This window comes from Vanessa cardui, chromosome 10, assembly GCF_905220365.1.
Source record: "Vanessa cardui chromosome 10, ilVanCard2.1, whole genome shotgun sequence".
Lineage (NCBI taxonomy): Eukaryota > Metazoa > Arthropoda > Insecta > Lepidoptera > Nymphalidae > Vanessa > Vanessa cardui.
In genome coordinates this window covers 2,285,527-2,429,705 of record NC_061132.1, presented here as the reverse complement: position 1 = coordinate 2,429,705, position 144,179 = coordinate 2,285,527, and the positions used below count along the sequence as shown (strand labels likewise).

At 33.4% G+C, this 144,179-nt stretch overlaps 7 protein-coding genes, 1 long non-coding RNA gene and 1 other non-coding gene across 10 annotated transcripts; 3 read left to right on the top strand and 6 right to left on the bottom strand.

Annotated features, from left to right (window-relative positions):
* The first annotated feature begins 2,735 nt into the window (after positions 1 to 2,735).
* Positions 2,736 to 5,425, top strand: LOC124533028. The gene is made up of 4 exons (XM_047108192.1): positions 2,736 to 2,834; positions 3,875 to 4,056; positions 4,546 to 4,705; positions 4,809 to 5,425. Exons 2-4 carry the CDS (start codon positions 4,018 to 4,020, stop codon positions 4,976 to 4,978), a joined length of 369 nt encoding a protein of 122 aa, XP_046964148.1. The 5' UTR covers positions 2,736 to 2,834; positions 3,875 to 4,017; the 3' UTR covers positions 4,979 to 5,425.
* A 13,501-nt stretch (positions 5,426 to 18,926) lies between these two features.
* Positions 18,927 to 19,944, top strand: LOC124533048 (trypsin, alkaline C-like). The gene is made up of 2 exons (XM_047108218.1): positions 18,927 to 19,199; positions 19,624 to 19,944. The coding sequence occupies exons 1-2, from the start codon at positions 18,927 to 18,929 to the stop codon at positions 19,942 to 19,944; spliced, it is 594 nt and encodes a 197-aa protein (XP_046964174.1).
* Positions 19,945 to 26,884: 6,940 nt separating this feature from the next.
* LOC124532681 (alpha-tocopherol transfer protein-like) lies at positions 26,885 to 40,377 on the bottom strand. Its single transcript, XM_047107704.1, has 7 exons — positions 40,272 to 40,377; positions 31,272 to 31,406; positions 30,188 to 30,338; positions 28,765 to 28,869; positions 27,939 to 28,086; positions 27,458 to 27,674; positions 26,885 to 27,129 (listed from the first exon to the last, which is right to left on the bottom strand). Exons 2-7 carry the CDS (start codon positions 31,390 to 31,392, stop codon positions 26,975 to 26,977), a joined length of 897 nt encoding a protein of 298 aa, XP_046963660.1. The 5' UTR covers positions 31,393 to 31,406; positions 40,272 to 40,377; the 3' UTR covers positions 26,885 to 26,974.
* Positions 40,378 to 42,595: 2,218 nt separating this feature from the next.
* On the bottom strand, positions 42,596 to 53,565 carry LOC124532976 (clavesin-1-like). The gene is made up of 7 exons (XM_047108117.1): positions 53,485 to 53,565; positions 47,157 to 47,290; positions 46,525 to 46,678; positions 45,666 to 45,770; positions 44,859 to 45,006; positions 43,625 to 43,841; positions 42,596 to 43,039 (listed from the first exon to the last, which is right to left on the bottom strand). The coding sequence occupies exons 2-7, from the start codon at positions 47,284 to 47,286 to the stop codon at positions 42,885 to 42,887; spliced, it is 909 nt and encodes a 302-aa protein (XP_046964073.1). The 5' UTR covers positions 47,287 to 47,290; positions 53,485 to 53,565; the 3' UTR covers positions 42,596 to 42,884.
* Positions 53,566 to 64,978: 11,413 nt separating this feature from the next.
* Positions 64,979 to 84,806, top strand: LOC124532977 (cuticle protein 18.6-like). Its single transcript, XM_047108118.1, has 4 exons — positions 64,979 to 65,066; positions 82,796 to 82,988; positions 83,863 to 84,063; positions 84,526 to 84,806. The coding sequence occupies exons 2-4, from the start codon at positions 82,796 to 82,798 to the stop codon at positions 84,687 to 84,689; spliced, it is 558 nt and encodes a 185-aa protein (XP_046964074.1). The 5' UTR covers positions 64,979 to 65,066; the 3' UTR covers positions 84,690 to 84,806.
* Positions 84,807 to 86,058: 1,252 nt separating this feature from the next.
* LOC124532978 lies at positions 86,059 to 87,922 on the bottom strand. The gene is made up of 3 exons (XR_006966676.1): positions 87,821 to 87,922; positions 87,334 to 87,433; positions 86,059 to 86,152 (listed from the first exon to the last, which is right to left on the bottom strand). It is a non-coding gene; the product is annotated as an uncharacterized LOC124532978 (long non-coding RNA).
* Positions 87,923 to 89,394: 1,472 nt separating this feature from the next.
* On the bottom strand, positions 89,395 to 104,710 carry LOC124532975 (clavesin-1-like). Its single transcript, XM_047108116.1, has 7 exons — positions 104,479 to 104,710; positions 95,308 to 95,443; positions 93,818 to 93,971; positions 93,014 to 93,172; positions 92,844 to 92,937; positions 91,578 to 91,794; positions 89,395 to 89,888 (listed from the first exon to the last, which is right to left on the bottom strand). Exons 2-7 carry the CDS (start codon positions 95,438 to 95,440, stop codon positions 89,734 to 89,736), a joined length of 912 nt encoding a protein of 303 aa, XP_046964072.1. The 5' UTR covers positions 95,441 to 95,443; positions 104,479 to 104,710; the 3' UTR covers positions 89,395 to 89,733.
* Positions 104,711 to 107,023: 2,313 nt separating this feature from the next.
* Positions 107,024 to 127,141, bottom strand: LOC124533293 (clavesin-1-like). 2 transcript variants are annotated; one of them, XM_047108507.1, is made up of 7 exons: positions 126,952 to 127,141; positions 117,104 to 117,239; positions 110,978 to 111,131; positions 110,246 to 110,404; positions 109,148 to 109,241; positions 108,274 to 108,490; positions 107,024 to 107,398 (listed from the first exon to the last, which is right to left on the bottom strand). In XM_047108507.1, the coding sequence occupies exons 1-7, from the start codon at positions 126,952 to 126,954 to the stop codon at positions 107,247 to 107,249; spliced, it is 915 nt and encodes a 304-aa protein (XP_046964463.1). In that variant the 5' UTR covers positions 126,955 to 127,141; the 3' UTR covers positions 107,024 to 107,246. The 2 variants fall into 2 exon arrangements, with proteins under 2 accessions (XP_046964463.1, XP_046964464.1); XM_047108508.1 differs by lacking the exon at positions 126,952 to 127,141 and adding an exon at positions 120,017 to 120,305.
* Positions 124,690 to 124,762, bottom strand: Trnav-cac. The gene has a single exon. It is a non-coding gene; the product is annotated as a tRNA-Val (tRNA).
* Positions 127,142 to 144,179: the final 17,038 nt, after the last annotated feature.

Genomic DNA, 144,179 nt, shown 5'->3' with positions numbered 1-144,179 from the left:
TAAATTTGGTTTGTGTTATCTTTAATTTTACCGAAACGATAACTTAGTTATTATAACTAAGTTATCGTTTCGACGACCGACGGCGCAAATCACGAATGTTGCCGAGCGAAATGCCGAGCGTCAAACGACGCGACGAGTGATATCAAGGAGCGATGAAAATAGGGAAACAAAACCATTAAACTGTACTTGTATATTAGTGAATGTTACTGATTTACAACAAGGCAATGATATGTAGAAAGAACATTGACGAATTTTAAATCAGAGCATACAGGTAAACTGGAAGTTGACCAGTTAAGCGACCCCGACGGAAACCGCACTTTTGGTCTGGCGGCTGGTCCTCTTCTAGTACTGCAGAAGCTGGCAGCTTATAATGGATTCCATTACTTGGAGAATAAGTAGACGGAAAAGACATGTTATTACCAGTGCCAACTCCGTAGCACGATTGACATTGCCTATGTCTATGGAAGGCCACCGCACTGCTATTACATAAATCCACTTTTCTTAGGTAATTCAATAAAAAATCAAAATTGATGTCAAAGCTTTATTGATTTTCAATAAAAAGATTTGTAGGAAGGCAATACAATTACTTTTTAAAAATATGTAAAAAATAAAAAAAAAACTTATTCCATTGTTACAATTACAAATATCAGTTTACTCAAATTTAATTTATGCTTAAAGCTATTTGCTTTTTTTAATAAGCGGATTTAAATCTTTTAATACGAATTGCTTTTAAATAAAATAAGCACTATACAGCATTTAACGCAATATGTGGTCATATAGTTGTATTACGTTCCTAATAAACACATTCATAGGTATATCTATTTTCATCTGGTCAAATTATATAAATTTTCTGTTATTAATCTTGAGGTGATAAAAGTAAAAATAAATAAATCAAACACACACATCGTAGACCGAAAACAACAAACAGATTGATAACGAAAGGCGTTACTGTAAATAAACGCCAAAGCTTAAATTGGAAGTTATCTCTTATCTAGCGATGGAAAGGTCTCTGAACCTCCTTCGACTTCTTCTACTATTATCATAATATACTTTTTTTATGTTATAGGTTGACGGACGAGCATGTGGGTCACCTGATGGTAAGTGTTCACCATCACTCATAGACATTATTAGTATTTATGTTTGGCAGTACAATATATGATGAATGGGTGGGGCCTACCCAGATGGATTTGAACAAAGCCCTACCAACAAGTAAAAAAATTAAAAATTCACTTCCAATGTGGCTAAAACGATTGCAATATTTTTTGGACGCATTGGACAGCGAACTGTTAAGCCTGTATCGGAGCAGTGTTATTGTTTGACTTCAAAGATACTACTAAAAGAAGAAAGATATTATAGAATTGGGTATTTAATGGAAGGTTCTAATTTATTACATCAGTTTATAATGTTTTATTGCGCAAATTGAGCAACAGTTTACAGATGGCATAAGAAATCATTATAAGTAGATTAGTAGGCGGTGTTGGCTCAACGTAAAATGTAGTTGTCATAAATCAAACGGTAATAACTCGATAAACCAATTTTGATTGATTTGGGGTGGAAATGAGCATTACTATTTCATAGTCTTATCGTTACTTACAGATATGAGATATAATATATAAACACTCGAAGTATCTACGACTTCGAAGCTGTTGGTATGGATAGCCCAGGACTTCTATTGATATTGTGTTCTGATAAATTGTGTTAAGAAATATAGTTTTTGCGTTCTGTACGTGACGATTATAATAAGGATTAAAGTAAATCTGTAATTTTACTGTAATCTCGAGCCTCAGATACCTCTCAAAGTAGGCAAATTAAGCACATACAAAATTAGTGATGCTTGTCTGGGTATGAAGATGCTATCATCGGTTCAGATTGACGCCTAATCATTTGAACATCGCGGGTTATGGGGCCTAATTCATTTTAATTTCTAACAATTCGCTCTTATCTATATTGATCTTAAAGTATGCTGGTGTTTTGTGATTCCCATATAGATGTATCAACGCTATATTTAAAAACATCAGGGTTAATTTGTTCATCAAGTGTCATCAAAACCTGAGTCTGACAACTTCGTAGCACAAGTGGAGGAAAAAGCCGCAAACCGTATTTTTTGTACATCTGTGTATCTTTCAGTATTTTTTTTGATAGTACGGAACCCCCAGTGCCCATAACCAACTCGCGATATTCCGCTTTTATTTTAATATATGGTTAACTGTTTTCAATAATATTAAAACATGCCGATAAATATTTTCGGGTTCTACATAAAATAATTACGGAAAAAACTAAACATATTTATTAGCAGCCTGGTAAGCAACTATTAATCTGAAGATTAGTGGTCACTACCACCTAAATATATTGAAACCGTAACATATCAACCTTCTCTAACGACGACAACGAAACGCGACCAAACTTGGACACTAATAGGTTATATTCTTGTTTCTGTAGTTACACTGATTTATTCACCCATCGAACTGGTGAAGGAAGATGATGTCATGCGTGCGTCCTTATCAGACGGACGCACACAGAGCTCTTCACCAAGTTATGAACGCCATTTCATCATGTCCAATATCTAAGAACGTGTAACTTGTATTGTATTAGTGGTTTTATTACCTCAGCTAAAACATGGATCACACTGAGCGATGCCAGATCAGCGGTCCACTAGCAAGAGTGCTACGCATCTCCAGCCTGCTCTGTGTCGTACCGCTTCAGTTGACGCCGCTTCGCAAGCAAACCCATTTCGCTTAGCGGTGCACAGAAAGCCAACTCAGGGCGGCTCAGCTACATCCCCACAATATCGCGCAAACGTCAAATTATCGGCTACGTATTAGTTTTTGTAATACGTAAGTAATTTTTGCATAATAAAACTTATATGTTCCCAGATGATTCCGACCGAGACAACAGAGCAAGACATATTGTATACTGCACAAATATAAACAGCATATAATTAACTAATAACTCCTATAATCAACATATTCCTCGCCATGAAAATGTTCAGGCACAGGAGTGCATGTGTATCACCGTAGAAATGTAAAAACATTACAATTGAAACACGTTAAAGATTGTTGTTGAACGTCGACTCAATATTTTCATTATATAAATAAAAATGCATAAAATGACAATGTTCGGTCAAGACGTTGAACGTTACTTTAAACAACTTGACGAAACTTTTAGTAATTCAGTTAAACGACGTCATAAATGAACGCGCTAGTCATACAATCAAATAGCACATTCAAAGATGACTGCGATATATGTCTTAGAGATAATGAATTTACACGGACATAAGGCTTAAAAGAATGACAACACAAAATGTGATTAACGTTTTATAGGTTGTCAGTTGAGAGATGTCAGTTGTAAATATCTGTCAGTATATGTTCCTTGCTGAATGAGGCTCTTGGTATATATAGTACGACACAACATAGAAGTAGCATCGGATGTATTCGTAAAACCGATCACATCCGAATTAAGTACACTATCCCAAATTACCAATATTTATTTGTTATGTGAATATGATCTTTACACAAACTTAATAACTTGTAATATCATGTGACCTATGTATATATTATTAATAATATATTCGTTAATTTGACACGTCGATTTACACGCTCTTGCTTTCTGGGGTTGAGTTGACGCGAGAATCTATAGCGACGAATGGAGCGATAGGGAGATATTTTTATTAGTTGAGTAAATCATTAATCAGTTTTATTGAATGTGACGATGCTACGTCTAAGTTTGTGTCGTACTATATCTTGGTCTTGGGATAGCGCCAGCGCCAGACGTGCGTACTGAGTGAACATGTCGGACGACAAAAGTGATCCTTTAGATGGCTGTCCATGAGAATCTGCGACATATATATGCAATAAAAATAAACCTGTTGTTTTAGTTACACTGCAAGTTATTAATTTATGCAAACGATTGATATTTGAATCAGAATCATCTAAGCCATTGCCTAAAGTATGTCTTACCGTCATCACGATATTATCATCAACATCGATACTCGTAACAGCTTTCGATGGCGTAAATAATATGAAACGATACATGTCATATATAAATAAATTAGAAAAGGTAAGTGAGGCCCCGCGTTCACTTTTTTCTCTCTTCCAAATTGCATGTACTTTTGCGACAAATCTGTTGTAGTCGAAATATAAGTTATATAAACGTAGTGAAAGTTATCCAGCATAGCATAATAAATGCTATGCTGAATAATTGTAATAACTGTCTCCGCTGGTCACAAAGACGACCTTAAGGCCTGAGAAGATCCTGCGAAAGAAGTTTAGCGGAACTTTAAAAAAAAGTTATTGTTGTTATGTAAATACTAAGTTACCCCTTGTAAAATCAGCTTTCTACTAGTGAAGTCCCATTAAAATCGGTCCAACCGTTCCAGAGATAAGCCAGAACAAACAGACAATTTTGGTAAATGTACTGTGTTTTATAAATATTAAACATACTCTCATACAGTTTTATATGTATAGATAGATCAGTTTTTGTCCAAAATGTACTAAAATTAATTTATAATATTATATTAAAAATCATTGCATTAAAATTTGCTTGCAGATAAACCAAAAATTGGAAAGCAGTCTCTTAGATTCTCAAATAAAGGGATCCGGTTTTATAATATGGGGGTTTATATCGGCATTTATTCTACTTTTTGGCTGTCATTTATTTTTTAAGGAGTTCATCACTTGGACGAGCAATAAACATGGAAGAAGTGATTGTGAGTAGAAATTGTTTTTGTCCGAAGTAAAATTATTACATCACGTGATAATAATTTGTAAGTAGAATACTGAATACTGAGCTCGCTTCCATTGTTGTTTTAGTCATAGCATTCGCTGTCGATGCCGGACTGTTGTGTAAGCACATGTTCAACGTCATGCTCTGCATGCAATTTGTGTTCCTCGTCTGCGCGGTGAACGTTACGCTCCGGACGCAGAATGACCGACTTCGTAATCTGATCTTCGAACTGAAACTATACGGTCGTATTGTTTGATTTTAGCTTTTATGAGTACTGTTGTTTTATTGTTTACTAGCGACCCGCCCCGCCTTCGCACGGGTACAATACTGATACAAAATATACTACAGAATTTGTTTATTTACGATATCACACTACAAACTTCAAAATTATTGGTGTTTCTTAACTATATTGTCCATGTATTAACAAAAACCTTCCTCTCGAATATCTCTATCTATTACAAAAAACTGCATTAAAAATCCGTTGCATAGTTTTAAAGGTATACAAAGGGACGTAGGGACAGAGATAGCGACTTTGTTCATCTACCTTATCCAGAAAGGTATCGGACCATTACGTGCCGATGAAATCGGGGACAAAACAACTCGTTCTAACTAGATAATTGATTAAATTTGAATAGTACTATTTTTTTAATATTACATATGTTGAGTATATGAGCCACCTAATGTTAAGTGTTCACCACCGCCCATAGGCGCTGTAAGCCAATGCGCCACCATTTTTGAGAACTAAAATGTCATCCCTTGTGCACAGGTAACTACAGAGTTAAACTGGCTCACTCACCTTTCAAATAAGAACACAATAATACTAAGTAGTGAGTCGGTGGTACCTGCCCAGGCGGGCTTGCACAATGCCCTACTAACAAGTAAATTTGGTACTTCATACATACATACTATAGTGAATATTAATTACTTTTGAACAGATGCAATGAAAACAAAGAATGTAGCAAACGCCCACACAACGATCCGTCGTCTGTATCGCGCGCACGTGTCCATATGCGAGGTGGTGAGGAGTATCGACGAGGGCGAGGGGACCTTGGTGGCGATCTTACTGCTCTCCAAGATAATGGAATGCACGGAGTCTTTTTGCCGTCTCATATCAATAAGTTATGCACCATTAGGTTTGTCTCATAATTATGAATTCTTATAAATTTAACGATGGTGTTATATTAGCTTCGAGCTTCATTATCATATATTATTGTTTGCAGATGAGTGGACTAACAGAAAATTCGTAAATTTACTAGTGACAATAATTTGGGCTTCTTTTAAAGGAATTTTGATAGTTCTGATGGCGGAACACTGTCATAAGACGCAAGAAGAAGTATGAATCTCACAACATATGTTAATTATGTTTTATATACATTAAAAATATCAGATAAAGACCCAAAAACAATAGATCAATTGATTTTAAAGATACTTAATGTGGAGACACTGTAGAGTCCTCAGTCAATAACTGCACATCCAATATTGATTATCTTTAAATGAAAATAAAATATTTCTTGTAAAATTTACGCGTTATTTTGGTTGAGTAATCACTGATAACAAACCCTTCTCTCCAACCCTCGCTAAGTAAAATGATACAGGGTTTGCGTTTGTGTTCTCTATGCTTTATTTTTTCACATAGTTTCAAACTGCGCAAATCCACGTAAGTCACTTGATGTGTGCATCAGCAGAAAGGGAATTTCGGGATGAATTGAGGCGCTTCTACAACCAGGTCGTCGTCAAAACACCTGCAATCTCACCACTGGGGATATGTGTTCTCACGAGGCAGCTCTTAGCCGGGGTAATAAATTCTTTCAATGGAAAAAATATTGCTCAAAACTTTTTTGGTTCCAGTAGTCAGATACACATTACATTGTATTTATGAAGAATTCACATTCTTATATTAATTGACGTAAAAAGATGAAAGTAATGAAAATAATATTTCCTTTCAGATAATTGGCGGCATCGCAACCCTTTTAGCGATTGTTCTACAATTTCACCTCATAGACAGCGACAGGTTGCGACATCTGTTGTAATGTAATAACGAGTGGCCACAAGTTTTAATCTTTAAATACAATAAAAATGTGTTTCTTGAAAATTAAAAAAAATCATTGAATAGTTGTTTTTCATTAATTCGTAGATTATGCTCCGATTTGTTTGATGGTTCAGTATCACTTTCATATGCTTTTACAGATTTTATGATCCCAGAGGAACATTGTAAATGAGTGATACACAATTTATACTAATATTATAAATGCGAAAATAGTTCTTTCTATCTGTCTTGATGATCTTGATGGAATTCAGACAACGATCTGTAGCTACGCTTAGTGTTTCTTGATTTTTGTGATTTTCATTTATTTGTGACATTCATTGTGTTTCATTTTGAGCGATATCTTCGTACTCGTGCATAGTGTAGTATCTGCGATGGCAAACGACTGGCGATACAGCTAGGAATATTTTCAAATTGGTTACTGACACACGCATCTCCAGTTAAGTAAAGGAGTCTCAAAGAATATTTAACTAATAATAATAAAAATTTAATAAAAGTCAATACTCAGAGACATTACACGAGTCATTATAACCCAATGTCAATTTAAAACGTAAGTAAATTTTATTGCGAAGAAAATCAAGCATCGGTTGGGACGTAGTGACTCTGACCTTATATGATGCCACGGTTCAATGAATAAAACAGCAATAGACAAATGGTAAACACACCAGCACACCTGAACCCATACGACTATCGTGTGAAAACCACGTTCCGCTTTAGAAATAAGAGATAAATTAATATGATTCAATACTTACTTATAACAAAAATTTAATTTTGACGGAATAAAAATTAATTGCAATGAAAACTTATAAAATTCGTTGAAATGAATTGTTATATTATAATACATACGAGTCAAGAATAAAACGTCAATGAAATTGAAGAAAGCCATCGCCAAAAAGAGACAGTTCGCTGAAAATAAAATAAACATGGTGCCGCCCCGAGTCGCACTCAGTCCCTTCACCGCAACGCAAACGGACACATAAGCCTTCGTTAGGTCCCGGAAACGCTTTAATGACAAACGGCATGCCGTCCCAGGAATATTGTCTGAAAATTACAATATAAATGTTTATTTGTCTAAATCATATATGAAATCGAAGAGTCGAAACATCGAAAATCAGCCAACAGTTTGGTCAAGTACAAAGTGCCCTTTGTAAGCGTGACTTTAAATGCTGACTAAAATTGTGTAGTTTGGTTACGTTCTATTGCTCTGCGTTATTCTATTTGAATAATATATATTTTTTTTATATTTCTGCCATTTAAATTTTGCATCAATTTTTCAACCGTTGAGTGACATTTCAGGCATTCATGTATTACCAAACACGATAAATAAATCATACTAGATTTTAGTATGATTTGTAAGATTTCTGGCTGCCTACTATAATTGTCGTTATAAATTAAAACAAAGTTGTCACAACATTGGAACAAAAATCACATGCAATATTTACTTTAAAGATCATTTCATACGTCATTCAGTTACACGTGACGAAATTGATAGGGCTCTATCAGAAAGATATTCTCGCCGCAGGCGGAGATTAAGTTGGAATACTGTTTGTTAAAGCAATTCATCAAAAATGTAACATGATTTTTTTAAATAACAAATTAACATGATATTGTAGTACGTTTCGAATGTGATACATGTAATAACTCTAACACTATTTAAATTTTAGAAAAGGTCTGTTCTAAAAATAAAGATGAAAAAAAAATGGAAAAATATTTTAGAAAAGGTCTATTGTAAAACTAGGGATAAAAAAAAATCGACTTAAAAAAGACAATGGAAATAACATGTACCAATTTTAATTATTGGTTTGACGTTTTTTTTATTAAAATTATTTAAGACGAAGCTCAAAAAATTCGAAGCAGTGTGAAGTGGTTTGACATAAGCTAGTTTAGCTACCCAGAATGTAATTATTTTACTTTTTCATATGTTTTCGAGATAGAAAAAACTTAGTTTATCTATCAATAAATTCTCAGGAGCTATTCGTTCGTTAAGTTGTTCGGTTGTTTTTACAACTGTACCAACTCTATTCGTCATATTAGATCAAGAAATTAAAAAGAAACCAAAGTTTTCTTGTGTGTGAGTGTGTATCTGTGTAAACATTTTTGAGAGTAAAATTATCCTCTGTTCTGGCTAGTTTCCATGGAGGAAGGACATCATCATTGATACTTACCAGCATTCAACTTGTCTACCCATTCTCTGAGCTTCAGGCTCATTGTCTGCAGTAAATAATATACATCAAAATTTAAAAACAAATTTTCCATATACAGTAGATGTATTTTGTAATATCCAATATAAATCAGAATTTCGAAAACTTCGTATGCCACTAAAAAATATATCTTCAATCAGTAAGCCTGACAAAAAAATAATACTAACAGTCATTGCGAGTAAAGGTGACTAGCTGATCAATACTCATGTGGAATGATGATGATTTCCAATTTCATCCCTCATATTCTCTCAATGTATCAAGTAGGTTTTGCAGACTTATAAATTGGGCACCTGATCGTAAATGGTCAAAACCACGTACAAAACAAATCATTAACATTGTAAGAAATAACAACCATCACTTACAACGTCGCCGACCTTGGCAAATTTTGACGTTAGGTTACTTACGCTTGTAACTACTTACTCACCCTTCTAACCGTAACACAAGAACACATGGATGACTTTCATGGGTACGCCACTCCAAGGTCCCGGGTTAGATTCCCGGCCGATGTAGAAAAACTTTGTTAGTTGTCTATGTTGTCTTGGGTCTAAGTGTATGTGGGCGTTGATTCTGATTTTCCATAACAGAAGTGCTTTAGCTACTTAAAATGAGATCAGAGTAATATATTTGATGTTGTCCAATGTTAATTATTATTATTTATATGCTTGTGTTACGGTTAGTGTTAGCGTTGAATGGTAGATGCACATCACATTAGCATATAGTACATCCTCGGTTATCGCTTGCCCTGATTTGAAAAAATGTGTTTTGATTTAAATGATTCCCATTCAAAGTACTCACATTTTGTTTTATCAAATATGATGTATTTAAAAATTACAGTTAATGCGATGAATAAAATTGTAAGTGTCGCATTAATTGCAGCAAGTAGATATTTGTTTCGTTTTATTTCCGGTTCGCCGTTTAGATCGTAATTTATCTGAAATGTACAATGATTAGTACAAAATTAATCAAGGCTATAGTTATTTAGTCCTAAGATCTACTACTTAGAGTACAAGTCTTGCTACAAAAGAAGTTTTTAGTGGAATCCGGAAAATAAAAAACTAAATAATTTCACAGTTTTTATACAATAAAAAATATATAGCTTGTTGTTGTGGCGTAAAATTATAATATTATATACTTTGTTTAGAAAATTTGAATGTTTCGCTATATTTTTCAAGCGGTTGATGCTCCCATAGGATCCCACTCCGGTCACAAATATTGTTGCTAGCACAGTGAAAAAGCTTCCAACAGGAAACGATGCATACGCCTCGTAAAATTCAAGGGTATATAAATACAATCGTGCTAATTCACAAGAATCTAAAATAACGAAAAAAACCCTTTAATAAATTTATGTCTCAAATCAAAAATAATCTTGATAGTATTTTATAAAACTTACGAGTGCAGAATGATAGGATGTAACTATATATAGCGACTGGTCGGGATACTGTAACTATGTAGCCTCCACGGTCGTGAGCGAAGCGTAGCGGAGCAAGCCCCAGGGCTCGCGACAGGCGCAACACGACGGCCAACGCACCCTGAACTTTACACGCTTCGTCCTGCATCTTCACACCTCGTTTCCTCGCTGAGGACGTTTGTCATCAAATTCTCTTATTGTACTTATTTCAACTTAAATCATTCAAATAACAAAATAGATACTAAAAATATATACACATAGGCTATTCTGCCCTTCCCCGAGATTCAATTTTCTCCCAAACCAAATTTTATCAATATCGGCTTTGTGGTTTATGCACAAAGAGCTCCCAGTAAGAGTCATATTATGTATATAAATATATTGTTACTTCTGTTGATCTATATTTTAATCTAGCGGAACCTGCTGCTTTACCCGCCCATAATTTATAAAACTTAACCTGTAGCACACAAACCATATTTTTCCCATTTAAGGGATGATTTAAGGAAACTAATCTATGTGTTCTCCTGAGATTTAAACTAATTCCATACAAAATTTTATCAAAATCGGTTTTACGGTTCAAGCGTGAAGAGCTAACAGACAGAGTCACCTTTGTATTTATACCATTAGTAGGTATCGACAAAACGCAGGTTCTCGTTCAGCGTATGACTCGTGTGTTCCGTGGCGTACTGATGTCTGTTATTTTGTCATTATAAACTGACACGCTTCCAAAAGATGATAAGAATCGAATCGATTGTAGTAGAATCAATTAATATTGGAGTAGAATAGAAATTTAGTTAAAGAATATGTATTATGATGAAAAAACTGGTTTTAAACCTTCTTCTGCAAAATACTTTGTAAGGTTTAAATTATACGTTGTGCAAGCTTGGAATAATTTCATCGCTGCATTTAATGGCAGTTGATTGACTTCATGGACATTATTGCCATACACTACCATTAATTAATGTAGTTAATATACATAGCAACATGTACATTAGAAACAAAATGATTCTTATCTAGAACAATCTACACAAACAATACTTAAGTTATACTATCTTTTAACTAAAGCTCCATATCTTTCGATAAGCGTTCTTTTTAGACCGGGAGATGATAATGACAAAATATTTGGTCATTTGTATCAGTATGGCGGTTCTTCAGGGGTCCAATCACGTAAAGGCAAAAAGGAAAATGATGGTCGTAGCGCTCGCACCGGCGGCCCACTCGCGTGGGCATTAACCGAACGCGTCGGAAAAATAAAGAGTGTCGAACGATTTGTTCCACAAAAATGCTTGTATTTTCAGATAATCCAAAAAAATGAAGTAGCAATAGCGTAATGCCATACTTCTTGGGTGTGGCTTACAGCTCGCCATACCGACGCGAATACGTTAATTTTAATAAATAATTCAACCATTTGTACCAGGCTAATTTTTGCATAGCTAATCATCGTCGAGTAGCTATTCACGAAAATCACCTTCCCATACTTTTCCGACTGTTCCCAATGGACGCCATACCACTGCAAAGGAGCAACTTTTTTTATGGCCAAAAGGAAAAGGAATGATTAATATTTCTTATAGTACCATTGTCTATGGTCAGTAGTGACCACTCACACAATCAGGTCACCTATTTGCTCGTATGCCAACCTACATGATATATGAGAAAATATAAGAACTGACTGAAGCCAAGAACTGACCCTTGAGGGACCTCTAAAACTGAATTTTATTGTTTTTCAAGATGTCTTAAGGTTGAGGGCAAGTGCTTTATTTGAACAGTGGTATTATTTCATCTTCATTGTATCTCAACGATTTTGCCTAGATGTAACAGTTATTTTAATACGAAATTGCTTCTACTGTCTTGGCTAGGTAGGAAAGGTATGTCGTCTTACAGTCAAAAACATGTATAAGCTAGATTAAATATGATGACTACTATATATCGCTAGGGCATTGAACAACAACAGCCTGTAGGAGGAGGAGAAGGTTTAAAACACATTCCACCAAGCTGTTCAATGCGTATTGGTGGAATACACATGTAGAAGAATTCCTATGAAATTAGACACACACACAGGTTTCGTAACGATGTTTACCTTTACCGCCGAGCACGAGATGAATTATAAACACCAATGAAGCACATGAATAATCAGCTTGCTTGGGTTTGAAAGTGCAATCATCGATTAAGCTGCACGCTTTCTAACCACTGGGCCATCTCGGCTCTTGAGCATTAGATCTAAAGTTTTAAGTCATAGGTGAAAGGTATGATTTATTTTAATTCATGGTTATATTTACTACCTTAAGATATTACTACATTAGATTCAGTGGCTTAGCCGCGAAAACGTAGTAAGCATATAATAGAGTTACAGATTTGTAGTATTAGTACAGATTGGTGTTGACTTGGTGGTAGGGCTTTGTGCAAGCCCGTTTGATTAGGTACCACCCACTCATCAGTTATTCTACCGCCAAACAACAGTACTCAGTATTGTTGTGTTCCGGTCTGAAGGGTGAGTGAGCCAGTGTAACTACAGGCACAAGGGACATAACATCTTAGTTCCCAAAGTTGGTGGCACATTGACGATGTAAGGAATAGTTATTAAATCTTACAGCGTCAATGTCTATGGGCGATGGTGACCACTTACCATCAGGTGGCCCATATGCTCGTCCGCCAACCTATACCATAAAAAAAACAGATTTTAAATGTTGGGTATAAAATCTATATGTGAATGTGATGAAAATAAAAGTCATTCTCGTTCTTATACCCGTATTTACTGATGAATATGAGGAAAACAACAAATTAATTTATGTAAAAACAACTACGCTTATCTGAATATTATTTAAAACTAGCGACCCGCCCCGGCTTCGCACGGCTGCAGTACTCATACTGAATGTACTACAGAATTTAACGATATGACATTACAAACTTCTAAAATTATCAGTGTTTCTTTACTATGTTGTCCCTGTATTATATACAAAACCTTTCTCTTGAATCACTCTATCAAAATCAATTGCGTATTTTTAAAGATTTCAGCAGAGAGAAAGCGACTTTGTTTTATACTATGTGGTGATGATATTCTATTGTTCTAGATAGTTTTTTGAATAAATGTTATCTTTGATGTTGAACTGCCTTATGATGATTAAAAAAGTAGTCATGACGCCGAATACCTGAAAATTAGAATTGCTTTATACTGACATCCATATGCACTTTTCCAATTAGAGTGTAACGGACTATACTATATACATGAGAATGAATGTGATTGATTTAATACATTTTTTTTTTTAAAGTATGTTGTAGAGCAACTATCCGGGTTCAATATAAGTCGTCGGTGAACCATATAAAGCACGTATTAAAATGTAATCAAAATTGGTCGCGTTGTTTTGGAGATATTAAAAACATGCATACATACATACATACACACATAAATACATATACGGAAACATAAAAACATACATAGAGATTACATTGCATAGTAATTGAATACATATACATGTAATAAATAAGGATGATAAAAGGAATGGCATTATAATAAACATACTTTTTTTTAATATACATTATTGTGGATAACGTTCGTGTAATAAATAATATGTTTCATGTATTGATTTTAATGTTAGACCGCGCCGAATGTCATACTCATCGCCAGGCATATATAAGGGGCTATGATGCCCAGCGACTCGGTGCAATTTGAACGCGCGGAGCGACGCGCTCGCTGCACCGGCCGCGTGCAATATAGGGGCTATGATGCCCAGCGACTCGGTGCAATTTGAACGCGCGGAGCGACGCGCTCGCTGCACCGGCCGCGTGCAATAATACAAATTATTATTACAAATGACGGTATGGCAGGCCGTCATATAAATGAATGTACTCAATGAGACATCATATATATTATATAAAATTTAATAATGATATCAATATGATATAAAACGGTTTGATGGTGGCCGTATTGAAAATATTTAATTGCAAATACGTATGTACGGGGCGATACATACTGATGTCAGAGGTTTACCTCAATGACTATTAATTATGGAATATACTATATTGAAGAGTTTACTCTTCTTGTAAAACTGTGTCGATCGACGGACGCAAGTTCGTATAGCGGTCGTTCTTAGAAATCTATAAATATTGTCAGTAAACAAGTTTGCATACAAGCATTGTTTTGGTACGATCACAGGTTTGCTGTGATGATTGACGAACATAAGTTCGTGTAACAATTAAAATCTAAACTCTTCATGTAAAACTGTGTCGATCGACGGACGCAAGTTCGTAAAGCGGTCGTTCTAAGAAATCTATAAATTTTATCAGTAAACAAGTTTGCATACAAGCATTGTTTTGGTACGATCACAGGTTTGCTGTGATGATTGACGAACATAAGTTCGTGTAACAATTAAAATCTAAACTCTTCATGTAAAACTGTGTCGATCGACGGACGCAAGTTCGTAAAGCGGTCGTTCTAAGAAATCTATAAATATTGTCAGTAAACAGGTTGCATACAAGCATTGTTTTGGTACAATCACAGGTTTGCTGTGATGATTGACGAACATAAGTTCGTGTAACAATTAAAATCTAAACTCTTCAATGTAAAACTGTGTCGATCGACGGACGCAAGTTCGTAAAGCGGTCGTTTTAAAAACTCTATAAATATTATCAGACATATGCATAAAAGCATACTTATTGGTACGATCACAAAGACGATGATCTATTTGTTTTAAGATTATTATTGTTTAATAACAAAACCTTTATAATATATTTGTATTGTGCACATGCATAATGATCGCGCACGAATACTGTACTGCATATACTCTGGTGGATTCTTGATGATTCGACGCTTGGTTTGAGGCTGTGCGGCTTGATCGCTGCATTAGTGTCCCTCGTGGCGATGTCGTCTTGAATTTGCTTCGGTGATACAGTTGCGGGGTTTGAGGTTACTGTATAACGTCTTCGGCGATACGGTAGTGTCCCCCCTTCTGTTGCCGAGGAGGCTGCCTATGTGAGATGGTTTCGGGGTTCGAGGTTACTGTATAACGATATGGTAATATCCCTCACTCTGTCTTACTGGGTTGCTAGAGTAGTGTATGTACTATGTGGTACTGAGCTATGGCTGGTTGACGTTACGATGGCGTTGTTGATGTCTTTCATCAATCGGTAGTACCAGTATCACGACCGAATGCTGCAGGGCGTTGCGGAGGCTGTAATAAGCTGAAGTGATACGTTCATGCAGTGACGGGCTCAAATAATGGATTTCATCCAGGCTGCAATAACTATATACACAATCATGGCGCACTAATCGTTTTATACGAGAAGTGTCGTTTGTAGCAAAATGTTCGTCCTTTTAGGGACGCCCCTTTAGTTTAGTGTTAAGAATATCATACGAGACATGAAGTAGGACACCTAATTTAGTTATAAGTCTGCATATCACATTGAAATTGATTATCACATGCAATTAATGATCTGTGCTTTGTGCTGGTTTGGGTAAACTAGTATCGGGTGTGTGCCTGTTGTAGGTTGAAGTTAAGTTTTATATCCACTTTAGGTTTAATTAAAACGAAATATGTGAAGCGTATAATAGGTTTATAAGCTAGTTAAGGAAACGTACGGTTTAGATATAAGTCTTAGTTTTAAGTTTTAGTTATAAGAGAGTACGGCGATAACGATCACACAACTATACGGTTATGATGTATATTCATACTTTATAATCTACTACGGTTGAAAATATAACAAATTGTGTTATATTCACTCGTATGATTCCTACGCGGTAATCTATGAGTTTCATCGAATTTTATTCCACTATGTTTGGAATTATTACGTATTATATATATACGATATAACAACACTCTGCGTTAGTGGATATTTGAACGAAATACGTATTCCTTACATTAGGCCGCCTGACAGTGCGCTTGAACTGGTATGAGAGACAGTGATTTGATGCTGTGATAATCCAGGGTTGAACCCATGGCTACAGTTTTCCTCAGCGATAACTGGTTACTATTTATGAGACTTTGATCCTCACATTGATTATTATTTTTGTGGCATTGGCTACTCTTTATACACCTCAGTTACGACTGTGAAAACTACCGAACCACGGTTTAGTTTATTAGTAAGACTATGAGTCTCCTATACACCTCAGCTACGGCTGTGATATCTGCTGGACTACGGTCTAGTTTATTAATAAGACAATAATATTTTATACACCGCAGTTACGACTGTGCAAACTACCGAACCACGGTTTAGTTTATTAGTAAGACTATGAGTCTACTATACACCTCAGCTACGTCTATGATACCTGTTGGACTTTAGTTCCACTTTATACGTATATTATTTTACAAAGTGTGTGCGCACTATAAAAGTGCACGTCCCATGTTCGAGGAAGGTTCGCCGATCAATGGTTGGAATCTACTGTTGATGGCGGGCGCGGGGCCAATTCAACCTCCCCCCCACTTTTATATTTTTCAAAATTAGTTAAATATAAAATGATGGGTTGGAGCGACATCCTTCAGCTACTCGTAAGAGGTGCTAAAGGAAATGGGACCGGAATCTCATACATCTGATTATTTATTATTTTTTTTAATTAAACAAATTATTATTATAACACGTATTTAAATGATTAACCTAGTTTTATTTGACTCCGCTATAGTCGATTGAGCATGTGATCTCTGACGCTCTAAAAGAACACGGTTATTACGCATACATAACGTATATTGGGTCCAAACCATCTAGACGAAATCACGAGCCAAAACGCAATTTAAAATAAAAACGTAAAATTATATATTAATACTTTAGGTAGGGATCAGTTACAAGAGCTCGAGACACTGAGCTCTAATAGGTAAAGTACGACACAACTTTCGAAGCTATTCATCGCTATAGATTCTCACGTCAGTTCAAAGGCCATATGAAGTTATTACGTTTGTGTAAAGAACGTATTCACATAAGAAATAAATATATTTATAGATAATTTAGGATGGCCTACTTAATTCGGATGTGATCGTTTTTACGAATTTTGACGATGCTACATCTAAGTTGTGTCGTACTTTATCTAAATAGGCTCTAATAGTGAAATTATAATTGGTAATGAAAATCCGGATAAAGTAATAGCATTGATAATAAGTAGGGCAATATTTAGCCCTTGTATATGCATTGAAACGCTGGCCCCGTTTCATATCCAAGAAACAATGTTAAGAGTCGGCACCGCTGCGGCAAAAGCTAAGGCGATAAAACGATACAAATATGCCTTATGTTAAATTAATATTTTGTCCCATTTGCTGTTAGCTTGGCCCTTAGAGTAATACTGCAAAAAACTTCATTTAACCGGATCAGAGGATCGGAATTGCGATACAACGAATGGTGCTGTATTCCTGCCAATATTTCACGAAGTCAATATATATACAATAAGTATTTTTAATTCATATTTGCATATATTTAAGGACTTCATGTTAATAATTTTTATGTAAATTCACCCGCAATGGTTCGTATAATCAGCACAAAAACTATAAACTAAGCAAATGTAAAAAACGACGATTCAGAACATGTGGTCCTTATTTCTAATCTTACCGCAGCCGTAAACGATCTCGTGAAATCGCATTCACCGTGAGGTCGGAACTTAGGCATTTGGAACTCATAGAAATTAAACAGAACTGGTAGTTTCACTCGAGACGGCGTGCACATTAGTTTGCTAACCGTGTTCAAAATAGCCTGGAACTAAAGTGGTAAATTAGATCAAGAATCCTACTAAGGGAGTACTACAAAATTCTTTATGGTAGACCAAGTTGATATTATTATGATATTATATTGCTTTATGATATGAGAACAATCAGAAAATCTAACTAGTGGAATATTATTTTAGTAAATTATTGATATCGCATTACTAACACCATACTCATGTTTTGTTTTACAGCGGCACCAAACGCACTAGCTCCAAGTATCGTCGAAGAATCAGCTACAGGCACACTCGAAACGCGCATTGTTGGAGGATCTGATGCTAACATAGAAGACTACCCTTTTATGGCTGTTATTTTAGTATCTAACGAAGACTACATTCAAATTCGTTTTCAACCCTTCTGCGGTGGATCTTTAATAACTACCAGGGCTGTCCTTACCGCAGCCCACTGTTTCCTATAAGTCAGAATGTAAATTTTTCTATGCCATATAGCTGTTTTAATTACCTAGTAAACGCAATTATGGACAATTATGCTGGAAATATACATACGCTTCATTCATTTATTATGAAAAGTATATCATGAGCAAAAGATTATATTACATAAGTCCTTCTTGAATCCCATTATTTCCTACTCTACGTTATAACGTAATAAGGTTTTGTTTTGAACATATAGAAATTTTTATTTCAAATATTAATCAAATACGGCATTAATACTTTAAATATTTGAATAACATTCAGACTTATTTCTCCTATTAAACATCCTTGCTAACTATAAACTCTCGTTGGAAAACTTTTAAACGCGACTGACAAAATTGTTGTATTTTGTAGCTGTGTTAACGATCGTCACAAAAGATATCAGATCGGTTGTCCTAAATATATTGATATGATTCAAATCCAAAAAGTTTCAATTGAATGGGTTATCAAATGTTACAACAAATATTTTATTTTACAGCAACGACGTTCTTTCTACAAATCATTTCCGAGTGCGACTTGGCTCATCACTCAGTCGGTTTGGCGGTCAACGATACAGAGTCGAAAATTGGGTTAAGCATCCTGGTTACGCGTGGCCTGATCTATACCACGACATTGTACTGTACTGTACTCTCCAACCGCGTTGCTCTAGCCCCAATCGCTGGACCCAACTACATCGTCCCAGATAACTCTACCGTCACCGCTACCGGATGGAGCGTACTCGAGGTATAGACGTAATCTATTTATTTTTATACACAAGTAGTTTTTAAAACATAAAATTCCTATTATTTTTTTATGTGTACAGACCACTAAGTTGTGTTCATTGTAACATACCCTTAAAATTGGCGGAAATAATTCAAATAAATGGTAGTACGATCGTAAAAGTCACTATCACTCATATACACTGACCAAGTTAGATCACCGCATACTTATACCTTATACGATTATACTATTATAGAATTGTTAAGTAATTTCTTACAGCGTATTCGTCATCAGTTTGAGCAATATAAACGTACTATGTTTTTATATAATTTTAAAGCTATTTAATGATGATATACTCGTAATATTAAATCGATGGCAGATTTACTCGGTCTGAACATTTATTGGATCCTAAAATATATTAATACACCACACAATATTTCTTTCGCAGTACGGTGGTGAACCATCAGACATCCTTCAACAAGTCGATATAAAAAAAGTGAACCATGATATCTGCAGAGAAAATTACGCCGAACTGCAGTCTTTGCTTGGCGAACTTGAAGTTCCCAATGTAACATCAGAAATGGTATGCGCTGGCATTTTGGGCGTTGGTGGCAAAGACGCCTGCCAAGGTGACTCAGGAGGACCTCTTCTCCACCAAGGCGTCATAATTGGAGTTACCTCTTGGGGACATCAATGTGCCCATCCGAAGTATCCCGGTGTCTATGTTAACGTACCTTCTTATACTAGTTGGATTGTTGATAATGCGTAAATGTGATAATGAGTATGATATAATGATGAATAAGTAAAATAACAACTATTCGGAATTTGATTTTTAAAAAACCCTTTTAAAATTTATGTGTGTACGTCTGAAAGTAAATGTAACAACTAAACTATCAAAAAAAAACATCCAACAACTTTAATAAAGTTAATGCCTGGCTATTATTTTAATAAATAACACAAATAAAATCACTAATGAAACGAAACAATAGCACGCACAGTATTAATGATAACAATATAAAAGCCAAAAATATATTCTTCATAAAATTCAAAATTCAAAAAAATATCTGACAAAAGCAATATTACAGTAGAGAAATAATTATATATATATTATACATGATCAACACGATAGTTCCTTCTTCTCCGTTAAGCTCTTCCACAGTAGTATGGTATAGTAGTGGTTCGGGATAACACACCTAACCACTGAGGAGAACCGGCGAAATAAACTCAGCGGAATTTTTGTTTCTAAAATCATCTCTTAATCTTTGTAATCTTTTGAATATATTTTATCTTTTATGTTAAATTGTTTAATGATGACCAAAAAAGTTGTCATGACACCAAATGCCTGAAAAAGACCCCTTTTTTACAAGAGCACTGGATCCCATTTAAGTGTATGAATCCTTAAATTACATCGACGATTAAAACAAATCACGGAGGTCACCTTACCCTGGTTATAACTAAAAGATTAATTACCTTTAACCCTAGATTACCAATCTTCCACGAAACGACGACACGGACTTAAAAAATTGAATAAATTTTGAATGCGTCGCCGTACGCATTCCAGATTCCGGCTCACACGGTCACCCCACAGCTCGTGCGGTGCACAGATAACTACTTTGACAATGTCTTTTTGTATTGAGGTAAAGTTTTAGGAGCTCCTCCTTACCTTATACAATAACACACTTGGAATAGTCCGACCCAGTGACTCCATTATAAACTAAAGTTCGTTATTCAAAAAATCAAATCAATTTACCGCAATTGTAATCGATCTCGTGAAGTCGAACACACCGAGAGGACAAAACTTTGGCATTTGGAATTCATAGAAATCAAACAGCGCGGGCAGTTTCATCCGAGTCGGCGTGCACATTAGTCTGCTTACGGTATTCAAAATTGTCTGAAACTAATAAAGCCCTCATATACTAAAAATGTTTGAATACATTATTAATGTTATATAAAAGTTTAAATTTATATTATATACTTTGATTGCCAGCAAATGGGTCATCTATACACACTGGACGTCGTCAAAAATTTTAACAATATCAAATCTTGGCAAGTAATTTGTTATGTCCCCTGTGCATGTAGTTATACTAGCTCAGTCACCCTATAAACCGGAACATAACACCATGTACACGAATGCTGCTTTAGGGTAAAATATATGATGAGAGGTGGGGGGCTTTGGTAACCTACCCAAACGAGCTCGTACAAAACTCTATAACCCAGTAAATATTGACATCATCATAAGCTAAATGTATATGGATAATATTATTGTGTACCTCTTCTTGCGTGCGATGACAAGATTCCACCCAAAGAATAACAACAGCTATTTGATATATAAGCCATATCATTGTTATATACTCACTTTGTAAAAACATATAAATGGATTGGACTGTAATAATAACGATTATTATCAATTAACAAATATTAGAAAATCGAACGTGTTTTAAATATTCTTAAGATTCCGTATTTGAATTTAAAAATGGAGATCAATATAAATAAACCGATTATGAACACACTGGCCGAATAACATCCAGATCAGCTGAGGACTTCAGCCCACGAAGAGCAATAGCATTAAAGATCACATAACAAAAACATATTCTCTTCAGTAAAGCTATGTATATATAAATGTAGCTACATTGATAATAATATACGTTTTTCTTCAAAAAAAGTAAAAAATCTATTAGTATACTTGAGTTTACTTAACGGGACGCGACTTTTAACTTCACCTATTCATAAATTCAAATCATTTGTAAAAGTAAAGTAACAGCCCGTTAATTTCCCACTGCTGTGTTAAGGTTTCCTCTCCCATTATGGACAGGGTTTGGTACTTATTCCACCACGCTGTTTCAATGCGGGTTAATGGAATACATATGTGGCATAATTTCGATGAAATTAGATACATGCAGGTTTCCTCACGATGTTTTCCTACTCCGCCGAGCACGAGATAAATTATAAACACAAATTAAGCAAATATATATATAGTGGTGCTTGGCTGGGTTTGTACCCGAAATCATCGTTTAGGCTGCACGCGTTCTAACTACTGGGCCAACTCAGCTCATTTGTAATACTCATATGTAATAAAGTACTCAATACAATATTATATAGATGATAAATAAGCTTCGTGCTAAATACTCGACTTCCAGGCAGGATGCATTATGTTTAGTTGAATTTAACGAACTTAACTCTTTATTTTTAAATGTTGAAGTAACTACTAAGTTTCCGCTTTCTTCTCGGTGGAATCTGCATTCCAAATCGTTGGTAGCTTCACTCAAAATAGTTTGTTAAATGACGATTCATAACTTCTTGTTTGATTTGATTCAGATTTTTACAGCTTACCTGGTAAAGCTGATGCCATAATAAATAATGAATTCATGATATCAAAAACGGTGTAAGTATACATGAGCAGCACGATCATCCCTTCTTCTTTGTTAAACTCTACTATAGTAGTACATATCGAGAGGTATACGTTAAAGAGACGGTGAGTCAAAGCTTGTGCTGATGTGGTAGTCATTGGTTCAGCTATATCTGGCAAGAAATTATAGCAAATTGTTAATAAGTCATAACACTGTTTCGGTTCATAAATCTATGAACCGAATTTGACGAAATGAGATGTGAAGCAATCTTGAACTCCCAGGAAGGAAGGCTACTTTTCAACCGACTTCAAAAAGGAGGAGGTTATCAATTCGTCTGTATTTTTTTTTTTATGTTTGTTACCTCATAACTTTTCACTGGCACCGGCTCCAAATATAACAATAACTATAACTACGTTATATCATCGTAAATCGACTTCTAAGTAGTCTAATATTTTTCATTACATTTTACCTAGGAGGACTCTAAAAAATATGTTAAATATGCTATTATTTTTATTACTTTTTAGTGCATTTTTATTTGTTTTAAAATAGTGATTTGTTTGAAGTCGGTTTTTCTTTTTGTTAAAATTTTATTTATTAACCTAACACATGATAAGCAACCTCTAAATCACGAGCGAAGCCGCTGGTGAAAACTAGTTACAAATTGTGCCAGAGCGTGAAAAAACTGGCTTTAATCAAACACCTACTGATGGCGTTCTATCAATTAGTAATTAATATGTAGATGTTAATAGAGGTAATTAATCTGAATGTACTTACTGAATATATTAAGCTGCAAATTCAAATCAGTCAAATGTTCATTCAACGGTCTAAGCGAGTCGTTCAATAAGCTGATGATTAAAAGAAATTGCATTTGTATCACGAGTCGAATTGTACACTTTAAGTAGTAGCATACAATAAATCCTAGAACTATCGCTGCAACAATTAAAGAAAAATCTACATAATAAACATTATTTGAAAGCTAATATCGTAATTCTTGTTAACGTTCTGCCTTAAGTAACTTCGTTTTGTAATGACGAGGAAACACCAGAAAGACGGAAATTTCTTCTGCAAAAATCATTGAGAAAAGAAATTCTTGCAGAGGAAATATAGATTAATAAAAATGACACATCATGACGACATTGATAAGATTCAGTTTCGTATCAGTTGAATAGTAGTCATCGCTGATTGCATCATAATCTTTACAAATGATTTCGCAAATAGTTAAATATTAATTAATAAATACTAGTTACCGATGAATGAAAGAACATATGATAAGACATTTTAGACACAGATAAGGCTTATCAATTATATGATGGATCTCCATTTATTGATGTACCGATAGAACTATATACAGTTTAGTATAACCAGACATTCAAATAGGACTTAATAAGCCATCAAAATAATGACTTCGTATTCAGTTTCAAGATAATAAATACTTTTGAAACATTTTACTACGTTCTCTTATATGCAGCTTTGTAAAGAGTTCCATTAAATTTTTACACTTAATATTAAATACTTACGATACAGATTTTCATTTAAATAACGATGGACAGCGATTCCAATATCAATAACAGCAAATGCTGCTAATATCGCAAAGTATGTCCACATAATTATTTCACTTTTCCTTACATTCATATTTGGATAGTTGTTTGACAGATCTTTATTTACCTACAAAATTTATAGCCCTGAAGTTAGAGAATCTTTAAAATAAATTATATGTATAATCCTTATTTGTCTGCTATATTGCCGATAAATGGAAAAAAGATCACTCGAGGATTACACCAGTCGTTTCCATATTGATATGACTTGTATGTTATTGTACTTTTTCTAATAAGTTTTTTTTGTATGGCTCATGATCGGTGGTGAACATAAACATTGTGAGGAATGTCATGTCATGCTCGTCTCAGATAAATCTGCCTCATAAGGGCAATTGGAGCTACGTGGTGGAGTATGTTAAAAAAACTGGCTTTTCTTCAATCGGCTTTTTCTGTTCAAAACTTCTAAATAGCAACCCAAAGGCTGGAATTTAGAAGAGTGCACACTTCCAAGTCCCGCGCCTAAACTCTTTTCGGTCGTGTTGGATTTGCCGCCCAACCAGATTATCAGAGTGAGGGAACAGAGACAGCATTTGTGTCTGTGTTCACACTTGGGCACTTTAATAGGGAGACTAGACTAGGCAGGATAACCTTGCGTAGTCTAGTCTCCCTTGAGAATGTTTACCTCGGACATCATAAAAAATATATGATTAAAAATCACCATTTCTATGTTGTTTATCCATTTCATTAGCCTCTTCATTCTATTCAACAAATCGAAGGCTGCAGTTATCACTATCAAATTTGACATAAAAAATTCGAATATGAAGAATAAATCGGACAAGCCCACTAGTATGCGGATCTTCCGTGATGGTTCAGCTATATAATATTCATGTCTGTATCCTAATACTGATACCAGTACTGAAAATAATGGCAAGTATCAGAAATAAAGAGTTAATTCTTAACCAATGATTTCGAGTTCCTTTATGTATTTAATTTGAATTTTAAATTCATATCGTACTGAAGGTGATGAAGGCTAACATCATGAGTAAACCTGTTTTTGCAAACACCAATCCGCATTGGAGCAGTATAGTCGTATAAACTCTAAAAACACATTCTCCTCAAAGAGAGAAGTTGCCTTAGCCAAAAAGTGAAACATATATAGACTGTGCAAATATTAGAGAACTCTTAAAATAAAATTTTAATGATACAATAATGTACTTCGCAGAGTAATATTGAGAACTTACTTAATACAGCGTAAAATATATAAGAGTAAATTCTGAAATAGGGCCATGAGCAAATTCGGTAGGCATTTCGATATGGCGTGAAGCGTAAAGCAGCTACACCAACTAATCTTGATATTTGCAGAACAGCTGCTAGCGGACCGCTTACTTTACAACACAGGGATTCAGTGTCATGGAGCTCTAAAAATATTCAGAAACGATTGAATCCATGCTGTTACACTTTAATTATATTTTTATTTTTATGTGAAAGCGGCAGGTAAAATGATCCATTTGATAGTAAATCGTCACCACCTTTCATCGCTGCCCGTCTAAGATGTTACATCCTCCATTGTCCACAACGTTACGTTGGCTCACACGTCAATTCGGAACACAAAAATATAAAGCATTGTTGTTTTACGAGGTATAATGCGCGAGCCCGAGAGGCGCAAATAAAACGATCTATTTTTGTACATATTTCTTAACAACAAGAATTAAAGGAATTACTTTCATCCTATCAACAAGCCTTGTCTACTGCTCTAAGCGTGAGCCAGAAGTGAGAACACCTTCGTAATCAGTACCGATGGTTGGCGACAATTCATTGGTGGTCTTGCAAATCGTACGATTCCCACGTTACAAGTTAAGAAAAATTATTGAGTTCACGGCAATCGCTTTGGTGGTCTTTGTGTTGTATTCAGTAGAATGTTCGAGTAAGGTGTTACGAGAATTCTTAAATGTGAAATTCGATGAGAAATATATTGTGGAAAGTATAGATCGCTGACTTATCACTACTCTAGTCTAGTGCATTTATAACAGGGGAATGAGTCCGTGAACGTACCTTTTTCTTGTTCTATTCTATTTATTCTATTCCATATTGAAGTCATTTTTTATTCCAGACCTGATATTTTTATGAAGCTCACATAGGCAATGACTCGTGGCAATACACAAATACTTTATTTTTTAAATAAAATGTCCATCAATTTTGTAGATACAATCTAAATAAATAGTCTTCTAGTAAGGCACATTTATAATACATCAAGCATATGTAATGTAGGTATATGTAGCGATATTTAACCTCTTTGCTTTTATTATTTTACCTTCATTAATAATTTCAGGCATGTCTACGATAGACGCGTACGAAAACTAACCACAATAATATATTATTATATCAACAAAGTTGTAGTTTGAATATAGTTGAGTATAACTTAAGTGATGTTTGTATAGATTGTGTTACATATGAGTCGTTTTGTATTTAATGTACATAATGGAATAGCAGAACAATATTGCCCGTTAATCTAGACGCGATCTACTTAATTGTAAAGAGCTGTTTTTTATATTTTATATTTAATCAGAAGCGAAGGCTCCTGCGGTCTTTCTAAGATTCGTTTTATTCTTCACGATGAAGTAAATATCCTCAATATAATATCATCATCATCGCAACCAAACATTTGCGTGTCAGGTGAATATCTGCCACGCTGTATCCACTAATCCACATATAATATCCATAATAATTTTGCGATTGAGATTCAGACCTTTCCGTCAGTAGAAGAGGAGATCTTGTGCTGTAATAGGACTTTTTTTCTGTTAATTTGTAGTAACAAAAAAAAACACAGTCAATTTAATTTGTTTATTTTTTGCATACATTAATTTGGAATATAGAAATTTGATTGGTTGGTCTCACTTCCAGAAATCTTTCGTAAATGTTAATCAATTTCTAACTTTTTGAAAGACCCTTCGACCCCTCCAAATATATCTGATATTGTCTTCTGTTTTCCCGGCCTTAGAGATTCCGTTACCCGCTTGTGACTCTCTTCCTCAAAATATGGCTTGTAATCTCTTAATTTCGCCAAAACCATATCTGTAATCAGTAAATTGGGAATATTTGGAATTATAGTATTACTAGTTGAATCTGCGGCTTCACTGGCAGAAGGGTAGAATTTTGTAAGGTATTTACACATGTACACCCTATAAGGAAATTAAATATAATATGATGAGTGAGCCAATGTAACCAAAGGCACATGAGATATGACATCATAATTTTCAAGGTTGGCGGCGTCGTAAGAGATGGTTAAAGTTTCTTTCAGCGCCATTGTCTATAAGGTGAACGCTAAAAAGCCCATTTACTCGTTCGCGTATCTAAATATAAAAATACAAATGCTGATTTTATTTTAATTAGTTCAACCAACCTTTATGTTTATCATTACTTTCGGCGTTGCCACCAGAATCGTTTGGCAGCGCCTCGACAGGAAGGTAATCTTTTAGGTTCTTAGAATCAGCAGTATGGATGTGTAACATGTCCATCAGCTCTTTCTTCATAAATGGTTTCATCATGACCAACAACTTGTCGATAAATGGTGGAGCGTTCAAAAAATGCATTCCTTTTAGCCTCAAAAGTATTGCTTCCTATTCATTTAAAAGAGAAATTAATTTAAGAACATCTTTTTTTCATATTATAAACCAAGGAGTTAGTATAGCACAGGAATTCGAAGTAGTCAATCTTGACCAAAAATTGTCTAGCAACGGGTGTAATCTAGATGAAAAACCTGAGTATCTTTTAAATATTATCCTGATATACAACATATTTTTTATGCTCAGTGTTTAAAAGCATACTTCTTTATACATTGATATGGAAACATTATTCGAACATAATCTTTGTAATATTCTTACCTGAAGGTAGTAGAGAAAATGTTGTAAACTGAACAAATCGATTTTCGCGAAGTGAGCCAGGCTCACGCCTTTAAAGTCAACCGTAAGAAGCATTCCTGGCCACGTGCCTTGTTCATACTGATACAATTCAATGACCATGAGCACCGCTCTGTAAATGTCATGTTTTTCATTTCCAAAACATTCTAGTACCTAAATAAAAATTCACAATTGTTTTTTAAGTACAGTAGTATTATGATCACTTATATCACCAATTTGGCAATTATTTTTTTCCTCTTTATTTGCAAAAAATACAGAGAATAACTCCATAAGAGACATACGTTTCTATGTATATCTGATACGAACTTTTTATATGTAATTCATAGACTATTTCAAGTTATGGCATTTTGTTGGCATAATTATGTTATGATGATATCTCGAGACCTGTTCTACTTTAAATTCTGACACTCTAATGGTCCATGAGACACAAATCTGACTTGACGCGCCTTACGAAGCAAGGCAGTTTAATAATACAGCTTTATTCGGACCATTGCTTAAGCAAAATTACGAAGCAATTAGAAGAACAAGGATATATACATTCAATTAAGATCGTAACCATCACGATCTTCTTAAATCTGAGCTAATGGCATACAGGAAAATCGAATGACTATTTGCTGGGCGTGGTTTTTTGTGTTACAAAGATATGATAAGCTAGTAGTCTTATACGTATCTATTTGAAGAGCCAGCCAGAAAGTCAACCTTACCGTCAAAATATTGTCTGCGGTCGTTCATAGAAACATATGTACTAGCGATATAGTTGGCGTGTAGCCGTACAAAAAATAATTCATACTTTACTGCATCACCGAAATGAAAGATCTTTGGGTCGCTGTTCAAGAGTCGGGTGTATAAAATGACATAGCCTTCTTTCGTTCGCATCGACAGCGGTGTAAGCAATCTGCAAATAGTTTAGATTATTGAGAAAAGTGGTGCAATTACATCATTTAAACTCTTGGGAGATTATTTAACTAACAGGCATTTCATATACAACTAACGACCCCTCCCGGCTACGCGTGGTCGCAATACTTATACTAATATACCACAGAATGTCATAATGTACAAAATTCATAATTTTTGTCATTAAACTCAAACTCAAACTCAATGGTGTAGAGGGCCATATATTACTCTACTTAAACGAACAATGTATTTAAGTTTCTTTATTGGATAAGGATTAATGCTGTATTACTTAAAATCGCTTCGAAAATAAGCAATTATTTCTAATAAATAGTAAAAGATAGATACAAATGGTTATTGTGGCTTGTCTCTTGAGAGTTAGATATGTCACCGTAAGATTACAAAATTCGTTAGATTACAATCCGAACCGTGAAATAGGATTCCAATTTAACGTATTATTTTCGCTATATTGTAATGTATCGATTAACAGGTACTATTTAAAAAAATCTAATTTATCAAACGAAAATAAAAACATCTAACAATTACAAGTGCACTGTCAGCCCTAAGGTTGAGCATTGGCCGAGCCGCTATCAACCGCTCACGCAACACGTGTCCTGTGTTAGCGTCCTTGTACTAATGAACTGTAATTTGTTAGCATTTAAATTTTGGTTTTAATAAAAACTTTAAAAATTCCTTCATTTTATATTAATTGTAACCACGCAGTGATGTGATAAGTTATCCACGTTTGAATTAAAATGCTTTAGTATTTTTTTGTGTTTTCTGTTTAACGTGAAACAATGTCTCGTGTTTACTTTACGGTTTCGCGTATAAAAATATAGTAAATAAATGATCTTGATCGATGAAGTGAGAAGATAAAATCTAATTATCTTTTTGCTACATTGTTTATATTTATTGTGATGGAGCTGAACTAATTATCTAGTAATATTAAAATAGCATTTAATTTTGCTCGAAAAAAAAAAATTCTTTTGTACATTTATTTATTATATGATCTTATCGGCCTCATACTAACGAGTATTATTTGCTGTTTCATTTAAAGTGATGGCGTCGTCGCCTCTGTGTATATAAATAACATCCGATGAAGAGCGATCACCGTCACATATTGGTTGGTTCTAATGTTGGTGGCACATTGACAATGTAAGGGATGGCCAATATTTTTACATTGGCATTTTTTATGGGTGATAATGAATACTTAATATCAAGCGGGCTCACTGACTCATTACAATAAATAAAAATAAAGCAAAATTATATATTACTGAACAAACAATTTAAAAACTAAAAATAAAATTAATAACCATACATACAGGTTTGACATCAATTTTTCGATGCGTTCATTATAACGATCCTTAAAAATGTTATGGAAGAGCGTCCGTAGCGTTAAATTCAAATCTAGAACTTGTTTCGTTAGTCCTGAACTGTTGTGGCAGCAATGATATGCTAGAATGAGGTCCAGATCTGAAACGTGAAAATAGTTCAATTATTATATTGTTGTTGTTTGCCAAGTTCATGTCCCTGAGCCGGGATGGCCCAGTGGTTAGAACGCGTGCATCTTAACCGATATTCGAGTTCAAACCTAGGTGAGCACCACTGAATATTCATGGGCTTAATTTGTGCTGGGCTAAATTTATATAATTCATCTCGTGTTCGGCGGTGAAGGAAAAAATCGCGAGTGAAACCTGCATGTGTCTAATTTAAAATAAATTCCGCCACAGTTGTATTACATAACCGCGTTGGAACAGCATGTTATATAACATATGTTCCGAACCTTCTCCGCGGAAGGGGAGGAGGCCTTAGCAGCAGTGGGAAACTTACAGGCTGTTATTGTTATTGTTCCAAGTTCGTCCTAGAACTATTTTATAATTTCAAATTCTACATTCAAACGTAGAATGTGCATTCGTACTAATTACGCAATTAACACGTTTCCTTTATTAACCGGTAACAAGTGACTCATCTATTGAAGTTAATAGTTCAATTGAGCAAACTCGTTCTATTGACTTTTCATTTGTTTTAATGATAAAGAAATATAACGAGTATCATTTCCAATTTTGAATGATATATCAATTATTGGGCTATAAATTTGTAGGCTATTATTTTGTTTATAAATACTTATGTTGAGAGCTTTTAGTTAAATAATTTCATATTAACAATGTATTATATAAATATATAATTATAACTAACATAACTATGTATTTTTAAATGTTGAAAAAATAACTACAGTTTTAAGTAATAGTGAAGTTAACAAACGATAAAATAATGCTGCTGAGCAAAAGTATGCTTTTGGAAAGTGATTACACGTGTGGAAAAATTCCATGTGATACACAACACATTCAACCAATTCTCGGTTTAGATTCGCTGAGCTATGTGCAGTAAACATATATATTTTCATACCTGTTATATATTTTTCTGGCAAATGAGGCTGCGTTTGAAGCCATTGTCTCAACTCTGCGATATCCTGCGGCGTTATCCCTGTATCCTTTGCATATTCTTCATCCAAGGATATCTGCTTCATTCTTCCTGTGATATCTGTAAATATATATTTTAATACGTTAATACAACAAGCTTAAAAGATACATTCGTCTTTATTAAGTTCTAGTATTTGAGAGCTTTTTAATTGTTTCAGGTTATATTTTAAGTTAGTGATACTGACGGTATGTTAAAATTACCACTAAAAATAAGTTACGAATAAAAACTTATCAATGATACAAAAATTAATATGTACAGACAGCCCGTTTAACCGTTTTCATATGTGTTAGTAATTATATACGATTATGCTTAATTATATGGCCTATTATATAGTTACTGTGGGATTATAACTACTGAATAATTATTTTAATGGTGTACTTTGACAAAGCAATCTATTATTACATAAAATGACGATGTAACATCGTTTTACAAATAGTTTCCGTTTGGTTCTTAATCACATAAAATACATCGATGGCTAAAATATAAACATGCTAAGATCTCGCATTGGAAACCCGGTTCGGAGAAATGAAATGAAATGGTTTTTTCCATAATCAACAATCCTAATTAGGATGTTAGCAGTTTTTTTTTTATTGGTGATAAGGTTTTATGCAAACCTTTCGTTGAGCCGGTTGAGATTCTTATCATATTCTACCGATACGTACCAGTAATTTGTATTGTTTTGTCCTTTTTGTAAGGTGACTATTGGTGTAACTAAAGGCAAAATAGATAATATGGATATGGTAAATGGTCACCAACCCCCATATATAACGACACTTTAAGAAATATTAACCATTCTTGATATCACCAATGTACCACCAACCTTGGGAACTGAGAATAGAATAGAACCTTAGCTCCCAAGGTTGGCGCAATGATCTTTTGAGGAATGGTGATCATTATTTACAATGCCTGTCTGTTATGTGGAGTGGTCCACTATTAGGCGGCTCTATCGTCAGTCTATCTAACTATTATAAATTAAAAAAAAAAGAAATATTTTTGGTTCACCCATTTGGAATTATAGTTGCTTTACATTTTATGTAAATGTCAAAAAACAAGGAAGTAAACTGATAAGGTTCGAGAATATTTCAATGTCAAAAAATAAAATTGTTATTAAAAAATAACGTATGAATTAAAAATACAACAAATAAGTTTTAAATAATATTATATGAGACTGCGTATATGGTATTAAAACAGAGAGAGAAATGACGAATGAAGGGCATAACACTGTTTCCTTACTTGAAGATTTCTACTAGCTCAATGTAAAAATAATTTCGTACAAAGATAATATTGTATTGACACGTAAGATTGTTGTTAGTAGAGAATTGTATGATACTTTTGAAATAATTAGGGTTATGTAATTAGACCTATCGATAATATATATATTTTTAATGATACAGTTTAGCGTAAGAGCAAATGGACCACCTGAAGGTAAGTGGTCACCGCCGCCACTGGACAATGGCACTGTTGGAAATATTAACTATTCCTTATATCATCAATGCGACACCAACCTTGGAAACTAAGATATGTCCACGAGCTGGAACACAACAATACTGACTTCTGCTGTTTGGAGACAAATATCTGATGAATGGCCGGTACATACCCAGACTGGCTTGCGCAAGCCCTACCACCAAATAAATTGATGATGACGAAATTAAACTAATCAATTTGAATTAAGTTTGATTTAGAAGAATATTCTTATTGGTCTACAAACGATACTCTAATGCGAGGTAAACTCACATCACAAACTGAGACCGGACCAAATACAACTTAATTATTACAACATCTTTCTCTCCTTGCAGACATCTCTCTTAGCAGAGAAAGCTCCGGACTATATGCACTTGGTTAATAACAATTTGTCAAAGAGATAAATGTGGCTCGAACGACTGTGAACTAGCTTAGACTACGATTATTCGGCTCTATCAGTCTTCCTTGAGGATTGACCTTGTCGACTTTTCTTTATTATCCTATGACATGTATATATATAACTTTAACGACCTCCATGGTCGGTGTGTACGCCAGTTTTCATGGGTATGCCACGCTGAGGTCACGGGTTCGATTCCTGGCCGAGACGATGTAGATTATCATTAGTTTTCTATGTTGTCATGGGTCTGGGTGTTTGTGTCCGACGTTACTTCTGATTTTATATAATACAAGTGCTTTAGCTACTTATGTTGGGATCAGAGTAATGTATGTGATGTTGGCTGAAATACTAAAATTCTGAAATACTAACTTTAAGCCCTATTCACAGTAATATTTGATCACTTTGAAGACATCAGTAATTAATCATAACAGAAACAAGAATAAGGTTATAACGCAAAGTTTCTGACTATATACAGTTCTTGGGGCAAGGTATTCGGTTCAAAATTTAAATTTCGTAGATATTTTTAACCTACCGGTTTCCACCAGTCCATAAATTCAAATTGTTTGCTAAAAATAACTATAAATATTATTCAACACAAAATTAAAAAGATACTAAAGAAATCGTGAAGCTAATACCTGTGAACGTGTGAACTTTGTATTTTAAACGTTATAAAACTAGGTTTTTGCGGGTTTTTCTCAATAAAATCTAAATTTAGAGAATATTTATAGAATATTCTTCTGTAAAATGAAGATTCAAAGCTGTATTCACTTTTTTATTATATTTTGATTCGATTTGATACAGAACAAATTGACTATTTCAGGTTGAGGAAAATCAGATAAGGTTTCCGTGTGAAACAGAAAACAATATTTATTTATTTATAACACAATTAAAGCTGGTTTGTGTTTTATAATAATTAGTTAAAGTTAAATATCTCTTAATTTTTTTGTCCCTTAATTGTTCGTAATTATGGTTCAAAATTAAAAAAGTGTGATTTTTAAAATTAAATTAAGATGATATTTGTATATTTAGGATCATCATTGTGATGTGTCGAATTTTGGTGCACTAGCCTGGGAAAATTATACTGATGACAAAAAATCGTTTTATTTTACGAGCAACGAGCATATCTATAAATATAGGGAAAAGATGAAATAAAAACTTTAACTTCCTTAAAAGTAAAGGGACATTAAATAAAAACTTTAAAGTAAAGAGAGTCTTAGAAGATTATTTTGTTGTAAGCCTGTCAATACCAAATACTGAATTTCTGCGGTCCCTTGTGGCTGTGAAAAAATAAAATGTCTAAGTATATCACAATCCAAATATATGTCATTTATCTTGTTATTTATGTCACATTTTCCGAACATTCTCAAAGAGATACAAAGCCTATAGGATACCGCCCGTTAATTTTAAGTCATAAAATTAGTCAAAAACCAATATCTTGTAACACAAGTATAGAAAAAATTCGCGAAATGTAAATTTTGTCATAGCAGTGCCTTTCGGTACATTCATCTGGTGTTACGAAAGCCTTAGTGACACGATCAGATTCGGAGGAGCATCATTAAATTACAAAACGTTCCATTTACATCTTTTAGTGTTGGAATAAAAACATCGCAACCTTCATTTGTCAAATGAAAATCCGTATGTGACCCAATCCCAATTGGTACAGCATGTTGAAGTAACCTTCAAAAAGGACTGAAGACTTAGTGAGTAGCAAGACGTTTAAAAACTACTTTGTAGTATTAAACAATTATATATTAATGAATATGACACTTCATATATAAATATAACTATGTGTCTATTTGCTAAGTGGTGGGGTGATGTTTACACAGTCAATTATTTCCCTCTTCGACCGACCTTATTCAATATATGTTTACTAAATAATTACGTTTGTCATGCAATGCTTCGGAATTATTTATGAAAAAAAAATAAAATTCATACATCTATCATGTACCAGGACTAATAAATTCCTACTATAGGGCAATTGTCAATTTTTTAAAGTGATATCTTGTTTAGGAGTTTCAGCACTTTTTGGTAAGGGAACATCTTGTGGGTTCGCGTCACTAACTGTTTCATGATTGGCGCATGCGTAGCAACTATGTGCCATGCCCGATAAAACGCTTTTTGGATGGACCGAGACCCGCGTCTTTGGGTCAGTGGCATTCTTAATAGCTGTACGGCTGACGTATCGGTAGGTAAACAGCTGATGTATTGTACAACATTAGTCGTGTGTATATATTGTATTTTCGTTCGATTATTTCTCAAATTGAAACCTTATGATATTTTAATAAAATTCGAAGTATTCACTTATATCCACAGTCTCTATAGCAGGCATTTTATTTATAGAGCTAAATAATTTAACGTCGAATTTGACAAGAGTAACATGAAAACTTTGTTCAGTCTTCTTCGTGTTAGTCTTGTCTAGACTACTTATGGAAAACATGAATGAATTAAGGTCCAAATGATAACCCAAATCCTATGATTTGTAATCTGCACCGTTGGTTGCCTGGCAGATATCGCTATGTAGCCATGCGCTTTGAGAAAGAGATAAGAAAAAGTTTTGTCTCAATCCATTCATATATATGACACTAGCTTTACCCGCCCGCTTCGCTGTGCGTTACATTTATAGACTGTAAATTTGCCACTGCTGGGCTAACGCCTCTTCTACCTTAGAGGTGAAGGTTTTGGACCATGTTCCACAACGCTGCGGGTTAGTAGATACACATGTAGCCGAATTTCATTGAAATTAGACACATATAGGTTTTCGCGCGATATTTTCCATCACCGTCGAGCTCGAGGTGAATTATAAACACAAATTAAGCAGTTGCCTGCCCGGGCTTTGAACCCGCAATCATCGGTTTAGATGCACGCGTTCTAACCATTGGGCTATCTCATTTTTGTCGCTAGGCCTTAGTCACAACAAATTCCTTTTTAAATTTTCACTTTGTAATTAATTTTTGATCATTAACTATGTACAAATAATTAACGAACAAATCAAGAAACATGCGAGATCTTAAAATTAAAAAAAAAATTATTAATTATTATATTAAAGTAAGCCATTATTTCTCGTAAAATTGAAAGATAAAAAAATGTTTAGTGTGGGTTATTTTTAAAAGATAGACATATACCATCGCGGACTTTTTTGTAGTCATTTTTGAGGTGTACAATTCTGTAGTACATTATTTTGATCTATCTAGTAGGGTTCAGCCAGCGTTTACAATGTAAGCCCAAAAAAAGTAATTACGACATCACATTAGAAACTTTTAAAATTATCAGTGTTACTAAAATATATTGTACATGTATTATATACAAAAAATTTCCTCTCGAATCTCTCTATCTATTAAAATAACCCGCATCAAATCCGTTGCGTATTTTTATAGATTTAAGCGTACAAAGGGACATAGGAACAGAAAAAGCGACTTTGTTTTATACTATGTAAAGATTATTAAAGGCATAAAATTACGTAAAAAGTGGATTTTCAACATTCTGCTCTGACATTGAACTCGAGAATCGACAGTCCAATGACAAATTCATTGATTACATAATAATAGTTTTATATAATCATGGCTTTGATATATATCTACATATATTTAATCGAAACATTCCGTCCAAAACTTTTTGTGATAAAAATTAATTATTAAATATGTTTGTTGAGATATAAGATTTTTGTTTAATAACCAATTTAGATGATTTTTTTTTTATAATAGTAACAACGCCTCAAGTTAATAAAGGCATGACTAATATTCCTATTTATCCGTTATTTTAAGCATACTTGTGTTAGATAGACCAAGGCTATTGTCATACCTACTACTGACACAAGTGTCTTTTAACATCGATATTCCGCCCGTTTGTTCAATAAATTAAAAAAAGTTTAAGAAAAATAATATGTTCTTAAAAAAAAAACAAAGTTTATATAATGTAACACTAAAGTGTATTAAAGAGAAAGGGACACAGAGAACCAGAAGGAAGGTAGTCCTGTGTGTGTTTTCCAGGCAAGAAGACTTCTGCCAATATATTCTTTGAATTTCGAATTTCAAATTTCAATTTCATTACAAAAATACCATCAATCTTCTTCAAAATTCTCATGACTTGTTACTTATTTAATGCGATCCGTCGATTGAAAGATGAACATCGGACTAATTTGAATTTGTAAATAATTTAATTATAATTTAATTATAATTCTAGATATTATTAAGACTGCAATATTTAAAATTATACTAAGAGTAAATAAATATATTGGAGGTCATTCAACGAAGCAAGGAAATAGCTCCGCGGAGAGTGCTATGCAAAAAAAGCAATGTTAATTATCTGTCATATGTAACTTGGAACTTACACAACTTTATTAACATATTTGAAGCGCAGAGCTACTTTAGATATTATTTGTGCAAGCCCGTCTGGGTAGGTACCACCCACTCATCAGTTATTCTACCGCTAAATAACATTAATCAGTATTGTTGTGTTCCGGTTTGAAGGGTGAGTGAGCCAGTGTAACTGCAGGCACAAGGGACATAACAACACAGTTCCCAAGGTTGATGGTACAATGACGATGTAAGGAATAGTTAATGTTTCTTACAGCGTCATTGTCTATGGGTGATGGTGACCACTTACCATCAGGTGGCCCATCTGCTCGTCCAACAACCTATACCATAAATATATATATTCGTTGTAATTACGCCTTTTTATGGCTAATTTAACTATCAGCAAGCGAAACAAATAATCGTTTACGTACCGTAACGTATATTTTTAATCAAAAATATAAAACCTTTTTTACCGTTAATCCTATTATTCAATAACTAGATGAAAACCCGGCTTTGCTCGGGTAAAATAAATGGAACTAAACAAATATAAATATACGTACTACCGTATTAACTAAATATTATTTGGAACACATTTTTTAACGCACCGTCAAAGATGGACGTACGATCCATACATTTTAATGACGTCACATCATTGATATATAAATATCTCCATTATTACGAATTTTGTGAATATATGTTGTCATCTCGGATTGTCAAAAACCAAAAAATTTAAATACATTTTATTCAAGTATTTACAAGCACTTTTGTATCGTCATTTAACAACTGTTTTAATTAAAGCAACCGCCGCTTCGGAAAGTAGATTGTACCGAAAACAACCGGCATGATACTCAGTATTCTTTTTCAACATTTAATAATATAGTCGTGTTAATTAATTGCAATTACATATGTATTACAGAAAACATATTTTTTAACGATCTATAATTGTGGATAGATTCTGATGAATATGATAGATATGATGATATGATAGATGAATTATCAATATAGATGAGGTATTAAATACAAACTAAGTATAGGAAAAGTTAATGCTTCTCCAGTTTGAATACGAAATCATCGGTCAAGCGATAATTCATGGTTTAACCGCAAGCATCGCATCATAAACATAATAAATATATCGACATCAATCCCGACTTCGTACCTATAATGTGCACAGATCTGTTACAACACAGTAATAAGTATTTTATTTATAATATATATTATCTGTGTATTTGTGTATCTGTCAAACCGAGTGACACATTGCAAAAGCGCGGGAAAAGAAGATATATGAAATTTGCGCGCGATGAAAACTGTATAGTACGACACAAATTATATGTAGCATCGGAAAATGCAATGGAATGAAAATAAAACCGATTACTGCCGTGTTACACAACCAATAGAAATAGCTCCCTATCGCGCCATTGGACACTATTCGTTGCTATAGACTCTCGCGTCAGAGAAAGCAAATGCATGTAAAGCGACGTGTCAAATTGACGAATATATTAGGTCATATGATATTACAAGTTATTACGTTTGTGCAAAGATCATATTCGCATGAGAAATAAATATTGATAATTTGGGATAACGTACTCAATTCGGATGTGATCGTTTTTCGAATTTTGCCGACTAAGTTACTACATCTAAGTTTTGTCGTACTATAACTATGCACAGTGAGATGATATTTAAATATAATATCTATTTGATTTAATTTATTAAACGACTTTACCGGTGAACATTACAGTACGCATGAAGTTCATACTAATATACGTTCCAACATATCCTATGTCACAATGCCTCATTGATGATGTAAAGAATGGTCAATGCTTCTCCCCAGATTTAAATATAAATATGCAGAAAATTAAAGATGATTCTTAATTGCAATTTTCCTAATTGTTGTGATTTAACAAAGAATTATTTTGAGAAAACGGAAAAAAGTTACTGAACGAATAGAGAGCAGCACTTAGGCCGTGAAATGATCGGTAAATAAAAAAATATATAAATATTGAAAGAGAATCTGATAACTTTTTTATTACATAATCACCACAAAGAACATCAATTACATTTATATAGTTTATTACATACCAACATTAGTTATTATTATGTACACTAATTTTATCCCGCGGCTTCACTCGAGTTGTAGGGCATCAGGCAAAAAAGTCTACGAGTATGTCCTTTCACGGAATTCAAGTTTACTGTATACCAAATTTTATGAAATTCGGTTAACCGTTTGGTCGAATAAAAGCGACGAAACAGACGCACAGATTATATAGATTACATTTACTATTTTTTGCTTTTATTTCGAATTTATTTGAATTAAATCAATATTTTTTTAAATAATAGTATCAACATCCGATAATATTTATTGTTTAATAGAGATATATAATGTTTATTTATTCGCATTGATTTAAATCAAATGAATTACTATGGAAAAAACAATGATGTTCTAGTAAACAGATTTGTTATTAACGCACAAAAAGTAAAGACTAGAAAACGTCCTAATTGGGATGTGTGCCTTTAATTGATTTACGTAGTAATACGTTATAATAACGTAGTAATACGTTATAATAACGTAGTAATACGTTTTGCGTAATTAAAACATCTAGTTATCCCTTTTACTTATTATTTTTATCAGGCTATCCTTTTTGCTTGTAACGAAATGTAAAATAAAATAAAATATACGGTCCCCGGCGCGGTACACTTTTTTCTGTTGTTTAGTATGGATATAACATATCTGTTTATTAGAATATCATTGGGAAAAAATAAACAAGACGTTTTGCTTACCGTCTTGAATAATATTATATTGACAGACACACGCGCCTCGGCGGACCGTTGGAAATTTAATGCCTGTTGCCCTCACTTAGCAGCGCGACCTCGCGCCTCTGACTGAGACGCGTTCTTTATTTAAACGTTTTTTTTTTTTTTAATATTATGCTTTGACTAAATAATTAACGTATATCTGTGGTATTACTGACAACAGCCAATCATTTCAATTGATAGATTACGTTATGCTATTATGTGTAGTATTGATAATTGTGCCAAGAAATAAGTAAATGAAATGTCGTTTTGCTATGTATAACTTTTAATAAATTAAGTGAGTAAAAAGTTTATTTAACTTAAACCTTTTTGTTTATTTGTAATGGGTAATTGTTATTATGTACATATACCAAAATAACATTTTTTATCCCTCCGTCTGTTTTGTTCCGACTGACCTCTCGAACGGGTCAACCCGTTCGAGAGGTCAGTCAATATATATATAATTGTTAATAAAATAAATTTATTAACAATTATATAGAATTAAGAAATAATCTATGTATATTTCGCCACCGGTTCACATGTTGCCGAATTTCGTTGAAATTAGGCATAGGTTCGATGTTTTCTGTCACGACCGACCACTATATGTGATAAAAAAACAAATTTAGTACTTGAAAATTCAGTGGCTTTAAACCCGCAATCATCGTTCTAACCACTGGGCCATCTCGGCTCTTTAGGGCAGTCCGTATACTTATTATTAATCAAACAATATATCCTTAAAAAATCCTTACCATAAATAAACTTGCATAACTTTAACGGAACAGTGCGTCAATATTCCAATGCTATGCGGACCACAAGACTTACTTTACCACGCGGATCGCTGGAAATGATTTCCCTTATGTGTTTATCTGGGTTTGAAATCACAATCATCTTATTTAAATCATACTTATTTTTAGTTATAATACACAGAGTCGTTTTACAAATATATACATATATTTTATACGACGTGAATTTTATTAGCACTGTATATATAATTTTATCTGCGTAGACTATTAGTGATTTGATTTTTACAGCTCCAAGTTACTCCGTGGTGCAGTATTTGGTACTATTTTACCGTAATTTTTTTTAATCTCACATTTCTCTGATTCCAATGAAAGTAGCTGAAGCACTTGTGTTATGGACAATCAGAAGTAACGACGGTACCACAAACACCCAGACCTAAGACAATGTAGAAAACTAATGAACGTTTTCACCATCGACTCGGAAGTAATCGAATCCAGGACTGCGGAGTGGCATACCCATGAAAACGGTATACCCACTACGCGACGGAGGTCGTCATAATTCGTCGTTGATTATTTCTAAAGTAAAAGTCTCTCCATAGGACAGAGAAACGCACAATGAAGAGCTTTTATGTGGATTTTTTTTTCGAGTTTCGGAACCCTAAAAACTACGTGATCCTAGATAAAACAATCGTTACAATGAACGGCATTATCTCTAAACGGTTGACGAGGAAATAATGAATACCTTATGTTAATGCCCCTAATTAATTATAGAGAACAATTACACTATTTTTTGTTATTCTACGTTTGCTATTCAGATACGAAATAAACTTAGTTCGTATATTATAAACGACATTACATAGGAAAATATAATAATAAAATTAAAATAAAAAAAAATCATTCAAAATTGCTATTTCAAACGATTTTGAATTGTTAATTTACAAGGTTAAATAAAATTGTCCGGTTCGGAATTGATGACACTTCTAGAAAATTTGATATATTCCACCAATATGAATTGTCGGGAAAATCAGTAGTAACTGTTTTCTATCAATCAATTTTATTAAAGAAAATTGAATCTTAATATCTCGACACTAACGTTCAATTTATTTTGACTTCTTAGTCTGTTTTTTTGTGGTATAGCTGGCAAGCGAGCAGAAGACTCACCTGATGGAAAGTGACTACCACTGCCCAAGGACATCTGCAACACCGGTGGCCTTAACCTTAACCTTTAAAAAAAGATTTCTTAAAGCTGGCAACATTTCAACCCAGCTTTAAGAAATCTTTTTTTTAAAGGTTTTACATTGAAATTAATTAATAATTTGGCTTCTTTTTTTAATGAAAATTGATGTCAGCTAAATAAAATAACTATAAATTGAGACAATAGATTTAGTGTGTATTATTATTTTATAATATATTCTATTCTTAATTAATGATTATGAAAAACGTGTAAGCATATAAATAACTAATAATATTCATAACTCACGTATTTGAATATTTGTATATTATTTTTCAATAAAACAAAGAAATATTTTATTAATTTTAATTTAATTTATTTACTTATTAATATCGCTAGTATTTTGTCTATTTTTTCGGGTTTCATAATCCATGATGACGTCATGCCACTCTTCAAACCCCTCCCCTCCCCCTTCGCTGGCTTATATGCTACATATCTTTATATCATATACATATCTTATTAGAATACCAAGGAGATATACTAACCAAAGTTTAGTTTGATAACTGTATTCCATATTAATTTCTTAAATATTAAAATAGACGTAGATTCCAGATGTTGTGTTCCGATTGATTACTTAAACATTTTATTTACATTAAATTATACAAAATAATAGTTAAATTATATAAAATTTTAATCTATTTCTAATTTCTTAAAAGAACCCTCTACTCCACCAAATATATCAGTAATTGTCTTCGGTTTGCCAGGCCTTAGGGACTCCACGACTCTCTTTTTGTTTTCATTTACAAAGAAATCCTTATTTGCTAGAACCTTTTCAATTGTATATTCTGTGGATAAAAAATAGTTATAAAACAACTTTCATAGAATGAATGAAAAGTAAAATAAGGTAAATGCCTCCCAGCTTGACAGAGACTCTACTTTTAGGGAGAATGTTAGGAGAACATATGGAATAATTTAATTCTACCAGTGGCCTCAAGATGTTTTCCTTCAACTGAAGACTAGATTAATTCTGAATGAAGTTTAGGAAATTCGATGATATTTTCCCACTTTGTACTTGGCCTCAATTTTACCCCTGATCTTACAGGTAGTAAGTATCACGTGTTCTCGACACAGAGACATGTTTTTTAATTAGTAAAATAAATTTTTTAATTAGTTACGTAAGTAACTAAGATATTTGAATAAATCTGATTCCCGTGCAATGGAAAATACCTTTGACACGGACTAGTATATACAAATACTAACTCAACCTGCGGTTTTTCCCGCCCGAATATTTAAAACACAAATCCATTCTTAGAGGATATCTACACCCTATAATGAGTCTATCCTACCAAATTTCTAGTTTGTATGGTATTATGATTTATTAATCAGTTATGTTTATATATATATATATATATATATATACATATACTTACTCTTTGCTTCTTCAAAGGTCTTATATTGGCCCCCAGCGTCCTTGGGCAGTGCTTCAATTGGCATAAATTTCTCAATCGTATTTGACCCAACTTGATGGATACAGAGTTGGTTCATCAGTTCCTTTTTCAAGAACGGTTTGATCACCATAAGCAACTTGTCTACATATGACGGCGCGTTCATGAAGTGCAATCCCTTTAGCTTTACTAGCATTGCTTCCTGGAATAGTATAACTTGTTCATTAAACACTGTTTTATCTCTTTCTGCTATAATTGATTTGATATTTGAGAAAAGAAGACACAACATTTTAATCACCAACGAAACATTTAATTCATCCATACAAATACATAATATGCACTATATATTACGAAAACCATTCATCGTTATACATTTAAGACGGGATAATAAAAATGACATATTTAATAATTATATTAAATACTCAAAAAGAATGACTATATAGAGTTCAAAGTTTTAAAAGCAGTTATGTCAATGTGTGTTTTTGCAATGTTATTTTCGCAGGCGTCGAATCATAATTACTGTTTGACTGAAATGTCCGGTCAATATTTGCTAATTTAATTTGTTAATAGCTGATACTTCTTTAACAAGACATTTATAAGCGGCATGAATGAAATATCGTCGAAGAAATTAAATCGAATGTACTTATATATGCAGCGTAGGACCTTACGGGTTCTTATGACCTTATGGCGTCATATTAAATAGTCAATATGTCATATGTACCACCGATTTATAGAATGATGATAGTACGACACAACTTAGATGTCGCATCGGCAAAATTCGTAAAACCGATCACATCCGAATTAAGAACGCCATCCCAAATTGTCAATATTTATTCCTCATGCCAATATGATCTTTGTACAAACGTAATAACTTGTAATATCATATGACCTAATATATTCGTCAATTTGACGCGTCGACTTACATGCACTTGCTTTCTCTGACGCGAGAATCTATAGCGACGAATAGCGTCGAAGGCGCGATAGGTAGCTATTTCTATTGGTTGTGTAAATCGGAAGTAATCGGTTTTATTTTTATTCCATTGTATTTTCCGATGCTACATCTAATTTGTGTCGTACTATACTTATGTAAACTCAACTTAAAAAGTTGAGTTTACTTTAGTAAAGATTGTAGATCATATCTAATCGTAAGTAACAAAAGACTTTTACGGGCACATTTTAAGGTTTAATAAGTATAAAGAAAAGACAGGGTATACTGTACCTGTAAATAATATAACAACTGTTGCACTGTCTGCAGATCGAGCTTCGTGATATGGCTAAGCGAGACACCGCTTAGATCAATCAGAATGATGAATCCCGGCCAGGTGCCGTCCTCGTACTGCCTCAAATCCATTAACATAAGTACTGCCCTGAAAGATAAGCAAATATTAAAATATTTGTTAGTATATAAAGTAATAGTAGTAAGTATATAGTAGTAATAGTAATAGTAAAGTATATAGTAGTAATAGTTTAAAAACTAGTAGTAGTCGCCGTCGTTTTAGGGTGTTGGTAAAGTAGCCTATGTCCTTTCTTTGAGTTCAAATTTGCTTCATACCAAATTTCATCAAATTCAATTCAGCGGTTTGGTCGTGAAAGAGTGATAGACAGACAAACAGAGAGAGACAATTAACGCATTTATAATATTAAAAAAATATATTAATTAAGTGAAAACTAAAAACGAAGTTTCTTTTTTTTCTGTTTATTATAAATAAAGGGGCTTTTTCGCATTAGCGAAGATGCCACCCTGGTTGAGAATTCTTAGGAGGGTACAAAATAGAATATATTAAACTTAAAACTATCTTAATTAATCACAGGTCTAAGACTTAATTTGGACAACATTTTCGCGAGATTTGACGTCAGATCTGTCAGAATGACATTGTCTTCTCCAACAGACTTTATATCTAAATTAAGTCTAGTTCTAAGAGTTTCGTTCTGAGCACATTCCATCAATACGTGCAAAAGATCATCAGGTATATTACAAGTTAAGAACGAAGTTTAAGTATAAATTAGTTATAGTTTGTTTCTTAACCTGATTATATCTGAGAAGACGAAATTCTTGGTATCATAGTCGATAAGTCGATGGTATACAATGTAATGATTATTGTACGATCGCATTTGAAGCGGCATCACCAAGCTGTAAGAAAAGAAAATGGTACTTATATACAAGAGAAGAATTCATTGAGTAGTAAGATTTGTAAAATAGAAAGTAATATATAAATAACTAGCAATTTCAGCCTTAATAAATAATTCCAACGCCGTGGTTTTTGGTGATATATCTGCATAGTCTCTAATGTTTACCGATAAATGAGCTACGTCTTTGGAACGACTCCTTTACGCGGCTTACAGAAAGCGGAAGAGAAAATAGTTTCGCTCTTTAACAGGCCAGTAACTCCTTTCCGCTTGCGAAAATTATTTCTTTGTTAAATCATAACATTTTAGTAAATTGCAAACAATAACCCTCGAACCATCCTGCCACATTGGATCTTTTAATTTCATGCACATATACGACTGGAGATCTTTAAAATGAGATCATAACCGATTTTATAGGTACATCGTCCCATAATCACTGGAACAAATATCAGCTAGGTACCAGCCACTCATCAGATATTCTACTGCCAAACAACAGTATTCAGTATTGTTGTGTTTCGTTTGAAAGGTGACTAAGCCAGTGCAACTATATGCACAAAGGACATAACATCTTAGTTCCAACGATTGGTGGCGCATTGTGCAAGGAATGGTTAATACATCTTACAGCGCCATTATCTATGAGCGGTGGTGACCTCTTACCATCAGGTGACCATATGCTCGTCCGTTAAGCTACACCATAGCAACTCTAAGATAGTCTTTAGTAGTGAAATAATATGGAATACTAAGAAATTTTAACTCACACGACATTTAAAGTTTTCAATAATCTTTCATCGACAACTCTGTTGTGAAATAAATTCGTGAAAAGCGTCTTCAGAGTAAAATGAAGATCTAACACTTGTTTTGACACTTCTGAACTTTGGTAGCAGCAAAAGTAAGTGAGGATTAAGTCGAGATCTGAAATAGAGATAAATTGGTTAGCATGGTACATAAATGACATTTTATAATCATATTATATGGTAACTATTTTAAAGTGTTATCTTCTTATGGGAAGGATATAAATCACTTTCATTTCTGTCTTTATGAGTCTTTATGACTTTCCTTTTTTTACGGCAGCGGAAGGCAGGCTTCTCTTGGAGTCGGTGTCAGCCTCAGGCACACGCCTTAGGGCTATAGACATGATGTAGGGTTTTCTTGGCAGACACCGACTCCAAATATAACAATAATTGTAACTACATTAATTTATCGCAAAACATACTTTTAAGTAGTCTATTATTTTTTATTTTATTTTACTTAGGAGTAGACGAAAAATATTCTGAATACGCAATTATTTTTATTACTTTTAAGTGCACTTTAATTTGTTTTTAATTAGTGTATTGTTTGAAGTCGGTTTCTGTTAAAATTTTTGTTCATAAAATATTGTTACTCTTCTCACCGGTTATATATTTTTCAGGCAGGTGAGGTTGCGTTTTGAGCCAACGCCGTAAAGCGGCGATGTCAGATGGATTAATGCCTGTCTTCTTGTACTCCACCTCCAGGGACTGTTGCTCTAGCTTGCCGGGCATTGTACTGGAAAATGAGTAAATATTACATAATTTACTTAGTACTAGAGCTTTGTGCTAGCCCGTCTGGGTAGGTATCACCCACTCATCAGTTACTCTTCCGCCAAATAACAGTACTCAGTATTGTTGTGTTCCGGTTTGAAGGGTGAGTGAGCCATTGTAATTACAGGCACAGGGGACAGAACATCTTAGTTCCCAAGGTTAGTGGCACATTGACGATATAAAGAATATTTAATATTTCTCACAGCGTCATTGTCTATGGGTGATGGTGACCACTTACCATCAGGTGGCCCATATGCTCGTCCGCCAACCTATACCATAAAAAAAATAAGAGATCATTGCACTTGAGTTAACAATTACAACTATTTTATTGTAATAGCTGGAACATACTGCGTACTCTGATAATGGCCTAATGAGCTGCGTAAAAATCGGTTCTTATAATATTAAAATCATACATTCCAATTCTATTGTAGGCCATAATCTGCATATCTAATGATATGTTACACAAGTTTCTTATTTGCAAAATTTCTTCAATGTGTGATTCGATTTCCCAAGGCTATATTACTACACTATTTTAATTTAAAAAAAAATCATTATCGGTCTAACAGCTCGCCTTACAGCCTTTTTTGTCGCTGGAAAAACGTTTTACGCACTTCCCCCACGTGATGGAAAGTGGGGGGGGGGCGGTGTATGGGATTCCCTGGTTTCCTGGATGCCGAGCGCGCCCAGGTCCACCGGGTTTACCCACTAAAAAACCAGCGGTACCCTCTCCATCTTTCAGCGGGCGGATCGCTTACGCATGCTACCGTGACGCCCTGACGATCCGCCTTACAGCCTCTACCAGTGCTAGTTCGTTTTTGCATAGAACGGAATTGCGATTCAACGGGGTAATGCTGCTAGCATTCTTGCCAACATTCCACGCGGTTATGATTTATACTTAACTACTATTTATTTCATATTTGTATATTTAAGGACTTAATGTTCAATATTCTTATGTTAATTGTTATACTATAGGTATTCTTTAAGACTTGTGTCTTTTGTCATTGGTACGTTATAGCCAGCATCATTTTTATATTATATATGTAAAAAAATATATTCTAATTTAATTTTAAACAATTCTCACGCCAAGCACTAAATAAGAGCCGGATTTTATTTTTTCACACTTACTCGTGAAACTGCGCATTTAAACCAACACTTTGACGCAGTAAATTATTATTGTCACAATATTTCCAAAGCCAAAGAAACCATTGCAATATTAAACGTACTGATGATGTTTCACTGATTGAGAAAACAAGTAACTACCGAGTTTCTTGCCAGTTCTCCTCGGTAGAATTTACTCTCCGAACCGGTGGTAGCTTCACTTAATATAGTTCTTAAATGACGATTCATAAGTCCTTGTAAAATCCTACTTGAAAAAAGTATATTTTGATATTTTTTTTATTACTTTCAGATAAAGTGATATTTTTACGTGTGTGCGCAAACTCTGTAGCCTATACCCACACATTCATAACCGAATGAAATGAGAACTCGACACATGGAATTCAAGCACTGTTCAAGCACAGGCCCTATGTATTTTCACGAGTGTAAATACTGTCATTGAATGTATAATTTATACTTATATTATAAATGCCAATGTTCTTCGGTTTGTTACCTTTTCACGTTTAAACCGCTGAACCAATATATCTAGATAGAATTTGAGTCCCAGGGTGCAATAGCCTACTTTTATTCGCCCCCCGAGGGTATAAAATGTATGATAAAATGTGTGTGTGTGTGTGTGTGGCGGTTTGTGTGCCAGAGCTAGTAGGCATATTCCTAAAAGCTTTTTTTTTTATTTTAACCTTTATTTGTTTCGTGAGGGCACAGATTATTTCGCCAATGTCACGTGCGATTTCTTAAAACTCAGTACACATTGTTAAAATGAGGTTATCGAATTCCTTATTACCTTCATCTTTTAAATAATTTACTTTAAAATGCAATTGTTCACAAGGTGAAATTATATTGTTAATGACATTTCGTATTCAAGGAAGTCAAATTAATCAGAGGTCATTTCCTACTTTCAATTCGAGACCTTTTTATTTCTTAAGTACACAAAAGCTTATAATACTGGTTAAGTAACTTGTTAAGATCTCATTGCTGGACCAAGGCCTTCTCTGTTTTTTCTTTTTCTAGTATACCACCACCCTTTCTTTTTTTTCCTTGCTGAAAAAACGCATTGCGCGCTTCCCCCACGTGATGGAAAGTGAGAGGGAGTGTGGGGAATCCCCGTAGCCCTGGACGCCGAGTGCGCCCAAGTCCGCCGGATTTACCCACTGAAAAACCAGCGGTACGGGATCGCATACGCATGCTACCGTGACGCCTTGACGGTCGGCCCACCTATGCGGGTCTTCAACGCCTAGAGGGGGATTCCCGGGGTACTGGGACCACCCTTGTCCCTGCGGCGCCTATGGAGGCGGGGGGCGAAGGTGCGCGTAGCGCCTTTTCCTTCTCCCCGGTCGTCTTCTGCGGAGCGAGTCAGCGGCGGCATTATTTTTCCGCTCCCACTCCGCGGTTGCGACATGACACTTTCGCAGAAGGACATCTCTGACCACATCTCGCTACCGAGCATGGCGTTGATAACGATCGGCAGCGAGAGGTCCCTGCCCATAGTCGCTGCAAGGATGTGTCTCTGGGGCCCCCACACAGCACACTCGTACAGGGTGTGGTACGCCGTATCCACTGGCACACCAGACTCGCTGCAGGAGGGTAACTCGTACAGGTTCTTACCGAAGCATCCGTGCCCGGTAAATACCTGCGTTATTCTGTACGACAGTGTGCCGTGCTACCTCTCGACCCAGCGAATCAAGTGGGGACGGTTCGCCTCCACTGTCGCCAGGCCCGCCGTGGGTGCCATCGGACGATCAGGGCTTGCTGGGCTAGAGCCCTTATCCGCCCGATCTCCGCCGACCCTGGACGGTCACCGCGGTCCCCCGCCTCGACCCGGACTAGTCTACCACCCTGCTTCAATGTTGGTAGAAGCACATGTGTCTACCCGCCAACCCACATTGTATATACACCTCTAATTAAGATTCACGTGCTTTAAGCCAGTGACTAGACCAGTGCCATGCCCAAACGTGGTCAGAGAGACCAGTGTTACCTGATTCCTTTGTCACATTATTTTGACATGTTACGAGCTAAAAATTACAAATTCGAGCTCTAGGTTATTTTATAACAGGAATGGCGATATTGAGAGTTCAATTAGTTGTAGCCGAAACCTAAAATAAAATTTAGTAAAAATTGTTTAAGGAAAATTTCTGAGGTTCTGGGTTCAATCCTTGATTTGATACAGTAAAAACTATTAAGAATTTCTGTCGCAAAATTATTAAATATATTTTTCTATGTCTTTTATAATCCTTTGTAATATAATTTATTTAGTGTATCGAATCGTCAATGAGTTATTATTCTATTATAGTTAGATGTGAATTTTAGATATTTGAGAGTTTATAAGCATATTACGATTTACGTAAATAAGTTCTGAATATATTTGTAAAGGTATTAAGATAAATGATCACGATAAAAACCCGTTAGCTATTACAATATATAATAAATATATATATTACAATTATTTAACTAACGTTTCTTTGGAGATAAATCAAATTAATTACCCGTTCAAATATTGCGTTGATTCTCAAGGTTACGACCAGATCATATGTATTAGGAAACATCTATGTTTCCGAATAATTCCAGTTATGTTAATATGGGCTACAATTCATTGATATGACGCTGTGTTTGTAGAAACATTTGGATTCATCACGGATAAAATAGATATAATATATATATGCTAAATAAATATTTAAGTAAAGATACAGTAATTGGATTGACATTGCATTGGTTGCAAAGAGTTTTTCGTCACTTGTATTTCATCATTGATCACGTGACATATTAAAAAAAATCATTGTAAATAAATAATAATGATTGTTTTATTATTGCATATATTTTTGTTTCTTTATATGTTTGTTCTTAATTTAAAAATAGCTCGATTAATTTTATTTCACTTCCCGAAAATAGAACTAAATAAAAAAGGTCAAACTAAATAAAAAACATCAAACAATATTGCACAGTCAGGGTAAGAAAAGGTTCGTCACCTTGAGACCTATTTTTGTGTGCTCTGCATGGCCGATAATCTGCTTTACCGATTAAGACTGACATATTTCGTCGCAATGCCATTAAAAGTCACGTCTAGCAAAGAGTACTATGTAAGTTTAATTTTATATGCAGTTTTCAGTTAAGTGCTTTAGTTTCAAAATGTACTAAGAGCTTACGACTTGATATAGGAATGAATTTGAAAACGATAAAGGTTTTCTTACTCGGACTGTACTTAAAAGTCATGAATGAATCGGATTCTAAGTTAACCATTCAGTTAACCCTGTATTAAAGATTTCCAAATACAGCGGTAAAATTAGCTTTCATATATCTTATGGTCTTTTCAATCACTACAAAGTATAAAACAAAGTCGCTTTCTCTGTCCCTATGATCCTTTGTATGCTTAAATCTTTAAAACTACGCAACGGATTTTGATGCGGTTTTTTTTTAATATATATAATGATTCGAGTGGAAGGTTTTTGTATAATTTTAGAATTTTTTAATGTAATGTCGTTAATAAACAAATTCTGTAGTATATTTAGTATCCGTATTGTATCCGTATTGTATCCGTATTGTACCCGTGCGAGGCCAGGGCGGGTCGCTAGTATATAATATGTTTTTTATTCTTTTTGTATTCTTTATCTAGCGTGGACTAATGCATTGTATTCTAGCATTTTTTGTCAATTATTATAGTCTTGACGTCATTCTGTTGTTTATTTTAACTCGCTTGTGAACAATAAAATAAATATATTAAAGCTTTGATGTTTATAATTATTTTATACGTCCAAAAATACGCACAAATACATTGTTTTTTATTTAATAACACAAGTGCTTTAGCTACTTACATTGGGATCAGAGTAATGTATGTGATGTTTTCCAATATTTATAATATTTTTATGTATAAAAAGACCCTTCATCAAAAGAGGTACATTTACTAATTCGATAAATAAAAATTAAAAATCAAATACTGATTAATACAAAATGAGATAAGACCTTTAAACTGTTAAGATCTGAACACAAAAATGATACACATACGAAATTACAACCAAAACAGTACAAAGTTTCAAATACATTAATATAGAAACGATGACTGATGCTAGACACCGGTGCTGTAAGGAATATTAACCAATTCCTTGATAACTAAGATACAAAGACATTTTTTGGTGGTAGGGCTTTGCGCAAGCCCGTCTGAGTTGGTACCACCAACTCATCACTTATTCTACCGCTAAATAACAGTACTCAGTATTGTTGTGTTTTGGTTTGAAGGGTGAGTGAGCCAGTGTAACTACAGGCACAAGGGACATAACATCTTAGTTCCCAAGGTTGGTGGCACATTGACTAAGTAAAGAATAGTTAATATTTCTTACAACGCCATTGTCTATGGGTGATGGTGACAACTTACCATCAGGTGGCCCATACGCTCATCCGCAAACCTATACCATAAAAAAATGCTGTGTCCCTTGTGCCTGTAAAACTGACTCACTCACTTTTCTAATTGGATGATAGAATATTTAATAGGCGCTAACACTATATAACATGCTAAATTAACATGGTTATTTTTATTATTAAAGTTATTAATTTCTGGATATTTACCATGTTTTTTATTTTTGTTTGAATGTCGAATTATCTACGAATCTTCAAATGTCTTGTTCACGAGACAAATCTCGTAGATAATGTCGAAATATCGAGCTTCACCGAACAAAAATAAAAAACATGGTAAATATCCAGAAATTAACAATTTTAATATGTACGTAACACTAATTAAATTATCTCTACATAGTATAAAACAAAGTCACTTTCTCTGTCCCTATATCCCTATGTATGCTTAAATCTTTAAAACTATGCAACGGATTTTGTTACGGTTTTTTTAATAGATAGAGTGATTCGAGAGGAAGATTTTTGTATATAATACATGAACAATTAAGTAAAGAATCACAGATAATTTTAGAAGTTTCTATTGTGATGTCGTAAATAAACAAATTCTCTAACTCTTTCTCTAAATAAAAAAATTAAAAAAAAATCTAAATTTAAAAAAAGAACGTGCATGTAATATAGCTATGTATAAGTACAGTCAACACTTACAGATCGATAACTTCGTTTTAAACACTCAATCACTATTCACGAAACGTCCGACTATCCGAACTTCAAGTTATTTAATGCGAGAATTAAATCGTCCGAGCTTATTAGCATAATACGTACTAATAAAAAAAATATTAATGACGTTGGTATATCAATCATATTATTTTGAGGGACTATTAAATATATAAAAAAGAAGTTTTTTATGTTATTATTATTATTATTATTCTACTCTTCGGTAATAAAGTTCATTTTATTATTTATTTCTATGTTACAATAAGTTATGGTTCATATTTTTAGTAGCACGAATTATTAACATTAAGGCCTATATACAAATATGTATCAAATCATTAAATATAAAGAAAAAAAGTACAGGCAATGTGGGCTACGTCTTTCAAAAAGGTTCACTTACTCCAATTTCAGTGAAGATCAGTTGATGTTTAGTAAAAAAAATAAAATAATTACCACACATAAAAGTAAAAAGTGAAAAGGGACACTGGCAACTGGGAGCCCGTGGATTAAGCGTAGTTTAGAAAAAAAACAAATACATGTTAGGCAGACCTCCTTTTCAACAGGCTAATACTTTTCAGGCGCTATGTATTATTATTTGAAAACTACTTTTTGTAAATAGTACTAATTCAAAATTATCTTAGCATTTTAAACTTAAAATACTTTGGTTTTAAAAACCAGAGTGTAAAATACTTTTTCATCTATAACCAATTATTATTAACTAAATAAATTCTGCAATATATAGAATATATTACTATAAGAATAAGGTCCATATTTATCCCTTTAAAAAACTTTAGCACAGCATCGAAAGAGGTAACTCCTTAACTCCTTTAAAAATAAAAAAATCCAATACTTATTAATATGAAATAAGATAAGACCTCCTTGGAACTGTTATGATCCGAATACAGAAATTATCACTATAAAAAGTTAAATATTTCAAATACATTATTATGGTATTTGTTAATGTACGAGTATATCCTATTATATTTATGTCTAATCAATATATAGAATATTTTGCTATAAGAATAAAACGAAATCGCGAGCATATGCTTGTATACGTAATGATGCAACCGTTAGTGATTTTTAAGCATATCAAAAATTGCCACCAAGTTAGACACAAATTCGGACGCCTCGAGCATATAGGCTATGGCGTTCAAGGTCTGTTACTATATTAGCTAAAAATCCGAATATCTGTTGTTACGAAACATATCTCAATACTCGTTCGAATTAGACCACTTATGTTTATGAAATTCAAATATATACAAAGTGAAATTTCAAGCTCGCCACATCATACAACTCCTTAGTTGAGATAATACTGATGCAAGCCTGTCTAGGAAAATATTTACCAATAATTTCTTATTCTGCTATAGTACGACACAACTTAGATGTGGCATCGGCAAATTCAATAAAATTAATTACTGCCGATTTATACAACCAATAGAAATAACTATCGCGCCATTTGACGCTATTCTTCGCTACAGACTCTTGTAAGTTCAATCCGAGAAAGCAAGTGCATGTTAATCGACGTGTCAAAATGACAAATATATTAAATATGATATTACAAGTTATGACGTTTGTGTAAAGATCATATTCACATAAAAATAAATATTGTTAATTTGGGATAGCGTACTTAATTCGGATGTTATCGGTTTTACGAATTTTGCCGATGCTACCTAAGTTGTGTCGTACTATACCAATGTATTTATTTATTTTATGTTTGAAGTTGAAGGTTGAGTAAGCCAGTGTAATTGGAGACAGCGATATGATATTGCAGGGAAGTGTCTATTTTCGAATGATATATATATATTGTTTAGTAGCCTAGATTAGTCGATACCTTGGGCCCTAAATGCATTACGTACTAGGTTAGCTACTTCACCAGCTACTATTACTAAACAGATTTATCGACTGCAATATATTGGGCAAAGTTAAATAGAAGCCATGAGCAGATCAGGAGAACTCGTACTATTATAGAAAATACCCGTACAATTCCAAATAAACTGAGATATTTTTTAAAATATACAACAACACACGACAACATGGCTAGAGAAAATTCAAGCACAGGTCCAAAGGCTTAGCATGTTTTTGGAGCAACAGATTGGTAAAAACATCAAAATTGTTGATTTGCTTTCGAACTTCGTGCTTTTCAACCGACTTCCAAAAGGAGGAGGTTATCAATTCGTCTGTATTTTTTTTTTTTTTTATGTTTGTTACCTCATAACTTTTCACTGGGTGGACCGATTTTGATAATTTTTTTTTTGCTTGAAAGGTAGTGCTTCCCGTGGGGTCCCATTTTTTTTATTTTTTTTTTCCGATGATGGTATCCATGTGAAAACGACATAAGTCTTAAATTTGCATTATGTATATGCGCGACAAATAGGTGAATAACTGAAAATCACGTTAACCAATTTTGATAATTCTTTTTTTATTATAAAATATATACTTCAAGGGTAATTTGTTGAAAGTTTGGTAAGGTTCTGAGCACAGGATCCATGACAAAGTAATGGAACGGAAGGGAACGGAACAATTCTGAGGAGCACGTTAGCGATACTCGGTCGAATCTTTTATTTATAGGTTATTTGGATATTTGAGTCACCTTCCGTAATGTGGTTATGTTTATGTAATTATCATAGTCGAATATTATAATCAACTAGCTACCCACCCCGGCTTCGCACGGATGCAATACTGATACTAAATATACTACAGAATTTGTTTATATACGACATCACATCGCAAACTTCTAAAATTATCAGTGTTTCTTTACTACATTGTTCATGTATTATATACACAAACCTTCCCCTTGAATCACACTATCTTTTAAAAAAAACCGCATCAAAATCCGTTGCGTAAATTTAAAGATATAGGGACAGAGAAAGCGACTTTGTTTTATACTATGTAGTGATGGAACTCCTATACGGCTCGCAGTTAGGGTGCGATATGGGGCAGAATTTCTTAAGTACTATCTTTAATCAAATTTTGTGTATGTGATGTGATGTCATATGATGTACGAAATATAGTTGGTCTTTTTCAAAGTTTTTTTGCTGAGTTCGATTACAGCTCTTTCGAGGGATCCTTGTAGTTTACGCCGCGTGACGTATTAAATTCGCATTTTCGAAAGTCTATTTTTGCTTTATTCGCAAGTTTCCTTTGAAATTGTCCTCGAAGTAGTTTCTGACTCATATAAACGGAACGCTTAATCTATCCATATTAAAAAAAATTAGTTAGTCAACATCAGCTTCACTTAAAATCAAAAAATAAATAAAATTTTAACAAAAAGAAAAACCGACTTCAAACAAAACACTATTTTAAAACAAATGAATATGCACGAAAAATAATAAAAATAATTGCGTATTCAACATATTTTTTAGAGTCTTCCTAAGTTAAATGAAATGAAAAATATTAGACTACTTAAAAGTCGATTAACGATTATATCATGTAGTTATAATTATTGTTATATTTGGAGTCGGTGTCAGCCAATAAAACCCTACAGTATATCTATCAAAAAATAATACGAGAATACTTTAACAAATATGTTTTTTACAAATTACCTTTTACACAATAATATACTGGATCAAGGGCAAGGGCACCGTGGCTGACACCGGCTCCAAATATACCAATAATTATAACTACATGATATAATCGTTAATCGACTTTTAAGTAGTCTAATATTTTTCATTTCATTTAACTTAGGAAGACTCTAAAAAATATGTTGAATACGCAATTATTTTTATTATTTTTCGTGCATATTCATTTGTTTTAAAATAGTGTTTTGTTTGAAGTCGGTTTTTCTTTTTGTTAAAATTTTATTTATGGTAGGAAATTCTCAAATTTTGATTTCAAATATTTTACATTACGTATTCATTTTAAAACAAACCTATTTATGATTCACTGAGCATCATCATATCAGTGTGCACGTTTCATAAAAGCAAGTTACAAATAACAGAACTTGTGATGATAATATCAGTATGGGAGAACTCTTAATAGGTTTCTTACATAGATATTTCTTGGGTATTTATAACCGAATTCTAAAAAAGGAACGTTATCAATTCAACATCTAAGTATATATTATTGTTAGAATTTAATTATATTTTGAATATAATGATTCATTTAGTCTTCTTAGCACGTAATTCTAATTTCGTAAATTTATGTTTGTCCACAAATTTCTCGAAAACCAAAAGTCGTATTGAGATAATCATTTTTAATCTAAGTTAGGTTCAAAGAGATATATTTTAATCTTCAGTTCACTGCTGTTTCTATGCTTTTTTATGGTATAGGTTGGCGGACGAGCACCTGATGGTAAGTGGTCACCATCACCCATAGACATTGTCGCTGTAAGAAATATTAACTATTCCTTACATCGTCAATGTGCCACCAATCTAGGGAAATAAGATGTTATGTCCCTTGTGCCTGTAATTACACAATGGTTACAATACTGAGTACTGTTATTTGGCGGTAGAATAACTGATGAATTCTAATTTTGAAATCAGTTTAATTTTTTTTTTTTAAATATTTGTCGGTCAACATATCGATATAATTATGCTTTACATTAATCTATAGGTGCTAATGTCATAATAATCAATTAAATATTTCTTAGTCTAATTTAGGAATAATTACAAGATATATGTATGTATATGTGGCTGACACATTATTTAATTATAATAATAGAACTTTGTAAAACGTCTGTTTGATATTATCATAAAATCACAATTAACTTTGACATGGTTTTAAGTACATGAGCAGAATATATATTATAACGTAATAATGTTTATTGTTTGCAATTACAACCTTATCCGGTTTAGTTAACAAGTTAGATCGAATCAGATTTAATTCGAATATATTTTATCATGTTCTTTAGAATCGTTTTTCTTTGAACCGGGAAAATTATATATACTTAATTACTTTTTTTTACTTGTTGTTAGGCCTTTGTGTAGAGTCTTGGGTAGTAACTACCCTTAGAAGATATTCTAACGCCAAACAGCAATACTTAGTATTATACTATTCTGGTTTCAAGGGTGATAGGTGAAGCATAAGGACATAGCATCACAGCTTCCAAGTTTGGTGGCAAATTATCGTGATTTAAGAAATGGTTAGTATCTTTTACAGCGTACTAAGTACCGTTAGGTAAAATTTGCCGTCTGTCATATACTTTGCCTAAATTTCATAGCTAATATACATATACACGAGGACTAAAATGCTTATCATCAAATACTATACTGATATATCGAGAAATCTTTATTGTAGAGTAAAATTTTATAAATAGTGAAATATTGCTAAATTATATAGTTTTTTCATCTGATAATAGATGGCGTTAGTGGTAAGTTAAATCGCGCTATTATGGTTTCAAAGGACATTTTGGGTGTCGGAATCCCAATACATCGAACGCATGCATCTTAATAAATAATTATGGGTTCAAACCCAGGCAAGCACCAATTAATTTTCATGAGATTAATTGGGCTTGTAATTCATTTGTGCTTAGCGGTAAAGGAAAACTTTGTGACAAAAACTGCATGTGACCTGTTGGCACATTGTTTCATTTATACTACTTCGATATAGAAAAATGGTTTAATCAGTGTGATTAAGAAATTGAAATCTACCAGCAAATCAAGTAAACTTCTGGCCGTTACAGTCGGGTATTCCCGTAAACGATACTAGTATTCGCATCGCTGACTTTATGCCTTTACTTATTTTCAACCTCTGACATGACTCACGTAATAATATAACCGTAAAAATAATAGATCTTGATGATTATGATGTTCTCCTGAAGGATTTCGATCATATCGAGGGATTCCAGTCAATTGTGTAAAACATCATAAGTAAAGTAAAGTAAAGTAAAGTAAAGTAAAGTAAAGTAAAGTAAAGTAAAGTAAAGTAAAGTAAAGTAAAGTAAAGTAAAGTAAAGTAAAGTAAAGTAAAGTAAAGTAAAGTAAAGTAAAGTAAAGTAAAGTAAAGTAAAGTAAAGTAAAGTAAAGTAAAGTAAAGTAAAGTAAAGTAAAGTAAAGTAAAGTAAAGTAAAGTAAAGTAAAGTAAAGTAAAGTAAAGTAAAGTAAAGTAAAGTAAAGTAAAGTAAAGTAAAGTAAAGTAAAGTAAAGTAAAGTAAAGTAAAGTAAAGTAAAGTAAAGTAAAGTAAAGTAAAGTAAAGTAAAGTAAAGTAAAGTAAAGTAAAGTAAAGTAAAGTAAAGTAAAGTAAAGTAAAGTAAAGTAAAGTAAAGTAAAGTAAAGTAAAGTAAAGTAAAGTAAAGTAAAGTAAAGTAACAGCCTGTACATTTCCCACTGCTAGGATAGGGCCTCCTCTTCCATTAAGGAGAGGCTTTGGAACATATGCCACCACGTTGTTCCAATGCGGGTTGGTGGAATGCACATGTGGCAGAATTTCGATGAAATTAGACACATGCAGGTTTCCTCGTGATGTTCTCCTTCACCGCCGAATACGAGATGAATTATAAACACAAATTGATCACATATATATAGTGACCTGGGTTTGATCCCGCAATCATCGGTTAAGATGCACGCGTTCTAACCACTGGCCATCTCAGCCTACATCACAAGAATTTACAACAATTCAACGATCTTTCTACCAACCCGCATTGGAACAGCGTAACTGAATATGCTCCAAATATTCTCCTCAATGGGAAAGGAGGCCTTAGCCCAGCAGTGAGAAATTAACAGACAGCTAATGTAATGTCATAAACAAAATCTTTGTTCAAGTAGGTTCATAAAAATCGTTTTAAATCGTCATGTTAAGTTACCCCAGAGTCGGGAAGTAGCTTTTACCGGGAAGAACCGGGAATAAATTCAGACGTTACTTAATAATCGAAATAAAATATAGTTACATTTAGGGTAATAAGGGTCTAAGTATTTTATATCAAAATCAAAATAAACTTTATTCTAGCAGGCTTTTACAAGCTCTTTTTTGAATCGTCATTTTGCAATTATGTGAAGCTACCACCGGTTCGAAAAGTAGATTCTGCCGAGAGGAACCGGCAAGAAACTCAGTAGTTACTCTTTTTCAACATTTAAAATATACAAAGTCAAGTTAGTTAAATATAATTATTTAAATTAATATATCCTGCTTGGAAGTCAACAGGTATAAAATCCACGTTTTTTTATCATCTATAAAATCTTGTATCGAATAATATGCCCTCTTTTCTAATGTATTTTTTATAAACGATTAGAATTTACGAACCGCTTACAAAATCTCAGTACCGACGGCAGAAACATGCGTTCATAGATGCGTGAAATAAATGAAAACTTTTGATGCAAAGGTCTTCTAAATGTTATATAATACGTTGTTATTTTCCTTGTTTATATTGCCATATTAAAAAAATAACTCCAATCACAATTAGCAAGTTAATGATAAAATGTTAATTTGTTAAACACACGTCTTATATCTATATGAGTTTGATTCGAATTTCGTTTTTACATCCTTTATCTCGCTTTACGATGTTTCTTAAGAATTTTTAACCTCTTTTTTTTTGGAATAGGTTGGCGGACGAGCATATGGGCCACCTGATGGTAAGTGGTCACCATCACCCATAGACAATTACGCTGTAAGATATATTAACTATTCCTTACATCGTCAATGCGCCACCAACATTGGGAACTGAGATGCTATGTCCCTTCTGCCTGCAGTTACACTGGCTCACTCACCCTTCAAACCGAAACACAACAATACTGCGTACTGTTGTTTAGCGGTAGAATATCTGTGAATGAGGGGTAGTGGGTACCTACCCAGGCGGCCTTGCATAAAGCCCTACCACCAAGTTTATATAATATTTCATTTTATATAATTTATTTATTTCAAAAATATTAAATTCTCATAATTGTAATAAAATTTTCGAAGTAAAAAAGAACAACGGTAATTAATTAAATCTTATTATTTATTTAATTATTTTTTTACATTACAATTTACACGAATAGGAAATTCATTTTTGTGATGTAGTCTAAAGTTAAAGCGCGTGAAACTGCGAGGCAAGGCTACTTATAAATCAAATTGTGTTGATTTTTTTAGTTATAAATTATTTTACATTAACATAGCATAGAATATTTTAGGATTTTTTGTTTTTAATTCACTTTAATTATAGTTATAATTGTTTTAACAATTTAGGCAATATTTTCATAATAAATAAAATATAGGACAACGTCACATACATTACTCTGATCCCAATTTAGGTAGCTAAAGCACTTGTGTTATGGAAAATCAAAAGTAACGACGGTACCACAAACACCCAGACCCAAGATAACATAGATAACTAATGAACATTTTCTACATCGACTTGGCCGGGAATTGAACCCGCCACCTCAGGATGGCGTACCCATGAAGAACCTGTGTAGACACTATCGGTAATCCGATATCAATTGCTTAGGAGGAGATTTAAGAGTTTGTGAGTTTAAGAGTGAGCCAGTTTAACTGCAGGCACAAGGCACATAACATCTTAGTTCCCAAGGTTGGTGGCACATTGACAATGTAAAGAATAGTTAATATTTCTTACAGCGTCATTGTCTATGGGTGATGGTGACCACTTACCATCCGGTGGCCCATATGCTCATCCGCCAACCTACACCGTAAAATAAAAGTTTTTAGTTGCTATCTGTCTGTAGTTTTACTCTATTGACAAAATGTAAAAAATTGTTCGATAATTTCTCAGACAAGCTTGACTCTGAATCACGCTAGCGTTTGGTTCGCCGCAACATACATATATGGGTCTCGACTCGTTTCTTCCAACAATGATCGTTCCCTCGTCACGGGCAGACGGGCGCTCGCCGGGGCCTACCGAGGGACTCGACCTTGCGGACTGGTAAAACCAACTCACTGACTTATCGATTCACCGCAACTGGATTCTCTGCAACTTGCACATCGCCATTGTCATCGGATCAAACACCATGGTTAGTACGTGTTGCCACCAACAGTTACCGCGAGGTCCATTCTGGCCTTTGTGGAGATCAGTATGTAATGTTATGTACAGGAATATAGTGTCATTTGCCGATATTTGTGTACAATTGCAATTACCACGTTGTGGCAATAAGTGTCTGGCAAAAGAACGGAAGTGATCTTTTGAATCGTGAGTGTTCACTTATCATTGAATAACATAAATTATAATATATTATGTATGCGTGTACATAACATGCACATATGATATATTGCATGCATATAAAGAGTACTGAGTTACTTGCCATTCTTCTCGGTAGAATCTGTATTTCGAACCGGTGGTAGCTTCACTTAATATAATTGTTAAATGACGATTCAATAGTGTTTGTAAAAGCGTACTTGAATAAAGTAGTAGTTAGTTAGTAGTAGTTTTCTTTTGAATGTCTTGCATGACCATATATTTAAAATTTCATGACAAATACGTTAAGAAAATAATATTTTTTATATTCGAATATAAATAGAGACATGATCTTAAGTTTTCTTAGAAATAAACGATTTGTTTTATCACTATAGCTTATGATATGACCTCTTACTTATAACTAGTTTGTACCATTTGATCAATTTTTATTTTTATTTTGAAAATTTGAAGAAATATCTTCAAAGAATCAGAGGATAGGAAAAAGACGATGCAGTGTATGATTTTATTTGCAGTTTTTCTGCCAGAGCCTGACAATAATATCTTGTATCATGATATATTAGGTCGGGGAAAAAGTCTTTTCGCATATAGTATGTATGAACTTGTAATAAAATCTCTTTGGCTATATCATTTGTATCTGGCTGGTTTTGGTATTATTAAAAAGTTTTAATTTTAAAGAAGGCACTTCCAAATTCAAATTAGGAATTTGTGTGATTTTCATTTGTTTTTGTTGTTGTTAAAATGAGTGAATCTAAAGAAGAAATTCGATACATTTCAAAATTTTACTATAAAAAAGGTAAAAATGCAACTCAAGCCGCGAAAAAAAAATGTGATGTTTATGGACCTAATGCAGTATCTGTGAGAGTAGCGCAAGTTTGGTTTAAGCGTTTTCAAGCCGGAAATTTTGATATCAAAGATGCATCTCGCTCTGGTCGCCCTGTTACGGACAAAATTGATGCCATTTTTGAAAAAGTGGAGCAAGATCGGCATATTAGTAGTTACGATGTAGCTGAAGAACTGGCAATTGACCACAAAACGGTTTTGACTCATTTGAATAAAGCTGGGTACACAAAAAAGCTCGATATATGGGTGCCTCATGAACTCACTGAAAGAAACCTAATGAACCGTGTACTCATTTGTGATTCTTTATTACGACGTAATGAAACCGAACCATTTTTGAAGAAGCTGATAACTGGTGATGAAAAGTGGATCACATACGACAAGAACGTGCGAAAAAGATCGTGGTCAAAGGCCGGTCAAGCTTCACAGACTGTGGCAAAACCCGGATTAACTCGCAACAAGGTAATGCTGTGTGTATGGTGGGATTGGAAGGGCATCATTCATTATGAGCTGTTACCGCCCGGCAGGACCATCGATTCAGAACTGTATTGCGAACAATTGATGAGATTAAAGCAAGAAATTGAGAGAAAGCGGCCAGAATTAATCAACAGAAGGGGTGTGGTTTTTCACCATGACAACGCTAGACCTCACACATCTTTAGCCACTCAACAAAAATTACGAGAGTTTGGCTGGGAGGTATTAATGCATCCGCCGTATAGTCCTGACCTTGCACCTTCAGATTTTCATCTGTTTCGGTCTCTGCAGAATTCCTTAGGCAGTGTCAGGTTAACATCACGAGAGGACTGCCAAAACCACTTGTCGCAGTTTTTCGATCAAAAGCCCCAAAATGTTTACAGCAATGGGATCATGTCACTACCAACAAGATGGCAAAAAGTTATGGAACAAAATGGCACCTACATACTTTAGTCAAATGTAAATAAACTATAAAAAAAACTTTTTGAATTTTCATATAAAATACGAAGAAACTTTTTCCCCAACCTATTATTTGTTCAACACGCGTGCGTTTATTTTTGCATTTGATAGGGTGCGTTTAACAAACCTTTAACCTTTGGTCCACTTTTAAGATCAAGATAATGATCGAAAGGTCGAAAGAGAATTTAAGATGTCGCCCCGCCAGTCCTCTATAACCAAGAAAGCTGCAAAACCTACTGACTAATATGTCCTACATAGTTGGGTTGATTTGGTCGAAGAAAATTAGAGGAATTGCATAATACGAATATTATTCGAGTAACGGTGGATATTACCTCGCAAGTTATACGCAAATGTGCAATAAAAAGTAAATTGCATTAGTAAAACAAAAGCTACTGGAACGGCAACAATACTCAACCATAAGACCGGCGGTGAGAAGTCAATATAACCGTCACTACATATTTAATTAAGCTGAATCTATAAAAACAAAAATGCTTATTAATTCATTCACTCATATACATATATGTATATCTTCAATTCCAAACGAGATATAAATATAGAGAGCCCATGTATACTCACAAAAACATTGCAAGTGAAATTACTAATCAAGTTATCAGTAATAAATTCTAAGATCAAGTATATCGGTAATCATTCAGCTATCATTCACTCACAGCACCATTCACTCTTCGACCGGTTAGCCTTCACGGCAGTCTGTCGCGTAACTTCGACCGCGGTGCACCCCCCAACAAAGTGAGTGTATATTTCTTTAACGAGTTTATTTACGTTATTTACACAAGTAAATAACGTAAATAAACTTATTTACTATTGTTTATGTAATAGTGTGTATTATGTGCAGCTTATGTGATGTTATTAGAACATTCGTGATTGAATATTATTTAATTAATTTTATTAGTAAACGGCATTTTTTGGCAGCAGGGATTTTTTTTCGTTGCTCACTTTTTATCGAATTAAAAAAAGTCACTAATATAAAAAAACTTAATTCTAAATTTAAAATTATATTCTAGATATGTTTATTATTATTTATATATCTGTCCAGTTATATTATAAGATATATCCGTGTACGAATCTTAGTGTCATAATATATTTATAGTATTTCGAAAGGGTGAATGAACTTTTGTTTTATAAATTTCTTAACAAAATTCTTAACAGTGTCGATATTTGTAAGCGTTGCATTAAAATTACGCAATTTTCTTACTTAATAACTTAGTACTCGTAGATTTGCTCTAGATAGAGCTTGAATACACTTATAGCCCATACCTTCTGGGCTATAAGTATAGTCCTAGATTATAGCGAAGCTTATTATCATAAAACTTAACCTACATTTCGGCGGAAGTTTCGTTATTTCGCCATAAGAAAATTTACTCGATGCAAAATGTTCTATGTCAGTTGATGATTTGTATTAACTTATTACTTTCTGGAACTAAGTCCTGAGCTGTATATACTCTATATATAGTGCGTTTAACTATGAATAAGATGAGGAGTTTGTCTTCGATAGCGATTATATCGACATCTACCATTTCGATTTGAATTTAATAACGCTAAAGAGTTCATTTAGTAAGAAATATTGTAGCCATGTAAAAGAGATGGCCCAGTGGTTAATACGCGTGCATCTTAAGCGATGATTGCGAGTTGAAATCCCGGCAAACACCACTGAATTTACATGTGTTTAATTTCTGTTTATAAATAATCTCATGCTTAGCTTTCAATATCTTGAGGTTACATTCATGTGTCTAATATTAATAAAAAATAGAATTGGATCGTTAGTTCCGAAGACACACACATAAAATCTCTACCTCTTTACAATATAATAATATAGATAACATCGTTTCGTAAAAAGTATAAGTATTCATATTAGTAAACATAACACAATTGCAGCAATCGTGTTTAACTTACATAACTGTTATAACTCAGAATAGAAGTAGTTCAAAACACATGTAATATTAAACTACTGATGAAACTTCCCGGTCAAATATTTTAACAAAGCGTTCGTAGAATATTATGCCTTATTCGGAATTATTTAAGTTGAATTTTATTTGCACGTCTGAATCGTAAGTTAAGCTCGTTCAGTGTTAAGTTACCACTGGCTCAGCTATACAAAGCTAGAGAGATGCGATTTTTTTTTGTTTTCATTACATTGAAGCGTCAGTAGTGCAATTGTTTATAGGCCTAGCGATGTAAAAGTCGTAGAATCGTGCCTGACCCTTTGGGCTGTTATCGTCCTCACTTCGACACACAAGTGATAAGCTTAAAGGAGGGGTAAATAGAATATTAGTAATTTCTTAACAGAGTTTGGGCATTGATACTATTCTAGAGAGCTGAGATTGCCCAGTGGTTAGAACGCGTGCATCTCAACCGATGAAAGCGGGATCAAACCCGGGCATGCACCACTGAATATTCATGTGTTTAATTTGTTTATAATTCATCTCGTGCTCGACGGTGAAGGAAAACATCGTGAGGAAACCTGCATGTGAGAATTTTGTTAAAATTAGACACATGCAGATTTCCTTATGACGTTTTCCTTCACCACCGAACTTGATATGACTTATTAACACAAATAAATCACATGAAAATTCGGTGGTGCTTGCCTAGGTTGAACCTGCAATCATCACTTAAGATATACGCGTTCTAACCACTGGGCCATCTCGGCTCTGAATTATACATATAAAACTTCCTCTTAAATCACGGATGTTTATTGATGAAACCTACTTTAAAATCCGTTGCGTAGTTTAAACGATCTAAGATTGTACAGCGCCAAGCTTTATTATGTACTATGTATACATTCCTTCAGAATAATCATACCTGTGGAAACTGGGGAATTGAAATCGTACTCAACATCATCGCCGTATGCGATAAATACTATTTTTTTTTATTAAATATCGTATACAAATAATAGTTAATATTTTAGTTTTAAACTTAAATCAGCCTTAAGCGTCGACGACCTCCGTGGTCGAGTGGTGTACACCGGTTTTCATGGGTACGCCACTCCGAGGTCCTGGGTTCGATTCCCGGCTGAGTCGATATAGATTATCATTAGTTTTCTATGTCGTCTTGGGTCTGGGTGTTTGTGGTACCGTCGTTACTTCTGATTTTCCATAACACAAGTGCTTTAGCTACTTACATTGGGATCAGAATAATGTATGTGATGTTGTCTCATATTTATTTATTTATTAAAGCGTTTCCGACGCAAATATATACTTTATTCAAGTAGGCTTTTACAAGCACTTTTGTATCGTCGCTTTACAGACTATAATTAAGTGTAGCTACCACCGGTTCGAAATGTAGATTCTAACAAGAATAGTCAAGAATCACATAGTGTTTATTGAATAATACGTTCCTTCTTAATGTTACATCTTACGACAATATAGAAAAATTAACATATTATGTATGCATATAATATACTTCTACTGTACTGGGATTTACCGACAGGCCTATACACATAATATTTATCAAAACTCCACATCAGAAATATTCGAATTAGTTATTAATATGCAATCGTTAATTCACAGCATCAACGAACCGGAGCTTAAAACGGTTGACCTTTCCTCGAAAAAATTGTTATCAAATATTTTCACTATCAATCTTCAAGGTCACTCAAGGACGAGCCAAATAAAATAGACCTTATTCAGTTATGTTAGGTTTCAAATTCCTCTGACAGATTTTGAAGATGACTGTAGCTTATTCGATTAAAAAAGTATTTTATTATATAATTAACAAATAAAAAAAGAGAAAACCGATTTGAAGCAATCAAATCAATTAGGATTTTTGATCGAGTTGGTTCTCGTATTGCTTTAATATTCACGAACAAGATATTTAATATAAAAATAATGTTCTTGATTCGGTAATATGTAGATTATATTTTTTTAATGCCTTTTTCTTGTTAATTCGATCAACTTTAAATTCGGAGGAACACCTACTGTCCAGAATAGTAAGACTGGATACAAGTTCTCAACGCATGAAGATCATAGAATATAACACTGCGGTTTGTAAATTTCCCACTGCTGGGCTAAGCGGTCCTCTCCCTTAGAAGGTTAGGTTAGGTTAAAGGTGGAAAGCGGATTGCCTGATTCACATGTGGCAAAATTTCATTGGCATGGCAGTTTCAGACACATGCAGTTATCCTCGCGATGTTTTACTTTACTATCGCGAAGAATTATAAACTCAAACTTAGCATATGAAAATTCAGCGGTGCTTGCCTGGGTTCGAACCCGCTACCATCATGAAATAATAGCCACGTTCCGCTCGTTGGTTCTTTTCAGAAATAGTCACAAATGTTAATAATTGACGCAACATTGATGTCACAAGGTTATCAAATCTGTATAGAGTTTATAAGTCTATACCTGAATCGAGTACTGATAGTACAATGTATTTAAATGATGCGATGATCATTAAGCATGTAACAGCCCTTTAATCACTTCTGGGCATCTTCCTTTTGCTCTTAAAACAATGCCTAAAGCTTCTACCACCAAGCCAGCTTCATTACTGGTCCGTGAATATACATGTATCAGAATTTCAGTCAACAAGTGCTAGTTTTATTTTTCGATTCATTTTTTCCTTTATAAGCCATAAAGGTGAAATATAAACACAAATTACATGAAAATTGGGCATTTTTAAATTATGAGTTAGCTAATGTCATAACAAAATAGCCCCCTTTATACTATGCCAAATGATGACCCATTTGTCAATACAATATTTAAATAACATCAATAGGCTTAGAAATAGTTTTTACTTCTGACAGTACCAGTGTCTACTATCGAAATTTATCAAGTAATCGTACAACGGATGGTCACTTGGCTGATACGTCTTTCTATAATATATGTGCACTTAAAATATATTCTAGAACATACCAAAATTCAAATAATTCCGAACATGTTTCTCATTTAAAAACAGAACACGTGTATTCGACGGAGACGAAACAAGGCTTCTTACGTAACACAGGCTGATCTGTTTAAGATGGCATTTGTTGTGCAAGGACGTTGAGATTGTTCCAAAATTTACTAAACGATAAAGAGTATCTTGTCTTACCGTCTCAACTAACTTTATATAACGATTGTACTTAAATAATTCACATGATATATGAATAAAAATGTATGTGTGTTTGTTACTATTATTTCTAAACAGTTCATCGGATCGTGAAGAAAAATTGGCGAGTTGTTTTGGGTACGCCCAAAAACGTTAGAATAAGGTATATTTTAATTTATATAAGATTTTCGATATATTTATATGACTGTTTCTATTTTCATAGTAATCATACAAAAGTATAGTTTTATAATATTTGAAGGTCACGAGAAGGCTTCGTTAGGGTTTATGCTGAAGGAGTCTGTAGATATACAGTGTAAATAGTAAGTAAACGCGATTAAGAAAGTAATTATGCTAATTATACAATTACATAATTGGTATGCCTTTGAAATGTGATAGAGTGCTTTCCAATCTCGGTAGCGACTATGAAATACAATAAAATTAATGTTCGTGCGTCGAAAGTAAAATTGCAATTGAATTTATAATCGTTATTAATCACATCACTGCACAAATTAATTGACTTTGTGTAATGATGTAGAATCGTAAAGTCGATAAAAGATTCCATATTTAATGACATATTTGGCTGGGACGTCGGTGTTTTCACTAGTGTCTTAAATGGAACAGTTCCAAAACCAGGGACAAACCGTGGTCCTTTGAAAAGTTAAGGTGTTTTAGTCAGGAATTTCCTGACTAAAACAGAACAACAAATTCAGTTGCAGTTCAAAGTCTGGCAATTGGTATGGTGTGTCCGCTGCTTCGTAAGGTTCGTAAAGGAGTTTGTCCTGAGCTGTTTCTGAATATGGGAGTTCAATAACTGTATTAGCACACACCATATACTGCACGAACTGTTTTTCAGATGATCAGGAAGATAACATATTCAATAATTAAAGCATCAAATACTTGTGTTGATCTTACCAATCCCTTTTGAAGGTAATTGATGAAACTTTGACCTATATATGCAACACCATAAAAACATTCGCCGTGATTCACGGGCTCCCAAGGATAGTAGGCTTAACTATGCAACAAACAAACAATTAACCTATCACGGAAATATCAGTACGCGATTTTATAACGACCTTCAGATTGAAGAACAACACGGATAACCAATTAAAATACCTACGAAACATATTATTTTTTTACAAATCAGCAAGCAACACGACACTAGAGGTCACGAGAAATATGTCAAAATATCCATGTCGATACACGATGTATTACCTACAAGCGTTTCAATTACAAGGTCAATAATTTTTGATCTTTTATTACAAGCACAAATAGTGATGTGAAAATCTGCGGTGAGCCATGACGTTGGGTAACTAGTGAGGCAACTGACGTGTGGCAACACTAGTCACACGTCGATATAATTTGCTATCATAAGTAAAACTTTCATTTGTTTTGTTTGTAATCCAACAGACCTCGAGATGGCATTGTTGTAATGGGGAATGGCGTGGATGTACAATGCTGTGGGAAGGAAATATCTAAATGGTTCACCTGTCTGTACTTGTTCAAATTCAAAATCTATATTCAATGAGGCGTTGCACTGAATATACACGATAGAGTATCAAACAGAGAGAATGTCAGCGAGTTTTTTATATTAGGTTGAAGGTTTTACTGCAACTATTATATTCTATTTTTCTATTCAAAATAGCCCGCCACAACTTTTTTGTAACGGTTTTACAATTGAACATTTGTCACCTGCTGGTACGTCTACACCACCGCCCATATGCAGTTGTGAAGTAAGAAATATTAAAACATTGGTGACGTAAGGATTTATATCACCAATGATCCACCAATCTTGGAAGTTAAGATAATAAATAAATATGAGACAACATCACATATATTACTCTGATCCCAATGTAAGTAATTATACACTAATGTTATGGAAAATCAGAAGTAACGACGGTAGCACAAACACCCAGACCCAAGACAAGATAGAAAAGTAATGATAATCTACATTGACTCGGCCGGGAATCGAACTCAGGACCTCGGAGTGACGTACCCATGAAAACCAGTGTACACACCACTCGACCACGGAGGTCATCAAATAATATTTCCCTTGTACCTAAAGTTACTAGCTCATGCGACCTTCAAATTAGAACACAACCATACTTGCTGTTTGGGTACAAACAGTTAGTGAGACATACCCGGACAAACAAAGCAGACAAAGCCCTACTACAAATATATCACGCATTATACTTCCACTTTTAAACCCAACTTGAACATATTTAAAATAGGATGATCAAAACATTTAAGTATTAACATAATAGCAAGTGAATCATCTTCGTAGTTATTAAAATCAATATTTAAACCACCTACAACTGACAATATGTTGACATTAAATATACAAAACGCACACTTTATGAACGTGGGATCAGTAATTAGTAAGAATTAACTGGCATTAATATGATTCAGCGTAAATGTTAAGTCATAGACAATGCATAATGATAAATTTAAAAATAAAGATTTTGCCTTGTCTCATATATTGGAGATCGGTGCGTGTGTTAGCTACTTACAGTAGTTGATAAAGGAATTTGGCAGATTTTTTATGCTGACGGTCCACCTGATCTTACCGACAGCAAAATAAATTCCAACCAGACGAACAACGCTTCGCAACATTTCTCAAGAAGAATTATAAACACAAATTCAATGATTCTTGGCCGGATATAAACCCGCAATCCTTAACATATATATTTTTATTTATTAGACACATACGAGTACTCTCTTTAATAATAATCTTAGTTCGTGCTTAAGACACCCATGAGATGAAGAGCGTTAGGTCTCTTCTAGTCTAGAAATCAGAACAGCATTGAAGATATGAAAAAGACACGTAGTATGTGTCGACTTGATAAAGATGGGTTATCACATTTTACTTTTTATGTGTACAAGCGGTGTTTACCTATAATTAGTTGTTACGCTATTCTATGTATATATTCTAAATGTTTTACGTGTTATATTCAGTGTAAACAACTGTTGGTAAACCTAAATAAATAAAATAAAAAAAATCACAACGTCCACATTTTAGCAGATTTGTAATAATTGAATTCATTATACATGTTAATAAAAAGCGAGCCAACTATACTATATAACTATACTACGAGCGAGATCTATGCGACAGGTGCGCCAAGTATTGTAACTTGATGGTTGACTGCCAAAAATCTATAGATGCCAACAGATACTATACAAAGCTTTTCAATTAAAAAAAACAATTCACAAACGCGTACTTAAAAACGAATATTTTGTTATATTATATTAAAAGTAATTAATATACAACATAATAATATTATACAAAACACAGAGTAAATAGATAAATACAACATAGACCCAACTTTAATAAAAGAGGCGTACAATTTCGGCAACCTTATCTCTACATAGCGATCTATTCCATGCAAACAACGGTGTAGGTTAGGATAGCTAATAAAACATGAGGTGGGTTGTGCTGTAATAATCAACAATTAAATAACATGAGTCTATAACAAATACTAAAAAATTAATTTAAATATAGAATCCACAATAATGTGATGTGGTTTGACAACATTGGTAGAATTACGTCCAAACCTAATAAAGTTATCAGCAACGCCCAATTCCAATTATGATCCAACATAATCAATTGTTACGCCCACAGTATCATATAACAATAACATTGTCATGTGTCATCACGAATGTTTCCATATATTATCAGCCAATTATATGATAATAATGATGATACGCCAAGGTTGATCGTACCACTTCCTAGGACTGAGTCCCATTTTTGGGTAGGCTTTGTTTATTTTTGTTTACATAATGTAAGATGGCTCTATGAGCCTCTTCATGGCAATTTCTACAGTTTTTTTATGGACTAGGTTGGTGGACGAGCATATGGGCCACCTGATGGTAAGTGGTCACCATCGTCCATAGACAATGAGGCTGTAAGAAAACTAAACTATAACTTACATCGTCAATGTGCCACCAACCTTGGGAACTAAGATGTTATATCCCTTGTGTCTGTAGTTACACTGGCTCATTCGCCCTTCAAACCGGAACACAACAATACTGAGTATTGTTATTTGGCGGTAGAATAACTAATGAGTGCGTACCTACCCAGACGGGCTTGCACATAGCCCTACAACCAAGGATGTTATAATGTATATAACTTTAAATTTTAGACGGAGTTCTTTAACGATAATTCTGAATACAAAAAAGAGCAAGCGCCACTGAATTTTCATGAGCTCAATTTGTTGAGAATGTTTAACACTACTAGTAGTCGCCAGCAGCTTCGCTCGAGTTTTGTGGGTCAGACACTAAAGTAGCCCATGTCCTTTCTTGGAGTTCGAGTTAGCTTCATACCAATTCATCAAATTCAGATAAGCGATTTAGTCGCGAAAGAGTGACAATCAGACAGACAGAGTTACTTTCACATTTATAATATTAATATAGATTACTATTCGGCGGTAAAGAAAGACATCATGAGAAAAATTACGTGTAGTAATGAGAACCATGTAAACACCTAACAACATTGTATCAACAAAGTAAGGTCTTAAGCAGCTGGACATATACAGGCTGCTCTATGTTACATATATATCTATAGTACGGACATATCAGACAGTAAATATCTGTATATATAATCGTATACAATAAGTCAAACGAATCTTAAGGCGGCCGTCCTTACGGAACGCTAAAATAGCACTTACTAGTTTTTAAATATCTGAAAACTGGAGCATCGAATATGGATAAAAAATTACATGCAGTATCTTAATAGATATGTCTCAAGTTTCACATCATAATATATCTAAAATATACATCAATAACCTAGCATATTCAGCGCCAACATGACTCCAAACACTGAAATCGACCTTTTTTATTTAGCTTTACTGAGTTATTTAGCTGCTAGTTTATTCATGTATTTTTGCTTAAAAAGGGTCTCAAAAGTGTAAATAATAAGTGTACCACATTAAATTTTTATTATATTACACAATATTTTAGTATTTTTTATTTAAATATTGCTTAATTTTTTGCATTCGTCGTCCATACATTTTAGTAAGGAGAAAATCATTTGACGGATTTGATTTTTTATTCGACATCGCTGTCAATAAATCTTCAGTCCCTCCCCAGAGCTCAAGGTGAGAGCACGTCAATTTTATTTCGAGCCGGACATTATAATTACGCGAAACGTCTACGCACACATAGACAAGCGAACATAAGGGTGGGGCCCGAGTGTCGTGGGACGCAATTGTTAATTTTTACTTTTCAAGGAATCAGATGAACTGAGCAAGTATGATTGCTAATCGGTTAACGTTTTACTTATCGTTGCTTATTAGTGCAGTCATTTCGTCGAAAAAAAGCAAATAAATGACAATGAAAGGCCGTGAATTTCGGGGCGCTAAGGCCGCCATCTTGAAAAAATGGTAAAATTCGTTCCCGGCATTAACTCGGCAATCAGATTCGAAAATTTTTACGAGAACCTTTTTTGTACCTTTTTTTGTGCTCTACAAAGATATCTTAATCATTTTCGCGTTCGTCGTTATCGTCATCATCGTCGTCATCGTTATGAAAATATCGATCAAAAAAGTCAAAACTCAGCAACAATTTTTGTTTTAATTTTTATTTTTGGTCATAAATATCGAAAAATTTGTAAGATGCAACGCGTAGCTCGATCGCCCGTTCGCTGGAATGGATATTCGAGTTGTGGAGATCATGTTGCACAAGTCTCGTGATTTTGTAGTTTGTCTGAGCCTGATCTGATGAAGTAGATGGTTACCTCGTCGCTCCTGCATGAGCTGCAGAGTCTCTGCTGATGGAATTTCTTGCCTTCATCTCGCAGAATTCCTACCACTTGTTCAAGTTTCTGGTCAACGTCGTTTGTGGCTTCCAAGGCAGCGAATCGGTTGCTATCTCCGGCTTGAAGCATGTTAGGTCTAAACGTAGACTTCATCAAATAGGCACGTTCGAGCTTGAAACGAATATCCAGAGTGCCTCGTACGAGTTGGTGATCACTTCCGGTATTAAACCCGGTGACCAAAGAGACATCTCTTAGTATCCGTCGCTTGTCCATTATGATGAAATCTATCTAATTTTTGGTCATTGCATCGGGGCTTTGCCCTGTCCACTTCCGTTGGGCTGTTTCTTAAAGAATGAATTCAGATTGCTCCTCTTTTTCTAGGAAGTTCCACTCCTGATATGCCTTGGTACATATTATCCTCTTCATCATCTGAAGGTGTCTTGTTGGGTGCGTAACCTGTACAACTTTGAAGAAGTACGCAACCCCTGTCAACTCACTGGAGATTTCGACAACGTTATTAATGAGATTTAAAATTAACATGGCTATTTTTATCATGAGACTCATGCACACAAGACATTCGTAGATAATGTCCAAATATGGAGCTGCATCTAATAAACATAAAAAATATGGTAAATATCCCATTTGTATTGAAGTTATTAATGAGGTCCTTATGCACCAGAAACCCGGTCCCGCCTTGAGATTGTTGGTTTCCCTCCCTGAAGTTCATAAGAGGACCCGAATCTAAGAGATTTTGTCCTCTCCCTCGCTTCGGACTTCGCAGAGACCTCAAAGGTTCGGGCTAGAAATCGCAGGGCGTTCACGCATAGGTGACTATGTCTGTATCACTTATTTACGCTGTTTTAGATGTTCATACCACCATCAATCGGTCGCCAGGGCCTCGTAGATCAGGGTGCACCACATGCAGGTGTGGATGACTTGGGGCATTGAGATAAAGTTGCGCCCCTTTAGGTACACTTTTACGAGCAATTACGGAAAATCACAAATCGCAATTCGGCATTTGGATAAATGATTTCAAGCATCTTCAACTTTAAAAAGAAAAAAAAAGGATTTGCATTCTGAATTTACCTCTGTAAAATCTTAAATATTAATGTGCAAAATTTGTAATGTCGAATTAGAAATACAAAATTGTGAGGATGAAAATTGTGGAAACCTGAATATAAATGAGACTGCTGTGTCTGGTTTTATGTCGAAAGGTACTGATTATGCTGGATTAAAACAGGTTTCTGCTTATCTTACAATACACTGTAAGTCTAAAAACCTGTACGATTAATGTTATACATAATATATGATTTAGTGTTACTAGACGTCGCAGTAGACATTAACGAAATACCTGTGATCACAGTAGTAACTGATGCATGCTGGTCTAACAGATCATATAGAAAAAACTACGCGGCTCTATCATTTAATCAAAGTCACTGTATCGTCATATATTTTTAAAATTATGTTCCAAAGTATTATTATATTTCTCGGTTGACTTAACTGGAGAGTTTTACTGCTTTGGAGCTGCTGTTTTGTGGAGGATTTGCTGCCTCACAGTTGCCTAATTTTTTTTTTTCTAAATTTAAAACGAACGGTAACTCATACCATTGCTCATGATGTTGATGACGTTAGTCTGCTTAATTCTTAAATATTTAACTGCTTTATTAAAACATTAGTTAGTACATAGCGCTAAACAAAAATGTTGATATACATTCCTCTGTGTATTGATGCTTAGTACCTTTTATGACCAGATCCCGTCAACGGCCCAACCCCTTTATTTTTATATACCTACTATAAAATAATTTTAATTGAATTATTTCATAAAAAACATTTTCTTGTGTCATTGACTTGTTTAACCAAGACAAAGATTTTTTATCCCCCATAACACCAAACATTTTTTTTTATTTTTTTGTAAATGTATGATTACTTTTTTCTGCTTCTGATTGTAATTTATATAAAAAAATTTGTGTTAGATATTTTTTTCATATCGCTGTTATCGTAATAATTGTCAAATTGTAATATTTTTTTGTGTTTATTTAATAGTGAAATGAAAAAAAAAAACAATATAATTAATATATGCTTCCGTTATTTTTATTTATTAAATATTAGTAAGTGATTATTTAATGTGTCTAAAATATTCTCAAAATAATAATTATTTATTCAGAAGCATAAAAAGCAGTTGAAAATCTAAAAATCATTAGGTATATTAGGCATCTTATTGCACTCGGACCGCACCCTTTGCTAAAAAACAATTTAAGATTGATTTTGCGAGTGACAACCTCATAGCTAATTACATTGCTCGTATTTAAATGTATTTTTATAAATCCTACGTTGTGAATGCGCAATGAAAATATAATTTATTCGTTGCATCGACAAAAAGCAACTAAGTATTTCAGGGGATGCGTACGATACACCGAAAAATGCAAATGTATTATTGTAAAATACCTATGTGTGTGTTCGAAAATAAATTCCCACGCTTACAGACTGCGCTCTATTTTACACGAGTCAAAATATAGTGCTTTATTCTTATTTATAATTACCAATCGAATATAATGTTTAATTAATGTACATAACAGGCAATGGATATTGAACAGAGATCTAATCTCATAATGAGAACATACTGCGTCATTCTCTAATTCACTGAAACGAATTTCTTTACGATAGCCTTTACCGACAAGCACGAATTAATTCGAATTAAACTCATGGAAATAATTATAATACGGGTTGTATTATAATTATTTTATTATTATTATTCTATTACAACATATAAAACAAAGTCGCTTACTTCTGCCTGTCGCTATGTATGCTTAGATTTTTAAAATTACGCAACGGATTTTGATGCGTTTTTTTTAATAGATAGAATGATTCGTGAGCAAGGTTTTTGTATACATCACATGGACAATATAGTAATGAAACACTAACAATTTCAGAAGTTTCTAATGTGATCTGGTAAATAAGAAGATTATGTATATTTAGTATCAGTATTGCATCCGTACGAAGCCGGGGCGAATCGCTAGTCTAGTCTATAGTTGGATAATATTATCGCTGTATCTATTGGGTCATCTGGATTTACAAAGATAGATAGAGATAGATAGATACAACTGGTAATATCTCCAATGCGTTACGCCACAAATAAAATCTGTATTACTCAATGATACCGTTAAAGTGCCGCTCTCATTAAATGACATTACAAATTATTTTGATTAAGTAATGATAATAACATTATGTATTGCTGTATTGCAAATACTTTTTGTCTGGTTATCGTGTTCAAACATTTAAAAAAATATCGCTATCTTATAATAAATAAGAATTTAAAATGCAATACTTTATTAGACTGTAAGTCATATTTGGGAATATGCAATATTCTTTAGGAAATATATAAAATAAATACCTTATTAGAACTTTTAGAAAAGGTCCTTATACTTCTCGGTTGTGATTTCAGTTTAGACAAAAAACGTGCAAGCATGTATAATATTTAGATTTAGTCATTAATTTGACAAAGTTTCAACTAATAAATTATACTACAAATAGTAGATTTTTATTTTTGAATAATTTTAAACGTAATAACTGGAATATTTTTAAATAACCTTTTTTTTATTAAAGCCTTGATGCCACGAAAAGATACATTAATTAAATAAACATACGAATAAAAACGAGCCTTTATTTTTATATATATCATATATCTCCTATCGAGATATATGATATATATAAAAATACCTCCCTTTTTACGTGCGTACGTTATATACTCTCCACATTTAAATATTCTAGATAAAAGATAAAGATTGAAACCAATCAATAAACAGACCAGGATCTCAACAACTAATATTTTTTTGGTGTACATTTTGATGGTTGTATAATCTTAATAGCTGTTGACTGCCAGGCAGGATATGTTATATAACTAACATATTTTTTTTTATTTAATGTTCTTACCGGTTCTTCTCGGTAGAATCTACTCTCCGAATCGGTTATAGCTTCATTCACAGATAGAAAATGTGCTTGTAAAAGCCTGTTTGAATGAAGTATATTTTGATTTGTTTTTTTTTTCGAGATTCAAAAAATATATATTTTGGAAATATCGATAAATTTCTGTACAATCTTCAGTCAGGCAATCCAGATTCGAAAGGTCTTATATTAGTGGAAACAATAAGTGATAATACACTGTCCGGAACTGTCTACAACATTCCAATATCTGAATTGAAGGCAAGACGCGAATTTATATCAGTCCTAGTTCCCATAAAGTTTTCAAGGACCAACGTATCTATTTCCAAAGACCGTGCACATATCGATTAAGCTAGCTACGTAATATACCGGCGCCATCTAAAGGTCACTTTGAGGTCACTCGCGTAAATTGGTTACATTAAACTTGTCTTACTTCATTCCTTTCTAGTTTTTTATTTTCGATAGTCTTTTATGAAAAACGTCGAAACAAAAAGATTTAAATGAGCGCCATCTTTATATCCTGTTGTGTGTTATAAAATTGTCATTTTTTAAATCTTTTATGTCTGATTGTACCAAAGCTACCATAATATTAATTAATAAAGATAAAAAACTAAATTTTGTATCTTATATTTCAAGGTCATTTGATTTTCTTGTTTTAATATTAGCTAGGTATTTGATAACCAGAGCTTAAAAATTCCCAGCCTTACGCCTTACCTTATCAATACTACCAATTACGAGCTCCTTTAATTTAAAGTAATCCCGAAATTTTCACATTCGATTATGATTCCCATACGATCAGTTTTAAGGTTGCTTTTACCGAAACTAGTGGTAAGGTTTTGAGCAGAACTGCCTGAATAGGTACCATCTTCTCATTAAATGCAATTACGGATACAAGAGCTGACATAATACATGCAGTGGCTATCGACAGTGATTTATTATCATCGCAAATATTGATTCATTTTACTAAAATATCTATGCCTTTATATAAGTATAACCACGTACAATCAGATGGTATAATTGCACCTATGTCATTATAATAACTAAATATATATATAAAATATCAACGATTGATTTAACTATCAACGATTGAACAAACAGTGTAACTCATTCAGAAACAATGATTTCTAAAATTACCTGTGCATTTTACAAGATGATTTCGATAAAGTTTAAACTAGATAATTGGACCAGTTTGAAACCAAATCCCGATCTCGGTCAAGAGTAGAGAAAAGTGAGTGTCCGATCAAGGTGAGGCTTGAGTATGAAAAGTATTGCAAGCATCACACTTAAGTTATATGTTTGCGTAAACTATCTAGACATTGATTTAAGTTAGCAAATATATATTCTACCATTCTTTTTAAAAGTCTACCAAACAAATATTTTTTAAGTCAAAACCAACTACAACTGTATGAATTAAATTTGTATGTAATCTCCATTATAAATTTGTCGGATTTTTGAACTGACTTTGAAGGCTTCCCTTAGTCAATCTTCCTATCGAGATATAATGGGTCTTTAATAGGTCACCTGTCTTTCTAAACAATTTCAATGATATTTGAGCATGGACTATCCAGTTAGATATGTGTTACCTGTACAAGTCTGCGGAGTTCCACAGGGTTCCATATTTAAGCCTGTTTTATTTTCCATCTGTATCGATGACAATATTTACAAACTTATGTCTAAATATTAAAGTATCGTTATTTTATCGTTACAGTGAGTTTTAATAATGTAAATTGTATTAGTAGAAAAGCAAGAACATTCATTGGCTAAATAAAATTTGCTCATCTAGATGAGTTCATCAAAACATGTATATACAAAAATTATGATGTTGTTATTAAAACAGATTATAAAAATAATGTATGCAAATCGTGAATCCGTGATGATATCTTAGAATATATTCGACATGACTATGATGTCATAGGTAAATCTAGAAAATAAATAAAATTGATTTATATGTGTGTGTGTATACAATAAACACATACATGTATATATATATATTTAAAATATATTAACAATCATATATTTTTAATAAAATGAATATAAATTTAAGTTACATTGAGAGACGAATAAGGTCAATTTAGCTCATTAATTGTTTTTTCAAGAGGATTTGACATTAAGATCCGGATGTTAGCAGCGCTTCGGTCGTGAACGTGTGACCCCAGCAATTAGCTTCGTTTGCAGTGACCATACGTTTAGCAAGTCTAGGCGATTTCGAATAAACTGTATATCTATTTAGGAGACATATCGACTGAAGACAGGATATACTCAAGTCTTATTTCATATTAGACCAACCGTTTGCGTGTGTTTCAAGTAATTGCTTGCGATTGTAATAAAATTTTCAAAGTGCAGAATTTAAGATTTTATGGCAAAAAAGTGTATCTGGTTCTACCTAAGGTTTGAACCTTAGTGAGACGTTTAGCGTATTGAGACACAAAATCAACAAAGTAAATAGCGGTTATATATTATGTGGGTAGGTGGAACATCCCTAATCCCTCTAATTGTATACAACTTTGCCTAGTGACGAATTTAGACCTTAATTTTATTTTCAAACTGACTCAAAACAAATCAACCTTATGTCGTAGTGGTTACAATATGTAAATTTTAGCCGATGATTGAGAAGCTTGAGAAAACTTGTAGATGGAATTCTGAAAAATGTTTCCAAGATCCAAACTTTATTTTCCCAGCCATGGGGCATTAACAGTTAACTTTACTTTTTTTTAAACATTAGATCATTTTAATTTTCAAATATGTCCCGATGTAAGCGTGACGCATGGACACCGCGCGTGACGCAACCGTAACAAAGGTCGCTGGAACAAGTTTCACTCTCTATGGATCTTCTACATTCCTGTTGTCTCTCATAGTCCGGTAACTGAATGAATTCGGTTATTCCCCTTTTTATGACGAGCTTATTTATTAACTTTGTATTTTAATATTCTATTGTTTAGCGAAGGTCTTATAAACTATAAGAAGGCTGTATCAAACAAACAGATTCAAATAATCTATTTAAAAAATGGCTGGTTTGAAATGACGATATTAATATGAATGCGATGTTTTAAATTTATAATTAAATAAAACCAATAAATTTTCATATTATATAACTCGATATTTTTAATGCTTTATTAATAGTAAAGAAAAAAAATGTCTACGCCTTTACAAGATTCAAAACGGCCTATAATAATCGCCACATTATAAAAAACAAAACATAACTCAAACAAAATAGATGTTTTTAATATTCAAAGGCACATATATATGTTAATATGTAATGCGTTAATGAACTTTGATAATAAACAAGTGACGCTATATTAACGGAAACAACATCCACTTAAAGGATTATAATATTAACGATAAATGTTTTAGGCATTATCAGAATCGCTCGTCAACTTCTGTGATAAGTTGGGCACTTAATTATCCTCTCGGTGGTAGAGTAAAGTAAAATAAAGTAACAGTCCGTATATTTCCCACTGCTGAGCTAAGGCCTCGTCTCCTATTAAGGAGCGGATTTAACATAAATTAAGCACAAGCACTGGCCTATCTCGGATCAATCTTTATTAAAGTAGGTTTATTCAATAAAGATTATACTTTATTAAATTAATCGTAAATGATCAGATTCACTGATCGGAATTGCATGGATTTTTCTGTTAACTGTCTATTTAGTGACATATTCAATAATACAACTTTAGTATAGTCGGAAAATACGCAATGAAATATAGTTTTTTATTTTTTTATTTTCACTAATTATATGTTCTGGTGTTTTCAGATGCTGATCAAAGTGATGCTCGTTATATCGAGCGTAGCGCTCTCTAGCTGCGACGTCTCCCACCTGGAGCCCGAGATCATCACGGAGCCTCCGCCACCAAAGCCGTATGCTTTCTCGTACACGGCCGGCAGGTACCCAGGACACACGGACCGTCAGCACGCTGAAGTGAGCGACGGCAGTGGTGTAGTCAGAGGTATATCTTCAAATAATGATTCTTTATAAAACTCTACTAATATTATAATTGTAAAATTGAAAAGATGTATGGATGTTATTACTCGTTCACAAAAACTATTGAATGGACTACATACATCATAATAACATACAGGATTTTCGTACAAGGCACTAATATGGTATTTTACGTCAAAGCATGGGAGTTACAATTCGGTATACCTACATAACCTACAAGTAACTTGAAATACCTAATGCATAAAGGTGAACACCGCCCTAGACTACCTCAACAGTTTCCACAACTATAATAGCAAAAAAAATCACATCAAAATCAAATAGGAAATACAACAACGTCATCGCCATTCAAACCCTGAAGCACATGAGATAATAAGACAAATAGACAGGCCTAGGCAGGAAAAAAGTCCGGGACATGATCATGATGACATGATGATATCCTCAATAAAGTTCTCAAATGAGAAAATTGCGTACCTGGTAGACCTCCTTCGAATCTTAATAAAATCCAGCAAGAGCAAAAAGTACCCGTGAAATAGGTTGAATCAAGAATGATACTCCTTTATAAAAAGGGTAACGCGTCAGACATGAGTAGATATTATATTACAAGCTTACTTCCTAAAATAAATATATATATAATATGTTTGCTATGTATAAATTATTCGCAGCCTGTTTAAACAAGAGAACATAAAAATACTTCTTGCATGCACGCTTAAAAATATGGATTGATTTGGGCTTATTACTGATGATAAAAATTTCATAAGACATGATCCTTATTGAACATATGCTAATTGGGATCTGGAAATCTTTTCTATAATATTCTCGTAATATAAAATTATAACAATTCAACGTAGTTTTTAATGTCACCAATTTATATTAATTTCCAGGCACCTATTCCTACGTGGACCCTCGCCATCAAGTCCGCACGGTGGACTACGTGGCTGACAGGGATGGCTTCCACCCGGTTCTGAGCGATGTACCGCCGGAACACCCAGCTGACTCAGCGTCAGTCGCTAAAGCTAAGGATCGCCACTTCGAACTCTACGCTAAGATTGCTGAAGAACACGCCCACCACCCATTCCCTGATGGTAAATGTTGAGAAACTTTAAATAATTTAGTATCGTTATCTCTGGTACAGCTTTTAATATATAAAGTTTTCATATGTAATTTTTATATCTTAAGACAAAACATTTTGTATGCCTTTATTATAAAATACAATATACTTATATGGAAATGACACTTTATCTAATATAAAGTACCTTAAACTTACGTTAGATAAGGCTGAAACTCATTTTTTCTTTTAATTGAACACCACTACAATAAATATTTTCAGGCTACCTTTTTTTTTTAGACGATCTGTAAGTATTGATACTTACTAATCGGAAATTTGCTTGTGCATATTACTTTGACTAACAAAATATTTTGGATCATACTTCGTAGTAGATAATTTTGCTATCCATAAGAAAGCGAGACGGTTTTTTTGGTTAGTCATACTGTGGTCGTTATGATGCAAAGATTTTTGCGCTCAATTAGCCGTATAAATTTTCCAGAAACAACAGTGCCCCGACAATCAGCAGCAGTTGCAGCAGCAGCAGCGAAGCACACGCAGCTCTTCAGGGTGATCGCGGAACAGCACGCACGCATCGCAGCAGAACGGGAAGCACTCCAGAGAGAAGAAGAAGAAAAGCAACACTTGCAAGAACTCGGACAGTAGATAAAATTATACACTAACAGGACTTTGGATAATGATGTACTGTCAGCGAGACCTTAGATAAGACCCTTTAATATTAGTTTTGCCAATTCTGTAACAGATTATTCTAGACACGATTAACAAAAAACATCTACTAGGTTATACTAATGAGGTAATATACATATAGGAGCCTCGATAATGAAACACCAAGAACTTCAACCGGTGGCATCACAAATGAACCTGTATTTAGATTAGGTTGATGATGTTTGAATTGTACAACTTTTCAAAGGATCTCAGAACCCTGCAGAGTTTGCAAATCTAATTGAAATTAAGAAGAGTGTAGTTTTTGATCTGATCTTGAACAATATTTTTTTATGTTTATATTACATTTTACATCAAGGTACTTAAGATATAAATTTAGTTTTCGAACTAATTTTGATATTTAAATTCTTCTAAAATTAGTACAATATATTTTTTTTGCTAGATTTATCTGGAGTAATGTAAATAATTTTATTTTTCCATGACCTTAAACGTAATAAATGTACTTAAATCTAACTTTAAACCTTTGTGATATAACATATGAAATATGAATCAAAAATGTTAATTTAATTTCACAATGAAGAAGAAGGGACTTTTGTAATTTTATAGTTTTTGTACGTTTGCCATATTGAAATTAAATTAAACATAATAATATGTACATTGTATTTTTCTTGCTAAACAATTTCTCCTATTTAGATACTTCAGATTCTAAATTTATTTCAAGACAAAGAATTCGGAATATTTTTTTTCTAGCAGTTTATTTCTGGTCTTACGCTGGTCGAGTAAACTTGGGCAAGCGATCTTTTTTCTTTTGTTAAATTGTGAACTAAAACCCGATTTTATGTTGCTAATTTGTTCTTACAAATTAAATCGTTCTCGGCATTGAAATAAAAGACAGTGAAGAAACTTGCCTATGGCTAGATAGACGTACCAATGCTTATAGATATTGGTCAATTTTTTCATCCCCTTATACCTGATGAATGGGTGGTACCTATCCAGCTGAGTTTTTAGACAAAGCCTTACTACTAAACAAGCTTGCCTTAAATAAGTGCCAATCCTTCTCGCCTTAAAATAGAGGCCTTAGACCAGAAATGATATATTTACAGGCTGTCTACTTTGCTTCTCCTTAAGGAGATAAATACATTTGACCAATAGTGGAACGTTCTCTTTTTGATATTTAATTTTAAAATAAATAATTATTATTATTATTATATATATGCCTATATATGTACGTACATATAAAGGAAATTGTTTCATTATTAAGAAACCGCTTGTACGAAAATTTAAAATTTTAATTTTGACGGCAGGATCTTTTCCACTTTGCTTATTCCTGTTTAGTAAATGAAACAAAATATATCAATGCATAGATTTATTAGTGCAATCAAGATAGCCAGTGTTTCGCGTCCGTTGATGTATTGTTTTTGTTCCTGTCATCTAACCGGTGCTGTCTGTAAAGAAATAAGTCGCTATTACAAATCTCCAATAAATAAAAATAGATATTATTTCCAATCCATGAAATTTAAATAGTATTTTTTTAATATATATATTTTTTAATTCTTAATAATAGATGCAATTCCAAGCAAATAAATGAAAAATATACAGGCAGAGACAGTAAGACTTGATGACGACGACTTAATAATACTTGAAATTAATGCAAAATTTTACTACAAGAATACGGGAAGTCTGGTCTTAAGTCTACACTGTCCCTGTCCTGTCAAAAGAAATGACCTTCTACCGTTAATGAAGATAAGGGAAGGGGCATACATCTGTAGCTATACATAAATACTAGTGCTTCATATAGACAACGGCTGTTCTCGGGGTTGTTTAAATGCCGCCACTTGAGAAATTGTTTTTGACGACATATACTTTTTTTATAAGTGGATATTGTATTTCGACAGTTGTAAATTAGAATAGAATTATATATTTGTTAATAAAATGTCACATGATTTATTCGACGATAAATTCTGATTTAACAATTTACATTTAAAATGTTTATTAAGACTGAATTAATATATAATTAACAATTTTCATTAAAATAATACTTTTTAGAAAAAGAACATTGGATTTAGGGTTACGTCGTATTCCGTCACAGGACTGATCGAACACTGATTGTGAAAATTTGTTTATTTGAAAAGAGCAATAATGCTACTTGCATGCCGTTTTTTTAATTGCTGAAGGCTTTCCAAAAGGCTAGTGTTAAAATATTGACGATTCAAAAACTCTTCATTTTTTTATGGTATAGGTTGGCGGACGAGCATATCACCCATAGTGGTCGCCATCACCCATAGATCATTATCTATGGGTGATGGCGACCATATTTCTTACAGCGTCATTACGCTGTAAGAAATATGTACTATTCCTTACATCGTCAATGTACCACCAACCTTGGGAACTATGTTATGTCCCTTGTGCCTGTAGTTACACTGGCTAAACTAATTGTTCTCATCGAACACCAATTTATTTTCTCAAAGATCCCAGAAATTATCTCGTTTATAATCAGGATCCAAGTTGAATTTTTCACGCTTCTTTACGACCGGTTCAGATTTGTAGCCATAATTAATTTAACCATGAGATTGTTTTTCAAATTAATACTTTTAAAAATTCATAATAAACTCAAAATGGTACTCACTGGTAGGTGCAGGTGGTGGTGGTGGAGGAGGACCACCTCCACAGCCAGCTGACTCACGGTTTCCCTTGATACCAGCATTTGGGACTATATTCATACCACCCTTTAAAACAAAGATTTATTTAATTATAACGTCTTCTGGTATTGATAACTAGTGGTCCGACCACCACCAGATATAACATTGATCATAATCATTTTAATCAAAAGACATACCTACTAATAAATAGTTATAGTCTAAAATTAAAATGAACTATTTATAAATACTAGGTTACACTTCTCGCGTCGTCACGGGACTGTAGAAATTACATTAAAATTCAATGTCATTGAAAGAAAGAAATATGATAATATATAGCAACGAAGTATATGGCATAGGCGACGAAACATCAGAATTATGTATGACAACATGAGATTCGATCTTAGCCTCAAGACGTGCCATTATAAGGATACATTAAGAAAAAAAAGAATAATAAGATATGTAAAAACTACTTACCACCACAGCGAAGACTATTGCCATAATGGCCAGAATCATTGCAAGGAATTTCATTTTGAATTTTTAGATCACCCAAATCGAACTGATCTACATCGCTTTACAGCACCTTATATATGATCCAATCCATCATACAATTCATATATGATCCAAATAAAAAATAACCAGCAACACATGTACTTTAAATTAAATAAAATCCTCCAAGGGATAGTAGGACATATCACCAAGGGAAAGGAACCATAATCGCTTGCATATATTAACCATAGCAAGTCACGAATGCGATGAATAATATTAACAATATACATGTGAATTATATTTTTTGTGGCAATATTTAGAGTAATGTTGACAATTTAGCAAAGCGACAGAGCGTTGATAAATACACATTTGTCCCAAAGCTATTAATGTGACTAAATTATTTTAAATCGCTTCTAAAATACATTGTTTAATAAGAGTCAAATGATTTCACATTATCGGAAAAGAAGTCAAACTATTCAGACGTCAGGACTAAGGTAACATTTATTTGACCTTATTTCTAAAATATTTGTTCCTTCTTGCTCCAGATTTAGGAGTTGGGTGTCAGGTGTCAGTATAACGTAGCTTATGTCTTAACTCAAGGCAAGGGGATACAAGCTCGCTTCGTACCGAATTTAATTTGATTATAATTAGTGCTTTACTCGTAAGAAAGTTACAGATTGACAGTTATTGTCTCGTTTTTAATATTAGTAAGTTCATCAGATGTTATAAACACTGATTTGTCATAAAAAGAAAACACAGCAATTCCCGTTAACTATTTCGGTAGTCGTGGGTAATAAACATCAATTTCTTACCCCCAGAATTTTATTAAATAACAAAAACATTTGGCTTCAACCACTTTGAAAATATATTTCCTAATGTTTCAGAATAATTCATTAGTAGGGCTACTAGCTTTTTTTTGCTTTACTTTTGCTACAATAAACCCGCATTGGAACAGCTTGGTGGAATATGTTCCAAACCTTCTCCTCAAAGGGAGAGCTCTCCTTTAGCCCAGCAGTGGGAATTTACAGGCTGTTGTTGTTGTTGTTGTTGTTGGGCTACTTGTGGTAGTTATAAGTAAAGCTATTAATCCATACATTCAGTTTTTTAATTATCTATTTTTATAAAAAAATGTCGTAAATAACTGATTCATCATTGGCAACTCAAACGTATTAAAGTCAGGGCCATGAAATTTGGTGAGCAGGATCGTTTTATTGAGTAGACAGTTCTCTTAATGGGTAGAAAAAAGAATTTTCTACCCCTTAAGGAGAGAAATAGGGGTTTGACGTTTATAATATACGTAATTTTAAGTTAGTAAAATGAAACTTTATTTTGAAGATTTTGAAAATGACTAGCTATGTTTTTAAGCATTTCTGAATATTCTACCTTAAAGGGTAAAATACACACCAATGTGGTATAAAAATGTCTTAAAAAAACGCATTATTTGAAGTTAATCTGTAAATATATTCAACTTCCAAGCCAACAAAGCGGCCAACTGCTAGTATCACATAAATTTTTTTTTATCTATCTTCACTAACAAAGGGAATTTAAAAAAACAATAATCATAAATTTCAATTTTTTATTTAATGTGCTAGCCTCAACCCGTCTTCAAATAAAGCTTATATAGTTTGGTGTAGAATACGTTTTCTTATTTCGAATGGAAAATAAGTTATAACAAATATATATCTATCAATGTAGCTTTTTACATAAACTGTACAACGTTTACAATCTGAATCATAAATATTCACGTTTACAACTTCCACGCGCTTAACTGTGACTACTCACAGAATTAATATACATAAATCTATTTGTGCCTTATACTCTTCTTTAGTGAGCTAAATATTAACTTATAAATGATATAACTAAAATGTGCAATTACATTTAAATAAGAGATTCAGTAGATTTCAATCTATATCTAACTTTTTAAAACTACCCTGTATACCGAACAAATCTTCAACTGTCTTAACTTTGCCACCCGGTCGAACAGATTCGTTGACGCGTCTCCGATTGTCGTCCTTAATAAAATCCTTGTTAGCCGTCAAGCGACGAATTGCTTCATCTGGAAAATAATAACATATGAACTGTTATTAATATATAAGAGCCGAGATGGCCCAGTGGTTAGAACGCGTGCATCTTAACCGATGATTGCGGCCTCAAACCCAGGGAAGTACCACTAATTATTCATGTGCTTCATTTGTTTTTTTTTTTTTTTTTTTATGGCATAGGTGGCAAACGAGCAGGAGGCTCACCTGATGGAAAGTGACTACCACCGCCCATGGACACCTGCAACACCAGGGGACTTGCAGGTGCGTTACCGGCCTTTCAAAAAGGAGTACGCTCTTTTCTTAAAGGTTCCCATGTCGTATCGGTTCGGAAAAACCGCCGGCGAAAGCTGGTTCCACAAAGTGGTTGTGCGAGGCAGAAAATGTCTGAGAAATCGCGCTGTTGTGGATTTTCGGACATCAAGGTGGTGCGGGTGAAACTTAGAATTTTGGCGAGATGTCCGAAGGTGAAATTCAGCAGCCGGGATTAATCCGAACAATTCCTCGGAACATTCCCCGTGAAAAATTCGGTAGAAGATGCAGAGTGATCCGACATCTCTACGCAAAGCCAAAGGATCAAGGAGATCGGAAAGAGCTTGATCGTCGATAACTCGAGCCGCTCTACGTTGGATGCGGTTAAATGGAAGGAGCTGGTACTGGGGAGCACCCGCCCAGAGGTGAGAGCAGTACTCCATGTGAGGCCGAATTTGCGCCTTGAAAAGTTTAAGGCGATGGGCCGACGTGAAATACTGTCTCGCCTTGCTGAGCACGCCCAGCTTTTTTGAAGCCAGTTTGGCTTTGCCTTCCAATTGACCGCGGAACTCAACGAGGCTCGAAATATCAACGCCAAGTATTCCGATACTACCTGTAGCGGCTATCGGAATGTTCTCAAATCGTGGAGATACGACAAATGGTGTTTTTTAGCGGTTAACGCGCAAACTTGCGTCTTTTTGGGGTTGAAATGGACTAGATTTAGCCGGCCCCAATTCGAGACTTCGTTTAATGAAGACTCGATTTCAGACACAAGTTTGTTCCGGTTCTCTTCGACGTTTTCCCGAGAAATATTAGCGCGGCCGGTGTATAAGGTGTCAACGGTACTGTCGTCTGCATAGCAATGAATGTTCCCGATTTGCAACAAATCATTGATATGCAGAAGAAACAGAGTGGGTGATAGAACGCAGCCTTGTGGAACACCAGCATTGACGAATTTTAAGTCAGAGCATGCACCGTCGACAACGACCTTGATGCTCCGATCTGCCAAAAAGCTGGTAATCCAATTGCATAATTTCAAGGGAAGCCCTTGTTTACTTCGTTTTTGGTGCTAATGGAAAATACAGTGAGGAAACCTGCACCTGGCTTATTCCATAGAAATTCTGGCTTCTTCTCAAAGGGAGAGGAGGCCTTAACCGAGCAGGCGGGAAATTTACAGACTGTTATTGCTTGACCCATTTGCAATTGAAACTTGGACTCTGAAGTGATAGTGCAAAAACCTTCATTAAAATTAGAATAGCTCAGCTTATCATCTCCACTGGTAACAGTGAGGCTGGTTTTTCTCAGATAATCCATAGCTAATAACAATTGATAACTTGTAACAATTCTTTCATATTTATAACCACACTAATCGTTAACAGTTTACCACATAACCAACAGTTCAAATTTTCCCTGAATTCTTGTAAAAAAGATAAAATTGAAACAATGTCACTTACCTCGCAAAGTTAGCATATCCTTGTACTCCCCTCCAGATTCCTTCGGCAAAGCCTTCTTCGGTACGTACTGGTAAAGGGTATCTGACCCGACCTCGTGTATTTTGATCATATCTAGCAAGGCTTTCTTCATAAATGGCCTCAAAAGCATCATCACCTTATCCATAAAGCTTGGAGCATTTAAGAAGTGCACTTCTTTTAATTTTACCAACATGCATTCCTAAAACATTTTTTAACTTCAATCATTATCTATTATTAACGCAATTCGCTTAGTTTTTCTCAATAATCATTTAAATTACTGTCATTATAAGGTTCCACCTTACGCGCTATGGATTTATACTAAACATAATTACCCAACGTTTGCAACAGTAAATTGTAATTAGACTTTTTGTCCTTGTACATTTCAACAATAGGAACTCTATAAAATGAACATTGGTTTTTTATTTTTACTACTACTTTTTTATGGAATAGGTTGGCGGCGAGCATATGGGTCTGATGGTAAGTTGTCACTATCACCCATAGACAATGACGCTCTAAGAAATATTTACTATTCCTTACATCGTCAATGCGCCACCAACCTTGGCAATTAAGATGCTATGTCCCTTGTTCCTGTAGTTACACTAGCTCACTCACCCTACAAACCAGAACTCAACAATACTGCGTACTGTTGTTTAGCGGTAGATTATCTGATGAATAGGTGGTACCTACCCAGTCGGGCTTGTATAAAGCCCTACCACCACTCGAGCCATACGCTTGATTTTCCGCATATATAAATTCTAAACTAATTGCTTTCATTTTATTTTTCAAATAGGTAGGCAGGATAGTAAATACTACTAGCTACTTGATGGTATGGAATGGTTAGAAAGATCAACCCTTTCTCTGTCTTGTGTATGGCATTTGATTCATTCTTATTGTCTAACAATTTTATCGGTTATTTGGACAGAGAATCTAGTAACAGTAAAAATCAAATCAAAATCAATATACTTGAATTAATTTTACAAGCACTATTGAATCGTCACTGTGCAAAAGTATATAAGTGAAGCTATCACTAGTTAGGAAAATTCAAGAAACTAAGTTAAATATATTTATATATGTATCTATATCCTTTCTGGAAGTTAATGTATGCATTAAAGTCGCCAATGCCAGTGGGCCTTGGGAACTAAGATGTGAAGTTCCATGTGCCCGCAGGTTTACTGGCTCATTTATACTCCAAATCGGAACAGAAAAGTGCTTAGAATGGAAGTGTTGAATTATCTTAAAGTTACTTACTTGAAGGAAATAAAGAATCTGTCGCACTGTCATTATGTCTAGTCTAGATATGTGTCCCATAGTTGTCAAATCCATATCTATCATGAGGACGAACCTAAAAGCAAAAAAGTTATGACGATATTCTTTTTAAATAATTCATTCGATTCAATTTTTTAAACATTGTACAATACCCTGGCCAAGATCCTTCTTCGTACTGCCAGAGATCGAATATCATCATGAAAACACGAACAATGTCTGCAATTACGAAACGTTTGGGATCACCATCCAACAGCCGGCAGTATACTGCTCTGTAGCCGTTAACTGTCGGCATCGGTAGAGGTGCCAACAGGCTGAAACAAAATTATATCGGGGTACCTTCCAAACCAATATTTTCGAATATTATTAAAGTCGTTCAAACTTTTGCCTAAGAGCTGAAAATATTTCATTCAATGTAACCAAAAATTCAAATAAGTATAAACAAAATGTATATTATTATACAATAAAAAGAAGGAAAGTTAAAACAATATATCTCATAAAGACATCTCGCCTCATTGCCTCCATTGATGACAGGAGGGCTGGTTCGTTTTTTACCCAGAGTATCGGAATTGCGATTCAACGGGGAAATGCTGCTAGCATTCTTGCCACCGTTCCACGCGGTCAAGATTTATACAGGAACTAGTTTTAGTTCATATTTGTATATATTTAAGCATTTAATGTTATTAATTCTGATGTTAATAAATGATTAAATTGTAACTATTAATATATAAAATCATAAGCAAAGGAAATCTAATAATAAATATCTTTATAAACTGTCTCTGTATCTTTATAAATACTAGTTACTAAACCCACTATGTCATATAGTGGGTTTGGTAACTAGTATTTCTGTCTGTACTTTTTAATTAATCATTTATAAACTTATTTCATATTTTCTTTGTGTCTCTGAAGACATAACTAGTCATGTCTTATATTATTATAATTGATTTAACATCGCTCACGTCATTTCCGCTGTCTTGATGACTGTTTTGTTCACTTCTCGATCCTTGAACAGTGATGTAAAGAGAGTCCGGAGCGTGTAGTGAAGGTCAAGAACTTGCTTCGATACCTCAGCACTTCTTTCACAGCAGAAGAATGTTAGAATAAGATCCAAATCTAAAAAACATATTGAATTTTGTCAGTCGAATAGATGAAATCTCTTAGATTTGATGACTTTTATTAAGACCTAAAAACGAATTCTTATATTTACTTTTTTTTCTTTGGTATAGGTTGGCTGACGAGTATATGGGCCACTTGATCGCAAGTGGTCACCATTACCCATAGACAATGAAGCTGTAAGAAATATTAACTATTCCTTACATTGCCAATGTGGCACCAACCTTGGGAACTAAGAGGTTATGTCCCTTGTGCCTGTAGTTACACTCCAGTTACACAAACACTTTACTTTTAGCCGGTAAATTTTAGTATTAACTGTATGTTGCTGATATGCCGAAAGAAAAATAATCAGTATCGCTTTATTTTGTATCTTCATCGTTTAATTTAAAAGCCCAAATATGAGTTTGATTTATTTTGCAATATATTTTCGGATATCAATACAATCAGAGTAAGAAAATCAAAGTCAGTTTTCCAATTCATTTCTTTATCAAGTCTTAAACTCTTAGTACCTTTTGAAACTAAACATAAAATCATCGCGACGCAATATGTCATTCTCGATCGGTAAAGCAGATTATCGCTCATACTGAGCACACGAAAATATATCTTAAGGTGACGAACCTTTTCTTAACCCGACGGTAGACAACAAGGACAAAAGCAATAACAATGCATTCAGAAAAAATATTAAGCACATTGACCGCTAATTATTTAAACTCATTCCGAATTGTTTGACTCGCTGTAAAAAATGAATATTAAATCAATTAAAATAAAGCACCAATTAAATTATGAATTGCCTTTTTTTCCAAACGAAATCAGTCTTTAACTAAATCTTATCAAAATGACCCTTAAAGGTATAACATCAATGTTAATTTAATGTTAAGTTTTTTGTAGAGTAAGATAAAATATTTATATTATTAATCATAAACATAACTTAATATATTATATTATTTAAAAGAAAAAAAAGTAAGTTACTTTTAGAGGGCTTTTAAAAAGTATTTCATTGGAGAATTTAAATCAATGGAATAAGTGCAACTATTAATAAATAATTACTAATGTAATTTAAAGTATAGAAACGAATTATCCTACAGTACGCATTTAGAATTAAAAAATGTTTCTTATTATTACATATTTCGACTGTTTTTTTTTTATTTTAAAAATCGGCAGCGAGATTTTTTATTTAAATGTACGGTTTATTTTGCTTCATTTCTTATAAAGTTGTAAAATATTATCTAAGTCACAGTTTGTGTATTCGGTTTTTTAATTGAATAATATAATAAACATGTAAAAAGTTGTCCCTAAAATCGAAATAATTACAATTATAAGAATACTTTCTTATTACCTGATATATATTCCCCTGGCAAATGAGGTTGCGTCTTCAGCCATTCTCGCAGCTTCTTGATGTCCTCTCGAGATATGTCAGGATTCTTCTCATACTCCTTCTCCACTGGGAACGGCTGAATAACGCCCGACATTATCTGTGAATTTGAATACATAGCTAGTGGAATTCAGTGACGTAATTCTCATGATTAGCTACACTTATATCCTATCCTACAAATATTTTAAATGCGAAAGTTTTGTGAGGATGGATGTGTGTATGTTTGTTACTTGTACTTTCACAAAAAAAAACTAATCAGAACAATACATAAGCTACAATTTATAATGAATTTATGTTATTTTGTTATAATATAACGATACATATGAAGTACCCGTGCGAAGCCGGGGCGTGTCGCTAGTGTTTTATAATATTACGTAAGCTGTTAGATTACTAAATAAATAAATACATATAAATATATAAAGTTTATGCTAGTTATCAAGTTTTACAATAGTATGCACGCATTGTATTATTTCTTAACGCAATCCAATTTTAACTGCCTGTAAATTTCCCATTGCTGGTCTAAGGCTTTTACTATGTAATAAATTTAAGTTTAAGTTTATTTCACAGCGCTGCTCCAAAATGTTTCGGTATGAACACGTGCTAGATTGCAATAAGACACGTAAATATTAACTCATAGATTAATTATACACACGTAGTAGACACAATATCATTCAACGACGTAAAGATTTTTTTTTCTTTTTTTTATGGTATGTTATATATGTTGGCAGAAGAACTAGCGACCACCTGATGCTATGTGATCACCACCGAACATAGACCATGGCCCTGGTAGAAATATTATCCCTTAACTACATCTTTAACGCGTCACCAGTCATAAACTACAGAGATGAACTGGCTCCTTACTATTTGCAGGTGAAATATCAAGACATATTCATAGCTATATACTCAAGCGGGCAGAGATAATCTTGATCATTGTTTTATCAGAATCCTTGAAATTTGACCTTGAAATTCTCATTGTCGTCACCCGACTAATTAATTAATCGTTTTAATCACATAATAATAATTTAATTAGAATACCACAACTATATTAAATGTTCTTTTTTTTAATTATAATGGCTTAAATGTGTCAATTAGCGTAGTTTAATATATTATACTGAAAATTATAACAAGAAATAAATATAATAAATTGCCTATTGTTGTATTATTTTTTTTACTGTTCCGTTTGTTAACCACTGAATATTCATGCGGTCAATTATTGGACAAAGTAAGTGACGGATGAAAATCTGCCTCATGTGTACCAACTCGTCGCATAACTGCTATGTAGAATACAAACTTTCAAGAAATTCACTGTCCTCTTATATTAAGCTTTTGTTTGTCTCATTAATTTAACATTTGGCAGATTTTCATCCAACACAAGCATATTTCTTATAGTTATAGACTATTATACAATAGTGATTGTTCTAACCGGACTATCTCAGCTAATTCTATCCATCTTAAGAGATATATATATATATATATATATATATATATATATAGTTTTTAACCACTTGTAACACCTGCCCTGCTAAGTTAACTTGTTAATGCTTTTCACAAGTTACATCAGTTTGATAATACCTTGACGAAATATGTATGTATTGCAAGAATGTATAAAATTTAATTAAACACTTTGTTTAATTACTTTGTTGCTACGTATGTTTAAACGTAACTTGGTCAAGGTTCGATTGTGAAGTGAATTATAATGTAGTGGCAAATATTTAGCATATGACAATTAAAATCATTCGATATGATTCCCGTATTAATCATAGAAACAATCATAGGCAAGAGCTCCTTATTGATTGTCAAATTTCCTACCATCGGTACTGAAAAGAAAATAATTTACTTGGTGGTAGAGCTTTTCGCAAGCCCGCCTGGGTAGGTACCACCCACTCATCAGATATTCTACCGCTAAACAACAGTACGCATTGTTGTGTTCCGGTTTGAAGGGTGAGTGCGCCAGTGTAACTACAAGGGACATAGCATCTTAGTTCCCAAGGTTTGTGGCGCATTGACGATGTAAGGAATAGTTAATATTTCTTATAGCGTCATCGTCTATGGATGATGGTGACCACTTACCATCAGGTGGCCATAACCTCGTCCGCCAACCTATTCATTAAAAATAAATCTGACGTAAGAAAAACCGACGAAGGAAAATCTGTGGTTATTTTCTTGTCATAAAACCAGATACATTTTCCCCCAAAAGAGTGTCAGTCTATTTCAACAGCAAACATACTTGCCCATATTTCCCAGGAGAACTTGTAATCCTCAAGATTCACAGTCCCTTCTTTGTTATAATTCCTGGCTGTAATAATCTATTTAATTGTTTAATGATATCACTATTCTATATTACGTTTTTTTTATAAATGACTATTACTTAAATATACAAGTAGGTACCATAAAAAAAACACATTTTCTAAACCCGTAGCACTTATTAAGTTGTCTGATGTTGAAGTGTTTGTAATAACCGTACTTATGTTCCATTTATATCAATATTATTCGCAGGACTTAGTCAGATCTATATGCCAATATTTATATACACAATAACAGTGCATACTTAAGAAGCAATGCTGAAGTAATATTAACAATAATGAATAATCTTAAACGATTATCAACAATCTTTGCTTGAACAATTTTAAAGTTTACCACATAGTAACACATATATGTATATGTGTTTAAATTATATATCCAAAAATTGGACCAATTATTACTCACCACTCAATTTTAACTGACATAGGTCACATCAGTAAGTAACGCTAACTATTATAAAATACCGAACCTAAAAACCTGAAACCTGGTAAATGTTTGTATAGATAGCATATACATTCATATATAACACTACTAACTGCACCTTATTACCTGACAGAGCGAAATAAATAAAAAATCAAACTTCCCGTTTTACTCCCTTAGGGTTTAAGTTTCATAAAATCCGTTCTTAACCTATTTGCGAATCAAGTTTGTAGATGATATAGTTTCTGAAATCTCCTGATTAATCAATATGTTGTATTCAGCTTTTATATATAACATATGGATTAAAATATGCAAACAACAGATAATGAAAAAAACGATTACTTATGTATTAGTATAAACTGTCGTTAAATATTAGTTTCGTTCAGGTCAGATATGTAAACGTTACTTCATGGATATATAATTCTCAATAATGACAGCGAGTTTTCATTGCAATCATGACCTAATGTATAAATTAAAGAGAATAGTTACAAAATAAAAAATAACATGTGCAGCGCAAGACAAACTAAAATAGTCTACGTATGAACAAAAATAAACCTTTACGTATAGTCGACAATTTATATATCATATTCAGAGAGTCTCCCACGAAAGTATGCGCTATGAAAAAGTTTTATTTTGATTTCATTTCATCGTAAACCGCAAGTCACTTATCTACATTATGAACCCTTATTTAAACTTTTAATTTAATTTTATTTTATTTTATGCTCTCTAACCGGCCAGTAATTTTATTCAGCCCTCGAAAATTAATTATTTCTTAAATTGTAAGAATTTAGTAAATTACAAACAGGAGTCCACTTTAATTTTCTGCACATCTATCCGCAGCTCATAAAAATGACACCATAATTTTACCACCAGATTTACGCATAATATATACTTACAAAGAACCCAAAAAAACTTAAAAAGTAATATTTCAAATCAAACACTGGGTATCAACACTAAAAATATATAAAATTAAAGTATACATATTACACGTTTTTCTATTTCAGTCTTTCATTCATATTATAAGTGATAAATAAAAGGTTTAACTTACTAGTATACGAAGGAATTTATGACAAGAAAACTTCGCTAATTGACTACAGCTGTAAACTTGACAAACGATGGCAACACCATTAAAATACTCAAAAATAAACTGAATGATATTTTTTTATAAACACGTCTTGTTTCATTAATAATAATTATTATTTTCTCATCTTAATTGCTTCTTTGTTTTTTAAACTTAAATTTATACCTATTATATATTATTTATTTATTTAAATTGTAATATATTTTTAATAAAATTATTTAAGCAGATTTTTTTTTTGTTGATGAAGTCAGGTTAAAGTAAGAGCTTTGCCTATGAACATTGGGTCCGTAAAAAAAATCTTTACACCGCCAATGCGTGACCAAACATCTGATCTGAGGATCTGAGATGTTATGACCCTTGCTTATATGAATAACTAGCGACCCGCCCCGTCTTCGCACGGATGCAAGAATATGACATCACAGTAGAAATTTCTAAAACTATCTACTAACTATCTAAGACACACTGGTGTCTTTACTATATTGTCCACGTATTATATACAAAAACCTTCCTCTCGAATCGCTCTATCTATTAATAAAATCACATCAAAATTAATTTAATAAAAGATCCGATAAGTATCCGATAAGTATGAGCTGAGATGGCCCAGTGGTTAGAACGCGTGCATCTTAACCGACGATTGCGAGTTCAAAGCCAGGCAAGCACCACCATATATATGTGCTTAATTTGTGTTCATCTCGTGCTCGGCGGTGAAGGAAAACAATGTGAGGAAACCTACATGTGTCTAATTTCATCGAAATTCTGGCACATGTGCATTCCACCAACCCGCATTGGAACAGCGTGGTGGAATATGTTCCAAAACCCTCTCCTTAATGGAAGAGGAGGCCTTATCCCAGCAGTGGGAAACTTACAGACTGTTACTTCACTTTACTTACTTTAAGTATCCCTTATACAACGATTATTATTTATCAATATGATATTACTTTAAACATATTTTAAAGTGTATTCATAGAATTATATATGTAAGTAATCAAATGCTTCGAGAAGTTTGAAAAAACGTTTTACCTTTTCATCTATTTGAGTCAAGGTAAGTGAGTCGATAGGTAAATTAATATTTAATAACCCATTGTCTGCGGAAATGTCCAATTATACTAACAGTTATGTAGTTGTGACCACTTGATTTTAATTAAGGCGCTTCTCACACTGGTTGATCGCTTTTCAGCTCGCCTAGTTGATGATCAAAATCAAAATATACTTTAGTCAAGTAGGCCTTTACAAGCACTGTTGAATCGTCATTTTAAAATAAATGTTAAGTGAAGCTACCACCGGTTCGGAAAGTTCTACCGAGAATAACCGGCAAAAACTCAAAATTTATTCTTTTTAACATTTAAAAATACAGTCATGTTAGTTACTTACAATTATATATGTGTAAAATATTTTGACTTTGAGTATCTATACTAAAATTATAAATGGGTTAAGTAACTCTATCTGTCTTTATGTATGTCGACGAAATCACTTATCCGAATTTGATGAAATTTGTAATGAAATAAACTTAAATTACCAGACGATCAATCGCTTAAACGCGAGCGAATCCGCGTACGTCAAATAGCTTAGAATAATTTGAAATAATATAATTATTAATATAAGCTTCAATATCATATGAAAATCATTTTGAACACTGAACCGATCGAAATTGAATTTACTATCAAAAGAAAAACATACTATTAATACTCGTATAATACGATAAAAACAAATTATGTGATTTAATTTTGAACTAAGAGTTGTATCTTACAGCGTGTCTTAGCTGCACTATAAGAAGCTACCTGTTGACTACAGTTTACGGAAATTGTAAGTGAATTTATTTGCAACCAGCTGTGCCCTTGACTTTGTCCATTTAATTTAACAAAATTATTGTTGACACATATGTAATAATAGTTTTATAAATCTTGACCTGTGGAATGGTGGCACGAATGCTAGCAGGATTCCCCTGTTTGATCGCAATTTCTCTGGGCAGAAAAAGAACAAGTATATATGGCACCAGTAGAGGCAATAAGGTTTAATGAAGCTTTTCGCACAATTATTCCAAGTAATTAGTACTGTTTTGACAGTCTATGGGCCAAAAAAGTAATTTGACATACGTAAATTGACGAATATTTGAATCGCTTTTTTTGCTTCAGCTTGTCCCACAGCTTTACCAGCTGTTAACATTAATATTACTGTAACATGATGGTACACGAAACCTACTTGATTAGAGAATCTTTTGATTTTGTGACGTCATGAAGTTATTAACCTATTTAAAAAAAGATGATTTTATATATCACTAAACGACCCACTCGGCTTTGCACTGGTGCAATGCTATACCATCACAGCAAAAACCTCTAAAATGATCAGTGTTTTATTTACTAAATTGTCCACGTATTATCACTCTATCTATTTAAAAAAACCTCATCAAAATCCGTTACATAGTTTTAAAGATATAAACATGCATAGGTACAGACAGCGATAAGCGACTTTGTTTCATACTATGTACTGATAACGATTACATTTGATCTAGCAAAAAAATACATTGAATTAATAATTGGAAGATTGTGTTATATTTTATCTGCTAATTTTATATTAAATATGCATGCATATACAAAGAAAAAAAAAGACAAAAGATTTCGTTGCATTTGTAAATTAAGAGTTATAATTATACGTACTGCACATTTAAAATATTAAATAAACTTATTCGTTTAAATACTATTAGGGTATCCGCCATTACTATTACGGTACAACCAGAGCGAGGTCAGACAGAACACCAACGAAATTACAGGTAAAACATATTTAAAGTTTCATGACAGAAAATCTCGATGATTTGTTTTGATCTAACTAGCTTTGCCCGCGACGTCGTAAATTACTCCTTATTAGATCAGGTACAGGCGTTCCAGATATAAGCCGAAACAAGCAAACAGCCAGACAGACAATAAATTGTAAAAAAATTGGTTTTGCAGTTTGCTATATGTACCGCGTATATACATACATATATATTTAGTTAAAAGCGATTATTTTAATATTACAAACAGACAATCCAATTTTATTACAGGTATGTATGTATACATAGATAAGTAGCTCATTACTGAAGTTATAATTATTCAAATCGATTTTCAGGATTCTATTTTAAAACACAGTTGTTAAAGCGTTTTCAAGAATTCACCCCTTAAGAGGGTGAAATTTGGGATGAAAGTTTATATGTTAGTTTGTCATTTTTAATGAAGGATATATCATAAGCGGATTTCAGCTTGTGTTAAATATATTTAGTATGGAAATTTAAAAATAAATAGTTACCTAAAGGATGAATGCCTCAAAGTATTTTATAATTAAACAAATTTAATTTGGAATTTAAAACAACAAAAACAATAAATCCAAATTAGGTTCTTTATCATTTTTTTTTTTGCTAAAATTTTGTAATTTTATTTTAGAAAACCGGTCATGCACCTTCGTTTTTGTTCAATGCATCAGCTGCAGTCTTGGGATAAAATACCGATTATTTTATTTATATAACCTTTATATGTTCGAGATGGCCCAGTGGTTAGAACGCGTGCATCTTAACCGATGATTGCGGATTCAAACCCAGGCAAGCACCACTGATTCACGTACTTAATCTGTCTTTATAATTCATCTCGTGCTCAGCGGTGAAGGAAAACATCGTGAGGAAACCTGCATGTGACAAATTTCATAGAAATTCTGCCACATGTGTATTCCACCAACCCGCAATGGAATAGCGTGGTGGAATATGTTCCAAAACTTTATTGAATTTACAGGCTGTTATTGTTGTTGTAGTTGTTGTAAAGACAAGACCATAGGTGTTTTTTAATATTATAGGGACAAACGAGCACGAGGCTCACCTGATGGATTACCACCGCCCATGGACATCTGCAACACCGGGAGGCTTACAGGTGTGTTGCCGGCCTTTAAGAAAGAAGTACGCTCTATTCTTGATGGCTCTCAAGTCGTATCGGTTCGGAAAAACCGACGGCAAAAGCTAGTTCCACAAAGTTATTGTACGAGGAAGAAAATGTCTTAAAATCGCGCTTTTGTGGATTTTCGGACAAAGTATATACCATGACAGACTGAAATCTGTGCCTATAATACTGGCTATCTAGAATAAGGTTAAAATTGACCAAATAAAATTGAAAACTTACTTTTACTAATGAACTTTAGGCAAATACTAAGATAAAACTATTATTTATAATACAAATATCAATCATAGCAATGGATGTAAAAAGTTACAGGATCGATCCTGGATATTGTCCCCAATTGTAATGCAAGTTTTAAACCTAAATGGAGGGGTAAAGAAAATTATGAATAATTCTTTAAAAAAAAGGGGAATTGCTACTAACATTTTTTAAAAAAAATCACAATTTAGTATAACATAATATCTTCTTATAACATACGACGGATTAAAACTGCGGTCATGATGTTTCAGATTGACGTTTTGACAGATCCGCGTATTCTGTGGTCACGAGTCGACTAACATATTATATACAAATTATGTATAAATAATATATAGAGCTCAGATGGCCCAGTGGTAAGAACTCGTGCATCTTAACTGATGACTTCGTTTCAAACCCAGGCAAGCACCACTACATATATGTGCTTAATTGTATTTATAATTCATCTCGTGCTCGACGGTGAAGGAAAACATCGTGAGGAAACCTTCATGTGTCTAATTTCATCGAAATTTGGCAGAATTTCGATGAAATTAGACACATTATGCATTCCACCGTATTGGAACTGCGTGGTAGAATATGTTCCAAAATGGGAGAGGAGGCCTTAACCCAACAGTGGGAAATTTACAGGCTATTAATTTACTTTACTTACTTTATATATATAAATCGTCTGTACCTATGTATATAAATGAACTTTTATAGGGTTGAATATTGTGTATATTTAAGTCTATAGGTGGTTTAGATTGTACTGATTGGTGGCGTTGCGATTAGAAAATAAATAAATAAATGTTTATATGTATATATAAATATAGGTATATATTGTGTACAATACAGTGACATCCTGTAAATTTGCCCTCTGCTGGGCTAAGGCTTTCTCTCAAGGTTTAGCGTGGTGGAATAAACTAAAAACCTTCTCCACAATTATTTAGCTCTGCTGTTGGTCATTTATATTAATAAGAACAACGAAATTATATATCTATAACTATGTATATATATGTTTATTAAATCATAATGTGTGTATATAAATTTATTTTTCATGTGTTTTAGTTATTTATACAGTAATATTACTTTTTCATTTTTCAGTTATAACTGTTGGTTTGTTTAAATAAGAATTATTTAAAATGAAAAAACAAAATTGTATTACAATGTAATTAAAAAAAATATACTTACCTTGTTAAAACCTCTTCAATCGAACTTTAAAATTCACACTTATTTATATTAATTTTAATAAAAATAATCGTTTATATGACACGTAATTAGGCTTGTATTAATAAAATTTGTCGTTTAAAAACAATAAGCAATGAAAATTGAACTTAATCCTAGGTGGCTTAGATTTAAATTTGCTTCACAGCGGCACAACTGTGAGAATTTATAAAGCAAAGCGCGTGTTTCTTTATGTATGAACGCAAGTATACTAAAGACGTTACTAGTCCTTTAAAGAATTTGTACTATATACATGAAAATGGCCCAGTGGTTATGATTGCGGATTCAAACCCAGACAAGCACAACTGACTATGTGCATGTGCTTAATTTGTGTTCAGAATTCATTTCGTGCTCGGCGGTGGAATACTTTCCAAACTTTCTCCTTAAACGGAGAGGAGGCCTTAGCCCAGCAGTGGGAAATTTAGAGGCTGATATTATTGATGTTATTGTAGATAAATTCTACATCGTCACGACCTGATATTTGCATATTATTTTTACTTTTAATTAAAATAAAGGAGAATTTTCAGGCGAGTCTTATTCCTGTGTGCAGGGGTCCAAAAGAACCGGACCTTTCGTCGATGGTATTCAAGTCTTGGATCGGTGAGACATCCCAGTCTCATACACCTTGTTTTAAGGAGGGGTAATCATGAAAATGATGCGTACCCCGATGCTAGTTCCCCAACAAAAGAACGGAACTGTAAAAGCATCTTGGTGAAAGGCCTTTGTGCATTTTTGATTAGGTATTACTCTTTTTACATGATGATGATGACGTCAGAACTGATTTGGGACACGATGGCCAATGATGAAGAAGATCAGCTACGCAGGATATATTATGCAACAAAACAAGTGTATGCGCAAAAACAACACTTTGTATTCCCTCGTATAAACATCAAACGTCTAATCTTTTTTTACTACAAATTAGCAAAATCCACGGACTCATTAATTACATTCAGTTTTCATACTACATTAAGAGATCTTCGCTGAATTTCAAGCACGTCGTCTTCTCGGAAGACGTGGCCCACGTTATTTTTTTAATTGTGATATTTATTAAATCGGAAAAGTGTTATATATATATACACATTTGATGTCACAAATTTCGTCAACTACTTAAAAATACTACCACCATTATTTAGTATTAATAATACTGATACTTAGTATTATTATGTTCAAGTTTCAATGGTGAGTGACCCAATGTAACTGCAGACGCAAGAGATAGAACAACTGATTTCCCAAGGTTAGTGATTCACTGGTAGTTTGAAGGATGGAATATTCCTTGAAGATCCAATGTCTTCAAGAAATGGTTTATAATATAACTGGTTCAGTAGTGAAGGAAAAACTCGTGAGGAAAACTAATGCATGTCGAACGAAATGTTGCAACAGTGGGTTTTCCATAGTACTTTATATATTATATGTACCTTCCGCCTTTCCACTGTGGGAAATCTTTACAAATTAACTCTGAAATTTTGTACAATTCGAAGTCATTTAAAGATTACTACTGCGACCCGCCCCGGCTTCACACATAGACAATGCTGATACTTAATATACTACAGAATGTCTTACAACGTTCACAGCTTTTTTTTGTCCTGAGACAATACAAAAGAAAATGCTATGTCCCTGCTTTTTAAATCTCCAATATCTTTTATATATGAGGTCCATATTGATAATTATTAAATGTGCATAGTATTTAAGGTACTTAATTAGTTAAAGATTAATGCTGTAATGCTTAAAACCTCATCAAAATCTGGTGTGTAATTTTAAAAGTCAAAGCATACACAGGGACTGACAGCATTAAGCGACTTTGTTTTATAATAAGTAATGTAATGTAATGTGAACATTTAAAAAGAAAATTAATATTACAAAAATATCATATATTCAAAGTGAGGTGAACTACGGTTTTACCTGAGTTTAATTTCTTTTATAACATTAAATAGCGTACTAAAATAGCTATATGTATACTATATATGTATATATTTGACAGGAGAGAGTGGTCCAGAAGGGGCCAACAAATCAACCAACTGACAATTTATAATATATATGCTAAACACGTTTTTAGTAATAAAATAAAAGCAAAAGGCGGATGTTGGTTTTCGTTGTTATTTTAAATGTCATCTCGGAGATTCTTATCTGAACACGAAGTAGGATATGAGAAACGAGTATACATTTTTTTACTAAATGTTCTGAACACTTTTTTTTTTTTTTTCATGGAAGAATTTTGTGTATTCACTATGTTTAGGTACCACCAACCCATCAGATGTTCTGTAATAGTGTTATTGTGTTCCTTTACACGAAAACCGGTTCGAACTGGTTGTTCGCCTATCAAAATGACACGATTTAGCCCCTCTGTAAATATACTGATACTACCAAACTGAAAATAAAATTTGAAATGTATCAAAAATTAAGAGACTAATTTCACACAAAAGCCAAAAATCTCTTTTTGAATGACATTATTACGATCTATGAAATGTTTTGAAATAAAAGATCTTAGGAAGGAAGAAGCATTCAAAAGTCAAAATTAAATAATTTTTTATTTTATTTACGACCTTATCGAATTACAAAATACATGCACCAGCACACGTGCTTAAAATATTATAAAAACAACGAATATATACAAAAATAAAAAAAATAACATTCTGTAGACTAATATGTAATCACTCTACAGCGGACTCTTAACATATAAGTTTACAAAGTAACATAGGCCCTTTTATTTCTCATAAACTATGACTGACCTTGAAAGTTTAGTCTATATCTAATTTCTTAAAGCTGCCTTCAATTCCGAATAAGCCTTCGATAGTCTTCCTGCCACTTGGACGGAGAGATTCGTTCACACGCCTCCGACTTTCGTCCGTGAAAAATTGCTTGTTATTTTCTAAACGGCGTATGATCTCGTCTGGAAAAGAGAATTATGAACTTACATTCCTATATATTTACGTGCTATTTTAAAAATAGAATGAATTGTGAATATGATATTTAAATACGAAACAGTACAAATCAGCTAGAATTTTGGTTATTAATTTTATGACTACAATACACTCGAGGAAATTGTCCATCGGATGGCTTGCTTGGTCCTTAAGTAAGTCAGCTGGTACCAGTAACTCGTAACTTGTTCTACCTTTAAACAAATAACCTAGTATTGTTGTGTCTAGATCTGTGTTGCAGTATTATCGATAGTATTGCTCATAGTGAGCAATACTGTCGATAGACTATCGATTGTCTATGAATAGTGGAATATCGATATACAACACTGGTTCCGATTTCCAGTGTGATTGCAGACACAAGGAATACGACAGCTTAGTTCCTAAATTTTCTGACGCCGTTCCAAAGTAATGATCAATATCTATTTCAGTGCAATTGGCTATTGGCAATGATCAGGCAGTAAATTTGTCAGTTTGCAAATTTTTACCCATGCATTGTATTAAATTAAAAAGACCCTTAAATCATACAACAGTACGTAAGAACACAAAAGTACAAAATTATTGTTATCAAACTATAAAAAATAACTTATTTTGAATCTTGAATCAAACCAGACTAATTAATGAAGACATTATTATTTATTTATAAATAATTTAAATTGTATGGCAAATATTCTCATATAAATATTTTGTCTTTGTTCGTAATCATTTGTTCACATCGTTCACCAATTATTTACGGCGCATGCGCGAAGGTTTCGTACTTAGCACCATCAAAACACAAAAGGGCGTAAGTCGTACTTATGTCCAAAACAAATTAAATTTACTACACACGATGACCTACACAACTACTTACCTCTTAAAGTTATGTTGTCTTTATATTTCCCACCAGACTCCTTTGGGAATGAATTCTTCTGAACGTATTTGTAGAGGGAATCAGAACCTCTTTCGTGTACCTTGATGATGTCCATTAAGCTCTTCTTCATAAACGGTTTCAACATCATCATTACCTTGTCCATGAAATACGGGGCGTTTAAGAAATGCAATTCTTTCAACTTAATTAACATGCATTCCTGAAAAAAAGCGTTTATTAAACATTATTGGTGTCCATATATCAAAACCCGGGAAAGGGCCAGTGGATAGAGTGCGTACATCTTAACAGCGGGTTCAAACCCAGGCAAGCATATATGTATATGTGCTTAATTTGTATTTATAATTCATCACGTGCTCGGCGGTGAAGGAAACATCGTGAGGAAAACGTGCATTGTCTAATTTCATCGAAATTTCTGCACCCATGTGAATCCACCAACTGACACTGGAGTAAGGTGGTGAAATATACTCTTAATCTTCTCCTCATAAGAAGGCCTTAGCCCAGCAGTGGCTAGAGGCTGTTAGTAATATTGGTGTCATTATTTACTTCAGTTGCATTTCTCACTTGATCATTTAATATATTAATTGGTTAGTAAATGTATATTTAAGATTATAAGACCAAGAAGGTTTTATTATGGTTTAAATTAATAAACAACTTGACTCATTGTCTTATTTTACAATATTTATTTTGTAACTGTTATAGTCGATAAAAAGGGCTATTTCATTCATAATTAATTATTTACATACATTTAAAAACAGGTTTTAATTACGCGGAAGTAGTATAACTTCTCACATGGGTACATTACAAACGCACATTTATTAAATATACTTATATGTAGATATTTTATGACAAAACTTGCCTGATGGAAGAACAGGACCTGTTTCAATAATGATATATCTATCCTGGCTAAGTGGCCCACACTCGCGAGGTCCATGTCTAACAATAGAACAAAACTGAAAAGAACGAAAATATTAACAAGATAATTATAACATAAAAATGGAGTAAAGAGATTCTTTTAAAAGGTTTAAACAAGCAACTCAGTCAGTCAGTCACTCAGAATCGAAGCAATCCCTTTGGGTATTCTAGTGCCAACCAGCAACACTGTGTTATCCTATTTCGATTTGAGTGGGTAAGTCACTGTAACTATATGCATAAGGGACGTCACATCTTGGTTTTGTAAGAAATTATTACATCATGCAATTTATATGGGCAGTGTTCTTGACTTGCCATCATTTGCCCGTCCATTAATGATGTCATAAAATAACTCCTGCTTTTGAAAATAAGCAATGTTGAGACTTATTGCACATTGCTTGACGTAACTTATGCACACACAAATTATTAAACTTATTTTATGGATATTTAGAAATTTTTCAAAACCACAAAAAATTGTATGTCTTTGGCATATCTGACAGCTCAGAGAATTGAAGTTTCGGCTTTTACAGGAATCTCGTTAGAAATATTTAGGCCAAATTCGAAATGTGACCACAATTAAGATTTCCAACGTCGCATTAAATTCTCGGATATAATAGTAGCAGTGATGATTTTTTTTACGTTGACTTGGTCATTCATGGACAAATTTAATGGATGTCGATACTTCGACTGTAATTACTTTAGTACAAGTAGCTTGACATGATATTCAAACTAAAACTATTCTTTATTCAAGTAGACTTTTACAAACACTTTTGAATCGTCACTTAATAAATTTATTAAATGATAGTACCATCAGTTCGGAGGGCAGTTTCTACTATGAACGACCGGCAAGAAATTCAGTAGTTACTTTTTTCACCATTCCAACTACAGAGTATGTAAAATACAATATAAAATACAAATCCTACCTAGAAATCAACAAATATTAAGTCCACGTTTTTTATCTTTGATATAATCTTGTATTGATTAATAGGTTTTATTTGTCAAACTTCATGTATTTCTAATTTCAAATAAATCTATAGTATATTACCCTGGCCAAGTTCCCTCTTCGTACTGCAAAAGATCGAAGACCATCATGAACGCGCGGATGATATCACCAAACATATAACGTTTGGGGTCTTCATCTATCAGTCGACAGTACACGGCTTTGTAACCGTTGACGGTGGGTTCTGGAAGCGGTGCTATCAGACTGGAAACAATAGAGACTTATCTGAAGAAACAACTCTTAAATGACAAATGCCACACATTAGCAAGTGTAAAAACCTGATATATCTTGAAAATAATAAGAATAAGGCCTCGTCTCCATTGCCTGTTTTTTTTTATCCAACAAACTATTGAGTCCAAGTTTCTGGTGGCAAAATAACCAAATATAAAATAACCGCTTTTTACCAAATGCATATGTATATATATACAATGCATATGTATTAAAATAACATTTTTCAATTTTAGACAGACAAAAATTGTCTGTCTGACTGTCTGTTGGACTGTCTACCTTTTTGTACCAGATAAACTCTGAAACCGCTGGATAGATTTTGACGAAACAGATAGCTGATGTAATAAGGAGTGACATGAAGTCGCGGCCACAGCTAGTTACATCTATAATTCATGATAAATAAATAAAATAAGATGTATAACGAAAAGCAAAATTGTTTTTTACCATTAAAGGAAAAATTAAAAACTAGATTCTGAACCAAAGTTTTCTCTAAATACAGTGAAAATTAGATTTAAAATTTAAATTAATTATTGTTATCACATAACTTACGCAGTATTCAAAGCGTTCATGACCTTTTTGTCTACTTCTCTATCCTTGAACCAAACTGTGAGGAGAGTTCGTAGCGTGAAGTGGAGATCTAGAACTTGCTTGGAAACCTCAGCGCTCTTCTCGCAACAGAAGTATACCAGTAGCAGGTCCAAATCTGGAAGTCATACATTAAATTGGAGTCAGTAATTAGTGTCAGTTGATTTGTGTGAATCAAAATGTGTTAAATTCTTCTGGTTAGAAGATTTTGGAAGCAATGGCTTCATTGACCGATGTTTGATACAATTGTAACCAACTACAATGTTTGAAGGAATTCTTTTAATTTTTTTTTTTTATGTTATAGGTTGGCGGACGAGCATTTGGGCCACCTGATGGTAAGTGGTCACCATCACCCATAGACAATGACGCTGTAAGAAATATTAACTATTCCTTACATCGTCAATGTGCCACCAACCTTGGGAACTAAGATGGTATGTCCCTTGTGCCTGTAGTTACACTGGCTCACTCACCCTTCAAACCGAAACACAACAATACTGAGTACTGTTATTGGCGGTAGATAACTGATGAGTGGGTGGTACCTACCCAGACGGGCTAGCATAAAGCCCTACCACCAAGAAAAATTTGTATTTTTAATTTAAGGGCTTTCCCAAAATTTTATCCTCCATATGTGTCAGTATTTATATCAAAAATAATTAATTTTTGTTGTGGTCCTGTATGTATGTTTTCGAATTAATTTACAATATTTAATACAATCAACTTCAAATAGCTGACCCGGCTTCTAGCGGATGCAATACTAAATATACTGAATTTGTTTATTTACGACATCACATTAGAAACTTCTAAAATTGTCAGTGTTTTTTTTGTAAAATCTTTTCTTTCGGATCCATTAACAAAAATCTGTTGCGTAATTTTAAAGATCTCAGCATACAAAGGAACAGACTTTGTTTTATACTATGTAGTGAAGTATGATCCCTAAAAATATACCGTAAATGTAAAAAACAAATGTATATTGTATTTTTTTAAACGTATTGTAAAATTAATTAAACATGTTAGCATTAACTAGCACGTTCTTGCGGAGATAATGCAATCCAAGACATGATGAGGTACAATTTGCCTTATCTTTAGGATTTAATATGACAATTGACAATGATCAGCGCTTCCGCGTCTTTAGCGTCACCCAGTATTGTATTAACTTATTGTTGGTTTTTTTCTTATGTCCATTGCTAAAACAGAGCAAACATCATACAGATATATATTCATATATTTTGTTATGTAATAATGGTATAAATTATGATATGCTACATAAATCATATATAAGGTATAAGGTGCTAAGTTTATTTGTTATGCTAAACCGAAAGAGTCTTCGATTGGTTGATGAAGTTGAAGATTGACGGTAAGTAAGGGCGCATTCAAAGATTTTAAATTCTTACCAAACAGGCATTATGATAACTTTCCTTCAGATTTCAAATATATACGGATAGACATTTTAGTGCAGATTATACGCAAAGACATGCACTTAATATTTGATTACGATATCATTCGAAGATCAGGCGCAAGACCAAAAGTCGTTACAATACCGAGACCATACGTTTTCCGAGGAGTATACTGAGAACTTCTTGGTGAAAAACTTATCTCAAAAATGACTGCTTTGTGAGTCTAGAGGCTAGGTAACCATAGATCCTGAGGTATTGGATTTAAGCCCTTGATCACAAAAAAAGTATTGAGTTTTACCGCTGAAAAAAAAAACAGTAGAAAATAAAACTCCTCAGAATCAAGTCTGGAAAGCACCTTAAATCGTTGGTCGCCTGAACTGTTTTTAGCTGTGTTGTAATTGCAATTAAGAGAATAAGAGGAATATATAATGTACCTGTGCTTGCACGCACACACGCATGTACTCGTACGCCTTAATAGGCTAAACTTGAAAAAGGCTGCAGTGTTATTTAACCATAACCTAGATTTGAACCAAGGACTTTTAAATTCTGCAGCCTTATTTGCAAGTAATCAAGACACATATTAATACTTATAATATTCACTATTAGCAAAACAGCAATTTAACATTAAAATGTTAAGAAAACCTGGTGTCCTCCAAAAAAGTCATACCGCTCGTTTTATTTTACAATTTAAAATTTCATTTCATTTGACATTTTCGTTACGGAGTAAAATTAGTTTATTACTATAGTTATTTTGCTGATTTAGTTCAGTATCGTTATTTTGACAAAATATTTGATACATTTATGAATGTAAAGAAACTCGTGATGATTTCTTCCGCGGCTGAATTGCTGAATAATATCGGGTGCGGTAATCACTTATTAAATAGTCTCACAACATCACCCAAACACAATAACTATTTAGTATAAACATCCGAAGTAAGGACAATTACAATTTGAAAGAAAAGAATTAGAGAGCCCATTTTAAGGCTCCTGAGAACTTGACTAAAATTTCTAATAGTCTTCATTGGTCCCACCCAGTGCTTAAATCTACAAGGATAAGATTTTTTTTCCCCAACGCTAATACAAGTTTACACAAGGAGGTATTTTTTTCAAAATCTACGTAGCTGAGAAAGAGCTTAAACGACATTTTGTTTTCCAATATTTACATCTTTTTAATGTCAAAAAACCGTTAAATCCAAAATGGAAAACATTAGTAAATCAGTACTTATTTGAACATTAACCGTAATATTTAGGTAAAAGATTTCATATTTGTTACCACCTAAAAAGTGGGAAAACGTAACGTATTTTATGAAATAAAATATAACGCCTTCATATATTACAACCATCTATGGCCAGAAACCCTTTCAATTGGCCATAATACATACTAATAACGATACAGTACATGCGAGTTCACTAACTTTCAAACAAATAGATGTTCGTATCTATTCATAGCATTAATTCTTAATAGTATTCAGAATATAGAGAAAACAGTTTATTACGTATAGGATATATAAGGATTATGCTATGTAAGAATTTAACATACTAACCATTAATAATGGCACCGTTGTCATAATTATATATATTATATAGTTTCTAGGTTACTAGTTTGCTGTACACATTGGGTTAGGTCAGGAAACTACGGCCTCCATAAGATAATTTCAGTTGATGCTTTATACAAGCCTGGTACCCAAACACATTTCAGATATGCGATCGCAAAACAACAATACTCAGTATTGTTGTGATTCTGAAGGATGAGTGAGCGCAAGGAACGTATCGTAGTTGGTGACGCATTGATGATATATATTGGTTGACTAGCTGACCCGGCAAACTTCGTACTGCCATAATCGAAATGCTTAAATTAGTCCAAATGTGATGAGCATAGAAACAATTGCACGCAGCGAAACTGGTGATCTGAACTGTAACAATAAACAATTGATACTTACATTAAAAACGACACTGTCAATAATTTTTTTTATATTTTCAAATACACAGGAATCATGAGGTTGCGTGATAAATGGCCATGTCGCTATGATTAAGTCCTTACAACATAAGGTATGCAAAACCATTGAGTGTAAACTGGTTATACGATAAGTTTTAATTTGTAACTAATTTGCAATACAAAAATATATAGGTGGTCAAGTTTTATTATGGTGATGTTGCTTATAATATTTTAAAAATATTGTATACTTTATATTTCTCAAAAATAGTCACGTCACAACAATTAGATACTTGCTAGAAACCGACTTCAAACAAAACAAAATTTTCAAACAATTTAATATGCCCTAAAAAGTAATAAAAATAATTGCGTATTCAAAATGTTTATTAGAGTCCTCCAAAGTAAAATGAAATGATTAACATTAGACTACTCAAAAGTCGATTTACGATTATAAGCATAAGCGTGCCGTTTATATGAGTCAGCGCCGTTCGCATGAAGTAAACGAAGTTAGGGTGAAACGTCTATGTAAACAGAATAAAACTACTTCTGAAAATATTCAAATAACCCATATAAGATTCCGCCGAGTATAGCTAACGTGCTCCTCAGAATTGAAGAGTTTCGTTACATTGGATTCCATGATCAGAATCTAACCAAACTTTCACCAAAGTATACTTGAAGTATAATTTAATAAAACAATTTAATCCTTTCTACTAAAAAAAGAATCATAAAAATTGGTTGGCGTAATTTTGAGTTATTCACCTATTTATCGTGCACATGCATTACGCAAATTTAAGATACCACAATCAGAACTGGATAAAATTAAAATGGGACCACACGGGTCACAGTTTCGCTGCGTCCAACGGTCTAATATCTGCGTTTTTTTGTGACTGGAAGAAATTATTAAATTCGAGAAATAGATGTAACGAACTCATATGTAGCTCAACGTATGGGCCATGTATCATATTTTACGACATTACGACAACGTGAATTAACTCTGAATCAAGAGTTTGATCGAGAGTTTCAGCTAATATAACGTTATCGATTTGAACCGGAGTTATTGTCAGGAACAGGCAAATTAATACGTGTGCATGCGGCAATCCCCTTTTTTACAATTCAATGGATTACATATGGCAACGCACCTCTCCAAATATACATAATTTTACAATTAAATCCATAGGTGCTTTCAATTTTTGCCGAAAAACACGTGCTGTAATGTCATGACGATCAGTTGTCGACTGTTCTTCAAATAAATTGTTTTTAATATCATCCCACTGCGGGTTACATGTAAACGTAATGAAAAGATCCAGTCGACCATTCTTTATACATAAGAAATTGCGTCTTGTGCACATTCGTTCATATGCCGTGGGCAACCAATAAACGAAGATGGCAATACAGTCAATCGCCCGTTGTCATTTACAGTAGCATCATTCGCTATCGAATCTTGCAAATGAATATATTCTTCGGATCTTCGTTTTGCTTGATTGAAACGATTGAAAGTCTTAATTTTGACTTTCAGTTTCTATTTTGGCATACATATTAACGATATACTGATGATATAGTTTACCACATCTCGAGATATAATTTTGTGTTCGTTGACGAACCATCAATCGATACGAATAAAAGTTCATAGCACTAACTTTTTTCTGTATATTTTGACATGAAAATAAATGCAAACGCTGCACATTTAAAGGTTTTTTTGGAAATAATACATTGAAATAATACGTATTTACTATTGAAACTGGTGGATGAGTGTACTCATTTTGAATTAATACTTACTTTTATTTTGACAGCACAATTTCCCCGTCTAAAAAATCTCCATTAACAAAATGACCTGCCATTTATTGAATTCATTTCTTACAAAAAATAAGATAAATGAAGAACCACTCGACCGATTTTGTGCAAACTTCACATAAATCATCTACTAAATATTCCGAAAAAACCCTGAAAATTTGGGTTGAGCAGGTGAGCCCGTTCTTGAGTTATAAAGTGACATCGAAAAATGCCACATATTTTATATATACAAATTCGAAAAATAGATGTATCGATGTTTTAAATATAGCAAAATCAATTTTAAAACATCAATATTTTATTGTCTAACATCGATAGTCATAGAAAATCAATGATAATTCTCTAATAAATGTATTTCTAAGGAAAAACAAAGTTGTTGGTTTTTTTTTTATATATCTAGCATTTTTATCATACTTATTCACTTTCTAAACCTTCCCTGGACTTCCACAAATAATTCAAGGCCAAAATTAGCCAAATCGGTCCAGCCGTTCTGGAGTTTTAGCGAGACTAACGAACAGCAATTCATTTTTATATATATAGATATATCTTGCAGTGACTATGGCTAGTGGCCTATCTGCATATCTACTTATTGGATAAGAAAATAAAATATGAGCTCCCAAATTCCACAGTAGGTATGATATATTATAAACAAAAAGAAGACGTTCTCATGCATATTGCACGTTTTAAAATCATATTATGCTAATTTTAATTTATTAAAAAAAAACACAAAATGTCTAGTTTCAAAATTTTCAGCACTTGTGATTCTTTCATTGACCCTGGGACTGAAATCATTAAATCTGCCCTTGCAACGATTTTCAAAAACCTTAATTTACAAAAAAAAATCTTAATTTTTTGGTAATGAGTGTACGCACAGAATTATATTCCTTCTTGGGCTAGTATCTGATCAGTGTTAATTTTGCGCAAAAATTCGGTCGAACAAGCTCAATAAGATATGTTTAGTTTCAAACAGTTTACCTGTAATGTATTCTTCTGGTAAATGCGGTTGCGTCTTCAGCCATTCTCGCAGCTTCTCGATGTCCTCTCGAGAAATGTCAGAATTCTTCTCATACTCCTTCTCCACTGGGAACGGTTGTATTTGCCCTGACATCGTCTGTAAATGAACGGAGAATCACTTTTAAATAATTAATAAAATAAATTTGAAGACGCTATATAATAAATAATATAAATTTGACAGTGGTTTATTTTACCCCATTCGCAAAAAAATAGTGTGTCTCTCTTCATATATATAATCTAAGTAATGTCAATTTTTAAGACTAAGATTAACCATGAAAAGTAGTAAAGTAACAGCCTGTAAATTTCCCACAGCTGGGCCTCCTCTCCCATTAAGGAGAGGGTTTGGAACATATTCAATCACGCTGTTCTAATGCAGGTTGGTGGAGGAACCATGATTCAAAGAAAAATACAAACAAACGCAATGTGGGCCACGTCTTCCAAGAAAACGACAAGCTTGAGGTCCAACGAAGATGTTCAGTAATAATATAAAACGTCGAAATGTATGAACAGGCACGGAAGAGTTTGAGTCCGTGGATGTTGTTAAATTAAATATTAGGTTGGGGAAAAAGTCTTTTCGCATATAGTATGTATGAACTTGTAATAAAATCTCTTTGGCTATACCATTTGTATCTGGCTGGTTTTGGTATCATTAAAAAGTTTTAATTTTAAAGAAGGCACTTCCAAATTCAAATTAGGAATTTGTGTGATTTTCATTTGTTTTTGTTGTTGTTAAAATGAGTGAATCTAAAGAAGAAATTCGGTACATTTTAAAATTTTACTATAAAAAAGGTAATAATGCAACTCAAGCCGCGAAAAAAAAATGTGATGTTTATGGACCTAATGCAGTATCTGTGAGAGTAGCGCAAGTTTGGTTTAAGCGTTTTCAAGCCGGAAATTTTGATATCAAAGATGCGTCTCGGTCTGGTCGCCCTGTTACGGACAAAATTGATGCCATTTTTGAAAAAGTGGAGCAAGATCGGCATATTAGTAGTTACGATGTAGCTGAAGAATTGGCAGTTGACCACAAAACGGTTTTGACTCATTTGAATAAAGCTGGGTACACAAAAAAGCTCGATATATGGGTGCCTCATGAACTCACTGAAAGAAACCTAATGAACCGTGTACTCATTTGTGATTCTTTATTACGACGTAATGAAACCGAACCATTTTTGAAGAAGCTGATAACTAGTGATGAAAAGTGGATCACATACGACAAGAGCGTGCGAAAAAGATCGTGGTCAAAGTCCGGTCAAGCTTCACAGACTGTGGCAAAACCCGGATTAACTCGCAACAAGGTAATGCTGTGTGTATGGTGGGATTGGAAGGGCATCATTCATTATGAGCTTTTACCGCCCGGCAGGACCATCGATTCAGAACTGTATTGCGAACAATTGATGAGATTGAAGCAAGAAATTGAGAGAAAGCGGCCAGAATTGATCAACAGAAGGGGTGTGGTTTTTCACCATGACAACGCTAGAACTCACACATCTTTAGCCACTCAACAAAAATTACGAGAGTTTGGCTGGGAGGTATTAATGCATCAGCCGTATAGTCCTGGCCTTGACCTTCAGATTTTCATCTGTTTCGGTCTCTGCTGAATTCCTTAGGCAGTGTCAGGTTAACATCACCAGAGGACTGCCAAAACCACTTGTCGCAGTTTTTCGATCAGAAGCCCCAAAATTTTTACAACAATTTGATCATGTCACTACCAACAAGATGGCAAAAAGTTATGGAACAAAATGGCACCTACATACTTTAGTCAAATGTAAATAAACTATAAAAAAACTTTTTGAATTTTCATATAAAATACGAAGAAACTTTTTCCCCAACCTATTAAATTCTTAAATATACTTAAGCACCTGTAGTGGACCTCGCACAAGTCCGTCTGAATAACTACAAACCATTCCATAATTATTAAACCACAAACAGCAAAACACTGTGATATGATACAATTTGAAGAGGAAAAGAGTCATTTTAATTTGGTCGTATTTTTCCAATTATAAAGACCCAATCAGATACTTACATGTACATCAACACATAGATAATGCGTAATATTCTTTAAGTGGACAATAAACTCATGAGACCGTTATACACGCTCACTGATTATGAAACACTAAGAATGTGTCCAAAAAGCAAACAATAAATACCTATCATGCGGAAGTCTTACACACGCCGAGGACACATCGTGACAGTAAGAATATTTTGCTCCACTGACTGAGTGAAGCGAAGTGAAGGGATGAATGATTGTAAAATAAAAGAATTGCATATTACATATTCGAACTTTAATCTATATACAAAAAAATTGGAGTGACGATAATAAACGGTACTCTACTTATACCAAAATTGCTTATTGTTTGTTCGAGCTAATCTCTGGGACGACTGCACCGATTTTGACAGATCTTTCAATAGCAGATAGCTAATGTAACAAAGAAGAACTTAGGCTAAATAATAACTTCATAGATAGTAGCTTATAATAATGGAGATTCCGACGACTTGGGATCAAACTCCGATGGATAATTTTGTTAAGACATTCTCAGTAATTGCCTGAAGTTTGTTGCCCATGTTTAGCATATATTATAAGATCGTTTTTTAAATTAAATTAAAAAAAAGAAGGAAAAGTTTCTTTCGGCAGTAACTTAAGTTGTGGGATACATAGATAATGCCTGTTAATGCCATATTCTACCGCCATACAGCATTACTCAAAATTGTTGTTTTCTTCTTTTAACAGTGAGTGAGCAAGTGTTACTGACCCAAAAGACATAGCATCAAACAAGGTTGTTATATGACATTGAGCACGTAAGGAAAATGTATAGTCTGATGTACTAAAATGGGTACATTTAAAAACTAAATCATAATTATTTAATTACCACTCACCATTGACCCAGGTTTTTATAGATAAAGAAGAGAGGCGCGGGTCTCCAGCTTAAACTTAGAATACCGTTCATATGCGTAATATGTAAGTACTTTATATGTAGGCGTAACTTCACAATCGCGATGTTTTTAATAAATGAAACAAAGATACTTAAAGATACTCGATTTAACGAAAAATATCGATTATTTTTAAATCGAGTCGTCTTGTTTTTGCAATTGCATATATGTCACGTTCGCGAGTTATGAACAAATTAGATTTTATTTTCGATTTGTCGATGTTGTTCTCGTCGTAGCTGCGAACTGACTGTCAACTATGTATAATAAAATACTAATTTTATTCATTTTCTAAATCATATACAAAGTATAAAGACAGACTAATTATCTTACATTGTATATTATATCTTTACAGAAAGATCTTTATGTTGTTGTTTAATATTCCTTACCAAATAATTATAGGATATCAATAAATAAATAAACGAATAAGTAAATAAATTTGGCAGAAGATATATAGTATACCTTCATAGCATTTGCTGTTACATCGTGACGTCATAAACTGCTAGTATCGTGAAAATGCGAATTTATGTTTCACACAAAAAATAAAGCAATTCAGGCCGATGGACATAACTCAATTATAAAGTTTAATGACTTGACTCAAATTAAGATGATGGTGAGTACCTAAAGGTCATCTTCGACCTTTACAAATAATTAAAGTCGGTACAGTACTTTGCAGGGACTAAAATTGTAAAATAAATATCATATGTATCGATTCAATTGTTTTTTTTTTCGACTGACATTATTATTATTTTTTTTATATTCTGTTTGTAAGCCACTGTAGGACAAGTGATTGTTGATATGATATATAAAATATACTTTATTTTTTTATTTATATTTTTTTTTTTTTTTACAACTATATATCCATACTTTACATACATATCTGTTCTAAATAAGATTACAAATGTTAAAGTGAATTACTTTTTCATGTGTTCATGTTTCACTTTCGTAACATCAAGAAATTTTTCATGCATGTTGTTGGGAATACAGAAAAACAACTGAATCACGATAACCATACCCCTCTTCTCGTCACAAGGGCGCAAAGTAAATAGTACAAAACAAACCTTTTAGTACGTTATTACACTTTCGTAACTGCCTCGTTGGTCGTTCGCTATGTATAATACCGGAAACCTCGAGGTTCAAACCCCAGGTGGAACCAAAAATAGTAATTAAAATTTTCTATATAAAAATATCAGTAACCGTCCTAAATCTAGAACTTATAAATACACGCATATTCACAGTAACAGCCTGTAAATTTCCCACTGCTGAGATAAGGCCTCCTCTCCCATTAAGGATAGGGTTTGGAACATATTCCACCACGCTGTTCCAATGCGGGTTGGTGGAATGCACATGTGGCAGAATTTCTATGAAATTTGTCACATGCAGGTTTCCTCACGATGTTTTCCTTCACCGCTGAGCACGAGATGAATTATCAAGACAAATTAAGCACATGAATCAGCGGTGCTTGCCTGGGTTTGAACCCGCAATCATCGGTTAAGATGCACGCGTTCTAACCACTGGGCCATCTCAGCTCCAAAATAATAAATTAATTAAAAAACAGCAATATTTATTACGTATAAATATTTTATACGTAATAAATATTGCTGTTTTTTTTTATTTTGAACGCGCATTTCTATAAATTCACTATATATTTTGACCTTTACTAAAAATCATGCTTTTATACGTAGTATATAATATTTAATTATTTATCATTACAGAGTAATAGGTTGGGGAAAAAGTTTCTTCGTATTTTATATGAAAATTCAAAAAGTTTTTTTTTATAGTTTATTTACATTCGACTAAAGTATGTAGGTGCCATTTTGTTCCATAACTTTTTGCCATCTTGTTGGTAGTGACATGATCCCATTGCTGTAAAAATTTTGGGGCTTCTGATCGAAAAACTGCGACAAGTGGTTTTGGCAGTCCTCTCGTGATGTTAACCTGACACTGCCTAAGGAATTCTGCAGAGAGCGAAACAGATGAAAATCTGAAGGTGCAAGGTCAGGACTATACGGCGGATGCATTAATACCTCCCAGTCAAACTCTCGTAATTTTTGTTGAGTGGCTAAAGATGTGTGAGGTCTAGCGTTGTCATGGTGAAAAACCACACCCTTTCTGTTGATCAATTCTGGCCGCTTTCTCTCAATTTCTTGCTTCAATCTCATCAATTGTTCGCAATACAGTTCTGAATCGATGGTCCTACCGGGCGGTAACAGCTCATAATGAATGATGCCCTTCCAATCCCACCATACACACAGCATTACCTTGTTGCGAGTTAATCCGGGTTTTGCCACAGTCTGTGAAGCTTGACCGGCCTTTGACCACGATCTTTTTCGCACGTTCTTGTCGTCGGTGATCCACTTTTCATCACCAGTTATCAGCTTCTTCAAAAATGGTTCGGTTTCATTACGTCGTAATAAAGAATCACAAATGAGTACACGGTTCATTAGGTTTCTTTCAGTGAGTTCATGAGGCACCCATATATCGAGCTTTTTTTGTGTACCCAGCTTTATTCAAATGAGTCAAAACCGTTTTGTGGTCAATTGCCAGTTCTTCAGCTACATCGTAACTACTAATAGACCGATCTTGCTCCACTTTTTCAAAAATGGCATCAATTTTGTCCGTAACAGGGCGACCAGAGCGAGATGCATCTTTGATATCAAAATTTCCGGCTTGAAAACGCTTAAACCAAACTTGCGCTACTCTCACAGATACTGCATTAGGTCCATAAACATCACAAATTTTTTTCGCGGCTTGAGTTGTATTTTTACCTTTTTTATAGTAAAATTTTAAAATGTATCGAATTTCTTCTTTAGATTCACTCATTTTAACAACAACTAAAACAAATGAAAATCACACAAATTCCTAATTTGAATTCGGAAGTGCCTTCTTTAAAATTAAAACTTTTTAATGATACCAAACCCAGCCAGATACAAATGGTATAGCCAAAGAGATTTTATTACAAGTTCATACATACTATATGCGAAAAGACTTTTTCCCCAACCTAATATAAAACAAAGTCGCTTAGCGGTATCTGTCCCTCTGTATGCTTAGATATTTAAAATTACTTAACGGATTTCAATGCGGTTTTCTTAATAGATAGATTGATTCAAGAGGAAAGTTTATATGTATAATACATGCACAATATAGTAGATCTATCAGTGTTTCACTGATAATTTTAAAAGTTTCTAAATTGATGTCGTAAATCAAAACATTTTTGCACTCCGTAGATAAATCACAATAACTTAAGGTCTTCAAAAAAGTTGGTCAGACATTTTGTAATATATTTAGTATCAGCATTGCACCCGTGCGAAGCCGGGGCGAACGCTAGTAAGTTTAAATCAAATCAATTTATTCAAGTAAACTTCACAAAGAAGCTTTTTTGAATCGTCAACAATTAAATACTACCACAGTTTTGGAAAGCAGCTTCTAGCGAGAAGAAACGGCAAGAAACTCGCATAGTTGCTCTTTTTAAATAAACAGATTTACAATGCTGTTGTAAATGTGCAATTTACAGTAATTAGTGTCCTATGATGCAACCCGAGCCTATCTCCAGGCGTTACTTTCCAAAAAGTACTCTTTTAATGAATAATATGAGTTATTTATTAATTTAGTCTTAATAATCTTTTTAATAAATAAGTTATATTTTCCGGTATCTTATACAAACTACCAGCTTAGAACGCGTCAAAATTAACGGCGCTCAAAATATGGCCACTAATGGTGTTGTGAACACACACACAAGTAATAATATGACGTTTGGCGTTGCAAATACATCGATTAAAATGATGCACGGGTAACGTTCATACTGCCAATGTCAACACACAAGTCAAATCGCGTTGTTTTAAAATTTCAAAAAAAAAAAACAAATGTCATAAAACAACTTTGATTTTTACCTTGATATGAAGTAGGTATGAAAATTGTGGTAGCTTCACTAAATTGTTAAATGGCGATTCAAAAGTGCTTGTAAAAGCCCATATGAATCTAGTTTAATTTGATTTTGATTTTAATTATGAAGTGTAGTCCTTGGTAGCATGGAATCAAGCTTTATATAGACTATTGTATATCCTTGTTATTTTACAAGGTTCCACGTTGACGATGAAAGGAATGGTTATTTCTTTTAGGGACAGTGGCAACTTACCACCAAGTGGCTCATATGATCTTATACCAACCTATACTGTATTAAAAAAATGCCACCTACCTTTCGAACTAAGATGTTATGTCTCTTGAGCCGGCCGTTACACTGGCTCACTCAACATTCAAACCAGAACTCAACAATACTAAGTACGGTAGAGTATCTGAATATCTGATGTGTGGGTGGTACCTACCCAGACGAGTTTGTACAAAGCCCTACCAAGATTTTTTTTATATGAGGTTCATTTATATGTAGTCTTTCTTCCATTGTAATAAGGTGTGTTATAAATAGCTTTACATACAACCTTTTAAGTTGTAACGACTTTTGACATATATTACAATATATGCATCCAGGTAGATTAACATTATATTTATTATACAATTTTAATAAAGACTTATATTCCTAGGTAATAAGTGCCTAGATTAAATAAAGATTTCTATTAACAATAAAAATATATAGAAAGAAAACTTTTATAAAATGCCAAAAATGTTACTGTTTCCGCCCGGGATCGAACCGGGGACCTTGTGCGTGTGAAGCACACGTGATAACCGCTACACTACGGAAACGTTGACAGTCGATGCAAATTTATGCAATCAAATATAGAAATACAATTTTAAACTAAATTATTTTCATAATAAAAAAAATACAACATATATAAAAAAACATAGATTTTTTTAAAGTTGAATTTGAATTAAATTTGAGTTGAATTGTTAAATATATAAGTAAAATCAACTTGCAGAAACTGAAATACTATAAGTATGTCAATTTTTTTCTTTATTTAAGTATGTATTTAATAAATCATATGCACTGTACTTCCTTAAACTTGTAGATGGCTGTAAGTAAGTGATGACTATGATAAGAACAACGCTGCATGTAATTTTATATATATTTTTATTATCTTGTTAAATACACTTGCTCATCAACTGCATAGTCACTGGTTGCGGTAATGTGTCCAACGTTAACCAACTTCAAATAAGAAGGTTATCTTATCCTAATTGTTTGTAATTTTAAATGTTAGCTACAGAAGCGCCAGTCTAGTCAAATCAAATTTAAATAAATACCTTATCTACACTAATCTTCTATACATATAATAAAATTGAAGTGTCCTTCTGTTATATTAAAATAAACGCTTATTTATAATTTCACTTAGCCTATTGGTAAATCCGCCACTGGCTAGATAGCTGATGTAATAAAGAGTAACTAACTTAGGATACTTTTGCTTTAGAATTATATTACCTACCCGCCTTGGCTTCGCACGGGTGTAATAATATCACAGTAGGAACTTCTCAAAATATTATCAGTGTTTCATTACTATATTGGCCATGTATTATATACAAAAACCATCAATCCGTTACGCAGTTTTAAATATTTAAGTATACAAACGGATATAGGGACAGAGAAAGTAACTAAAGCAATTAAGTCACACTGCAATGTCTGAATAGTAAATACTATCCAATGCCGAGCGCCACCCTTGCTGTCACACCGGAATCATCCTACCAACGTCTTGATATCACAAAATCTGCCTACTACATAATTAATAACTTGTATTAAAATTTGTGAATGAAACAATAAGTTTTTTGTTAAATTCAAACGCGCGTGAAGGCGCGAGCACATGTCATATTACTTACACATATAATAAAATTTGAGTGTCTATTTGTAATATTAAGGTAGCCCTTTTTTACTCAATACATATACCAAAATAACATTTTTAACAATTTTTGTCTGTCTGTTTAACTAGGTACACGACCCCATTGGAGAGCCGAGATGGCCCAGTGGTTAGAACGCGTGCATCTTAACCGATGATTGCGAGTTCAAACCCAGGCAAGCACCATTGAATTTTCATGTGCTTGTTGTTGTGCCACATGTCTATTCCACCAACCCGCATTGGAACAGCGTGATGGAATATGTTCCAAACCTTCTCCTCAAAACAGGACAGAAGGCTTTTGCCCAGCAGTGGGAAATTTACAGGCTGTTGTTGTTGATATCATTGGTATAAAATAATCTATTATATTCAATATGAATTCGTAACATAATAGAATTTTTTGAATTTGAATTTCGAATGAGCTGATACGGAACTTGGGAATTAAATTGATTTACTTCATTAAAATAAATAAAGAAATCCTATAAATCAAGATTGTTTGTAATTCATAGTACCTACAGCAAATCTATTAGCAATTCTCATGAAATATGTAAATCTATGCTTAGTTTATCTCAATTCCTTCGTTTGGACGCTTAACGCTAAGATTATTTATATATCTAGAAAAAGTGTTGCAATATAAATGAACTAAAAAACTAGCCGTTTACTTTACCTTTGTTTGCGTGAAAGCCACACTGGGGTATCGGTAAACGTCATACTACTGCGTCTAATATAATGGTCACTGTTTCTTTGTTTTTTTTTTTTTATTTATGTCGAGAGGGCAAAGGACAACCAGACTTTTTTTTTCATTTTTGATTTAAATAATCAAAGACTTTTAAATTTAGTTCATAATGATTTTTTATAGACGACATAGAAATCTTTGTAAAAATGTTTTTAATGTTTTTTTTTTAAATACCTACTTCCAAAATATATGAATAAACTATGATGAATTGTCCCTTGATCATCATAATGTCTTATTTTTATAATATATAAACTATAACTAAAAAGTCATTGTTTATTTAACAAATAATTTTTATTATAACCGATTTTAATAATTTGCTGAAAAAGTTGAAAAAGTTAAATATTTAATATTAGGATTAAAATTAAATATAAACTTACCATTACAAATATAACAATTAAAAAAGTAAACAATTCAATAATAATGTCGGTATATAAATATTTTTCTTCTAAATGACAGCACAGATTCACACTAAGTGCGTGATTATAAATGCGTGTATTAATATTTATACAGCAACAAGGACGTCCACGTTTAATTGGGATGAAAACACAATAATTAATAAATAAGCCAGGAGTCATTTGATCACGTCTTTTACTTTGTATTTAATTTGTTAAATCAGCAGTAGTGACATCTCGTGTATAAACTGTAAACCATGTCGAAACTTCTAAATGCGATTTGACTAACGTTTGATAGATGGCGTTAGTTGTCTTAAACTTTATATAAATAATTTAAGGTTAACATTGATATTTAACTCGATATAATCTTTATATTTGATTTGATCATATTATAAACAAAAATGGTAACAAAAAATAAAACTGAATATTCGTCTATAACTTAATAATCAACTTACTTTTTCTAATAATTTATTGTATGCGTGGTAAAATCATAGATCGCTATGAGTTTACCACTAAACAAGATAGGTACTATACTATACAGGTACTCCCTCGTTTAAATGTAACTCAAAACATACCGATTAATATAGAAACAAACTATATTAATATTATAAATGTTAAAGTAGCTCTGCCTGTCTGTCTGTCCCTCTTTCACGACCAAACCGGTGAATTGAATAATTTGAAATCTGGTATGAAGCAAACTTGAACTCCAAGATGACATGTGACACTTTTTTGCCTAACACATAGGTAACAATCAACACCCTAAAACGCGAGCGTAACCGCGGACGACTACTAGTATATAATTAAAATAAAGAAAATGTTAAGATTACTTTTATCGATAATGCATTATAAACGTCGCAACACTAAAGTCGTGAGACGTAAACGAAATCGAAAGGGATGAGCCGTGGGAAGCGGGTCGATGCAATGAACCGAATGTAATTACATTTTATTCAATTATATACTTTATATTGAGCGTAGCAAATACCATTATTACTTGAAACACGAAATCTTCTTATTGTTAGATGGACAGGCTTGTGCTTAGGTTTCCGTAAAAGGCCACTCTCAAAGGAGACCAGTAAACTTCGTCCGACGTATCAAAGTGCAAAGTATGCGCAAACGCAGGTGCACTTTATATTCACTTACTCTTATAAACAGACTAGCTGTGCCGAATTGAATTTAACAAAAAAAAATATTTATGTAGCCTAAGTTACTTCTTATTATATCAGTTATCTGCCAAAGAAAGTCCCGTCAAAATCGACCCAGCCGTTCCAAAGATTAGCCAGGACAAACAGACAGAAAGACAGACAAACAAAAATTGTAAAAAATGTTATTTTGGTATATGTACCGTCGATACATACATATGCATTGAGTAAAAAAAATACAGACGAATTGATAACCTCCTTTTTGAAGTCGGTTGAAAAAGGGCTATTTCAAACAGACACATTTAAATAAAACTAATAATAACGGATGAATCGCGGATATTAATTATTTTTAAACATCCCGACGTTTCGAGCACTTTGCAGTGTTCGTGGTCACGGGTAGACCTACAGTCTACCCGTGACCAAAAATATTTAATTAATTTAAAAATAATTAATATACGCGATTCATCCGTTATAATTAGTTTTATTTAAATGTGTAATAATCGCGAAAATTCAAGACAACATTATACAAACAGACACTCAAATTTTACTATATGTATACGACGGTAAATCTAACACGTAAGTAGAGAGATCATGAGCTATACCAAAGCCTTTACGTTCTTTCCAAGGTATAGAACAAAACACACTTGCAATTTCGGATTGCTCCAAGCCAAGATGGATTTAGATGGATGGACGCGAGCATCGTTTGGCGGTTGTGACAGTAGCATTACCACAACAACAGCCTGTAAAGTTCTTACTATTGGGCTAAGGCCTCCTCACCCTTTGAAGAGAATGTTTGGAGCATATTGTACCACGCTGCTCCAATGCAAAATTGCATCAGTAATTATTATAGTTGTTAATTACATTTTCTTCTTCTTCCTAGTCGTTTCCTGAGGGTCGTGACCACCATGCGTGTGGCTCTCCTGTAGATTTCAATTACCCTATTATTGTATACAACTATACTATTAATAAGAAACATGGAACTGTAAAAATGCAAGTATTTTGAACAGCTCCACAGGTAAATGAAAAGAAAAAACAAATTAAGTAACAATTTAAAGTATTTATTTATTTCATGCTGTTCTATTATATATATTACTAGCGCCACGGCTTCGCACGAGTGCAATACTCATACTTAAATGTACTACAGAATTTGTATATTTACGACTTCACATTACAAACTTCTAAAATTAGCAGTGTTTCTTTACTATATTGTCCATTATTATATACAAAAACCTTCCCCTTGAATAACACTTTAAAAAAACCGCATTGAAATCCGTTGCGTTAGTAAGATTTAAGCGTACAAAGGGACATAGGGACAGAAAAAGCGACTTTGTTTTATACTATGTAAAGATTGTTATGTATACTTATCCTTATTGGCTTAGGGTCGTTTAATTTTTATAGCATAATGTACTTGTTCTAATAGAGATTTCAGCTTATTTATTCCGTATTTTTTTTCGACAAGAAATACCCAATAGCAACTGGTGTTAGGATATATGCAATACGTCTTTCCTATAAGAGCACGTGAAGCTCGTCCTGTGGCCCAACTTTCTCCGATCGAATCAGTTCGTGCTCTCGTTTGAGTGGTTAGAGAGCGTTGTGAACAAAGATGTAATAACCTATTAGATTTATATAAATTTATCATATATAACTAATGGTGTTAGTTACACTACTTATAACTCAAGAAAAGATGAACCAATTTGGCTGAAAATTGGAGAGACAGCTTAGAACCAGAAGACGGATATAGGAGCTTTTTATCCCGTTCGACCGCGTCCCGTGAAGTCAGTACAAAACGTGGTATAACATCTGACATGGAATAACAAAACACAAATTACACATTATAAAGATCTTTAAAACTTCAGTTAGACATTCTGACATGTGCGAGGGTGGGTGGCTAGTATTATCTATATCATTGTGTAATTATGCATCTGTCGAAGACGATGTGTTCTGTGAAGACGATGTGTCTGCACAGCAAGCTGATATTTAAATAAAATATATAATTGGTAAATCTAAAACATGTAACATTACAGAGTGGTTTGTATTAGTCCACTTATGCACCAAAAAGTTTCAACTGGCAGATTCTCTATACTAAATTATAATGAGTAATCTGAGACAAAAAAAAATGTTTTGCTCATTCACAAGTTTATATTTTTCTGCATAACATTAATATTCGTACTCGACTGCCCAGAAAGCTGAGATGGCCCAGTGGTTAGAACGCGTGCATCTTAACCGATGATTGCGAGTTCAAATCCAGGCAAGTACCACTATATATATGTGCATAATTTGTGTTTATAATTCATGTCGAGTTGGCGGTGAAGGAAAACATCGTGAGGAAACCTGCATGTGTCTAATTTCATCGTAATTCTGGAACATGAGCATTCCACCAACCCGCATTGCAACAGCGTGGTGGAATATGTTCCGAACCCTCTCCTTAATGGAAGAGGAGGCCTTATCTCAGCAGTGGGAAATGTACACGCTGTTACGTTACTTTACTTACTTTTTACTTTGATGTCGTAATTTCGACTTAACAGATTGTCCTTCGAGTATTTTTAAGATATAATATTAAAAACAAAAACGAGCACACATTATCAGTACGATATAAAATGAAAATTATTTGAGAAACTAATAATAACATATACATACAGACACATGTTTGACAACTTGACAAAACAATATTGTTTTAAATTAATTACTAAACGTTAATTTTTTTGGTGTATACTAAGTATATAATAATGTAATATACGTACAATCCACAATTATATAATTAAGGCTTTACTGTTAAAAATCTTAAATGAGGCACAATTTATTTTAATATTTTATTCCCAGCTTTTTTTTATGTTACTATATTTTTATTCAATATATTATGTGAATTTATTTTACTCATAGTCACACGCACTTAAGCTTAAATGACAAAAATGGGCACCGAGTCATAGACCGCTCTGAAGAACTTCTCGATGAGTAAATGCTACTGTTATGACCGTTGACTTTTATATATGTATGTATAGTATGACACAAATTAGATGTAGCATCGGAAAATGCAATGGAATGAAAATAAAAACGATTACTGCCGATTTACACAACCAATAGAAATAGCTCCCTATCGCGCCATTCGACGCTATTCGTCGCTATAGATTCACACGTCAGAGAAAACAAGTGCATGTAAACCGACGCGTCAAATTGACGAATATATTAGGTCATATGATATTACAAGTTATTACGTTTGTGCAAAGATCATATTCGTGTGAGAAAATAAATATTGATAATTTGGGATAGCGTACTCAATTCGGATGTGATCGGTATTACGAATTTTGCCGATGCGACATCTAAGTTGTGTCGTACTATATGCTATTAGACACGCTGTCCAGTATTGACATTTTGTACACTGAGCTATAGACAATTGACCGCAAATCAATGATGTTGTAGTAAACAGATATGTTATTAACGTTCAAAAAGTGAAGACTAGAAAACGTCCTAATTGGGACGTTTGCCTTTAGTCGTTTTACGTAGTAATACGTTTTGCGTAATTAAAACATCTAGTTATCCCTTTTACTTATTGTTTTTATCAAGCTATCCTTTTAACTTTTAACAAAATGTAAAAATAAAGTAAAATAAACGGTCCCCGGCGCGGCACACTTTTGTCTGTTGTTTAGTATGGATATAACATATCTGTTTATTATAATATCATTGCCGTTACTATTTTATTATTGTTTTCTTCTAGGCTCTAAATATATTATTTTTTTTTTATAGTTGGTATAATGATTCTAATCTATATATAACATTATAACTATTACAATTATGACCACAACAGAGACAACTATTTACTATAATACTCTCTAAGACATACAATTGGGATAAGGATAAGATAAGAAAAAAGAGACATTTTTAAAAAAGATAAAATATATTGTATCGATAAAAAGGATAGTAATAACATCTCGTACGGAGACGATGGTTTGAGAATATTTTGGATGAAATATAAAATAATCAAATCTTTAAACGCGCTCAGCACTGTCTTGACGATTTTAGAAGTAAATTACTTATTAACATAAGAATTAATAACATTAAATGCTTAAATATAAACTAAAACTAGTTACTGTATAAATCATGACCGCATGGAATGGTGCAAGAATGCTATCAGCATTTCCCCGTTGAATCGCAATTCTGATCTTCTGGGCAAAAAACGAATAAGCTCTCCTGTCACCAGTGGAGGCAATGAGGCGAGGTGTTATACTTTTGATGAAGCTTTTTGCACCGCTACTCCAAGGGCCAAGCGTTTCGACGGCAAATGAAACAAAAAAAAAAAACAAATGATTTTAGTAATATGATTTTTTTTAATTTTATTTGTAAACAATTATAATGGTGTTGACGGCCTTATCTCTTAAGTCAGATATCGTACAGGCCTTGATATTTCAAAAGCAATAACAAATTAAAATTAAAATAAGCTTTTCCAACCAGCTTACATTATTATTATTTTATAATCAGCATTTAATCTGTGGATTTCTATGAAAGGTATTTTACATTATGAAATGCAAATATTTTTAATCTAGAATTGCAGATTATGCATTTCCTTCACACTAAAAAAGTATACTAATTATTTGATTATTTTCGTCATAATATTATGTAATAAGTTATTGAGGACTCAATGTTTCGTAGTATTGTTTACGTAATTGATACAACCCCTTGTCTCAGTATAAATCATTGCAGAACCACACTTTGAGCCAAACGAATCCGTAAAACTTTTTTGGATGGGAAAACTTCAAACTTCAAAGGTTTGAAATTTTTGCGCGGCTGTTTATCGATAACTTACAAACTCAATGATGTGTAACATTCTTATAAGTCATTTTTTGAAATTTTAAATTTTATATTGGCGGACGAGCATATGGGCCACCTGATGGTAAGTGGTCACCATCGCCCATAGACAATGAACTATAAGAAATATTAACTATGCCTTACATCGTCAATGTGCCACCAACCTTGGGAACTAAGATGTTTTGTCCCTTGTGCCTGTAGTTACACTGGCTCACTCACCCTTCAAACCGGAACACAACAATTCCGAGTACTGTTATTTGGTGGTAGAATAACTGATGAGAGGGTGGTACCTAACCGCCAAGTAAAACCATAATAAATAAATAAATAAATATTGGACAACACCACATACATACATACATACTCTGATTAGCTTCGGAACACTTATAAGATAAATCTATTTTTATTTATTAATACATACGAGAGATAATCTAATTAGCAAAAACGATATCGTTACATACAGACCATATATTTTTATGCAATGAAATCATCAAACATATGATGTTTGACGAAATATTATTCCATACACAGACCTAAAATTAATTTATATTAATATTATTTTTCGTAATATCATATCACTTTAAGTACTTAACTAATGGATTCAACATTTATTCACATAATGTCACGGCTGCCGCGACATTTCTCTCTAATTCAGATCAATGAAGCCTCTCGGATTATGAAACAGCGAAATCCTGGTACATGCAGCAACCTTGATACAGCTAAAACAGGATAACCTTATCCGAATATTGCATGATTGAACCTCGATCAAGCAACAATATTTTTCTGATGGCCCAGTGATTAGAATGCATGCATCTTAACCGTTGATAGCGGGTTCAAACCTAGACAAGCAACACTGAATATCCACGTGCTTGTTTGTTTGATTATAACTCTTCTCGTGCTCGATGGGGAAGGAAAACGTCATGAGGAAATATGCTATCCAATTTCAAAGAAATTGTGTATTCCACCAACCCTCATTAGAGCAGCGTCGTGGTTTGCATACAGGGATGACTTTTATACAGTCCTGCATAAACGAGTCGCCACCAATACCATTCTGAGAGTGGTGATAAGCCTGGTTGCTCCATACTGAGGCACTGGATACACACATGTACATTAAGCTGGTGCCTCAGTATGGTATGGAAAGTTCTTAAATGAAAAGAAAAATTTTCTTATATGAATATTAACATAGTTAAGAGATTCTGTTTGTAATTTTTTAGGGGCTAAATGACCTGAAATGAAAAATGAAAAATTGCTCAACGAATACATCGTTAGAAATCCTGGATATTAATTTATTTAACATAAGGTATTATAGTTATAGGTATTACAGTATTATATTGAAAGACAACTGTTCAAGTAATAGTAACCAAAATCCTCTGAAACTCATCATAAATACAAGTTATTTCTTCTAAGAAAATTGACAAGGTAAATAAGTAAATAATAATATCGGACACGGCAAAATAGCCCTTAATACGAGGTGGACAGTAGCCGTAATGATTATAATTAGAGACATGGTAAGTGCAACTATATTAATCACCTAACCGCCGATCTGAATTAGATATACAAAGGTAGCGTCAGCAACGTAATAAAAAGGTTACTTTATTTAATTACATTAATTCATTTAGTATATTAGAAAATATTTTTATGTATGAATGAAGTATTGTATGAATGTATAAAAAATATACATTTCAATTCGATATAGATTCACTCCAGAGTTAATAGAAAAACCGCGACCGGTTTTAAAATAAATTAAAATAATTGGTTTTAGTATTTTAGCGAGGTTTTTGGGGGATGGTTTTGTAGTATTTTACAATTTTCAAAATGGTATGTCCTTTAAACCATCAACATATATACAGTGTATATATTCACCTTTCACACAAACGTGCCCTATACATTTTCTCAGATTCAGCAATTGAATTTTTAGGCTAGTGGCTACGTTAAAAGTCACATAAAGTAACAGTTCTTCTTCCTAATCGTTTCCTCATTACTGAGGGTGGTGACCACAATGCGTGTGGCTCTCCTGAACACTTCGTGCCACCTTCCTCCAGCCATTCCTATTCTTTGCCATTCGAAGGCAAGCCTGGGCACAAGAAAAGTAACAGTAAGTATTATTTTTAAATTTGATATTTTTATATGTTAAAAATGACAATCGTTAAAAGTATTTTATATCCCATAATTTAACCAATAAATAAAAAATAAAGAGAAAATAACTTCAATCGCGGCCCTAATATATGTACCATTCTTCCAATTTGGGTTCCAAAACCCAACTTAATTTTGTAGCCGTGACGGACTGTGACAATATGTCGGTACGACGTATTTTAAAATTAAAGAAATACTAATATATTCTATACATCTGTATAGTAATTATAATCTCAATTAACACTTGGTGATAGGGCTTTGCAAGCCCGCCTGGAGAGGTACCACCGACTCATCAGGTGTTCTACCGCTAAACAACAGTACGCAGTGTTGTTGGGTTCCGGTTTGAAGGGTGAGTGAGCCAATGTACAGGCACAAGGGATATAGCATCTTAGTTCCCAAGGTTGGTGGCGCATGGACGATGAAATAGAATAGTTAATATTTCTTACAGCGTCATTGTCTATGAGTGATGGACCACTAACCATCAGGTGGCCCATATGCTCGTCCGCCAACCTATTCCATAAAAAAAAATCACATTGTTGATCGAGAGAAACTTAACAAGTAAACGTCATGAGTTTTTTATTTATGTAGCAGTTGTTTGTTCATTTCTGTGAGTAATCCGGTGTAGACAGATCTAAGATATCAACAATATCAACATGTATCTTTAAAAGGATACAACCTTTCACCAATGTCGTGCATTTAAAAATTGTACAGGGTTAGCAGAATTCATAATTCAGAAAATACATCACCTTTATATTATACTCATGATACTTGCATATAAATATTGTTTTAAATATAAATGTTGTATACTTGATTTGATTGATTCACTTTCAGCGCACAGCTTTAACTGTCATACATAAATACTTTAAGAAGAGATATGGAATTTTGCGATATCTACAGGAGGAAGCTGTGTAGCTAAATCTTTTATTCAACTGAGCTGTTTAAAAATATACCATTATTTTATTACAGTAAAGGATATCACTTTCGAAAAGGATTTAGGTAAGATAAATGAATATCATTCCTAAAATACAGACGAATCCATACATAAATACGAATTAAGTGTACATAATTACGAAATAGGATACCTAGCCCTCCTGTTCCCCTGGCAGGTAAAGCCGCTGGCTAGAACTAGTAACATATAGATTACAGAAAGTTTAATAGACTTAATCATTGACAACGCGACTTGCTACTTGCCATAGACATGATAAATCGTGATGCCCGACTTTCATAATTTTAAAGCGTTAATAAATATCAAACAAATTGTTTGCTAATCAATTTAATCTCAATATATTAGAAATTTACAGGTTCTATTATAGCTAGAAGGAGGAGTCACAGCTGTGTTACTTCAGAGGCGAATTTAAACTTTGATAGATTGATTATCAGGCATTACTAAAGAGAGATCCCATGACGTCACACCGCTTAATAGACATTTCTTTTTAATTTTAGTTCGACGTTTTATTTTCTATTAAGAAATTTTATACTTATGAATTTTCTGCTTTGTAGTATTAGTATATATACGATGTACTATGTGCATTGTATATCTGTGCCTGTATTAACGTCAAACCACTGAACTGAGTTTGATGAAATTTGGTATAAACTTCAAGGCTACTTTATTATGACTAATACCTGACAACTAAACCTTTACCCCGGTGACAGTATCTATATAAATAAAGACATTCCTCGCATTATTCCAAACGATGGATTGGCAATATTAAATAAAAATGTCAGTTTACAAAAGTATCTGCTATCTATTAAGAATAAACGAGAAAACATACGTTTACAAAAATATACTGTCTTTATTATTAAATCACTTTTCATTTCCGGAAATAAAAATACACAGGGTATGAAAATAGTTAACATAACCTAAGCTGCCCTGCATTCGATTTTACAAAAAAATAAATAATAAATAACGCATGTTTTTTTGCTGTCGCTCCATAAAAGGCGTCCACATACGAGTATGTCTCGTATGACGCAACGTTGTGGAAAGTTGCTCGCTCGCGTTTGTGATAACACGACATATCATAACTTAGTTATAGGAACTGTTTATACTAGTATATATCTAGTAATTACATAATTGTTGTGACGACTGACCTCCCGTCCCTCACAGGCCATGTTGCACTGGGGACTCATGGGGTTTCCTTTTTTTTATGGTATAGGTTGGCGGACGAGCATATGGGCCACCTGATGGTAAGTGGTCACCATCACCCATAGACAATGACGCTGTAAGAAATATTAACTATTCCTTACATCGTCAATGTGCCACCAACCTTGGGAACTAAGATGTTATGTCCTTTGTGCCCGTAGTTACACTGGCTCACTCACCCTTCAAACCGGAACACATCAATACTGAGTACTGTTATTTGGCGGTAGAATAACTGATGAGTGGGTGGTACCTACCGAGACGGGCTTGCACAAAGCCCTACCACCAAGTTTTTCCGATTTTATTTCGATCCATCGATCGTACGAACGGTAACAACTTGTTATTAGAATTGGTGACTTGATCTAATATAACTGTTGATACTTTGACAGCACAAATATACACGTAAGCTCTGACAGTATAATTGAAGATACATGTCTTATTATAGCAGTAGCTTTCTATATATTAATTATATTATTTTTAAACATTTATTTAGTTCCTATATGTATTGATACATGTCGTAGTGCATTTTATACTTTTTATCTAAATCACGCTATCAAAAAAATATCATTATCTTGGCGGCGTTATTTGACGACCTCCGTGGTCGAATGGTGTGTGTGTGTGTGTGTTTAATTATCCATGAAAACCGAGTACATCGGTTTTCATGGATAGGCCATTCTGATGTCCCGGGATCGATTCCCGGCCGAGTCAATGTAGAAGGTTTATTAGTTTTCTATGTGGTCTTAGGTCTGGGTGTTTGTGGTACCATCGTTACTTCTGATTTTCCATAACACAAGTGCTTTAGCTACTTACATTGGGATCAGAGTAATGTATGTGATTTTGTCCAATATTAAATTATACCTGCTAATTACAATATTGGCACGGATATTTTCAATATGTGTTTATATACAATACAATACAATTGTGAATTGTCCCCTATTTATTATACATAACAACTATTTTTATTAATTGGGATTATGCGTTGTTTTTATAAAATTAAACCATCAATTTTACATTTTCACCTTTCTGTTTTTACAAATTATTGTTCTGCTATTAAGTTATTGATCACCTGTATATGTATATATGCCTGCTTGGTATGAAAACATATATTCACACATAGTTAGTTAACACACACACTTGTGTCAGACACAGGGATTTTGTAACAAAATATATGTATTTACCCACGTAATTAACCCAGACAAGCACCGCTGAATATTCATATGCTTAATTTGTGTACTGATGTCTAATTTCAAAGAAATCTTGCCACATCTGTATTCCACCAATCCGCATTGGAACAGCGTGGTAGAATATGTTTCAAATCCTCTCCTCAAAGGAAGAGAAGGCCTTAGCCCAGCTGTGGGAAATTTACAGGCTATTGTTGTTGTTATATACGTATTTAGACCAAATTTACTTAATCCTGAACAAATTCCAAACATAGTCCAGTGTTAATTATTACACATTAAATATAATACGTATAAATATAAATAAAATTTTAACAAAAAGAAAAACCGACTTCAAACAAAACACTATTTTAAAACAAATGAATATGCACGAAAAAGTAATAAAAATAATTGCGTATTCAACATATTTTTTAGAGTCTTCCTAAGTTAAATGAAATGAAAAATATTAGACTACTTAAAAGTCGATTAACGATCATATCATGTAGTTATAGTTATTGGTATATTTATATATTCTGATGTATAATCTGTATCATTGTTAAATTTTATCCAAATCCGTTCAGTAGTTTTTACGTAAAAGAGTAACAAACACTCATATATCTATCCCTAATTTTCGCATTTTTATATTATTTTGGTTGCTTTTTTCCGACGTGTTTAATAATTGTCTTTCTATTTCAATTTATTTATACAAAAACCCAAATAATATATATCTAAACCTTCCTTATGAGTCTTCCTATCTATTAGTGAAAACCGCATGAAAATCCGCTCAGTAGTTTTGAAGTTCATCGCAAACATGCAGACAGATAAACGCTGCCTTTGTTTTATAATATATAGTGAACAACAACATGTTCTTACCACTGAACCAACTCGCCGTTAACCTTAGATTCCACAGATTAAAGTAAAAATTTAACGGCCCGGAACATTTCAAATGATCATCGCAAGGGCTCGCTAAAAAAACGATCCATGTATAATTGCTAATTAATAATAACAATTTATATAATAATAACAATTAAAAACGATTGAGCTTGTATCAATCAATTGCATAACATAATAATGTTGTCATGTTTATTTTTTTTGTTGAATGACATTTAAATATGACCAATAGGTATATAAATACTAATTATACCAATATATAAATAACATTTATAAGCAACTAACTCGTTCTGTTTTCAAAATTATAATACGATTATGCAACTAGCATAAAACTGTAAGTGGCACATGACTGGTATAATACGATTTAAAATTAAATTATGATCAACGAGAAATATTTATATTCATCGAATATAGTTTACTGATGCTAAATAAAACATTTTTTTTTTATTTATGACATCACATTGCAAACTTCTAAAATTATCAGTGTTTCTTTACTATATTGTTCATGTATTTTATACACAAACCTTCCTCTCGAATCACACTATCTATTAAAAAAACCGCATCAAAATCCGTTGCATAGTTTTAAAGATTTAAGCGTACAAAGGGACATAGGGACAGAAAAAGCGACTTTGTTTTTTACTATGTAAAGATAAATCAATTTAAACGAATATCGATTATTATGTTTCACATAAAGTTTCAACGTCAAATTTCCATTTATTAATCACATCACGGCTAGCAAAGTGTAGGGTAAAGTAAGGGTCAGAGTAAAATTACAGTCTATTCGATATATATAATCGATAATCGATAATCAAAATCAAAATATTCTTTATACAAGTACGTACGTACGTATTATTTAACTAATATGATTGTATTTTTTAAATGTTGAAAAAGAGTAACTATTGATTTTCTTGCCGGTTCTTCTCGGTAGAATCTACTTTCCGAAGCGGTGGTAGCTTCACTTAATTGTTAAATGACGATTCAAAAGTGCTTGTAAAAGCCCACTTGAATAAAGTTTGTTTTGATTTTGATTTAAAAAAGTACTTTGGAATCGTCATGTTATACTTTCGAATTAAATTTCAATCTAAATCGAAAAAATCGACAAGCATTTTAATTACATAGTATATCAATAAATTTTTTTTTACATATCCTGCCTAGAAATCAGTAGATCGCTTTTTTATCTTTAAGATTACTTACTTGTCGCGTCATTAATGTCAAATGTTTTTAATTGGGTCTGTTCTCTTGTTGCTGCAAGAGACCACGTAAAAAGTTTATATTATTGACAAACACACTCGGACCATAGGTCTTGTATATAGTGCAGATAATATACCCAAAATGATTGCATTGCAAATATCATATGAGTACATACGAATTCACTTTTATTATTATTTCGTTACTGAAACTACAATCTTCATCACAAAGAAATAACAGCTTAGAATCACATAGATTACAAACAATTATTATTAATATTTTATTTATAAAGATTTCTATTATTTATTTATTTACATTTATTTGTTTCACAAACATATCTAAAAAAAAACATTTTAAAATTAAACAATACAAAGGTTACAAGTTGCGAGCTCCTTCGACTATGGGAGACCACAACAATAATAGTAACAGCCTGTAAATTAACACTGCTGGGCTAAGGCCTCCTCTCTCTTTAAAAATAGAGTTAGGAGCACATTCTATCACGCTGCTCAAATGCGGTTTGGTAGATTTACATGCCGCAGAATTTATTGACATGCATATTTCCTCACGATATGAGCTCTTACCACACCGCCATCTCGGCCCCAGCATCCTCGGTAGTATAGAGGTATCCCCGTCAGTCAGCATGCATATTGAGCAAAAAATATTTAAATAAAATTAAAAAAAACGTGTAAAACTACTTAAATTAGAAACTTATTATTATGAACTTCTTTAGTAAAACTACAAACGTACAAACAGATTTAATTTCCATATACATGGTGATGCACCAAAGCTTAGACTTCGTTGAAGGCTGAAAAAGTTACCGGAGATGGAAGGCAATTTTACCGGCCTACAGTCCGTGTGAACGGCGCGCGAATGACGCACGCACTTTTGACGTTACGTTACGTTTGAATTTAGAAGTTTAACTTTTATAAGTTTAAATATAATTCCTAGTTGGATTCGTGTGTTTGTGATTCTGGTCGATCGATTAAAAAGGTATGTTTAAACTATTCATTTATTAATAATATGTTTATTTTTTTTTTAATTAAAATTATATTTTACATATTTTTATGATGTTAATTGTTGTCATTTTTTGTCGTCAAACAAATCTAATTTTCACGATACAATTATATTTAATTACGTTCATTTTAATCATATACCCCAAACTGAAATAATACGCTATAATAATAAATATACACTATTACTAATATATTTACGTAATCGAATACTACAATATAATTTTTTTTAATGAACGATGCAGTTAGATAAAGGAATTAGAAATATTATTCACGAAAATAGTAAGATTTTATCCGACAAATGAATTCGTTATACTTAATAACGATTCATATCGATTTCGCACGAGTGCGGTATCGATTTTAAACTGAAAAGTCGATCACGAAATCACGATTGAATATATTATGCTTTGTATCAAATAAATACTTTTTTGTTATTACAATATTATACGAACATAGAAAAATGTAAAGTTTACTTCCATTATTATTTTTAAAATTTGTAATTATTTATTACTGTGTTTATTTTGAAAGGAAAGGAAAGATGTAAGTATTTTCTTTTTACATTTTGTAAGTGTACCAGATTTAAAAAAAAAAACATTGACTTATTAACACTATACAAGCTATATAAAAAGATTATTATTATAAATATTGTCAAACATAAACCACAGGGTCGGAAAAAGAACTACGCGGAAATGGATCTATTTATTACCAACAATTGTTATTTGTTATTAAAATAAATACACGTTTAATTCATTTCAAAGGTTGGTTACGGTATTCGAATAAACTTTGCTTGCGAATGTTCCTTACTATTGTTAAATTATTTATAACAATTTATAAGCTTTCATCCTTTTCTGCCATAAGGCAATAAAATATAAAGTCCTAAAATTAATGGCTGAATCATACGGAGTTAATTAAGGCGTTTACTTGTTAAATAAAAAAAAATCACTGTTACAGAAATGAAATAAACGTTGTTCAATTCTTTTGGTATTTATCTGGTTTTTTTTCCTTAGCGTGTGTTTATTATGTTTGACTACTAAATTTTATATAATTATTCTCTTATAATAAATATATTCGTATTATTTTGATTGTATTTCGTTTGGCCTGAATTCGTTTGTTTGAACATGCTTTATTTCGTGACACACTCACCAAGATGTAGAGGGATTTGTGGAGCTTGATACTATAACATTCCTTCCCATCTTATAGAGTCATATAGTCATAGTCTTAGCCTACGTTTAAACCCTGTACCTCTATATTTATAATCAACTAGCTGCGGCCGCGACTTGGAAGCGTTTGAATTTAACAAAAAAATATATTATTGCAGCCTAAGTTACTCCTTATTATATGAGTTATCTACCCTTGAGAGCCCCGTCAAAATCGGTCCAGCCTTTCCAGCGATTAGCCGGAACAAACAGACAGACCGGCAAAAATTGAAAAAATGTTATTATGGTATATGTAGGTACCGTGTATACATAAATATGCATTGAGTAAAAAAGGGTTATTTTAATATTACAAAGAGACACTCCAATTTTATTATATGTAGATATAGATTTAATGATACATTTGTGTACTATTGACTCCGTGCAGCTGTGAGCCATGGAGGTAGTATATAATAAAAAAAAACTATCTCCGTGGTACAAATCACTTCTGGATAATCATCTGCGTTAATCTTCACGGATCTTCTTGAACTAATCTGAAACCAATTTTTTAACATTTTTTTGAAATGGCCTAAATTTAATTAAGTAATTACTAATATTCCTATTTACCCCTTCCTTTAAGCTTATCACTCGTGTTAGGAGTGGGGATGACAGTAGCTCAAGGAGGCAGGATACTGTGAATTTCTAAATCGCTATCGGTCCATGAGCCTTTACGTCATTGACGCTTAAAATTGTTACTGTTTTCCAAGTAAAATATATTTTTAGCACAGCTGTATACAAATTAAGATATATTAAGATAAATGTTTTATTGATTGTGTTGTTTTAAAAAACTGCAACCAATTATTATCAATGTTAAAACCGTTTATAAAGATGATTATGTTAACCCTGAACCATAAACCACCTTTCAATTTTAATCCTATTTACGTATGAACTTACGAGTTACGTTTTTAAGCAAAACTGTACCCTATGCTAAATCAATAAGGGCGAATATCGCGTCTTTAATATCTGACATTTCTATTAAAACCTATTGTACACTAAGTAAATATCGTCTATTATTTGCTTGTCATATTTTTATTTTAATATCAGTAGTTCCATATTATCCAAATGTAAGGTGCAATCTGAAATAGACGCTGTGTTATTTTTATATTTTATTAACTTACGCGAATAGTAGCAGCCTGTAAATTTCCCACTGCTAAGTCTCCTCGGCTTTTGAGAAGAAGGTTAGGAACATATTCCTCAACGCTGCTCCATTGCGCGTTGATGGATTCACATGTGGCAGAATTTCGTTGAAATTCAACATATAAGTTTCCTGACGATGTTTTCATGTTGTTTGTAACTAAATATTGTCAAATAACAAGTCACTATAAGTACATATGACCTTTTACAGGTATGTTTGCTTGTTTACTGTATCCTCTAAGGCTAAGATCCATAACGTTCCATAAGTCCTTCGAAATATCACGTGACATAACGGTGATGATATGTTATCGATTCTGTTCCGATCGATCGAATTCATTCCAAATTTAAATTCGGTTCAGTGATACGCCGTATTTATAACATTAGCTGTTGTTCATAATGAAATTGATTATATTACAGAATAATTATTATTAATT

Coding starts and splice junctions, on each gene's coding strand:
- LOC124532681 (XM_047107704.1), bottom strand. CDS start 31,392: ATGAAGCAGATATCCTTGGATGAAGAATATGCAAAGGATACAGGGATA. Junction 28,870..30,187: donor GAAAAATTGATGTCAAACCT/GTATGTATGGTT, acceptor AACTATTTGCAG/ATTGCTTACACCGCTGTCGA. Junction 28,087..28,764: donor CATTTCGGTGATGCAGTAAA/GTATGAATTATT, acceptor TGACATTTACAG/AGCGGTGCTCATGGTCATTG.
- LOC124532977 (XM_047108118.1), top strand. CDS start 82,796: ATGCTGATCAAAGTGATGCTCGTTATATCGAGCGTAGCGCTCTCTAGC. Junction 82,989..83,862: donor CGGCAGTGGTGTAGTCAGAG/GTATATCTTCAA, acceptor ATTAATTTCCAG/GCACCTATTCCTACGTGGAC. Junction 84,064..84,525: donor CCACCACCCATTCCCTGATG/GTAAATGTTGAG, acceptor TAAATTTTCCAG/AAACAACAGTGCCCCGACAA.
- LOC124533028 (XM_047108192.1), top strand. CDS start 4,018: ATGAAACGATACATGTCATATATAAATAAATTAGAAAAG. Junction 4,057..4,545: donor ATATAAATAAATTAGAAAAG/GTAAGTGAGGCC, acceptor ATTTGCTTGCAG/ATAAACCAAAAATTGGAAAG. Junction 4,706..4,808: donor TAAACATGGAAGAAGTGATT/GTGAGTAGAAAT, acceptor TTGTTGTTTTAG/TCATAGCATTCGCTGTCGAT.
- LOC124533293 (XM_047108507.1), bottom strand. Junction 111,132..117,103: donor ACCAGAAGAATACATTACAG/GTAAACTGTTTG, acceptor TATGACTTCCAG/ATTTGGACCTGCTACTGGTA. Junction 107,399..108,273: donor AGACAACATAACTTTAAGAG/GTAAGTAGTTGT, acceptor TCTCTTTTCCAG/ACGAGATCATACGCCGTTTA.
- LOC124532976 (XM_047108117.1), bottom strand. CDS start 47,286: ATGCCCGGCAAGCTAGAGCAACAGTCCCTGGAGGTGGAGTACAAGAAG. Junction 45,771..46,524: donor TTGAAAACTTTAAATGTCGT/GTGAGTTAAAAT, acceptor CTTTTCTTACAG/CTTGGTGATGCCGCTTCAAA. Junction 43,040..43,624: donor GACCTTTGAAGAAGCAAAGA/GTAAGTATATGT, acceptor TTTTATCCACAG/AATATACAATTGAAAAGGTT.
- LOC124533048 (XM_047108218.1), top strand. CDS start 18,927: ATGTTACAACAAATATTTTATTTTACAGCAACGACGTTCTTTCTACAA. Junction 19,200..19,623: donor CCGGATGGAGCGTACTCGAG/GTATAGACGTAA, acceptor TTTCTTTCGCAG/TACGGTGGTGAACCATCAGA.
- LOC124532975 (XM_047108116.1), bottom strand. CDS start 95,440: ATGTCGGGCGTTATTCAGCCGTTCCCAGTGGAGAAGGAGTATGAGAAG. Junction 93,173..93,817: donor ATCAAGACAGCGGAAATGAC/GTGAGCGATGTT, acceptor ATTTTGTTTCAG/CCTGTTGGCACCTCTACCGA. Junction 89,889..91,577: donor GGATATGCTAACTTTGCGAG/GTAAGTGACATT, acceptor ATTATTTTCCAG/ATGAAGCAATTCGTCGCTTG.